General features: G+C 44.6%; 4 protein-coding genes, 1 long non-coding RNA gene, 1 other non-coding gene and 1 pseudogene across 19 annotated transcripts; 5 read left to right on the plus strand and 2 right to left on the minus strand.

Annotated features, from left to right (window-relative positions):
- The first annotated feature begins 3945 nt into the window (after positions 1–3945).
- Positions 3946–23475, plus strand: AFG2B (AFG2 AAA ATPase homolog B). Of its 3 annotated transcripts, none has more exons than XR_007910436.2 (8): positions 3946–5121; positions 7024–7209; positions 11637–11795; positions 15433–15642; positions 16492–16715; positions 18248–18378; positions 20884–21009; positions 23055–23475. XR_007910436.2 is itself a non-coding variant. In XM_017348070.3 (8 exons), the coding sequence occupies exons 1-8, from the start codon at positions 4027–4029 to the stop codon at positions 23220–23222; spliced, it is 2304 nt and encodes a 767-aa protein (XP_017203559.2). In that variant the 5' UTR covers positions 3946–4026; the 3' UTR covers positions 23223–23475. The 3 variants fall into 3 exon arrangements, 2 of the variants coding, with proteins under 2 accessions (XP_017203559.2, XP_008267288.2); XM_017348070.3 differs by having other exon boundaries at positions 18243–18378; XM_008269066.4 differs by having other exon boundaries at positions 3947–5121; positions 16492–16684.
- Positions 23476–31055: 7580 nt separating this feature from the next.
- C12H15orf48 (chromosome 12 C15orf48 homolog) lies at positions 31056–36830 on the plus strand. Its single transcript, XM_008269065.4, has 5 exons — positions 31056–31248; positions 31364–31425; positions 31597–31682; positions 32667–32727; positions 36442–36830. Exons 2-5 carry the CDS (start codon positions 31390–31392, stop codon positions 36508–36510), a joined length of 252 nt encoding a protein of 83 aa, XP_008267287.1. The 5' UTR covers positions 31056–31248; positions 31364–31389; the 3' UTR covers positions 36511–36830.
- Positions 36555–36612, plus strand: MIR147 (microRNA mir-147). The gene has a single exon (NR_162542.1). It is a non-coding gene; the product is annotated as a microRNA mir-147 (primary transcript).
- Positions 36831–50382: 13552 nt separating the features above from the next.
- On the plus strand, positions 50383–95585 carry LOC103351113 (uncharacterized). 9 transcript variants are annotated; one of them, XR_011380894.1, is made up of 4 exons: positions 50384–50775; positions 53260–53356; positions 64460–64551; positions 65471–65603. It is a non-coding gene; the product is annotated as an uncharacterized lncRNA (long non-coding RNA). The 9 variants fall into 9 exon arrangements; XR_011380893.1 differs by having other exon boundaries at positions 65445–65580; XR_011380901.1 differs by lacking the exon at positions 50384–50775 and adding an exon at positions 51684–51816 and having other exon boundaries at positions 65445–65580.
- Positions 67433–108177, minus strand: SLC30A4 (solute carrier family 30 member 4). Of its 4 annotated transcripts, none has more exons than XM_017348066.3 (8): positions 108054–108177; positions 107044–107547; positions 97316–97462; positions 79629–79782; positions 77664–77862; positions 76251–76356; positions 74270–74404; positions 67433–73539 (listed from the first exon to the last, which is right to left on the minus strand). In XM_017348066.3, the coding sequence occupies exons 2-8, from the start codon at positions 107432–107434 to the stop codon at positions 73385–73387; spliced, it is 1287 nt and encodes a 428-aa protein (XP_017203555.1). In that variant the 5' UTR covers positions 107435–107547; positions 108054–108177; the 3' UTR covers positions 67433–73384. The 4 variants fall into 4 exon arrangements, 2 of the variants coding, with proteins under 2 accessions (XP_017203555.1, XP_002717935.1); XM_002717889.5 differs by lacking the exon at positions 108054–108177 and adding an exon at positions 107681–107818; XR_011380892.1 differs by lacking the exons at positions 79629–79782; positions 108054–108177 and adding an exon at positions 107681–107818 and having other exon boundaries at positions 72772–73539.
- On the plus strand, positions 107433–110807 carry LOC138844801 (collagen alpha-2(I) chain-like). Its single transcript, XM_070054853.1, has 4 exons — positions 107433–107470; positions 107580–108197; positions 108639–108684; positions 110577–110807. The coding sequence occupies exons 1-4, from the start codon at positions 107433–107435 to the stop codon at positions 110649–110651; spliced, it is 777 nt and encodes a 258-aa protein (XP_069910954.1). The 3' UTR covers positions 110652–110807.
- Positions 110808–134293: 23486 nt separating this feature from the next.
- LOC108178262 (cyclin-dependent kinases regulatory subunit 2 pseudogene) lies at positions 134294–134736 on the minus strand (annotated as a pseudogene).
- Positions 134737–142214: the final 7478 nt, after the last annotated feature.

Genomic DNA, 142214 nt, shown 5'->3' on the forward strand with positions numbered 1-142214 from the left:
TATGGGTGCCGGTTCGAGTCCTGGCTGCTCCACTTCTGATCCAGCTCTCTGCTATGGCCTGGAAAGCAGTGGAAGATGGCCCAAGTCCTTGGGCCCCCGCACCCTCATGGGAGACCCGGAAGAAGCTCCTGACAGTTCTGGCCGTTGCAGCGAACTGTGTAGTGAACCAGCAGATGAAAGACCTCTCTCTCTCTCTCTCTCTCTCTCCCTCCCTCCCTCTCTCTGCCTCCCCTTCTTTCTCTGTGCGTAATTCTGACTTTCAAATAAATATATATTTATATAAAAAAAGAAATCTTGTCGTTTGCAACAAAATGTATGAAACTGGAAAACATCATAGTTAGTGAAATAAGCCAGACCCCAAAGAACAAATACTGTATCTTCTCCCTGATCTGTGGTAACTAATAGAGCACCTAAAAGGTAATCTAGAAGTGAAATTGACACTTTGAGATGTGACACCTTTGAACAGCCCCTGTCTCTTCTGTTGAGGAACAGTGTTTTTACTTCATTCTATTTGTTGAACTCTTTAGTTAGTATAGAATAAATATTGAAAACGGAAAATTGAAATTGAAAATAGATCTTAGTAAAAAATAAAAATGGGAATAGGAGAGGAAGGAGGAAGCAAGGTGGGAGTGTAGGTGGGAGGGCGGGTACAGCAGGAAGAAAAACTATGTCCCTAAAGTTGTACTTAAACAATGCATGAAGTTTGTATTTCTTAAGTAAAAGTTTTCTGGGTGGGGGGAGTCTGAGAGAGAAAGCTAGTCCTTTCCATAATTTAGGACACAGTGGAAGCTGTTGTCTATGAATTAGAAAGTGGTTCCCCACCAGACACAGAATCAGCCGGTGTCTTGATTGTTTACTTCCCAGCTTCGAGAACTGTAAGAAATGTTTGTTGTTTATAAGGTAGCCAGTTCAAGGTATTTTGTGTCAGCAATCCAAACAGACTAAGACACTAAATAGAGACAACAAATGGTTTCATACACCTGGGTGTGAATGTTGGGAAATCTAATGGAGACCACAATTGAGAATACTTCTATTTCCTAACAGTCCTGTCGTCTGCAGGGTTCTGACTCCCTCTAGTGGTTCAACCTTTTGGTGCTTTAATTGGTACTCTCCAATTCACAAAATTAGCGAATTTGGGATTATGTTACAAATAAGCTAAAGAACCACATAACTGCCATTAGAATAGTTTTCCTCAAGATAAGACTGTGTCACTGACTGCTATGATAAACATAGTGTTCAAGTTGTTGAAATAATGATATTGCCGGGGCTGACGCTGTGGCTCACTTGGTTAATCCTCTGCCTGCGGCACCAGCATCCCATGTGGGCGCCAGGTTCTAGTCTTGGTTGCTCCTCTTTCAGTCCAGCTCTCTGCTGTGGCCCAGGAAGGCAGTGGAGGATGGCCCAAGTGCTTGGGCCCCTGCAGCCGCATGGGAGACCAGGAGGAAGCACCTGGCTCCCGGCTTTGGATCAGCGTAGCTTGGGCCATAGCGGCATTTTGGGGGTGAACCAATGGAAGGAAGACCTTTCTCTCTATATCTCTCTCTCGCTGTCTAACTCCATCTGTAAAAAAAAAAAAAAAAAAAAAAGAAAGATAGATAGATATTGCCAATGGTCTGACCTAAAGGAACGCAGTGGATTTTAGTGGCTGATTAGAAAAAAGTTATAGTTTTGCTATGAGTGAGTGGTTAAGAGCTGAGGGTGCAGGATCAGGATTCCTTGTTGCTTTTGTTTATGATTTAATCTGAGGACTGGACCTTTTAGGGGGAGGGTGAAGTGACTATTCAGTGCATATACTGGTCCTATTAGAGGATTCTCATTTGATCTTGTATAAAATCAACCTCTCAGACAATCCAAAGCAACATGTTATTTCCTCCAAATCACAGTCCTAATATCACAGCCACCATCTGTATTTCAAACCAATGCAGTAAACTTTAAGACTGATTTAACTTGGCCGTGTCCAAATACCGATGGAGTCTATGGTCACAAAAGGCTTCCACAGCCTTGGCAGCCCATGACAAGAGCCTCGGATGATCACTGATGTTATAAAAACGGAGTGTTAATTGTTAAAGGAAAAACATTAGTCACTGTGCACTTGCTCCCCAGGTAGCATCTCTGTCCCTAATGAATTGTAATATGAGAACTGACTGCAAATTCTAAATGCTAATACTAAAAATGATCCATGCCGGCCCACTAGGCTAATCCTCCACCTGCGGCACCAGTACTCCAGGTTCTAGTCCCAGCTGGGGCACCAGTTCTGTCCCGGTTGCTCCTCTTCCAGTCCAGCTCTCTGCTGTGGCCTGGGAAGGCAGTGGAGGATGGCCCAAGTGCTTGGGCCCTGAACCTGCATGGGAGACCAGGAGGAAGCACCTGGCTCCCGGCTTTGGATTGGTGCAGCACGCCGGCTGTAGCGGCCATTTGGGGGGTGAACCAATGGAAGGAAGACCTTTCTCTCTGTCTCTCTCACTAACTCTGCCTGTCAAAAAAAAAAAAATCCATAATAAAGAAGGAGATGGGAGAGGGAATGGGAGATGGGATGGGAGCGGAGTAGGAGGTATGGAGGAAAGAACCACTGTATTCCTAAAGTTGTACCTATGTAAAAATGCATTAATTAAATTAAAAAAGACTGATTTAACTCTATTTGCCTCCCTATATTTGTTTTGCTATGCTGCTTTCAGTTATGCCCCTTGCTATGTTTTTCACATGCTCAACATATGGCTGGGAAGACTCTTAAGTTGATTGCATTAAACTTCTGCTTCTTGGCCAGTTCTGCCATATAGATATATTTATCTAATGTATAAGAGTAGGTAGGTTTATTTATCTATCCCATATAGATATACATATTCATATCTATGTATATCAGATGTATATCTACTTATATCTATATACCATGTATAGCTATAAATTTACCTACTCTTCTACATAACAGTTCTTTACACATTTTAGACCATTTTCATGTCCTCATTTATGTCTTCTTTCCCTTTCTAGATACTCAAAGCTTCTTGGAACTGGAATAAAAGAGACTTCATAAGGTACTGGTATCATGACAGAATACCTTTATATGCATTTTACTCACATTTCCAGAGGTCAGTAAAAGTGATGGGTTTTGTTTCAGAAAATGCAAAATTGTTATTGAGAAAACACCAAAGAAAACAGAAGCCAATGTGTTTAGAAGAAAGAAAAAAATAGGAAGCAAAGGGTGACTTACCCATTTCAGAATCTTCTCTTGCTATGCTATTTTCTGATTTAAGTTGTTCCAGCACTGAAACCAGAAAAGTACGGTGGAGACCAGACAAGTTTTCTGTGAAGTCTAGAAGTCTGCCACTAAATTTGGACAGAAGGAGACTTGGAATTAGCAGTGGTCTTAAGACCCCAGATCCAACAGTATTTCCCATTGATGTTGCCATACAGTCTGCAAGGGATTTTAAATGCTAATTGCGCATCTTTCTCTTATCCTGGTGATTTTCTGTAGGAAAGCTGTGCCTGGATCTCCCAGAAAGGTTGAAATCCCGGTCACGGAAGACAGGAGTATTCTGTTACTGCAGCTCACCTAAGACATGAGACCCTCAGCACCCAAAAATACTGCACCCCGGGGGATAGTAGGAATTTCTTCACAAAACAGCAGTCCCTAGGCGGATATTACACCAGCAGCGGTGGGAACGCTCCAGACAGAAGGCCATGAAAAGGGTATGCAATGCGATGATGCCCACAGTGTTTGTAACAAAGTACATGCTAATATCCTACTGAAGTTAGTGTACGCTACCTCCCAGCCACCTATAACGAAGACCACATCCACACAGCTCTGGGAGGAGCCGCTCTGCATCACCAAAGTAGACCCCAAAACTTCACTCGAGCGTCTACTAGCTTTCCAATTGGCCCTTCCGGCCTTCACTCAGCACCTGGCAACAAAACGTCTCCCCTTGCGCGTGCGCGCCACCAGCTTCCGGTCCAGGAGCGGGGTGTTCCGGCCTTTCCCGCCCGGGTGGAATTCCTGCCCCAATTTTCTGAGACTCGTTCTTTTCGCGTGCAATGTCCACGGACTCGGGTGCCTGTACCAAAGAGCCGCTCTTACAGCTGCTACCCGTAGACGCTAGAGATAGGGGTACCCAACGCTGCCGTCTCGGCCCGGCAGCCCTCCGCACTTTGGGCGCGCACTTAGGTTCAGCGGTGAAGATCTCGCTGCCCGACGGCGGCTCCTGCCTCTGCACTGCCTGGCCGCGGCGGGACCGAGCGGATGGCTTTGTGCAGCTGGACCTGCGGTGCGCGAGCCCCGGGGCGGCGGTAAGGGCGCCGGGGTCCCGGGGGAGCCTCAGCCTGAGCCGCCTCCGCCTTGTGCCCTGTCCGCCCCTACGGCGCCTCACCCTGTGGCCGGTGTTGCGAGAGCCGGCGGGCGCGCCCGGCGCCCACGATGAAGCTGCAGTGCTGGAGGCGGCGCACGAGCTGCTGAGGAACCGCCCTGTCTCTCTAGGCCATGTGGTGGCCGCTCCACCGGGCGCACCCGGCCCTGTGGCAGCCCTGCACATCGTCGGCGGGAGCCCTAACCCGGATCCGGCCGGGCTGGTGACTCCTCGCACCTGCATCAGTCTCAGCGCGGAGCCCCGGTCGAAGGCAGAGCCCAAGGCCGAGGTGCCTCTGGGAGGCCTCTCGGAGGCGGCCGACTCGCTGCGGGAGCTGCTGCTGCTGCCGCTGCGCTACCCCAGCGCCCTGGCCGCGCTGGGCCTAGCCGTGCCCCGCGGGGTGCTCCTCGCAGGCCCGCCCGGGGTGGGCAAGACGCAGCTCGTGCGTGCCGTGGCCCGGGAGGCGGGCGCAGAGCTGCTGGCCGTGAGTGCCCCGGCGCTGCAGGGCTCCCGGCCTGGGGAGACCGAGGAGAACGTGCGGCGGGTGTTCCAGCGCGCGCGGGAGCTGGCCCGCCGCGGGCCGAGTGTCCTCTTCCTGGACGAGGTGGACGCCCTGTGCCCCCGGCGGGGAGGTCTGCACCGAGCCCCTGAGAGCCGCGTGGTGGCCCAAGTGTTGACGCTGCTGGACGGCATGAGTGGGGACCGCGAGGTCGTGGTTGTGGGAGCCACCAACCGGCCGGACGCCCTAGACCCAGCGCTGCGCAGACCCGGGAGATTTGACCGAGAAGTGAGTTGTTCCCGCGTGCCATCACTGGGCCTGGAACCGTGGCCTCTGCTGGCCCTGGTTGGCTGCCCTGAGGCATTGTAGGTCTGGGAGTCAGTGAGGCTGGACTAGGGCTTTTTGTAATACAGAGACCACTACTTTGTCCGTGTGTGGTCAGTGACCAGCTCCTGTTCCGAGGGTCAAATTGCCGTTAGGGAATTCGTTTTGTTGAGCAGATCCTGCTAATGAGTAGTATACTGTAATAGCAATGTTAATATATGAGGGAACTTGGTCTGCTTTCAGGATTTTAAACTCAGAGATTTGGAGTGAGAATTTTAAAAGTAGCTGCGTAGTCTGAAGAAGCGTGTTGAACTAAAAAAGGGGAAGGCAGAAGAAGCACTAAAGTGGGTATTTCTCTTGTGGATTTATTCATTGCCTGTGAGGATATCAACATCCTGTCTCACTGTTGAGGGGTCAGTTGAACGATTTGTCTCTTAGAGGTATTCAGTCGAAGAGTTTGTCCCTGGGTATTTGTACTAAACCATACTAAACCCAAAGTCAAAACATCACATTACCTAACAGGAAATGGTTCTTATATATGCAGCAGAAGAGAATCGAACACATTATTTCCCAAGCAGGTGTGTCACATAAATTCAGCCAAATAGAGTCCAGTATATTGCAATGAACTCCTCTCACATCTTGCATTTTGCTTGATGTTTTGAGTATGTACACCAAGAGCTGAAAGGGAAGTTGAAGTCACTGTGGTTAACCAGACCGTGTTAAAAAAAAAGGAGAAGCTGAATGTGATCATCCATGGCCCTTGAATTGGAGTCTGGTAGAACCGGTCTGAAATGAGCATTGTAAAATTGGCAGCAGAGTTTGAGCATAACGGTCAACAAGTTCCAAATAATCGGTAGCCACTGGTTGATAGGTAACAGCTATGATATCAAAAACCCATATTTCCCTCTGGAGGATGTCCAAGATGTAGTTTTGTAGCTAAAACAGAGCTTGTTGATTGGCAAGGAGTGACTTACACCTCCAAGCTGTGTCAGATGCAGTTGAAAGTAATGCTTGCAGAAATTATAGATATTGACCGTAGCGTGGGCCAAGATTGTTGAATGGAAGAACACTTTAACCCTGTTGTTCAGTTGATCCCAGTTGGGAAAGTATCCACAGTTACTCCCTAAGTTCCCAGGAAGGTTCAGTATTCAAAGCCTTCCTATTTTATAAATGGATCCTAAATTTTCTATTTCTAAAGAAAAGTTTGAAATTTAGTGATTAAGTATTTGCATTTTGTGATGGGATTCTAAAGAGAGGTGATAGTTGCACACTTTTTGGTGAACCTATTGGGGAATGGAGTGAATTTCTTCCTTGCATCATCTGGTACCCATCTCCTATGGAGCTTCACAGAGCAGGGACCAGATTCTCAGGTTTGCTATTCTAGAGTCTTAGGATATGCTTAAAAGTATGTAGCACTCGGGGCCCAGCGATGTGGCATAGTTGGTAAAGCCACCACCTGCAGTGCTGGCATCCCCTGTGGGTGCCGGTTCGAGTCCTGGCTGCTGCACTTCCGATCCAGCTCTCTGCTGTGACCTGGGAAAGCAGAAGATGGTCTAAGTCCTTGGGCTCCTGCACCTGTGTGAGAGACCTGGAAGAAGCTTCCTGGCTCCTGGCTCCTGGCTTCTGGCTTCAGATCAGCTCAGCCATCTGGAGAGGGAATCAGCAGATGGAAGACCTTTCTCTCTCTCTCTCTCTGCCTCTGCTTCTCTGTAACTCTGCCTTTCAAATAAATAAATAACATTTTATTTAAAAAAAAATGACAGTAGTGACACAGTCATTTGCTAAATTATTGTACTCATTTGTGAGGATAAAAAAACATTTTTTTTAAACTGTAAACTAAGATTTTTTGTTTGGCTTTGCCTACAGATTGTCATTGGGACTCCCACACTCAAACAAAGAAAGGCGATTCTGCAAGTGCTTACCTCTAAGATGCCCGTCTGCAGTGAGGTTGACTTGGGGCTCCTGGCAGAAATGACGGTGGGCTACGTGGGCGCGGACCTGACCGCCCTCTGTAGGGAGGCTGCCATGCACGCCGCCCTTCACGGTGAGAAGGTGAGGAGTAGCCGTCAGCGGCCAGCTACCCGACGCTTGTCATGAATGGAACAAATTAATTTGGGGGTTAAAAAACCAGTTTTGGTTTGACCAATGTTTCCCTATGGTTCAGCTCAGGTTGTACATTTTTGGCAGGAGTTCGCAGAACTGATCCTGTGTTTTGTCATTGCATCTATCAGCAGCACCTGTGCTTTCTGTCTTATCACTGGTGAAGTGAACTTTGATTTCCTCATTAGGGCAGTGTCTGAGGTTTCTCCACTGTCAAGGAGAAAAAATACTATTTTTTTCTTGTGTTATTAATATCTATCTTGTGGGAGAGATATTGTGAGGGGGAAACACTGGGCACTGGGAATTTTATTTAAATTTATCTCTGACATTTAGGTCTTCACTTTGTGACTGCTCTTCTTTTTTTTTTTTTTTTTTTTTGAGTGGACAGTGAGAGAGAGAGACAGAGAGAAAGGTCTTCCTTTTCCGTTGGTTCAACCTCCAATGGCCGGTGCGCTGCAGCCGGCACACTGCACCGATTGATGGCAGGAGCCAGGTGTTTCTCCTGGTCTCCCATGAGGGTGCAGGGCCCAAGGACTTGGGCCATCCTCCATTGCACTCCCTGGCCACAGCAGAGAGCTGGCCTGGAAGAGGGGCAACCGGGACAGAATCCGTTGCCCCGACCAGGACTAGAACCCGGTGTGCCGGTGCCGCAAGGCGGAGGATTAGCCTAGTGAGCCGTGGCGCTGGCCAATGACTACTCTTCTTAAAAATACTTGATATTATGATATATATTACCAGGGCCAGCGCTGTGGCGTAGTACGTTAATCTTCCATCTGTGGCGCCGGCATCCCATATGGGCACCAGTTCTAATCCCAGCTGCTCCACTTCCTATCCAGCTCTCTGCTATGGCCTGGGAAAGCAGTAGAAGATGGCCCAAGTCCTTGGGCCCCTGCACCCACGTGGGAGACTGGGAAGAAGCGCCTGGCGTTTTAGGGGGAAGGCACTGTGCATGGCATGCAGGTGTCTTTGCTGTTTGTCTGCTTCTACAAGGTTCCTGGTTCCATTTTCCCTTGTTTATTACTTTAGAGCAGATTGACAGGTAGTCTTGAATGCGATATTTGTTTATTCCAAAAGAACGTATTTATAATAAAATAATTGTAGAAGGATTTTAAAGATGTTAGTGAATTCAGTTTGTTTCCTTTGATTTCTGGAAATGGCAGGCAGCAGTGCCGGCCTGGCTTCAGATTGGCACAGCTTCAGCCATTGCAGCCATTTGGGGAGTGAACCAACAGAAGGAAGACCTTTTTCTGTCTCTCTCTCCCACTGTCTGTAACTCTACCTCTCAAATAAAATAAATAGAATCTTAAAATAAAATATATATAATATATATATATATATTATCCGACACTATTGATGGGAAAATTTAGTCATTGGTATATAATAAGTAATTCTGAATACTTAAGATGCTATGGTAGATATATACTATCCATTTAGTCATTGGTAATTCTGAATCCCAAAAAACTGTTCATTTCAACAGGCTAAGGATTCTGGAGCAAAGTCTTTAATCTGAATTGTAACATCAAAATTGTCCTTTGATTTTAAACTATGAAAGGATGGTTTTTCATTCTAAATTTTGAAAAACCTTTTTTTACCTAAATAATTCTCACCCTCCACCACATCCTTTGCCTTTTTTGTGTGTGCTCACTCTGAAGGTGGGCAGGAATTACATGAACCAAAGCTGCTTGATGTTTTCGTTGTTGTCTGCCCTGTGTGTGAAGGTGTGAAAATGGATGTCTCTTAGGGAGAGGCTGAGAGTACCGGGGATGAATAAGGAGATTTATATTCAGGCTTCCCTCTGCTTTGAGGTGCAGGTTTAACTTTCAGCACCTCTGGTCTAGGTGGCCTCTTGAGCTGCTGCAGTCCACTGCTACTGCAGGATGGGCCTACCCAGGGATCACTACTACAGGTGTGGCTGGGTTCAGAAACAATTCCCGGGGAGTGGAAGGAAGAAGGGCAGAGACATCTGGGAAGGTACTGGCTCCACCAGGCAGCTGAGGGGCTGTTGCTACCTCTCTGTGTGCCATAGCAGACAAGGGATTCATGAAAGTTCATTGAACTTTTTATGAAGTGTTCCTATTAAGGGATTAAAAATGTAGTTTGATAGACAGAGGGGAAAGAATTTACATTCCTGGAAGGGTTATTAGAACCAAGTGAAATCATGTACATCTTGAACCATAAATGGGATTTTCCAATGTTGATATTCCCTAAAAGTTAGTATTTGCATACCCAACCCCTAATAGTGCCAACCAGTTAAAAAGCTATTTTTAAAAATTACAGAATAGTGTCCTTTACAAGAAATCAAACAAGATAGAAAATGACAGAAAAAATAAACATTGCCTGAAACTGCACCTCCCAGATTATAATAGTTAGCGTGTTCAGAATAGCTGAATACATGTATGAGTGTATTCACATACTAATCTCACATAAATAGGGTAAGATAGCTTGTTACTGAATTTGTGGACAGTTATAGCTTGAGAATTTTATATATGAAAGGGAAAGTAATTTAATAAATATAATACAGATACTTTAAATAAAAATGTAAGGACTTTTTAACTAACAAAAAAATTTGCCTCACTAGAATGATGATAGTATAATGTTAGAGTGAAGATGACCTTTTTTTTTCCTGTTTTTCTTTAGATCTCTTTATTTATTTGAAAGGTAGAGTTACATATAGAGAGGGAGATCTGCCATCCACTGGTTCATTCCCCAAATGGCCACAACAGATATGGCTGAGCCAGGCCAAAACCAGGGGCTTTTTCTGGGTCTCTCACATGGGTTGCAGGTCTGCTCTCCGCTGCTTTTCCCAGCCATTGGCAGGGAGTCAGATTAGAAGTGGAGCAGCCTGCCCATATGGGATGCCAACATCGCAGGCTGCAGCTTAACCTGCTTTGCTACACTGACCCTGAGGGTGACCTGTCTATGCATAACATAAAATCTGATATCCTGAAAGGAAATGATTTGTTTAGTTGACCATTTGAGGATGGCAAAACCATGCTATAAACAGAGACAAGAGTAAGAAAGTGCTTTAGCTCAGTTTCCTTGATATTGGAAGAACTCTTAAATCAGAAAAGATACAAGAGAACAGGTATTTGCTGATAAAAGGAATGCCAGTAAATACAAAAGGTCTTCAACCTTAATTCCTTTAAAAATTATTCTTCCAGTGTTTAACTTTTGATTTTGAAATAATTTAAAACTTATGAGAGAATTACAAATTAATTGCAGGAAATTATGCAAATTCACTGATTTTTTAACATTTTGCCAAATAACATTCATCTTCCTCATTTCTCTCCCTCTTTCTGTCTCTGTGAGTATATGTGGATACATTTAGTTTTGAATGTTTTTAAAAATTTGAACTTTTTTGTGTGAGACATTTGACATTGATATAATTAATGCAGGCAGGCCAGTTATTTTATAGAATGGTCAGATTCCAGTTACACATCCCTGTTGAGAATACTCCATAACCCATATTGTGTCATTAGATTATCACATGTGGGGACACAAGATGTCCATCAGCTCCTCATTGATGCTCATTTTGGTCAACCCACTTAAGGCAGTGTCCAGTTTTTCTACTGTGTAACTACAGCTCTTCCCTCTGCCACTTGTAAGGAATCCGTGAGGAGGCACTGGGAGACTACAAATATCCTGGTTCTCACCAAACTTCATTCCTCTAGATATACCATCCAAATCTTGCCCAAAACAGCCTTTACAGGGATGGCCACAACAGGTGTTTCTCTTATTTCTTCATTCCCTCCATCTGAGTCTGAACTGAAGAAATGTAATTAACACAGTAATGAGGATCATTTCTTCCTGTCACATTGGCAGAAATGTGGAAGTTTGGTGATTTGTGGGGAGACAGCAACTTTGTATTATTGGAGGAGAGTAAATTGATGCAACTTCTTTGAGGACTGCTGGCAATAGCTGTCCGAATTGTGAGTATGTGTACTCCTGAGCCTGGTAATTCTACTTTGAGGACATGGTTATAGAAAATACTTGCATGTGAGCACAAGAGCTTTGAGTTAGTTTTGTGTTTAGTATGTTAAATAACAAAAGACTGGAAATAATGTAATGTTTGTCAGAAAAAGGTAGTTTAATTATGGAACATTTATACAGAAGTGTGTCAGGCAGTTGTCAAAGTAAGTGATGTGGAATTATATTAGTTGACATGGAAAAATTCTAAGATAAGGGAAAAGAGGAAAATGAAGCTGATAGGTATGGTGGGTTCCCTTTGCTTATCTTTTTAGAAGGACATTGTCATAATGCATACTGAAATATCCTAGACATTTGACAAGAAGATCTTAAAAAAGTAGTTGTGCTTTATGTCACAGAAAGGTCGACCTAATTTTTGGTTTGTTCTTGCTCTTTTGGTTTTACTTCTTCAGAACCAGAACAATCCAGTGATTGATGAAGCAGACTTCCTTGAAGCTTTTAAAAAGATTCAGCCCTCATCATTTCGAAGTGTCATTGGACTGATGGACATCAAGCCTGTTGGCTGGGAGCAGATTGGTGGCCTTGAAGATGTAAAACTGAAGTTAAAACAGGTATTTAGCTGATTTGCTTAGACTTAAACTGTTAAAATATTACACATTCGTGTTCTGTGCATGAACATGATGCAATTAGGATGAAAGCAAATTGCACTAACACTGCTCTTGCCGCATCACTACTACAATCCCAGCAGCTAAATCCAGCGATCACTTTTCATTCTTTATGTAACTGGACTTCTGTAGACATCAGAACTATTTTTCGTACTTTCCTGCTTCGACCCTCTTTGTTTTTGCTTTTAAGAGTTTATAATCTAGAATGGGTTAACAGATTTTCTGTAAAGAGCCAGGTAGTAAAAGTAAACTTTGTGGGCCACACATTCGCTATTGTAGCCATTCAGCTTTGCCATTGGTACTTGGAGAGCTGAGGCAATACAGAACTGAGAGTCCGCCTTCCTTAGCTGTGGCTTCTGTGTTGTTGGATTCAGCCAACTGACGAAAAATATTTAGGAAAGGCAAGGAATTGCATCTGTGTGTGTATATATTTTTATATTTTACATATACTTCTATGTAGTACACATTTGGTTTTGTAGCATTGTATTAGATATTACAAGTAATCTAAAGATGATTTCAAGTATACAGGAAGTTATGTGTACATTATATACAAATATTACACCAATTTATGTAAGCGATTTGAGTATCCATGGATTTTGGTATCCAGTCCTCCGAGGGTGATACTGAGAGATTAATTGTATCCTGATAATATTTTATTTATGGACACTGAAATCATAAGCCTTACATTTTACAAAATGTTATTTTGATTTTTTTCCAAGCACTGAAACATTTAAAAACCATTCTTAGTTTGTGGACTGTACAGATACAGGGTCTTAGTTGCGTTGACCTGTGATCTAGAAGACATGTGATGGCGGCAGTACAGGGATTGGTGAGGCACAGCATCGTAATGAACAGGCAGCATGGCCTAGAGAGCCACCTGGTAGTGGTTTTCTCTGTGGGTGTTGAGGTATACACCCCGCCACATCCTCTCAGCTGTACTGCATCTTCAGAAATTGATTTTGCTGGTTTACCTACTATGTTCCTGCCCTAAGGAGCTGGGTTTCTAACGACAGGCACAAATGACTGATTTGTAAATATCAATTATAATTTAGTCATCTTAACCATGATCTTTATTTCCAGTGAACCCTGGAATCTTTAAACCCATGGATAAGAACATTTGTTATGTGCCCTGATTGTTTAACATATATTTGTTGACTCATTGAATCTTCACAAGATGCGTGAGACAAATTGTAAGAGATGTCTAAGTGCATTCCTTACCTCAGGTCTCATTGTCTTTCCATCCATTTCCCACATGGCTTCCTCACTGTTGACTAAGACTTTCAAGGGCTGTTGTGATCTGGCTCCTACCCCTACATCAACTCCCTTGCTCCTTGTTTCCTCTAGCCTCGCCACAGTTCCTGCTCACCATTGGAATACATCAGTCTCATGCATCGGTATTCTTTCTCTTCTATGAATGCTGTTTTCTGGCCCGGCTGTTTACAAGGCTCTCTCCCTCATTGTAATAGGATTAGCCTAGGTACAGGGTCTTGTCTTAACCTTTTTTCATGAAGAGGTAATAAATAAATTCTGTAGAGCTGGTTTCTGTCATCTCACCAGCAAAAAGATTTGGGCAAGCCACTTAATGTTTCTATACCTGAGTTTCGGCATTTATAAAATTATAATAAAACTATTTGTGTTGGAGGTCATGAGGACTCATTTACTAGTTAGTTGAAGTTTACTAAGTACCTACTTTGGACTGGTACCATTCTAGATGCAGGAGATTTAGTGCTGAAATTTGCTTACATTTTAGCAAGAGAAGAATGACAGATCCAACATGGAAAAAAGAGTAATAGGAAAATCAACAAGTGCTCCAAAAGTGTAAGATGGGGGCTGGTGTTGTGGTGTAGCGGGTAAAGCTGCTGCCTGCAATGCTGACATCCCGTATGGGTGTTGATTTGTATCCTGGCTGCTCTATCTTCAACCCAGTTCCCTGTGAATGGCCTGGAAAAAGAGGAAGATGGCCCATATATTTGAGCCCCTGTACCCATATGAGAGACCCAGAAGAAGCTCCTGGTTCCTGGCTTCAGCCTGGCCCAGTGCTGGCTGTTGTAGCCATCTGGGGAGTGAGCCAATGGCTGGAAAATCTCTCTGTCCCCCCGCCCCCATCCCCACCCTGTAACTCTTTCAAATTTTTTTTTTTTTGACAGGCACAGTTAGACAGTGAGAGAGACACACCCCCCAAATGGCCGTTACGGCTGGCATGCTGCGCCGATCCAAAGCCAGGAGCCAGGTGCTTCCTCCTGGTCTCCCATGGGGTACAGGGCCCAAGACCTTGGGCCATCCTCCACTGCCTTCCCAGGCCACAGCAGAGATCTGGACTGGAAGAGGAGCAACCGGGACAGAATCCGGCGCCCCAACTGGGACTAGAACCTGGGGTGCCAGTGCCGCAGGCGGAGGATTAGCCAAGTGAGCCACGGTGCCAGCCTCAAATAAATTTTTTAGATCTTGGAAAAAGGGGCCTAATGCCCTGGCTTGAAGTGCTGGCATCCCATATGGACGCTGATTTAAGACCTAGCTGCTCCACTTCCGATCCAGCTCTCTGCTGGAAAAGCAATAGAAGATGGCCCAAGTCCTTGGGCTCCTGCACCCATGTGGGAGACCCAGAAGAAGCTCCTGGCTTCTGGCTTCGGATCGGCGCAGCTCTGGCCATTGCAGCCAATTGGGGAATGAACCTTTGGATGGAACCTCTCCCTCTCTCTGCCTCTCCTCTCTCTGTGTAACTCTGACTTTCAAATAAATAAATAAATCTTTAAAAAAATTGAAAAAAAAAAAAGATATAAGATGGGTGGTGGCCGGCGCCACGGCTCAATAGGCTAATCCTCCACCTGCGGCACTGGCACTCCGGCCTCTAGTCCCGGTCGGGGCGCCGGATTCTTAACCGGTTGCCCCTCTTCCAGGCCAGCTCTCTGCTGTGGCCAGGGAGTGCAGTGGAGGATGGCCCAAGTGCTTGGGCCCTGCACCCCGCGGGAGACCAGGATAAGCACCTGGCTCCTGCCTTCAGATCAGTGTGGTGCACTGGCCGCAGCGTGCCGGCCTCAGCGGCCATTGGAGGGTGAACCAACGGCAAAAGGAAGACCTTTCTCTCTGTCTCTCTGTCTCACTGTCTCACTGTCCACTCTGCCTGTCAAAAAAAAAAAAAAAAAAAAAAGGGTGGTGACATAGAGAGTGACTAGGAAGAGGAGGTTCTATTTTAAGTAGGGTGCTGTGAGTACCTCCTGAGAAAATGACATTTGAACTGAGGCCTGAGTGATGCAGAACAGCTGCAGAGATTTAGGGGCGAAGTTCAGGTGGAGGGAGAAAAGCAGGTGATGGCCCTGCAATGGGAACAAGCCACAAGCTTAGAAGACAGTCAGATTGCATAAAGCCTCTAAACTGTGGTGAGTAGGGAATATGTATTGGGGTTTGGTTCTGGTTGTGAAGGGAAGTTAATGAAGAGTTTTCAGCAGGAATGATGTAACCTGACTTGGGTTCTAAGGTACCCAGCTGCTATGTGGAGGAGAGGCTGAGAATTGTCGAATGAACAGATGGATTCTGTGAATCATTGTCTTATTGAAACAACTCTTCTCTCCTTGCCTACTTACAGAGCATCGAGTGGCCTCTGAAATTCCCTCAGGAGTTTATTAGGATGGGTCTGACACAACCAAAAGGAGTTCTCCTCTATGGTCCCCCAGGCTGTGCCAAAACCACCCTGGTGAGGGCCCTGGCCACCAGCTGTCACTGCTCTTTCGTTTCAGTGAGTGGAGCTGATCTCTTTTCACCCTTTGTTGGAGATTCGGAAAAAATCTTGTCCCAGGTTTGTTTACTTCTCTGTGTATTTAGATTTACTTTTTTTTTTTTTTTTTTTTTATCTTTTATTTAATGAATATAAATTTCCAAAGTACGACTCATGTGTTACAATGGCTTCCCCCCCCATACCGTCCCTCCCACCCACAACCCCCCCCTTCCCACTCCCTCTCCCCCTCCATTCACGTCAAGATTCATTTTCGATTATCTTAATATACAGAAGATCAGCCTAGCATACCTTAAGTAAGTATTTCAACAGTTTGCTCCCACACAGAAACATTAAGTGAAAAATAATAGATGATTTTTTTTAAATGATGATGAAATCAGATCAGACCTATTGTCACGTTTATAGATTTACTTTTGATTTTATTTCATGCCTTATAGATCAGCTTATTTAAAAAAAAAATCACTAGTTTATTTCCCAATTATAGAAGTTATGTATGCTTGTTAACAGATAATTTAGAAAATAGTTTGTGGAAAATGGAATTGAAAGATAAATTTAGTGTGGTGCAAAGAATATTCTGAAATCCATGCATAGTATTTTTACAGTATGCATTGTCCATGAAGTTTTTTGAAGATTGCTCATTTATCTATAGTTTTATCCTGCTGTTTAAACTTAAAATAGCCACTTTTGAAATTCCATAATACCTAATACTATTGGAAAATGTTTACTACATGATACTCCATTGTTGTTTTATTAACTTTTATAATTTTATTAATTTTTATTAATTCACCAAGTTTTAAACATTTAGAGTCTTTCTTTTTACATTTAAGAAATTACAAATAGCAACGCAGAGGACATACATTCATCTGACTGACGTATAGCTGAAGCTTCTTCATGTCTTTTTCCTAATAAAAGGTGTTTAGACAAGCAAGAGCAAATACTCCAGCAATTGTGTTTTTGGATGAAATTGATTCCATCTTGGGATCGCGCTCAGTCAGCAAAACAGAATGCAGTGTTCAAGAGCGAGTTCTTTCTGTTCTCCTGAATGAATTAGATGGTGTTGGACTTAAGACGATAGAAAGAAGAGGAAGTAAATCAAGTCAACAGGGTAAATACAAGGAGCTGAAAAAAACGAAGAGGTATTTATTAGCTAGAATATTCCCAAAAAGCCTAGACCAACATTAAGTAGAATGCCTATGTGCTGTTCCTTTTCCTGTGCTGGAAGAAGAACTTAATGTAATTTCTCTTTGACTCTGTGGGGTTTACACAGAGCTGATAGATAATGTTCTTTGTTTAGGAAAGGTGAGGTAACCTTAGATATGTATGAATATGAATTTTATCTTTCCTTGGTGTGAGAAATACAGCTAATGGAGAAGGGAAATTATTTCTGCGTTTATCTCTTTCTAAAAAGTTGTACGTAAAGTAAAACAGGTTATTGATTACAATAACCTTAGTAATTGTATTGAGAAATGGGTTTCCTTGGCTATAAAAGGAGTTAAAATGACCTTTGGAACCCTTTTCCCTCTCTTTCCAAGTCTCCATGTAGAGTTTGGTATCCTTCAGTTATCCTTGATAGACAATTAGATAGTTTTTCTTTTATTCCTCTCTTACCTGTTAGCCATTTGAAAAATTGTTTCATGGAACATAGCCATTAGAATCAGAAATTACCTCGTCACATCTCATCACGCTGGCGGTCCTTCTACAGTGACTTCTAGCAGAGACTCACCTTGCCTCTGCTGAAAGCCCTTCAGGTATAGGGAAGTCACTACTATGAAGGATTGCAGCATCAGAGATTGATTTGATTATACAGCAGATGGCTTTGAATGCCTTGCCCTGTTAGCTTTTAGACATTCCTTATTTCCATCCAGGATTTGCACACCTGTAACTGGTTAATTACCCATATTTCTGCCTGTGGAAAAGATGGTAAAGCTCCCTCTTCAGGGATAGGATAGCTAACACTTTTCATGGCTACATGTATGTCTCTACTGGTTAGTCCTAGACTTAGTGCACTCAAATTGTGAGGCTCAGGTACATTCAGGTCCCCTGAGAGGTGTGCTGTGTAGTGTCAGGTTGTCCACGGTCCTCTCATGGAGAAATGTTTCTCAGGATTAGCTGCTCCTTTCACCATGCTCGCAGACAGCTCTTGGATTACTGCTTGGTTTCCGGGATACTTGGATATTGAGGAGTTGGTATAGAGAGAGGGTATAAGAATTCTGGTCCCAAGAAAAGGATATCCCTATTTATTTATAAACAAATGGGCAGACGTTCTGACTTAACAACTTTTAAAAGAAATTGAGGTATTGACATGTCTTAGTGTGTTAAACTTCCACTTGCAATGCAGGTATCCTGTGTGAGTGATGGTTCAATTTCTGCCTGCTTCCCTTCCAATCTAGCTCCTGGTTAATGTGCCTGGGAAAGCAGAGGAAGATAGTCTGAGTTCTTGGGCCCCTGTACCAATATGGGAGACCCAGATGGAGTTCCAATGTCCTGGCTTCAGCCTGGCCATTGTAGCCATTTGGGAAGTGAACCAACAAGTAGAAGATTGTCTCTATATGTGTGTGTGTGTGTGTGTGCATCATGTATAATTCTGCCTTTCAAGTAAATAAATCATTATTAAGAAAAAGAATATAATAAACTTATTGACATTTCTTTGTATTGTGTTTTCCATTAGAGTTTCAAGAAGTTTTTAATCGACATGTGATGATTGTTGCAGCAACAAATAGACCCGATGTGTTAGATGATGCCTTGCTCCGTCCTGGAAGACTTGATAAGATTATCTATATTCCACCTCCAGATCAAAAGGTAATCATGGACATGTTTACTCTGCATGAGCATTTTTTTTTAATTAATTTATTTATTTGAGAGGCAGAATTACAGAGAAGCAGAGGCAAAGAGATGGCCCCAGAAGGCCGCAAAGGCCAGAGCTGTGCTGCTCCAAAGCCAGGAGCCAGGAGCTTCCTCCTGGTCTCCCATGCAGATGCAGGGGTCCAAGGACTTGGGCCATCTTCCACTGCTTTTCCAGGCCGTAGCAGAGATCTGGATTAGAAGTGGAGCAGCCGGGTCTCAAACCGGCACCCATATGGGATGCCGGCACTGGAGGCAGCAGCTTTGCCCACAGTACTGGCCGCTGCGTGAGCATTCTTAACAGGGTGTCCACAGGGACATTGGCAGACTTGAGTTCCACACGGGCTGTGGGTTTCATACTTCCTTGCCAGCTGGCCCGTTGTGGAATCATCTTCTTGATCTGCTTTTGCTGGACACGCTGGCCCTTCTCAGAGAAACAAGCAAGCCTAAAAGTAGGGTGGTTATTGCAGGGTTGTGGAGCCTGCCCCGCGTTGTTTTGCAGCTGCAGTGGAGGAATCCTCAAGTGTCAGAGAGCTGACAGGGTTCTGGAGATTATCTGCGTCAGCATCCTCGTCTTCCAGAGGGGAGACCTGAGGTCACAGAGAATATGCTGGGTGTTCCTAGGCAGGCAGTACATTCTGTGCCCTTCACAGACACAGCGGGTGATAAGGCCCAGAGAATGGATTTTTATTTGAGTTACAGAGAGAGAGGGAGAGAAAGGGATCTTTCATCCACTGATTCACTCTCTAAATGGCTGCAAAGCTGGGTCTGGGTGAGGCTGAAGCCAAGAGCCTGAAACTCCATCTGGGTCTCCCACGTAAGTGCTGGGGCCTAAGCACTCTTACCATCTTCTGCTGCTGTCCCAGGTACATTAGCAGGGAGTTGGATCAGAAGCAGAGCAGCTGGGACTTGACCAGTATTCATATGGGATACCATGCTGACATGGAAGGCAGCAGCTTTTTTTTTTTTTTTTTTTTTTTTAGATTTATTTTATTTATTTGAAAGAGTTACTGAGAGAGGTCTTCCATCTGCTGGTTCACTCTCCAATTGGCCGCAATGGCCGGAGCTGCACTGATCCAAAGCCAGGAGCCAGGAGCTTCTTCCTAGTCTCCCACTTGGGTACAGGGGCCCAAGGACTTGGACCATCTTCTACTGCTTTCCCAGGCCATAGCAGAGAGCTGGATTGGAAGAGGAGCCGCTGGAACTAGAACCGGCGCCTATATAGGATGCTGGCGCTTCGGGTTAGGGCTTTAACCCACTGTGCACAGTGCTAGCCCCAGCAGCAGCTTTAACCCGCTGTACCACAATGCTGGACCCTAAAGGTTTATTTACTTGTTTATTTGAAAGACAGAGTGTGACACAGGGAGAGACAGATCTTCCATTCACTGGTTCACTCCCCAGATGGCCACAGTGGCCTGGTCTGGGCCAAGTCAAAGCCAGGAGTCATGAAATCCATCCTGGTCTCTCACATGGTGGTGGGGCCCAAGTACTTTGACCATCTACCACTGCCTCCCCAGGACCATTAGCAGGAAGCTGGATCAGAATCAGAGTAGCCAGGACTTGAACTGGCACTCTGACTGGCGATGCTGGCATTACAAATGGAGGCGTAATGCTCTGCCACTATGCTGGCTCCTGAATTTTTTCCTTCCTTGGGCTTTTGTTAGTTTTGAAGTGATGAAACAAATGTTTATTATACTTTGAAACTATATCTGATAACTTATGTATTTGCTTCTTAAACTATGTATAAAGGATTATTTGTATCCATAGGAGAGATTCATCTTATCTCTTAAGGAGATATATCTACTGTTGGCTATTTTAAAACACAAATTATAAAAGTATTGGAGGGGCCAGTGCTGTGGTGTAGTGGGTAAAGCTGCCTCCTGCAGTGCCAGCATCCCATATGGGCGCCGGTTCGAGTCCTGGCTGTTCCACTTCTGATCCAGCTCTCTGCTTTGGCCTGGGAAAGCAATAGAAGATGGCCCAAGTCCTTGGGCCCCTGCACTCGCGTGGAAGACCCAGAAGAGGCTCTTGGCTCCTTATTCCTTGGTTCCTTACTCTTGGCTCCAAGCCAAACCTTGCTGAGCTGGATTGGCTCAGCTCCGGCCATTGCAGCCAACTGAGGAGTGAACCAGTGGATGGAAGACCTCTCTCTCTCTCTCTCTCTCTGTAACTGTGACTTTCAAATAAATAAATAAATCTTAAAAAAAAAAAAAGCATTGGAATTTCTCATGATGTCATTAATTATTTTTACTATCGCCATGCAGGCTGTGGATGATTTAATCTTTCTTACCCTTCAGAAGCAAGAAGTGATTGATGTTTTTAATTGGAATCTCAAATATATATCTGTACTTTCTCTGTACTATACTATGATAGAAAACTCAAAGTAAAAATGTTTTAATACATTATGGTGTCAAACATAAATGCTATAAAGTTATAAACATATTGTGTTTGATTTTCTTGCAGGGCAGGCTTTCTATTTTAGAAATCTGTACAAAAAGTATGCCAATAGGGTCTGATGTTTCCTTAGAAAACCTAGCAGCAGAAACCTGTTTTTTCTCTGGAGCTGACCTGAGAAACCTCTGCAGAGAAGTAAGTTAATTGGTGAAGAAATCTGTAGTTGAAAACATTCCTTCTTCTATTCCTGCATTCATCCACTTGGCAGTGTTTTCTGAGACTTCTAAGTGGTGGGTGCACGCCATGTGAGGCACAGATGCAGCCCCTTCCCTTACAGGGCTCACAGGCTGGAGGTGGGGCCGTGCAGAGGCAGATCATCATACTGGACTGGCAGTAGTGACCGTGTAGTGCATTGGGGAAGTTTAGGGTGCTGCTGTACCTAGAGGAATACCAGCCCAGACTTGGGGACCAGGGAAGGCTTTCTGAGTGAGGAAATTAGCAGCATGATTAGGGAGTTCAACAGCTAAGGGAGGGAATACAGTGTGCAGAGGGTTGGCAGTAGGAGAGGATGTGACACTCTTGAATCTTAGAATGGAGAATGGCAAAAAATGGAGCTGATGAAGTAGACAATGGCCAGATCTCACAGGTCCTTGTAAGTACTTGAAAGCAATTAGGTTTTATTTTTGAGGGCAAAAGAAACCATTATAGGCTTTTCTTCTCCCATAAACTTAGGCTAAATATAACTTTTTGTAAAAGATTTATTTATTTATTTGAAAGGCAGAGTTACAAAGAGAAAGAGAGAGAGTGGTCTTCCAACCGATGGTTCACTCCCCAAATGGCTGCAACAGCCAGAGCTGGGCTGATCTGAAGCTAGGAGCTTCTTCCAGATCTCCCATGCTGGTGCAGGGGCCCAAAGACTTGGACCATCCTCTGCTGCTTTCCCAGGTGCATTAGCAGGGAGCTAGATCAGAAGTGGGACTTGAACCAGTGCCCATATATGATGCTGGCATGGCAGGCGTCAGCTTTACCCGCTACGCCACAACACCGGCCCCTAAATATAACATTTTATAAAGCACAGATCAAAAGGATATAGTTATTGACATAAAGCGAACACACTTTTATTCTAACCACCAACTGAACACTGTCAGTTCCCTGAACGTTCCTTTGTTCTCCGTTCATCTGTCACCTGCCTGCTCGCAGAAGTGGTCTGCTGTCCCGGTCTCCAGCACTGGAGATCAGTGTCGCCTGCCTTTGATCTGCACACAGATGACACTAGACGGTGCATGTTATTTCTGTCTGCTCCTTTAACTCAAGACTGTGTTTTTGAAATTCATCCATGATTTTGTATGTAGCCATAGTTTTCTCTACTGCTTTATAATATTCTAGTATATTAATACTCTGCATTTATTTTTTTAAAGACTTATTTATTTATTTGAAAGTCAGAGTTACCCAGAGAGAGGAGAGGCAGAGAGAGAAAAAGAGAGGTCTTCCATCTGTTGGTTCATTCCCCATTGGCTGCAACGGCCGCAGCTGCGCCAATCCAAAGCCAAGAGCCAGGAGCTTCTTCCGGGTCTCCCATGTGGATGCAGGGGCCCAAGAATGTGGGCCATCCTCCACTGCTTTCCCAGGCCATAGCAGAGAGCTGGATCAGAAGTGGAGCTGCCAGGACTCAAACCAGCACCCATATGGGATCCTGGCACTGCAGGCAGCCACTTTAACCACTGTGCCACAGCACGGGTCCCATTACTCTGCATTTTATTTATATTTATTCATTGTTTTCCTTTTGAGCATTTGGATTTCTCCTTTATTACATGTCTCTAGATGCACATGTGTATTTATATCTATTTCATAGCTATGAGAATGGCAAAGTCCTAGAATATGTGTTTGATCTTTTTCCTTAAATTTATGATCAGTGCTGTTTAGAAACTCTTACTACTCCAAGACCAAGAAGATATGGTCTCATTTTCAAAAATATATATGGACTTGTAGTATATTTATTATTCTGCAACTTGGCTCTTTTCCCATTTAAGGCTAAAGTTTAAATGGAGAAGAAATTACAGTCTATGCTACATGTATTTTTAATCATTTTAAATTTGTTAGCTTAATGTTTTTAGTGACATAAATATTGGAATCCTAAAAATGAAACTGAGATTTTGGATTCAAATTTTATAGTATGGCCATGTTACCTTAAAAAAAATATGAAGCCAATTAAATGTTGTCTTATTGCTTGTCCCTCCTAGGCTGCCTTGCTTGCTCTGCAAGAAGATGGACTGGAAGCAACCACGGTGAAACAGGAGCATTTTCTAAAATCACTAAAGACTGTAAAACCATCTTTAAGTCGCGAGGACTTGACTTTATATGAAAACTTATTTAAGAAAGAAAGATTTGCTAATTTAGAAGATACGTAAAAATCACTTTACACCCCTGTTGGGTTGTTTACATGAACTGAAATGGGACTTTGCCTACAGTTTGCAACGTCACACTTTCAGAGTGTGTGTGTATGTGTGTGTGTGTCCTTTAAATAAGGAGAACTTGAACCTGATAAGCTAAGGGTCATCTTATTTCTAAAAGGCATATGTTCAAATAAAAGTTAAAAAAAAATAAAGCTTTTAAAGACACCCTTAAAAAAAGGCATATGTTATTAAAATATGTAATTGAGAAGTGTGTGTATTGATTTTGTCATAAGGATAGCTGGTTTTGGCTGATTCCTTTCTTTTCTTTTTTTCTTTCTTTTTTTTTTTTTTTTTGACAGGCAGAGTAGATAGAGAGACAGAGAGAAAGGTCTTCCTTTGCTGTTGGTTCACCCTCCAATGGCCGCCGCGGCCGGCACGCCGTGGCTGGCGCACCACGCTGATCCTAAGGCAGGAGCCAGGTGCTTCTCCTGGTCTCCCATGGGGTGCAGGGCCCAAGTATTTGGGCCATCCTCCACTGCACACCCTGGCCACAGCAGAGAGCTGGCCTGGAAGAGGGGCAACCAGGACAGAATCCGGCACCCCGACCGGGACTAGAACCTGGTGTGCCGGCGCCGCAAGGCGGAGGATTAGCCTAGTGAGCCGCGGCTCCGGCTCCTTTCTTTAGCTTTGAAATAATTTCATTCTTTCAGAAAAATTACAAGAACAGTACCAAGAACTCTTATATAGTCTAACCCAGATTCATTGGTCTTTAACGTTTTTGCTATATTTGTGGGCTTTCTCTCCTTTTTGTATCTAGGCACACATATACACACTTTTCTAAATGATGTGAAACAGATTATATACTTTATGCCCCTTTTTTCCCTTACTACTTAAGTATGTATTTTTTTTTTAATTTATTTATTTGAAAGTTAGAGAGTAAGAGAGAGAGAGGTCTTCCATCCACTGGTTCACTCCCCAGATGGCCACAATGTCAAGAGCTGGGCTGATCTGAAGCCAAGAGCTAGGAGCTTCTTCCAGGTCTCCCATGTGGGTGCAGGGGCCCAAGGACTTGGGCCATTGTCCACTGCTCTCCCAGGCCATAGCAGACAGCTGGATCAGAAATGGAGCAGATAGGTCTTGAACCAGCGCCAAATATGGGATGCAGGCACTGCAGGTGGCAGCTTTACCCGCTACGCCGTCCACTGCTCTCCCAGGCCATAGCAGACAGCTGGATCAGAAATGGAGCAGATAGGTCTTGAACCAGCGCCAAATATGGGATGCAGGCACTGCAGGTGGCAGCTTTACCCGCTACGCCACAGTGCAAGCCCCTGTATTTCTTACAAATAAAGTTATGTCCTTATATCACCACACTACAGGAAATGTTACATTGATACAGTATTTCAGTCTACCATCCAGTGAATTTCATGCATTGTCCCAATGTCTCGTGCAGTATTTTCCCTGTTATGGGATATAGTTTAGGATCCCACACTACATTTAGCAGTTGGAAGCTATTTTTGAAGATTATAGACAAATTATTAAAAAAAAAAAAGTGTGGTTCCTGGGGCTGGTGCTGTGGCGCAGCGATTAACACCCTGGCTGGAAGCGCCTGCTTCCCATATGGGTGCCGGTTCAAGTCCCGGGCACTCCACTTCTGATCAAGCTCTCTGCTATGGACTGGGAAAGCAGTAGAAGATGGCCCAAGTCCTTGGGTCCCTGCATTCATGTGGGAGACTCAGAAGAAGCTCCTGGTTCCTGCTTTTGGATTTGCACAGCTGTGGCTGTTGTGGCCAATTGGGGAGTGAACCATCAGATGGAAAACATCTCTCTCTCTTTCTCTCTCTCTCTCTCTGCCTCTCCTCCTCTCTCTGTGTAACTCTGACTTTCAAATAAGTAAACAAATCTTTAAAAAAAAAAAAAAAGTGATTCCTAATGCACTGACTACATACATGGTGTGTCCTGTATCACAGCTGGAGGTATGTAATACCTGCATGTTGTTGGTGAATTTTTCTTAAAAATGAATTACTTGAAAAGAGAGTGATAGAGATCATCCATGTGCGGTTCTGCAACTGCCAAGGCAGGACCAGGTCAAAGACAGGAGCCAGGAGCTAAAGGGTCTCATGTGAGTGACCTCCCAGGCAAGTTAGCAGAGAGCTGGCTCGGAATGAAGCAGTTAGGATTGCAGCTGGCACTCAATAGGGGGTGCAGATGTCCCAAATGGCAGCTTATCCTGCTGCATCCCAGTGCCTGTCCCTGGTGATGTGGTTTTATAGCATCACCTGGTTTCTCTGTAACTACTATTTTTCCTTTAGATCATAAAAGGTACTTCAAAACAGACTTTGAAAGCCACACTTTTTTTAAATACACATTTTCAATGAGCCTTTTGAAGACTGGATTTCAAAATTATTTGTGCAGTAAAACTTTTCCATGAACTTTTGGAAGAACCCTCATGTATATTTTCATTTTCCTTCTTTAAAATTTAAAGCAGATTACTAGAAAATACAGATAAGAGAAAACCCCTGGGTATTTAACCTTCCATCCATCATGCCTGAAGAAAAAGATACGGGATAGCTCTTTCATGCTTCTCTTACCTACCAGTATCAGGTACACCTCTTACCAGGCCATCTTTCACTCAGGGTGCTGCTCTGGGTGCTGAGATGTGCAGTGAATGAGACAGCTGGGACTGACAGACCACCTGACATCAATCAGACACGTTCTCCAATAAATGGACCACACTGGCCAGAAAAGCTTCCAGAAGTTTAGGGTATGATGACAACACAGTGGTGAAATAAATACATGAAGACATAAATGTTAAGCAGTTACTGGAAAGTTTCCTATTTCTGACTGGAGCCAGGACCACCAGGAATAATTAAGGGAATGACTTGTCTGATTTATAGAGATAAAATACAATTAAAAATATCCTCTTGAGTAATAGGAAAATAGAAGACTTAAGAATTCTGACAACTCTGCTGGTTATTAATCCTATTAGTTTTTGTTTTTGTTTTTTTTACAGGCAGAGTGGACAGTGAGAGAAAGGTCTTCCTTTGCCGTTGGTTCACCCTCCAATGGCCGCCGCGGCTGGTGCTCTGCGGCCAGCGCACTGCGCCTATCCGAAGGCAGGAGCCAGGTGCTTCTCCTGGTCTCCCATGGGGTGCAGGGCCCAAGCACTTGGGCCATCCTCCACTGCACTCCCTGGCCACAGCAGAGAGCTGGCCTGGAAGAGGGGCAACCGGGACAGAATCCGGCGCCCCGACCGGGACTAGAACCCCGTGTGCCGGCGCCGCTAGGTGGAAGATTAGCCTATTGAGCCGCGGCGCCTGCAATCCTATTAGTTATTGATCTGTTAAGTCTTTTTCATCATAGAGCTGTTAAACTCTGGCTGGAACCCTACTCAGACACCTGGCTGTGGGCCCTCATTCTTTTCTAGTGGTCAGGCTGGAAATTTAGCACCACACGTTGGTTTAAGACTGAGTATATTTGAAAATGTCTTTCTAAGTCATAATTCTAGCTTGTCAACGGAACTTTGGAAGCCTCCTGAGAACAAAGAACATGTGTCTCAAAATGTTCGATAACTACCTTTCCAGAGTTAGCGAGGTCTTCCATCCACTGGGGCACTCCCCAAATGGATGCAAAGGCCCATGGGCCAAAGCTGAAGCCAGGAGCCAGGAACTCCACTCAGGTTTCCTTGAATGCATTAATGGGGAGCTAGAAGTGGGGCGGCTGGAACTCGAACGAGAGCTCACAGGGGATGCCAGCATCACAGGCAGTGGCTTAACCCGTTGTGCCACAATGACCCCTAAATAAGTCTTCTTTTTAAAAATCTAATTTTCTGGGGTAGGAACTAAGGAGCTGTGGCTCCATGTGCCTGCACACCTGTGGTAGTAGCTAGAGAGGCTCTAGGATTTCTGACTATTGGAGGTCAGAAGGGGAAGCCACTCCCACGGGAGATTGTGGACTTTGGAGCAGGTACAGAGCATGATGCCAGTGAGTGGACCTATTTGGGGGCTGCCAGGGTACGAAGGAGTGGGAACTGTCTGCTGCTTGTCCTGGTCATCCAGGCGGCACTGGCCTGGCCAGCACGCAGAGCGTGGGTGCAAGGAGGACCCTGATTTCATCTGCCCTGGGTGAGGCTCTCAACTCCAGTACATTTTGGGGCAGGATATAGGGAACTGGAAGATGGAAAATTCTTTTCTTGGTTGTTTTGCCTACAGGGAGCTCAGACAAAGGAAAAAAATATATGAAGTTTTTTTTTAGTTATATTCCTGTTTTTTGCAATAGTATTTATGGAATACATAATTTAAAATTCAAAATTGTTGCATTTGCCTTAAATGTATATTTGATTAATTGTAAAATATAATGAGCCACCCAAAGCTGTGTTGTGATTCTTTAAGTCGAGGGGAAGCCAAGCTACATGCTGACTGTGTAGCTCCTAAAAGCTCAGTACTCTTGGGCATTCATGAAAGGGGTGAAAATGTGGCTTTTTGGATTTTATTCTCACCGCTGCAAATAAAAACAAGCAGATTTGAAGGTTATATGGGGAAACTGTAACCACTTACTCTTGTACATTTTAAAAATGAAACTGAACATTTCCAACCATACATAAAAATAGAGTAACACCCCCCCACATGTCTATCATCTACAATTAATTTGGTAACTTTGCTTAATTTGTCTTTATTTTTCCCCCAAAGAAACCTTTTACTTAAGGAATACAAATTCATGCATTTCATAAGTATAACTTTAGGAATATAGTGATTCTTCCCACCATACCTGCCCTCCTACTCCTACTCCCACCCCTCCCCCTCCTCCCTCTCCCATTCCCAGTCCCATTCTCCACTAAGATTCATTTTGATTAAATTTATGCAAAGAAGACCAACTCTATACTAAGTAAACAATTCAATAATTTGCACACACACAAAAAAACTACCTCAACAGTTGAGACAAGGACTGTTCAAAGTCATTGCATCTTGAAGTTAATTTCAATTTTTTTTAGAAAATTAACTTTAAAGAAGCACCCAAAATGATACATCTTTTGTAAGCACTTAGACATAATTATAATACAACTCTTGGAGGACAAAGGTCCTGCATGGAAGTTAGAGCACAGTGACTCCTGTTATAAATTTAACAATTAACACTCCCATGTATGACATCAGTGACCACCTGAGGCTATTGACATGAGCTGCTAATTTATCTTTTACTTAAAATATTTTAAAGTGAATCTTGGACATCATGATATTTATACACTTATGTATTTTCATATATAAATCACTTCAAAAGGGCCGACAATTTTTATAGAACCATAATGCCATATCATACCTAACAAAATAAGCCACACAGATGGTGCCTGATTTAACACAGTTTGGCTTGCATTCAATGGACACCTACTTTGAATTTGTAATTTGGAGTTTGTTGCTTTTTCCGGGCTAGCAATGTGTAGCAGAGTCTCTCACTTTCTCTCTCTCTCTCTGTAAAGACTTATTTATTCATTTAAAAGTCAGAGATACTGAGAGAGGGAGAGGCCTTCCATCCGCTGGTTCATTCTCGAGGCCAGGCCAAAACCATGGGCTTCTTCCAAGTCTCCCACATGGGTGGCAGGGGCCAAACACCTGGACCATCTTCCACTGCTTTCCCAGGCACATTATCAGGGAGCTGGATCAGAAATGGAGCAGCAGGGACTTGAACTGGTGTCTGTATGGGATGCTGGCCTTGTAGGCAGCAGCTTTACCTGCTGCACTGCAGCACTGGCCCCAGGTTTCCTTTTACTGTTACCATATGCCTGGGCTCTTTTCAAGTTTCCCCAGTTTTCCCAACGTGTCTTTGATTGGTCTGTTTGCAAGGCCAAATAAGTGCCCCTACGTTTATTAAGCTTTCTGTGAGTCAGAAGCCATCACCTGACTGACACCAGTTCATGCCCTGGGTTATTTGTGAGTGCTGAATAGTAAGCTCTGTGAAATGAGGAACTCATGTATTTAATTCTACCACCGCAACAACATCTGTGCTACTACAGAATACCACATAGTGGAAAGAAGTGATTTGGCAAAATAGGGCTCCCGGGTCGCTGCTAGGCAGGGCTACTCATGTCAGTCTGGGAGGCAGGATGCATTTCTGCAGGATTTCTTACTCCCTCACTTCCTCCTTTTCTTTCTTCCTCTCCCCTTTCTTTTCCCACTCTTCCTTCCTTCCCAGAAAAAACTTAACATTGTTAACCAAATGAGACTTATTAATCACCTGATGAAAACAGCCTTAAAAGAATCTTGCAGATGGGGCCAGCGCTGTGGCTCAGTGGGTTAACACCCTGGCCTGTCCCATATAGGCGCCAGTTCTAGTCCTGGCTGCTCCTCTTCCCATCCAGCTCTCTGCTATGGGAAGGCAGTGGAGGATGACCCAAGTCCTTGGGCCCCTGCACCCGCTTGGGAGACCCAGAAGAGGCTCCCGGCTCCTGGCTTTGGATTGGCGCAGCTCCGGCCATTGAGGCCATCTGGAGAGTGAACCATCGGATGGAAGACCTCTCTCTCTCTCTGCCTCTCCTCTCTCTAACTCTGTCTTTCAAATAAATAAATAAATCTTAAAAAAAAAAAAATCTTGCAGAAAGTGCATTATAAGGCTCCTCTGATTCTCTGTTACACAACACAGGAAGATTTCATGTTGGATTTTCTTCTAAGCAGCTGATGTGGATCTAGCCAACCAGCCCTTGTCACCACTTACAGCTATGCGCTTACCCAGTATGAACCCCCCCCCCCCAAGCACAAGAAGATGGTGAGAAACTACATTTATGATCTGCCTCACACAAAACAAATCTGCATTGAATGCCCACTCCAGGCTGGGCAGAACGCCATATTCTTAAAAACACTCTAACTTCTTTTTCCAATTCTTTCTCGAGTTAGGTTTATCCCCATTTTTCAGACATAACAAACTGAGACTCATAAAGGTTAAGGGGGTTTTCCTAACGTCAGCCACTGAGGGTGGCGGTGGACGACTTTGGACTGGGATCCACTTGCCTTGCAAAGCTCAGCGCTGCAGCTACAGCGGGGTGGAGACAGATCCCAGTCTGGCCATTCCCGGAGATCGTTAAGGGACGTTACCTGCAAAGTGCTTTTCAGGCCCCGGGCTTCTGCTCCGGACTTAGTCACAGGCGCTAAGAGCGGGGTGCGGAAGAGCGGTGGTGTCGGTTGCACCTCGCCTCTTAGCCGCTGCTAGACCCCAGCATCCCCAGGTCTGCAAACGCGCCCAGCGTGCAGGAATGTTGAGAAGAATCCGGCTCGGTGCGTGGCTCCCAGCCCCCAGCTTAGTGGAATTTGAGTCATTATTCCGAGGCGGACTCCGTGAGGAAAGGCTGCTGGCTTAGGGGAGCGTTAGGAGAGGCCCCAAAGACGAAGCCAGCAGACGCGGTCCTTTGCAGAAACAGATCCTCTCTTGGAAAGCTTTCCAGCTCTTCCTTTTCCTTCAACCCTCGTTTTGCTGTTGTTTTAAAGGGAAAAAAATCAGGAACCCTGGGAGTTATTCCGAAAGAAACTACAATTCAGTTGCACCACCTGTGATTAGATTAATCCCGATTTGCCCGAGTGCACCTGGGAGCTTCCCTCGGCTCCACCCAGGGTGGAGAGTCAACACTAGGACCCCCGGGACCCCCTGTTTCTGCATCTTTTTCCCAGGACCCCTTTATAAAGGGCTGATCTTCTCTAGACTTGGCCTTCAGCACGCCCCTAGATTTTAGTCTCCACCTCCCACACCCGAACCTCGCTAGGACTCCGGGCAGGCGCCAGAGCGACCCACGGCGACAGGTTAAGAACACGGCGAGCGGCAGGGGGCGCCCGCGATCCGCCGCGCCACGTCTGCCCGCCCGGTGTCCTGCAGGGAGCGCCCGCGCGGAGCGGCGAAGGCGAGTCGAGGTGCCGCACGCGGTGCTTCCCGCTCCGCGTGACCAGAACGCCGCGGCCCGGCCCTTCCGCGGCGGTTGAGGTCCGTATATAAGATGAGGCGGCCGAGGGCAGACTGGGTTTTGGCGTTGGGCTCCTGCGCGCGCCGCCCCGCCCCGCCCTCCCGCCAGGTGAGTCGCGTTGGCTTTGGAGCATGTGGGTGGGTGGGTGCCCGCCAGGGTGGGTCCTGGAGGCCGAAGTGTTGATCAATAGCTTGGATTTTTTTTTTTCTTTTTTAAATTCTAGATTCTGCATCCTACACGGAAGTCATCATGGGCTTTTTCCAACTCCTGATGAAAAAGAAGGAAGTAAGTTTTAGAAGCAATCAAAAATCTTGCCTGAAAGTGTTAATTTTAAAAGAGGAGAAGATGGTGCCCATTTTGAAGAGAATGTGAGATTGTAGATATAGCTCTTCTGTAATGTTCCAGAAGTTTCCCACAAGGCATCTGAACGTTTTCCTCCCCCCTGTTGTCCGTCAGCTTATTCCTTTAGTGGCCATCATGACCTTTGCGGCGAGTGGAGCCTCAGCGTTCGCCCTGTATTCCTTCAAGAAAACCGACGTGATGTGAGTAGGCCTCCTGGATACACGGTGGTGGTGTTCGGGTGCTCTTTAGTTTCTGAAATGGCACCAGTTTCCTTGGTTTTTCGCCCCCCACGACTAAGAATTCAGACTGTGAACTTGGAGTCAGCACTCAAAAGCACCCTGGCATCAGAAGAAATTGCAGAGACTATTGAGATTAGTTTGTTCCTTTTTTCATCCGTGGGCCCTGCTCCCCTCTCCTGCCATAAAATACAGCTTGATTTCTTTTGAAGTTTTGAAATATGTTTTGGGGATAGATATAGATATAGATATAGATACACATATAAAACAACTCATAATTTTAATTAAGCTTTAACATTTTAACTTATTAGGTCTGTCCCAGTGTGGTCAAATCAGTAGATTCAGTCATCTACAAGGAACCTACTCTTGAACTTTAGACATGAGAAGATAGAATCTAAATATGTACTATGCTTTGGATCTGGGAAGGTCAAATGTACAATATAGAATATACTTTGGATACAGGAAGGTGAAGAATCACATGCCCTGAATATGAGGAAGAGAGAAACTTAAAACTGACCCAGGTCAGTGCAGCTGGAGCAGGCTGTAAGGGGCAGAGTGCCCCGCCCTGGAGCGGAATTAGCTGTGCTGACTCAAGCCCAGGCCCCTGCTCCTCCAGACCCCCGGGGGAAAGAGCGTCGCTGGCTGTCCTGAGCCTGGCAGGTCCACCCCAATGTCACTTAGTTTGTGGGAGAGTTCTCCACTCTGCTTGCGTAGAAGACTACAGACCGCTTATTCGGCAGAGGAATTCATTTTTAATGTTTGCGGCAGACTGTGAAACTCCGTCTGAGACTCCTCTGTCAATTTCAGCATCTGCTGATGCGTCTGGATAGGTAACTTAGGGATGAATGCCTCAGTGTTAAGACTGGTCTGTTTCTCCAGGAGTTAAAGACCCAGTGCCAGTGTTGGTTCAAGTTCACCAATGCTCAGTTCACTTTCTTTTCATTGTAGTGTTGATCGAAAAAGAAATCCGGAACCCTGGGAGACTGTGGATCCAAATGTACCTCAGAAGGTATTGCTAAATTTAAAACACGCAGTTAGCATTTAGCCCAAAGCTCAGCACCTTACACTTGGAGAGAGTCCCAGCTGGTGTGGTGTTAGAGCTTCGGAAGTTTAGTTGGCAGTCCTTGCTCTGTTATTCACGGGTGATTTTAGACAGTCTGGCCTCTCTGAGGCTTTGAGAATCGATAATGGGCACCAGAGTAGAGCTCGACCTTTGAGTTAAAAGGAAAAGAAAGTACACAGAGCCCTTAGCACAGTGCCTGGCCCTCAGCAAACACTCAAGCACACCTGCTGGTCATTGCCAGAATTTGGTATCTCGTTATCCCTTGCTTAGCTGAAGTTAAGGTGGTACACAGCAGGAGCTCCTGAACACAGGAGTGGCATGCTCTTGAAGGGAGATGAACTCCTAATGCACTCATTCTTGTGAGACTCCTGCAGAGGTTAGTTGTTTGCGTTGGACATGTTTGGCAAGTTAGAAACACTGAACTTCTTTAGATCTGTCGGGAAAGTCTTGTGTTTCTGTTAACACAAACTCACAGAGAAGCCTCTCACCACTGGAAGGTCCTTAGGATCCTGAACACTACCCCCAGCTCCCAGGTCCTGGGGCGGTAGAAAACTTGTGTGGATAAAAGGGCATCTCTGAATATGAGTTCTTTGGGAATCCAGAACTGGCCACAGCTCTCTGCTTTTCCTTTACCACGTAACTTAGACCACTTGTGACTTCACTGAGCACTTGCAATGAGGAACTCTTACTGAGTCTCCTCTGTGCCAGGAGCCTGTGTCCATCCACTCCCAAGGGGTAGACACTCTTTTTGGATGTAGGGCTCACATAATAGCTTGGCAAAATATAAAGCCCAGGTTACTGCTGAGTGAGAGCCAGGCAAATGTGTATGACCTTTTTTTTTTTTTTTTTTTCAATTTTGTTTATTTTTTCAAAAAAACAGCTCTTCATTTTGCTGATCTTTTATATTGTTTTTTGTTTCAATTTTGTTTATTCTCTATTTCTTTTCTCCTACTAGTTTCGGGTTTAGTTTGCTGTTATTTTTCTAGGTCCTGGAGATGCATTGATAGCTCATTTATTTAGTGCCTTTCTAATTTCTTGATTATGTACCACTTGCTATTAACTTCCCTCTTAACACTGCTTTTGCTATATCCTATAAGTTTTGAAATGTTGTATTGTTTTTGTTCATTTCCAGAAGTTTTTTTATTTCTCTTTTGATTTCTTCATGATCCACTGCTCATTCAGGAACATGTTGTTCAGTCTCCATGTGTTTATATACATTATAGAGATTCTTGAGTTGTTGATTTCCAGCTTCATTCATTGCAATCAGATATGATTTAGATTTTTTTTTTTTTTTTTGCTAAGACTTGCTTTATGGCCTAGCCTGTGGTCTATCCTGGAGAAAGTTCTGTGCACTGCTTGAAGAATGTATGAAAAGTTCTGTAGATATCCATTTGGTCTATAGTGTTGATTAACTCTGTTGTTTCCCTGCCTGTTTTCTATCTGGTTGATCTGTCCTCTGCTGAAAGTAGAGTATTGAAGTCCCCTATGACTGTTGTATCAGAGTCTTTATCTCCCTTTAGATCCATTAACATTTCTTTGAAATAGCCAGGTGCCCTGTTATTAGGTGTATATACGTTTACAATAGTCATATCTTCCTGTTGAATTGATCCCTTAATCATTACATAGTGCCCCTCTTTGTCTCTTAACAGTTTTTGTGTTAAAGTCCATTTTGCCTGATATTTGGATGGCTACACCAGCTCTTTTTTGGTTTCTGTTGGCATGGAATCTCTTTTTCCATCCTTTCACTTTAATTCTGTGTATATCTTTGTTGGTAATATCTTGTAGGCAACAAATAGATGGGGTTTGTTTTTTAATCCATTCAGCCAGTCTGTATCCTATAACTGCAGCTGAAGCCATTTACATTCAAGGTGATTATTGATAAGTAATGAATTGGCCCTGCCTTTTTTCCATAAATACTCCTATTGTTTACTTTGGATTTCCTTTGTACTTTTCTTGGGAGATTTTCTGCCTTCACCTTCCTTCATAGTAATGACCATGTTTCTGTGTGTAGAGCATTTTTTGTAAGGCTGGACAGGTGCTGACAAATTCTTTGAATTTGTTTGTTATGGAAGGTTTTTATTTCACCTTCATTCATAAATGAGAGCTTTGCAGAGTACAGTATTCTGGGTTGACAGTTTTTTCTCTTAAGACTTGGAATATTTCTCACTATTCTCTCCTAGCCTGTAGAGTTTCTGATGAGAAGTTAGTTGTGAGGCTAACTGGAGATCCTCTGAAAATAATCTGGAATTTCTCTTATGCACATTTTAGATTTTTTTCTTTATGTTTTACTGTGGAGAGTTTGGCTGCAATGTGTTGTGGTGAAGATCTTTTCTGGTCATGTCTATTAGGAGTTCTATGTGCTTCCTATACTTGGATGCCACTTTCTCCAAATTGGAGAAGTTTTCTGTAATTATTTCACTAAAAAGGCCTTCTAATCCATTCTTTCTTTCCACACCTTCAGGAACTCCTAAGACCTGTACGTTGGGTCATTTGATAGTATCCCATAAATCTCCAATACTGTTTTTTAGTTTTCTAATTTCTTCTTTTTTTGGTCTGGCTATAAAATTTCCAGATTTGTCCTCTAACTCAGATATTCTCTCTTCTGCCTCACCATGTCTGTTCTTAAGGCTTTCCACCATCTTTTTTCTTAGTTCTATTGAATTCTTCATTTCTAATATTTCATTTGATTTCTCTTTTTTTTTTTTTTTTTTTTTTGACAGGCAGAGTGGACAGTGAGAGAGAGAGACAGAGAGAAAGGTCTTCCTTTGCCGTTGGTTCACCCTCCAATGGCCGCCGCGGTCGGCGCGCTGCGGCCGGCGCACCGCGCTGATCCGATGGCAGGAGCCAGGAGCCAGGTGCTTTTTCTGGTCTCCCATGGGGTGCAGGGCCCAAGCACCTGGGCCATCCTCCACTGCACTCCCTGGCCACAGCAGAGGGCTGGCCTGGAAGAGGGGCAACCGGGACAGAATCCGGCGCCCCGACCGGGACTAGAACCCGGTGTGCCGGCGCCGCTAGGCAGAGGATTAGCCTAGTGAGCCGCGGCGCCGGCCTCATTTGATTTCTCTTTAAAATTTCAATTTCATGGGAAAAATTTCATTCATGTGATGTACAGATTTCTTTAGTTCATGAATTTGCTTCTGATTATTCTAAGTAATCCTATGATCAATTTTTTGAATTCTGTTTCTGGCATTTCGTCAGTCTCTTCATCTTCACATTCTAGTACTGAAGTGTGTTCTTTGGGGGATGTTTCATTGGTTTCCTTATTCTTGTTTCTTGAATTGCTGCATTTATTATTAGGCATTTCTGGGGATACTTTTTTTTTTCCCCCTGTGATGGCTTTTATCTTTGAACCATGCCTCAGTGGCTTGGTAGAGTGTCTGCTCTTTCAGTGAATCCATGTATGACCTTTGTCTGATCCCTTAACGCTTTGGAAACCAGAGGCTTTTCAGAGGGTTGGAGAATAGAAACCAGTCCCTGTTTCCATTGTTTTGTGTTTGAGAGATAGGAAGGTGGGTTTTCTGTTGGATTTTTTTGTTTTGTTTTGTTTTACTATGAACACTACAGTGATTTTTTTTTCCTAAATGGAACATGGACAAATCCCAAAGGGGGTGTGAGGAAGAAGGGCACATCCTTACTATTTTTATTTCCATTTTCTTAAAGCTTGTGACAATCAACCAACAATGGAAACCCATTGAAGAGTTGCAGAAGGTCCGAAAGGCGACCAAATGACCACTCTTCGCCTCTTTCTTCCCAAGATTACTCTATGAATCTGGTGGAAACATTTCTGCACAGACTAGATTATGGATGGCAGTGTGCGGAAATGCTTCTGCTACATTTTTAGGGTTTATCTGCATTTTCTGGACTCTGGATAAAGCATTCAAGGTAGTGCAGTAATAACCAACTAGTACAAAAATAAGTTTCTGTGTTTATTATTGTACTTTTGAATTTTGCATATTGAAATGTGTATGTTTATGATGCCAGAATGTTTTTCCTGAAATGTACAAAATTTGTAAAGAGATGCCTTTAATAAAATACCATTTGTGCAAAGATTTCTCAATGATTAGGTATATATTTAAATGGCAGAGGAAATCTTTTTATGAGAGAAAAAACACATTTGGAAACACAAAACATCATCTTCTAAATAATATACAGTGCAAATTTGTGTCTAAGCTTTTCCTCCAAGTTCATCAGAAATGGATGCATAAGAGCTGGTAAGTGCAGTGAGGAAGCTGAAACAGGATGAGGATGAGGTGTGAGCTTGGCATGGGGATTGGCCGTGCAGGCGGCGCTGGGACTCCCAGGTAAGGGGAAATGCAGGGTCTGCTGAGAGCAGCCCCCAGGAAGCCAGTGCTGGCCGGGTTGCACCTGCGAGGGTGGTGGAGGGGACGATGGGAAGCAGGGACAGCACCCACAGAGTCTGTGGTTCCTCTTCACTCTGGCCTATGGTAACCTGGAGACTGAAGGTACAGTCATACCCAGCACTCCCCTGGGTACCCTTGAGTGCTGTTAAAAAATGAGATCAGCCGGCGCCGCAGCTCAATAGGCTAATCCTCCAACTAGCGGCGCCGGCACACCAGGTTCTAGTCCTGGTCGGGGCGCTGGATTCTGTCCCTGTTGCCCCCCTTCCAGTCCAGCTCTCTGCTGTGGCCAGGGAGTGCAGTGGAGGATGGCCCAAGTGCTTGGGCCCTGCACCCCATGGGAGACCAGGAGAAGCACCTGGCTCCTGCTTTCAGATCAGCACAGTGCACCGGCCGCAGCGCGGCGGCCATTGGAGGGTGAACCAACGGCAACGGAAGACCTTTCTCTCTGTCTCTCTCTCTCACTGTCCACTCTGCCTGTAAAAATAAAAAAAATGAGATCAAGTCGAAAGTTGCTTTTTGCTTCTTTGAAAAATTGAGATCTACTCTGAAGGGAGGAAGGAACCTCCACTGTGATATGGCCTTGACTAAACAAATTCAGAGTTGGTGAACTCAAGGGGCTTCCATAGCCTAGACAGCTCATAGCAAGAGTCTCGGGTGATTGCTGACGTCATAAATAAGAGTGCCAATTGTTAAATCAACAACGGGAGTCACTGGGTTCATGCTCCCCACGCAGGATCTCTGTCCTTAATATGTTTATCTATGAAACTCAAAAACAACACTACTAGTCGAACAATACCCTATACCTGGTTCGGTTGTGTGAGTGCAACCTGTTGAAATCCCTGCTTAGTATATACTAAATTGATCTTTGGTATATGAAGGTAACCGAAAATGAAACGTGATGAAGGGCGGGATGGGAGAGGAAGTGGGTGAGGGGAGGGCCACGGGAGGGAGGGAGGTCGGGGGGAAGCCACAACAATACAAAAGATGCATTTTATATTCTACTTAAAACTATTGGTTGAGCTCTGTAATTAATACACAATTACTCTTAGGTGTTTAATCAATGCTATAACTAGTACTCAAATAGTATTTTACACTTTATGTTTCTGTGTGGGAGCAAAATGTGGTAATCTTTACTTAACATATGCTAAATTGATCTTCTGTATATAAAGATAATTGAAAATTAATCGTGATGTGAAGGGGAAGGGGAGAGGGAGTGGGAGAGGGGAGCGTTGTGGATGGGAGGGAAGACACGGGGGGGGGGGGGAGGCTATTGTGGTCCATAAGCTGTACTTTGGAAATTTATGCTCATTAAATAAATTTAAAAAAAAAGAAAAATTGAGATCTAATCCATATGCTATAGTAGTCACTCATTTAAATCGCACAATTCAGCAGTTTTCATATATGCGCAAAGTTGTGCAAGAATTTCCATCTAATTTCAGGACACTGTCATCTCTCCTGAAAGGACACTGTGCCCGTTAGCAGTCACTCCCCGTTCCTGACCCCTCTGCCCCCAGCTCAACACAAACATAATGAGCTCAAGTCTCTGGATTTGCCTGTTCTGGATATTTTCTAGCAATGGAAGCATACAATGTGGTTTCTGTGTCTGACTCCTTTCGCACTGCATCCTGTTTTCAAGAGCCATTCATGCTGCCCCACGTCAGCGTTTTGTTCCTTTTTCTGACCAGATCCTATTCCATTGTGTGGATATACCACATGCTGTCTCTCCATGCCTCAGCTGATGGGCGTTCAGGGGGTTTGTACTTTTTGGCTATCTGCCTGTCAAAAAAATAAATAAAAAAAGAAAAGAAAAAGAAGAATGCCAATATGGACAGTCAGGTACTAGTGTTTGTGTGGCCATGTATTTTCAGTTCTCTTGGTCATGCTTTTAGGTTCATTAGCTCTTTTAGATAAAAATGATAAGCTTTTTTTCCTTAAATATCATCTGAATATAATGGAAATATAAATGCTAAGTCCTTGTCAGCTTTATAGCAATAAAATGTAATGAGCTGCTGCTAGAGATTAGGCGGTTCCAAAAGGATTACATCTGGACTGCTTCCTCAACCTTTGCTGTTTCCTCATGACCGCCAGTTTTCGCAGATGAAAATCTCCAGTGTCTAATCTCAAGCAATTACATGTAGCATTGGGAACACATTTTTACCTGCTTAAACTTCTGCAGTAGGGTATGTCCTCATTAAGGAAAATAAAAATGAACAGCCTAGTGATGGTTGGCCAACTAAGAGAGCGAACTGTAAAATGCTTTTTGAAGGATAGCTGTGCCTTCCAACGTTTAAAAACAAACCTGATTGACAAGCAGAGGCTTTCGGGTGTGAACACGGCAATAGAAGGGACTTTTTAGTGTGCTGGGGAGGGCAGTGTTGACACTGTAGGGCTGGGAAACGAGGCGATCCTTTTCCTGCCCGTCATGAAAGGGCGCAGTTGACACTCCTGTAACAAAAGAGCAGTTAGCACGAGCAAAGCATAGCAACTATGATTATAGTTTTAGGAAACATGGAGACTTCGGGTTGAAGACCCAAGGATCCAGGGGCAAGTATCCATTTTTATGCTTAAGTTGCCTGAAGCTTGAACAGACTTAGAGAAATGTAACTGGCCAGAGGGAAGATGATCTAATAGTGACATAGACTGAGGGGAAACCCGGCCAGGGCCGTCTGTCCAGATTCTTCCCGGTGTCTCTGTGCTGCATTGCTGCCTTCCGTGTCGGGCAGGACCTGTCTGGAACGGGGAATCTTATGACCTCTAAGCAAACAAGATCCGCTGGAGAGTTTCCTCATGGCCAACTCGTGCACAGCAAAGAGGAGGGTGCCGGTGGAAACCAGAGCAGTGTTTTTAGGGTTTGCGGCTAGCATTAGGGAGATTCTGGCTTCTGTGCCCTGCCTCTGTGGAGGGAACTTCAATCAATGTGGCTTGTCTCTGGGGAGGTTGGGGGTAAGAGGTGGGCAGGAGCTCAAGGCTCTGCTGCTGAGGGCTTCGCCTTGGGATGTCATTTTCTGAGCCCCAGCTACTTAAGTTTTGGAAAATTTTCTTAACAGGTATGTATTTTAAGATAGTGTTCTCAGCCACTTTACTCAATTTTTTTTATTTTTTAAAATTTCAAGTATACAGAGAAGTTGAAAGATTAGTACAAAGAATACGCTTTTTATTAGCAGTTTGATACAACTGCTGTAGTTGTCTGTACATGTCTGCTTTATAAAAATGAACAGTTTGAAAATAAGTATACAGGCCGGTGCTGTGGCTCAATGGGCTAACCCTCCTCCAGGTTCTAGTCCTGGTCAGGGTGCCTGATTCTGTCCCGGTTGCCCCTCTTCCAGGCCAGCTTTCTGCTGTGGCGCGGGAAGGCAGTGGAGGATGGCCCAAGTGCTTGGTCCCCTGCACCTACATAGGAGACCAGGAGGAAGCACCTGGCTCCTGGCTTCGGACCAGCGTGGTGCACCGGCCACAGTGCGCCGGCCGCAGCGGCCATTGGAGGGTGAACCAACGGTAAAGGAAGACCTTTCTTTCTGTCTGTCTGTCTCTCTCTCTCACTGTCCACTCTGCCTGTAAAAAAAAAAATAAGTATACAGACATCAAGACACTTTTCCACTAAAATCTTAAGCAGCTGCTCACTATGTAAGAAAAGCAGATTCTAGCAGACTGTAATGCCATTATCAGCTCTAATAAAATCAACATGAATTCAATAAGTTCACCTATCATACATACCAATTTAAGTCCAGAATCCAATTCAAGTTTCACTTGTGGCAACTGGTTGTTAGGTTGTGATATACCTGAGAAACATGTGGTCATGAAAATGACTGCAAAGGAGCTCATACAGAATTGTGATCACTATAGGTAATGAGAACATTATCTGGGTAACCTTCCCTTGCATGTGGACTTTAAGACTTTTTACGTTTGAGATAAATTATCATGTAATATAAATATCTAAGCTACATTCTCTGGCAGTCTAGGAAAGGGGGACACACCCATGAGCAAATCAACAATATCATGGCGATAAAGCAAGGGAGAGATGAGCACTTGGCACAAAGGATCCTGTAAACCAGCCAGACTAATTTCTTGAAAAAACAAGAATTAGAAGCCAGGCAATCAAGAGACATGGCTGGGAGGTCTGCAAAAGTTTGTGAAATACATATGAAAGAACTATGCATGGCTTTCAGTGTACTTGAACCAATTTAAAAAAAAAACATTTTTTAAGTATCTTTATTTGAAAGGCAGACACAGAGAACTTCCATCTACTAGTTCACTCCCCAAATACCCAGTACAGTTGGGGCTGGGCCAGGCTAAAGCCAGGAGCCTGAAATTCAATCTGGGTCTCCCACATGGATGGCAGAAAGCTAACTACTTGAGACAACACCTGATTCCTCAGAAGGAAAGCTGGAATCAGCGGAGCTGGTACTCAAACACACTCAGGTCCTCTGGTACGGGATTTGGGATGTGGGTGTCCCAACAGCACCTTCTTTCTTCCCTCCCTCCCTCCCTCCCTCCTTCCTTCTTTCTTATTTCTGCATTTCAAAGAGTGTCACACACAGAGAGACAAAGAGAATTTTCTGTCCACTTGTTCACTCCCCAGATGGCCTCAACAGCCAGGACTGGGTCAGGCCAAAGCCTGGAACTTCATCTGGTTTCCCATGTGGGTAGCAGGGGCCTAGTTAATTACATGGGCCATCTTCCACTGCTTTCCCAGGCACATTAACAGGAAGCTGGATCAGAAATACAGCAGCCAGGACTCGAACCAGGCACTCTGATATGGAATGCTGGCTCTGTGGCTTAACCCACGGCACCACAACACTGGCCCCTCCCAACAACATTGGAATCGCTGTGCCAAAATGCCTGCCTGTAAACTTATCTTTAAATTCCATTTTCCTTGATCCTTTTGGCATATTATAAGTTTACCGAGTACAAAGTTGGCTATGGCAGCTGGAGATGAAGGGTGCACAATGATAGGGCCTTTGAGGACGAAGCTCCATTACTCCAGTGGCCCCGGGGACAGGTGGCAAGGGCCATGATGATCCAAACAATGGTGGCGGGAACAGATGAAAGACGGCCGCATTTGAGAACAGCAGATCTCAAAGCTTAGTGGATATAGCTGAGGGATGTCCAAAATGACTCCCAGATTTATCACCTGTATATCTGGTGGGCAGTGGTGCCAAGATAGGAATGCAAGTGGAAAAGTATGTGTCGGGGTAGGGACGGAGAAAGGAGAAAAGTCAGGCTTTGCGAGCCAGGTGAGCTATGCAGGTGGCTGCACGGAGAGTCAGGAGAAAGCACAGGGAGCGCGGGGCTGTGGTTGGGGTCACCCTCCAGGGCTTCTCCAGGGAAGTGGAGACTGGGCCAAGGGAACATCATCTCGTAGCATGGATGCAGAGAAAGATGTGGATCCAGACCCTGAGGAGGTCTGAAGAGGCCTGGTTAGGGAAGAAGGAGACCCCGCAGAGGCGTGGGGGGCCCCGAGATGAGGCGGCACCCTTCCATGTCAAGATGGCGTTATGTTTCGCAATTCAACCAAAGCCCAGAGACCTTTCAACTTTATGGCCCCCAGCCCTAAGCAAACATCTCTAATTCCTCTTTCATATACACATAAAACATGAAGTAAATGTTCCAAATAGAAAAGTTAAAGCCATATTCCATGTCAGCACACACTGGAGATCAATTTCCGTGAGAAATTCCCGCGCATTCGGGTCGAGACTTCGTGGTAGAGAACGAAACGGCAGCTCTGACCATGTTGCTTCCGAGAAGCCTCTTCAACTAGGCTTCGCCTGTTCAATGAGGTTAACTGTGCGGCTTGGGTGAGCGGTGAAGGGTACAGAAGGTAATAACAGTAGGCCGGCGCCGCGGCTCACTCGGCTAATCCTCCGCCTTGTGGTGCCGGCACAGCGGGTTCTAGTCCCGGTCGGGGCGCCGGATTCTGTTCCGGTTGCCCCTCTTCCAGGCCAGCTCTCTGCTGTGGCCCGGGAGGGCAGTGGAGGATGGTCCAAGTGCTTGGGCCCTGCACCCCATGGGAGACCAGGAGAAGCACCTGGCTCCTGCCTTCGGATCAGCGCAGTGCGCTGGCCGTGGCGGCCATTGGAGGGTGAACCAACGGCAAAGGAAGACCTTTCTCTCTGTCTCTCTCTCTCACTGTCTACTCTGCCTGTCCAAAAAAAAAAAAAAAAAAAAAAAAAAAAAAAAAAAAGGCACCTAACCTGAGCTCAATTACTGTTCCCTTCTCTGTTGTTTTAAAATTGGTTATTACTATAAAGTAGAAAGCTCTTAATGTGTTCAAGATTAGGTTCCCCCAGGAGCAGGGACATAGCCTGCCTGAAAGTCCTGGCTCTCTCCCCCCAGGGACTCCCGGCCCACCTTTGTTTCTCAGCACCCTGATTAGAAACCAAGGGTGCACACACACACCTGCAGACCAATGCATCTCGCCTGCACTCTCACCTACATAGCTACCAGCTGAAGACAAGAACCTCTGTGTATGCACACACGTACACAACCTCGTATCCCAAAAGGACAGGCTGACAAAAAGAATTGTACAAGGGTTTTTTCAAAATGAAGTTAAAGGGTTAGGTTTGGGCTGAGGAAGGGGCCTGGGAGGGGCCTGGCTCCATGCCTCTGCTGGACTGGGCAACCTGGGTGTGTCCCCACGGTTCCTGACGAGCTGGCTCATGGCCTCCTTCCTGGCCGAAAACAAACTCAGACGCCCATGGTGAGTGAGGTCAGTTCAGTTTCAGTTGAAGAAGCTTTGCATAAAAAACAAAAGCTTCTCTCTCCTCTTGACAGGAATGCTCACCCTAAAACTTCCTGGGTGTGCCCAGTGGAGGCGGCGAGGACCAGGCCGCAGGAGCAGGGGGCTTCCCCTGGCACTTTGGGTCCTTGGGGAAATCACTGGACCAGCTGATGTGTGTCGGTGCTCACTGGGCACCAGGCACCTTGCTTTTTAAAAATTTTATTCTCATTGTTATTTGGAAGGAAGAGGGACAGGGACAGAGACAGACAGAGATCTCCCATCCACTGGCTCACTCCCCAAATGCTTGTAAACAGTCAGGGCTGGGCCAGGCAGGAGCCCGGAACTCCATCCGGGTCCCCCAAAAACTCAAGTCCTTGAGCCATCAGCTGGTGCCTCCCAGGATGTGCAGAGCTGGGACTTGAACCAGGCACTCTGATATAGAATATGGATTCCTAAGCAGAAATGCACACCAGGCACCTTTCTCAGCACGTAACACAGGGCTGCATCATTTCATTGAATTCTCTGCATAGCTCTTGGGGCAGGTGCAGCCTTTCAGATGTTGGGGGGTGGATGCTGTGCCCAGCTCATACAGTCCTGCAGTCAGCAGAGCTGGGGTTCGTGCCGTGGGCTTCAGGGTCTGAGAGCTCTGCCACTGCCCAAACTCCCCACCTCTCTAGTTCTAAGGCACCAGCGGTCCGACTGTGGGAGACCAACACTGAGGTTGGCCACGCCGGTTCTTTTCTTGGGGGCTCAGATGTGCGCTACAGCTTCATCCTACCCCAGATAGGGAGAACAGCATCGTGCCTCCTGCAGCTTCCTTCCATTTACAGCGGGAACAAGGAGGGACACCAGGGCAGCACAGGGAGGCTGCTGATGACACAGTGCAGGGCACATGGAGGATGCTCCCGAATGTTTTCTGATTCAATGGAGAGACACATTCTTTTGCAAAAATATCATACCACGATGGATCTCTGATGTACAGAAGCACATTTTTAAAGTATTCTTTTATTCAACAAATATTTAAATGAGAGTCTACTATATATCAACACAACACGCCTGTGTGCAGCAGGAGGCTTGGGCACCATCTGGTCAGTGAGAGTCAATGTTCTGTGTCCCCACACATACACCAGGCTGCCAACCCCTGTCCCACTGGGCCCCAGGTTCTCCAGGCTTTAGGGAGGGCCTGGGGCGGGTCTGAGGCAGGTCTGGGGCACAGTCATGCTTCCCACTGGAGACGGCTGAGGTCACCATTTACTTTCAATATTTGTCCCTGAGTCACTGCCAGGGCCTGGGAAGGGGAAACCCAGCCACTGCCGGCTGAGGCCACCCCTGCAGGCCCTGGGGACAGACACCACGCCCTGAGTCTGGGGTCCAGCGGCAGCAGTCTGTGAAGCCAGGAGCCCACTCCTGCTCTGCTACCCCCGCCCCATCAAGCCTGCTGCTGGGATCTGCAGGGATGGATGGTGCCTTTCCAGTCCCTTCCATCCATGTCAGGTCTGTAGCCCACAAGCCGCCCACCATGGTCCTCACAGCTCTTGGCTCCCACACACCGAAAGCCGGCTGCCGCTCTGGAGGACTCGCGCCTCCGTGCATGGAATTCCCCAGCATGGAGAGGGTGGCAACTCGGGCCACAGGACAGTGGCCGCTGGTGACACTGGGAGAGACTGCGAGGGGGGAAGCGCCAGCCCCGCCCATGCGCTACAGCCCCACAAGCAGCCTCCCAGGCCATCCAGGGAGCATCTCGGCTGCAGGGGGCCTCGCCTTCCACGTCTTACTCCCACTTAGAGCAGGGTTCTCCGCCCCGGGGGGGGAAGTTAGGACCTCTTGGTGCTTGGACTGCACCAGGGACCAGGGACTTCAGGATGGCTTGGAGCGGGGCCCAAGGCACAGCGGTACTTTTTAAATGCTAACCAGGTGTTGGTGGTGTGCAAAGAAGGTGGTGGGCCACTGACTGAAAAAGCAGGCACACGTGCTGGTCTCGCGGTTAAGACACCAGTTAGGACACCTCTGTCCCACACTGCGGTGCCTGATTGAGCCCTGGCTCCAGCTCCCTGCTAATGCAGACCCTGGGAAGCAGTGGTAATGGCTCAGATGATCGGGTTCCAGTCCATATAGGAAACCTGGATTGAGCTCCTAGCTCCCAGCCTGGGCTCCCTCCAGGGCCATTGCGGGCATTTGGTGTGTAAAGAGCAAAATGAAATATCTTCCTCTCACTAATAAATAATTTTTTTCAATACTAAATTTCTCAGATCTTTGGTAGCCTGGCGTGTGCCACCCCCTTCTCCATCCGCAAGAACGATGCTTGTCCTCCAGGGCACAACTCAAATGCACCCTCTTTGACGGGGCCTTCCTTGGCCTCCCTGCCCCTCGTTAATAATATTAGGCATTGTGCTTGGGTGGGTGGGTGCTGGGAATTGTCTGGGTTCCAACCCTGCCTCTACTATGTCCTAGCTGTGCCATTGCCACGTCTGTCCACTTCTGGAAGCCTCAGTCTCCTCATCTGTGACATGGGAATAATTATAATAAAGGTGCCTGCTTGACAGGGTTCTTGGAGATTAAATGCAATAGTCAGTTTGTAGCAGCAGTGGTCAGCAGGCGCTGGCTGTTTCCTTAGCGCAGGTTCTTTTCAGCCTTGTCTGTGCCTTCCAACTGTGAGCTCCTTGAAGGCAGCGCCTGTGTCTGCCCTGGCCCTGTGTCCCTAGGCCTTTGTCTACACGGTGCTTGCACACAGCAGCACGCGAAGTGTTGGACGAATAAAATCCCTCAATAAATGCTTGGGGGGATGCTCATGTGACATTCAGATTTACTTCCCAGTTTAGCTCGGGAGTGAATCCAGAGCCCGTGTAGCCATGTGTTCCACAACTGTCCCTCTTATCGAGTGCTTTCTATGTGCTAGCTTATAAAAACCTGAAGATAAAGACCCAACTGCTGCCATCGAGGAGCGGAGAGCCTGATGGAGCAGCCAGACTGGCCAGCTTGCTCTTTTCTTTCTTGCACTGTAACTGGCCCAGCAGTGATCCAGGCACACCGGAAGGAGGAGGCGCCAGCACAGAGCGAGCAGGGGGAGGGAGCTCACCAGGTGGGGAAGCAAAGACGGCGTGTGAAGGAGCAGCACCTGCAAAGCCAGGGAGGCCCAGAAGCCGTGGCACCTTCCGAGGATGGCGTGGGACGGCAGGAAGGAGCTCAGGGCCCAGAGCGGCGGGGTGGGACTGGGCGGGCAGTTGGTGGCTGGAATGGGCCGTCGGGACTTCAGCCAGCTGGCCAGGGTGCTCGGGCGCACCCGAGCTGGTTTCCTTCTTCAAGGCCATCCTGGTGGCCACTCCTCACCGTGGTGAGTCCCGCCTTAAGAGTCCCTGTCCCCGCCCGGGTGAGGCCTGACAGGCGCGTCAAGGTGTGTGGCTGCTTCTGGGTTAGAAGGGCAGACAAGAGTGGGGGTGGAGGAGGATGGTGGCAGGCAGGTGTGCTGATGATCCTGGTAAGTCTCATTCACTGCAGCTGTAGCTTTCAGGCCAGCTCTGCTGGAAACATCAGGCAGCCTATGACAAACTGGCAAGGCATGGCGGCTAGGCAGGAAGCCTGCCTCCTCTGCTTGTGGGAATCGGGACTCTGCCCTTTACTGTGGTAGTACTTCAGGCATCTAATCCCCGACTCGGGACCTCACTCTGTACTTCTGCACAACGGAGGGGCGAGCTAGGTGATCTTTCAACTCTGCAATTCCAAGGAAGGAGGAAGTTCAGGGAGCAGCCTGGGGTTTGCAGATAAGCCAGGGTGGGGACACCCAGACAGGACAAGGTCTCTCCTAGAAGGGAAATCGGCTTTACAGGGTGGTGCATCTGCAGATACAGAGGAAAAACAAACCCAGAAGCACCCACAACGCGGTCACCTGTGCAGTCCTGGGAGCACCCACAACACAGCTCCCCCTGCAGTCTTGGGAGGTGTGGTCATCATCACTCAGCTCTGTTCTCAGCCACCCACAGGGAGGGAGTGTTGGCTTCCTCCAAGTTGAAGGTCCCCTTCCCAAGACTACACCCACTTGGGTACTGTTTCAAGTTCGGGTCCCCGGAACTTGCATCTGATGGGCTGCAAGCTGTGGTTTCCGTGAGTGTAGGCTTGATTAATCTGCTAGAGTGGCTCACAGAATTCAGAGACAGCCATTTCCAAGTGTACTGTCAAGGACATCGGAGCGGTAGAAATGAGCACCGCATGAAGAACTGGTCACACGGGGTCAGGCATGGAAGGGTCCCCATGGAGTTGGGGGCGCCACCACCTGGCCAGGGATGAGCTCTTGCCCCCACGTGCTCGGTGTCCAGACGCTGTCCAGACGCTGTCCCATTGCAGTCCTGTTGGGTTTTTGTGGAGACACAGGCACTACTGAGGCATGGTCAGCTGGTCTTCCATCTGCTGGTTCACTTCTCAAATGGCCTCAATGGCCACAGCTGGGCCAGGCCAAAGCCAGGAACGCCATCTGGGTTTCCCACGTGAGGGGCGGGGCCTCAGTACAGAGGTCATCTGCAGGCACATTAGCAGGGAGCTAGTTAGGAAGTGGAACAGCTGGGACTGTAACTGGCGCTTCAACATGGGATTCAGATGTTCCAAGTGACAGCGTAGCCCTCTGTGCCGAGTGCCGGCTGTTATGGCTAGTTTTTAAAAAAAATACAAATGCCCACACATGGATTAAGAGTTATTGTTTACTGAGCCAAGGCTGAGTTTACTTTTTTACTGTTTACTTGGCCAGGCTGAGTGTTTACTGAGCCAAGCCCTGCGCTGGTTCAGGAGGTCCAGGGCCCAGGTGGGACAAGGGTCCCAGGAAAGCACCCAGGAGCTCAGAGAAGATGACCTCTAGTGGAGACAGCCTGGAGCCCAGGAGGTGTGGAGGCACAGAGAGAGCTGGCAGGAGGAGGGGCTGCTCGGGACAGGGAGCAGCCGAAGTCAGGCCAGCAGGCAGGAGCCGCTGGTGGTCTATTGTTGAAGCAAGGAGCTGATGGGGAAATGTTCCTTTTCCTGCACGCATCACAGGTGTCATTATCTGCGTCGGAATTTGCTGCATGTCTGTGCAGTTTAGTCACTGCAGGAACTTGGTTCCCAGTGCAATGCCTAGCACATGGCACATAGTACGTGTTCAGTTAAATTGGCGTTACATGAAACAAGGAACTAATTCCTATGTTGATGAGGTTAGATCAGAAAGGGCTATGAAACTGTGAAAATGGGGAATGTTATCCCAAGGGCAATGGGGAGCCACTATCGGTCTTTTCTTACATATTTCTTTCTTTATTTAAAAGGCAGAGTTACAGAGAGAGAGGGAGAGAGATCGTCCATCCACTGGCTCACTCCTCAAATGGCCACAATGGCTAGAAGCCAGGAGCCCCAAACTCCATCCGGGTCTCCCAAGGGGATGCAGGGGCCCAAGCACTTGTGCCATCTTCTGCTGCTTTTCCAGGGCATTATCAGAGAGCTGAATCGGAAGTGGAGAGGCTGGGAAGTGAACTGATGTCCACAGGGGATGTTAGCGTCGCAGGAGGTGGCTTAACTCAGTGGGCCACAGCGCCGGCCCCTCTGGAAGTCTTAAATGCAGGGGTGCCTCGGTCAGCCTGGCACGCCAGGAATCCCTTATTTTGGCTGCAGTCTGGAGAAAGGCTGGAGCTGGAGTCCAGGTGGTAGAGGGGCGACCTGAACTCAAGGGCCGATGTGGGGACAGCACAGATCCCAGAGCTGAATGAGGGAGGCTTGAGCCGGGTGTGCAGGGGCCGACTGGATGCCTGCCGTGAGGGGGCGGGGGACTTGCACGTGACAATGCATTCTAAACCATGACGATGTATACCAAAACGTTTAGCCCAAGAAGTCGTGTCCAGTGCCACTTCGTGACCTCCCTCCCGTGCCGCTGGTCACCCCCCCGCCTATCTCCCTCCTGGCTCCTCAGCCCAGTCCCGACGGCTTCTTCAGGGGTCCGCGCGGCCGCCACAGCCGGATTCGCGCTCCCGGGACGCATCCGAAGGCTTCCTGAGCAGGCACTGACTGGAATAGCCGATTTTGTGTGTGTCAGAAATGAAAAAGTCGTGTTTGAATTTTTGAGGCACTGTTCGGAGGCGTGGGGGCCGGCTGGGGTGGAGGAGGGGTAGGGAGGGCGCGCAGCGTGTGTGTGAGGGGAGGGCTGAGGGGGTCCCTAGCTGCGGGGCGCGGGAGCCCGAGGGGAATGCGGGGTTTGGCAGCTGCGTCGGCCTGAGGGGAGGAGCGAGGCGGGGCTGGGGGAAACACGTCCGCGTGGTGTAGGAATCAGAAAATGCTGGAAGCCCCGGTTTGAGTGGGGAGCGGTAAGGGTGTGGACGCGAGGGCTGGGGGTGTCGAGGAGGGGCAGAGGAGTGAGCGGTCGGGGACGGGCACAGCGCCCTGGGCCCTCATCACCACCTCCTGTTATTCATCCACCCGGCAGGGCCGTGGCCAGGGGCCTGGGAGAGGGACCCCAGCTCCACAGGTCACGGGAACGGCGACTTCTGCAGCTTCCGCAGGCCCGGCTCCCTGGCTGGCTGCACTTTCTCCTCAACCCACTCGTTCTCTCATTTCTGCAGAGAAACCTAGCCCCTTCCCTGCCGGGCCCCTGGACTGCCTCGCCTGAGGTCCCTCAGATGAGGCCTCTGGCCCAGCGATTGCGCCGGCCGCTGCCCGGCTGTGCGCTACTGGGTGGGGTCGCGGGCGCGCCCCGGGCCGGCCCCGCCGGGCTCGCTCCCGCCCCTGCGCGCTCCCCCGGGGCGCTGGAGAAAGAGGCTCTGCGCCGGCAGCAGCAGGTGGGGCGCAGGGCGCGGGCCCCGGATGCTGGGCGCCAGGGCAGAGGGGCGCAGGGACCTCTGAATCAGGCACCGGGGACAAAACCCCGGACTGTAGGCTTTGCCGAGATCTGCGGCGCAGATCCTCCGCCCGAGGGTAAGTTCACACGACTCCGTGGTGTCCCTGAAGGCAGAGTTCGGACCAGACGTGCAGCGGTCCCCAGGCCCTGCGGTCCCTCCGCCCCCGGCCGTGGCTGGGAGCACGTATCACTGCTAAGATGCAGTGACGTGGGGTCGGCGCTGTGGTGTAGCGGGTAAAGCCGCCGCCTGCAGGGCCGGCATCCCATATGGCGCGGGCTAGAGTCCCGGCTGCTCCACTTCCGATCCAGCTCTCTGCTATGGCCTGGGAAGGCAGTGGAGGATGGCCCAAGTCCTTGGACCCCTGCATCCGCATGGGAGACCTGGAAGAAGCTCCTGGCTCCTGGCTTGGGATCGGCCCAGCTGCAGCCCCGTCTATTTGGGAATTGAACCAGTAGATGGAAGACCTCTCTCTCTCTCTGCCTCTGTAACTCTGACTTTCAAATAAATAAATAAATCTTTAAAAAAATGCAGTGACGTGATTCAGAAGTGATGTGTTTTGAGGATCTTGCTTTTAAAAACAGAACTTATTTTCTCCTCCGTTTTTATACTTTAGCAACTGGTTTGCAAAACTGAACATTAAACAGCTCCCGGAAGCAGCACCGGCTGGCCCCAGCAAACCACCAGCACGGCCTGGGCCAAGGGAAAAGGAAGAGACCCCAACCCCCAAAAGTTCAGGGGGCCCTGTTCGCTCGGGCGCACCGTCTCTCCCCGCCCAGCCGCGGCACGCCAGCCGCCTGTCATCAGAATCCCGGTGCGGAAGCAGAGGCGGGGCGGGCAGAGCCTGGCCCTGGGCGCCCCCTCCCTGCCCCCAGCACATAGGCCCTGTGGGCCCGGCGCACCAGCCCCGCAGCCGCAGAGCCAGGAAGTGCGGTGGAGCAACGTCCTTCCCCGCGGAGGTGCGACTTCCTGCGAGGGCGGGAATTTCCACAGCGCGCAGCCCCGCGGTTGCTCAGTCATCCCGAGGAAGCGCAAGAAGAGCACACAAGGGCCGGGGCCTCTCTGTCTCAGCCTCTCTCCCTCCCTGGCTGCCAGGGGCCTGCGCGGGGTCTGCGCAGAGGTGGATGGAGGAGTTTGGGGCGGGCGGGGTGGGGGTGGGGGTGGGGCGCCGCTCCACCGGGGTCCATTTCTCAGCAGCGGGAATGACAAGGAGTCTTGAGTGCGTTCTCAGATTCTGAACGTCTTGGCGCTAGGCCTTGGGGGCATCCGATGTAGCGACCCTTGGCTGCCTCAGGACATGGTTGTACTCTGGCTTGGGGTTCCTGCCGAGGACCCACTCACGGATACCCCGGCTGGCTCCCGCCTGAAGTGTGTGGAACCTGGAGAAAAGGGGTCGCCTTCTCACCACCCCCCAAGGATGCCGGGGCCCCCTGGCTGATGCCCCTGCACTGTAGATGGCCGGCTCCGCCCCCAGCAGGCTGCCCTTGGAAGACCTCCTTTCTGTGTAGAGGTCTCGCCTTGAGTGTGGGGTTGATGTGTGTACTCTCGTTTCTAAGCACAAGAACGCTGGGATCTTGGCCCTCATTCTTTGACTCCCTCCTGGAGAGGGGGCGCTGGGGAGGAGGAAGGCGTGCGGACCTTTGTTCTAACCTGAGTGGGGACCCAGCTCAAGGGGGGGCCTCCGTTCTGAGCAAGTGGACACGGAGGGGGGGAGTGCAGGGGGGGAAGATTGCTGGCTGTCAGTCACGGTCACACGCCATTCATGGGGTGGTGAGTGGGTCTGCTTCCCCATTGGGTTTCGAGGCGCACCAGGCCCGTTTTAAGCAATCGCAAAATCCAATTAACGAAACCAAAATAAAAAACAGAAATGAGGAGAGGGCAGTTGAGTAATACTTAAAATTCCCTGGCCAGCTCCTGATCTACCCGGTGCTCAGAAGCCATGTGGTGTGGGTGGGGGGGTGCCTACCTCTTAGACACAGAGCAGATGTCCTAATGCCAGGCTTGGTCGTTAGTTCTTAATTGGCCCGCAGCTTACCGCTGAGAGCGTTTGCATGGATCCCATGTGCTGCCGCCTGGCTCCGGGCAGCCTCACCTGGGTGAGGCAACGACTCCTTATTTCCTTTATTTTGAACGTTTCTCCCCAAATATTAACATTTTCCCACCAAGAGACCCTGTTCTAGCTGTAATTCCATCTGTTTACAATGGTTGAAAGTTTAATCTCTTTTTAGCATTGTTTACTTGGAAAATATTTTGGGAGGTTTAAAAATCAGACACGGCCACTGCAAGGCTCAAGTGCAGGGCTAGGGCGCCATCTCGTGGCACATTCTGAATATGACAACGTTGACCCTGCACAGAGCCTCTTATAAAGCGGAAAATTAGCTGATTTTAAAAAGGTGGGAAAAGAAGTGCAAGGAGCAACACGTGTAATTGATAAAGGGCTTGTGTCAGAATTTAAAGAAAACTTAGAAATGGATGTAAAACAATGTGAAAATGCAAGACAGGCTTAAAGGAGCAACTTATAAAATTGTGAATTTATTAAAGATGTTTAACTTCTTATTCTTAGAGACTGTTGTGGGAGAAGAGGTGGAGAAAAATCCCAAAATGCCGTGGATTCTCCCCAGGACAGTGGAAGCCTGTATACGCTGAAAATAACTGCGCAGGTAATTCAGAATCTACCCACCAGGGGGCGGACTTCACTTTAGTTCTTTTAAATTTGTGCAACAGAAATGCAAATTAAAACCACAATGAAATGCCACCACCTGGCCTCCAAGAGGGTTAAAACGGAAAGACTGACAATGCTTAGGTGGCAAAATGTGGGTCAGCGGGCCCTCTCATTGCTGGACGGAGTACAAATTGGTACAACATTGGGAAATTGTCCCCTATTATCTAAAAAAAAAAAAAAAAGATGTTCTGTGACATAGAAACTTGCCTCCATCATACATGCCCAACAAAAATGTGTTGCTCGTATACACTCGCTAAGAGGCATACAAGATTATCATAGGAGCATTATTGGCAATAGCCAAGAACTGGATCGGAACAGGAGCAGCTGGGACTTTACCCAGCACCTTAATAGCGGGTAAAACTGCTGCCTGTAGTGCTGGCATCCCTTATGGGTGCCGGTTAGAGTCCTGGCTGCTCCACTTCCGATCCAGCTCTCTGCCATGGCCTGGGAAAGCAGTAGAAGATGACCCAAGTCCTTGGGCCTCTGCACCCATGTGGGAGACCTGCAAGAAGCTCCTGGCTCCTGGTTTCCAATCAGTTGTGATCCAATCTGGCTGCTGCAGCCATCTGGGGAGTGAAGCAGCAGATGGAAGACCTCTCTCTGACTCTGCCTCTTTGTAACTCTGCCTTTCAAATAAATAAATAAATCTTTAAAAAATACATTTAACACTTCAATTATAAAGTTTTAAAAAGTTAGAGTTTGAAGAGTATAGTGGGTTACACAGACAGGAGGGTGTAGGCAATTGGGCAGGAAGAATCATAGAGGCAGGAGGAAGAAAAGCAGGTACAAGTGGCAAACCAATTTCCAGCCACAGATTATCTACCAGGGAGTGTTCCCTCCTGTACCTGTCCCAAGATGTCTTGCTGAAGGCCACTGTTGTTTGGACTTTTTAAAAATTATTTCCTTGGGGACAAGTTTCCATGAGGGGAACAGCTATTTTAATGGTCTAATTTATAAATTTTGCCAGAAAGATTGTACCAATTGATAGTAACCTAAGAACGTCTGAAAGTCAAGTTTTTCAATGCTTTTCCACAGTAGCTTTTTCAAACACCGTTAAAAGCTTATTGGGGCAGGCTACGGTGCAGCTGTTAAGAAGCCTCTCGGGGTGCCTGCACCCCATGTCAGGACACCTGCGTCTGATTCCAGCTTCTTACTAATGTGCACCCTGGAAGGCAGCTGGCAGTGGCTCAAGTGTGTAAGTCCCTGCCACCCACATAGGAGAGACCCAGAGCGAGTCCCTGGCTCCAGGTTTCCACCTGGCCCAGAACTGGCTGTTGCAGGCATTTGGAGAATGAATCAGCAGACGGGAGAACTCTGTCTCTGCCTGGCTTTCAAAGATAATAAATAAGGAAATTATTGATTTAACATTTGCAAGACAAAACCTAAGTTGGATTCATTTATAATTCTCTAATGATTAGTGGAACTGTACATTTTCTTTGAAAATGTCTGACCATAACTTCCTCTCCTGCACCCTTCCCAAGCAACTTGACACTTGCATTTTTGTCCAGTGAGAAGTCTGTTCTGTTTAGGGATCTGCGTTTGAAGGTTCATATATTTTATTAGTAAATTTGTACCTTTCTTGGTTGTCACAGTCTCTTCTGTTCTTTTTTTTTTTTTTTCCCAAAGATTTTTTATTTACTTGAGAGGCGGAGGCAGAGGCAAAGAGAGAGAGAGAGAGAGGTCTTCCACTTGCTGGTTCGCTCCCTAAATGGCTGCAATGGCTGGAGCTGGGCTAGTTCGAAGCCAGGAGCCAGGAGCTTCTTCCTGGTCTCCTTGCGGGTACAGGGACCTAAGGACTTGGGCCATCTTCTACTGCTTCCCCAGGCCGTAGCAGAGAGCTGGATCGGAAGTGGAGCAGCCATGACTCCATCCCGCTCCATATAGGATGCCGGCACTGCAGGTGGCGGCTTTACCAGCTAAGCCATGGTTCTGGGCCCTATCTCTCCCATTCTAATGGTTACTTTCTATTCTTCCTTTGATGAATTTCTTTTACATGTGTTCCTGTGGTTACTCTTCTCCATTTTGCACTCTAACATTTTTCTATTACCTTAGTAGTAAGTGACACGTATGACTTACTGTGATACACATTCCGCCTACCCCACATTGCGATGAGCCTGTTTTCTTCTAAGCAAGGTTTCCAAGTTGATAACTTCTTACTTCTTTGGATGTTAAAATGTTTCTGAAGGGGTTCCATGGTTAAATACCTTTAGAAAACAATGAATCAGACAGAACCAAACAGCTTCCTTTATGACGGTGCTTACCAGACCTTAGCTATGAAGATTTATTCCTTGACCAGAGTATCTATTGAGCCCCTACTCCGAGGCACTCTAGCCTGGGAAGACAGCAGCGAACAAATTGGCCTCGTGCCTGCTGTGTGTTTCTGGGAGCCGACATCATGCACAGGTTCTTCTCCAAGGTATCCTAGCAGAATCCCTCCCAGCACCACCTATTCTGCACATTGTTCCACAGGACTTCCCCACTGAGGCGTTGTCACAGCATGAAGTGAAAGACAGGAATCAGCCTCTGTTTTTCCTTATCAATCCGTCCACAATCTTTGGTAGAATATGACACACGATTTTTCTTTGTGTGGTCTGTCCTCTTCTGTTCATCTGCCTTAGATATTTTGTTTCCATTCTGGGCTGTGTCATCACACTGCATGAACTTTATCCAAAGAAGGAGAGCGGCTGGCATTGTGGTACAGCGAGTAACACCGCCACCTGCCATGCCGACATCACACATGAGCATCGGTTCTAGTCCCAGCTAATGCACTTCCCATCCAGCTCCCCGCTAATGCGCCTGGGCCCCTGCAGCCCACACTGCAGACTCAGATGGAGTTCCTGGCTCCTGGCTTTGGCCTTGGCCCAGCCTTAGTCATTGTGGCCATTTGGGGAACGAACCACCAGATGGAAATGTCTCTCTGTGTCTATCTCCCTCTCTTGTGACACTCTGCCTCTCAAACAAATACTTCTTAAAACACACACACACACACAGACACACACACAGAGCAAGGGGAACCTTTTGCTTTCCCACTACTGGCTGTTGCTGAGATGGGGCCCCATGGGAGGCCCGAGCGTGAGAGCTGAGGGTGTAGAGCCACTGGAAGCTCTGAGCCTCCATGGAGCCGCTGGCCACCGGGATGGGCAGCCTGGGCTGGGGGACGAGTGGCAGGCAAACTGGGAGTTGTTGAGTGCTGGCGAGGTGCTCGTCACACTGACTGTTACCCAGCATCCCACTCTGCAAATGTGCAAACTGAGGCAGCTCAGTCTTGACCAAGCCAGGTCCCAGCTGCTGCTCTTGCCCTCCTCCACTCTGTGGCAGCCACCCCCAGCACTGCCACCCTGTGTGTGGACCATCTCCCTCCCTCTCTCTCCGCTGTTCTCTGGCTTGATGTTTCGTTGCTTTCATAGCTCAGGCCGTGCTTGGGGATGCACAGGGACACAGGATGCCCAGGAAGACGGGGAACGTGGGTTCTCGCTGCAGTCCTCCCTCCTTGGGTCCTCCTGGTGGCCGTGAGAGTGGCCCCAGGGGCCCCTGCTTCGCCACAATGCCAGCCCCACTCCAGTGATTCTGTACCAGGGAGAACCTGTCACTGCGTGTCTAAAATATGAACCTCTTCATCCACTGAGCCAAGATTTACTGAGGCCACTTTCTACCAGGCGTTGTACTGGATACTAAGGATGGGAAGCCGGGCCTGGACCTGTCCTCGGAGTGTTTGCCGTCTAGGGGACTCGGGTTAGCTGGGCTGTGATGTAAGCATTGAAGCCCGAGAGACATGGGAGAAATAAGCCAGTGTGATTCTAACCTGGAGTCCTCAGGTCTGTGTAGGCTGCTGAGATGGTCCCAAGAGGGACTTGGGGTTGGGTGGGGGATCAGGGCTCTTCCTACCGAGGCCACTTGTGAAACTGAAAATGAGAAGCGGGTTCAGGGATGGGGGTGGTGGCTTTAGAGTACAGGACATGGTTGGTAGTGAACTTGAGTTTCAGGTGGGTGGGGGAGGCATTTGTTGTGAGAGGGGAGGATGAGGACAAACACTGTGCCAGCACTAGCTGTGCTTGTCCTGGGGACGTGGTGTGGGAACTGTGTGTGTGTGTGTGAGAGAGAGAGAGAGAGAGAGAGAGGGGTGGGGGGGGGCAGCTCGTGGGAGCTCCAGCCATCAGTGCTCCCATTCTGTCACTGAGACACGACCCAGGCACGTCTCTAGTTAAGTGTCTCTCTGGAGAAAAGCTGTTTTTACCCCCTGACTTATGGGTGTGTGGGTGTATTCAACCAAGAGGCTTCCTAAGAATTTTTATGTCCTTCTGCTCGTGACTGTTTGGGTGTGTTCTCCAGAGCGGTCCCAGGGCAGGCAGAGGGCCTGTGGTAGGAGGTCACTCCTGAGCGGATGCTGTGTTCTGTGCTGGAGGAAGCAGACCCCGAATCCTACTTGAACATTTAACTGTGACTATAAACCTGTTTGCAGGGTGTCTGGAAAGCTTCCCCTGGCACCAGGGATGCTCAGGAAAGCCAAAGGAGGAATGACAGTGATGCCGCCATCAGTTGAACACCTAGCACATGCCAAGCACTTTGCATACCTTAGCTCATTTACTTCTCCCAGATGATCCCATGAGGTCAGGTAATATCAGGTCCAGTAGGGATGCTTACAATTTCTCAATCAAGCAGTGAGCAGTGGGGAAAAGATCTGGCCATGAATTGTCAAGCACTGTGCTAGATGTTTCACGTACATTCTTTTAGCTAAATCCCTGAGCAAACCTGTGATATTCAGAGTGTTCCTTGGACAACTCAAGGAAAGGGGCTTAGAAAGGCTTAGAGCTTTGTCAGCCTTGTTATTAAGTCCACAGAGTGCCAAAGACCCACTGCTCACTCCTTCACACTGCAGCATGCCGTCCATCCTAATGTCTCCCCAACAAAGTGTGTAAGAGGGGGCTGAAAGGGATCACATAAATAAGACTAGTGTCTGCAAATACTAACTGATAGAATCAAAAAGGGAGAGAACGATCCAACATGGGAAGCGAGATACACAGCAGATTCATAGAATGGCAGATGTCCTAAACAGCACTCTGGCCTCAGAATCAGCCCTTAAGGCATGCAGATCCGCTGAAAAGCCCATGAGAGTATTTCAGGCAAGACACTCTGGAAAAAAAAAAGAAAACCTAAATGAAAGATCTCCACAAGTGAGATCCCAGTGGAAAGAACAGGTCATCAAAGAAGGAGGTACCTTTCTCTGAAGGGAGGAGAGAACTTCCACTCTGACTATGACCTTGTCTAAATATGATCAGAGTCGGTGAACTCAAAAGGCTTCCATAGCCTTGGCAACTCATGACAAGAGCCTAGGGTGATTACTGATGCCATAAACAAGAGTGTCAATTTGTTAAGTCAACAACAGGAGTCACTGTGCACTTACTCCTCATGTAGGATCTCTGTCCTTAATGTGCTGTACATTGTGATTTAATGCTATAACTAGTACTCAAATAGTATTTTTCACTTTGTGTTTCTATGGGGGTGCAAACTGTTGAAATCTTTACTTAATATATGCTAAACTGATCTTCTGTATATAAAGAGAATTGAAAATGAATCTTGATGTGAATGGAAGGGGAGAGGGAGCGGGAAAGGGGAGGGTTGCGGGTGGGAGGGAAGTTATGGGGGGGGAGCCATTGTAATCCATAAGCTGTACTTTGGAAATTTATATTCATTAAATAAAAGTTAAAAAAAGAGGGGGGCTGGCACTGTAGCACAGTGGGGTAAAGCCCTGGCCTGCAGCACCGGCATCCCAAATGGGCACCAGTTCAAGTCCTGGCTGCTCCACTTCTGATCCAGCTCCCTTCTAACGTGCCTGAGAAAGCAGCAGAAGATGGCCCAAGTGCTTGGGCCCCTGAACTCATGTGGGAGAAGCTCCTGGCTCCTGGCTTAGGATCACCTCAGCTCTGGCCATTGCAGCCATGTGGGGTGTAAAAGAGTGACAGGAAACCTCCACCTCTCTCTCTCAAATAAATAAAATAAATCTTAAAAAACAAATAAGGAGGAGAGGCAGTAAGTGCACAGCCCTTCAGGGTCTTGTCAAAGTATCAGAAAGCCTCTGGCAAGGTAAGGTAACCTGTACATCCAGCTGGGCCATAGTTCACACAGCAGTTGCATTCCTACTGGGCCTCTCTTCACCCATGTCCACCCCTACCCACGTGCCTGCCATTGCAGGCCCGGTTCTTCCTGTGGCCTGGGGCAGCTCCCAGGCAACCCAGCGGCCCTCTGAGAACAACACAGCATACCATCCTAGTCCTAGATAACTGATACCGTCAGTCCCGGCTCTAAAGTGGTCATTCTGGCCCAGAGCAGGGCCCCCGGAGCCAGACTGGGTTGGAAGCCTAGCTCCTCTACTTATTAGCTAACCTTGGGTGAGTTATTTAAACTCTCTCTGCCTCAGTTGCTTTATTTGTGCAACAGGGATGACAACTTTTAGGATTGTTTGGAAGAATTCACTGAGTGAATATGCCCAAAGCTTTGGGAACAATGTCTGGCATGCCTGGTGCTCAACATTAATCAGTGTCTACTACTACTATTATTACTTTACAGACAGACAGACAGACGGAAACCTAGTGAAACAGGATAATGTCCAGTGAGACACACTGAGCAAAGCTGGGACCAGAACAGGTTCTTCTGCCTCTTAATCCAAAGCATTTGTCTATGCCTGGTTAAAGGTTTTAGCAACGAGAATAAAGGTTATTGATCTTAAAGTCTACCAACACTTTGAAAGTTGTGTGAGCTGTTCTTCAGTTGGAAGCTGAAAATAGTCATCTTATTAATTTCTTGTTCACAAAGAGTCTTTGATTCAAACAAATGTTCTGTCAGCGAAGTTAGAATTGTCAGGAGCCAGCTCAGTGCTACCACTAGGTCAAAGAGAGCTGATCTCATTCCGCTGTGAGAAAACTTCTGGGCATTAACACCCTTACTTGTCTGGGGTGTTTCAGAAAAGTACCTAATTTTTATTGTATTCTCTTTTTTTTGAGATTTATTTATATGAAAGGCAGAGTTACAGAGAAAGAGGGAGAGAGGCAGAGGGAGAGAGGCAGAGAGAGAGAGAGGGAGAGAGAGAGAGAAAGAGAGATCTTCCATCCACTCTTTCATTCCCCAAATGGCCACAATGGCCAGGATGAAGCCAGGAGCCAGAAGCTCGATCCTGGTGTTCCACGTGTGTGTAGGGGCCCAAGCACTTGGACCATCTTCTGCTGTTCTCCCAAGTACGTTAACAGGGAGCTGGACTGGAGTGGTATAGGCAGGACTCAAACCAGGGCAAATATGGGATTCTGGTGTTGCAAGCAGTGGCTTAACCTGCTGTGCCACAGCACAGGCCCCTATTGTATTTTTAAAACAAAGAGATTAGAGGCTTGCATGGCTTTGGTATCATTACACATACCTGAAGTCTGAATACCACATTCTTTGTAATTGGGAGCTGGCCAATAAACAGTGTTTTTATTAGCGCAGTTATATGATGAGGTTTCAGCAGTAGGAAAGAGGTTAGAGCATTGGTGTTTTTAGAGTGGGACGTTTTTAAGGTTCTTTGAAAGATTTTTCTGTGCATAAATTTTTTTAATTTTTAAATTTATTTATTTATTTATTTTGACAGGCAGAGTGGACAGTGAGAGAGAGAGACAGAGAGAAAGGTCTTCCTTTTGCCGTTGGTTTACCCTTCAGTGGCTGCCGCGGCTGGCATGGCTGGTGTGCTGCAGCTGGCGCACCGCGCGGATCCGAAGGCAGGAGCCAGGTGCTTCTCCTGGTCTCCCATGTGGTGCAGGGCCCAAGCACCTGGGCCATCCTCCACTGCACTCCCTGGCCACAGCAGAGAGCTGGCCTGGAAGAGGGGCAACCGGGACAGAATCCGGCGCCCCGACCGGGACTAGAACCCGGTGTGCCGGCGCCGCAAGGCGGAGGATTAGCCTAGTGAGCTGCGGCGCCGGCCTTCTGTGCATAAATATTTAAGGAATGGTTCCAACACTGGGAACATTCACCCAGCCCTCCTGTGTGTCCCGCACTGGATATTCAGAGCCCGGGGGCGAGGGGGGGGGGGCTTTGGGTCACAGCAGTGATGGGGCTCCTTGGTGACTGTGTGATGGAAGCAGCAGCCAGAGGGGCTCCTGACCGGCCCACAGAGGGCAGGAAAGCCTTCTCAGAGCGGATGCTTTTGGAGTGCAGTCTTTAAGGAGCTGGTTGTAGTGAGATAAAGAAGTTGAGAGAAACATTTTCTAGGTAAGAAAGGCTCAAAGGAGGCGTGGGGGTGGGGGTGGGGGTGGGGAGGGTGGGGGTAGGCAAGAAAGTTTGCCTCATTCTGGGAGTTGCAATACTGGCGATGCTCAATTAGTCAAGCTGTAGAAAAATAGGTAGTGCCCTGGGGAAAAATTAACTTGCAGGAACAACAGCTGACGTGCGTGTTCTCAGCTCTTTTGCCGTATAGCTCATTTAATTAATCCTCATCAGAATCGCAGTGGGACAATTAATGTTCCCGGATACAGGTGGGGAAATGGAAGCACAGAGAAGTTGAGCGACTTTCCCAAAATCTCACTGCTAGGGGAGTCAGGATGGAGACCCGGGCAACCTGCTCCAAGCCCACGCCTCTGTGTGATCTCACCGTGAAAACATCTCCTTGGTTTGGAGGTACCTGGTAACGAGCCCCAGCGGCAACTGGATCCTCTGCCCAGCTGAGATGAGGTCAGCTTTAACATATAATTCTGTGACTTGTGGGGAGTCGGATGCCGTCTTGGAGATTTCTGTGAATTACCAGAGGCTCATGTTTGTTTTGTTTCCAAAGAGCTCACATGCTCCGTGCAGCAGTTCTGAGCTGTTTGTCTCCACCCTGTCATGGCAATGGCCCAACTGTAGGCCAGCTCCTTCCTGATTTAGCCCTCCCTTCTCTTTCCCAGATCTCTGTGTGCGCTGATTTAGGATTGGGGGATTACTGCGAGCAGTGGGCGCCCCAGTTTGCTGACCTGGAGTTGCGTAGGGCAGCCCCTTGCCCTCGCCAAGAGCTGAGGTGGGCTGTGGCAAAGCACAGTGTGCAGGCAGCAAAGCAGTGACTGGCAGTGCAGGAAGACCAGAGGAGCCCCGCTCCGTCACATGGATCCCAACCCTTCCTCATCATGGCTATGAGAGTTGAGGAATGGAGAGAGGAAGGGATTATCAGAGGGATACACTGGGTCTTAATTTGAAACTATTCTGGTGCTCCTAAAACAAAGACTCAAGAAACAGAGTACATTTGCAGCTACTGTTTGGGGGCCAAACATGCACATAATTAGGGAATGTTGAGTGCTCCTCAACTACTGTGCTTTCATTATTATTTTTTTTAAATATTTACTTATTTATTTGACAGGTAGAGTTATAGACAGTGAGAGAGAGAGAAAAGTCTTCCTTCTGTTGGTTCACTCCCCAAATGGCCGCCACGGCCGGCGCTGTACCGATCTGAAGCCAGGAGCCAGGTGCTTCTTCCTGGTCTCCCATTCGGGGCAGGGGCCCAAGCACCTGGGCCATCCTCCACTGCCCTCCCTGGCCACAGCAGAGAGCTGGACTGGAAGAGGAGCAACCGGGACTAGAACCCGGCGCCTTTATGGGATGCCGGCGCCGCAGGCAGAGGATTAACCAAGTGTGTCACGGTGCTGGCTCCAAGATTGATTTATTTATCTGAAAGATTTACAGAGAGAGAGAGGGAGAAATAGAGAGAAAAGAGAGATCTTCCATCCATTGGTTCACTCCCCAAATGGGCACAATGGCTGGGGCTGGGCCAGGTTGAAACCAGGAGCCAGGAGCGTCATCTGGGTCTCCCACATGAGTGCAGGGGCCCAATCATTTGGGCCAGCCTCTGTTGCTATCCCAGGTGCACCAGCAGGGAGCTGGATCAGAAGCAGAGCAGCTGGGACTCAAACTGACACCCATGTGGGATGCTGGTGCTGCAGATGGCAGCTTAGCCCACTGCACCATAGCACCAGCTCCTTCCATTACTTTTATATACCTTTTATCTAAAACTTGGTTGTGATTTTTTTTTAAAGATTTATTTATTTATTTACTTAAGAGACAGCGGTACAGACAGATAGAGGGAGAAACAGAAAGAGAGGTCTTCCATCTGCTGGTTCACTCCCCAGACATCTGGAGCTGGGCTGATCCGAAGCCAGGAGCCAGGAGCTTCTTCCTGGTCTCCCACATGGATGCAGTTGCCCAAGAATTTGGGCCATCTTCTACAGCTTTCCCAGGTTATAAGCAGAGAGCTGGATTTGAGGAGCAGCTGGGACATGAACTGGCAACCATATGGGATGCCAGTGCTGCAGGGAGAGGCTTAACCTAACAGCGCTGGCCCCTTGGTTCTGAGTTTAGCTACATCTAAAAAAGGGAGTCTACACTGACTCCCTTTTGTATTAAATGTTTCTGGTTTTAACTATGTTTAAGAGCTCTCTCTAGGCCAGCGCCGCGGCTCACTAGGCTAATCCTCCGCCTTGCGGCGCCGGCACACCGGGTTCTAGTCCCGGTCGGGGCGCCGGATTCTGTCCCGGTTGCCCCTCTTCCAGGCCAGCTCTCTGCTGTGGCCAGGGAGTGCAGTGGAGGATGGCTCAAGTGCTTGGGCCCTGCACCCCGTGGGAGACCAGGATAAGTACCTGGCTCCTGCCATTGGATCAGTGCAGCACGCCGGCTGCGGTGTCCATTGGAGGGTGAACCAAAGGCAAAGGAAGACCTCTTTCTCTCTCTCTCTCTCTCACTGTCCACTCTGCCTGTTAAAAAAAAAAAAAAAAAAACACACACACAAAGAGCTCTCTCTGGTTGCCAGCATTTGTGTCCCAGTGGGTTAAGCCACTGCTTGTGATGCAGGCATCCCATATTAAAGTGCTGTTTCAAGCGTTGGCTGCTTTGCTTCAGATCCAGCTTGTTAAGGTTCCTGGGAAAGTAGCCTAAGAACTTGGGCCTCTGCCACACATGTGAAAGACCGGAATGGAGCTCCTGGCTCCTTGCTTTACCTGGCCCAGCCTGGCTGGGACTTTGTACATCATTATCAAGAATGAGTGTTATCCTACAGGTCATGATTTCTGAAGCCATCGATGATGGGAGACAAGTGTGAATTTCTGTCTGCGGGTGTGAGGATATCGTCCAAGATGCTCTCCAAAAAATGTAACATTGTTTTATTTCCTGTTTAACTTAGAAAATCCATAACAATTTTGAGTTCTATTCCATAGCATGTTCAGTGGCAGGGGAGTGTTCTTCAAAGACAGTTCACAACTGAATGATTATAAAATGGATGTCATTTGAAAATAGTCTCAATCTACTTGGAACAAACCATTTCTAACCAACTAAGCCAACATTTTAAGATTTCCCAATTTCAGTATCACGATATCTAAAAGATGAGAAGTGCTTGTAGGACCATATATATATATATATATGTGTGTGTGTGTGTGTGTGTAAATAGCTAACACCACAGATCATACACTATAAATTATATCACTTTATCTTGGGGGTTTAAAAACAATCCTGGACTTTGGAAAATATTCTTACATAAAGAAGCAAAGATTGGATGGAACGGGTTTGTGTTCAGATACTGAAAGTCCAATTAGGCTGTAAAGTGATTTAAGAGCCTGTTAAAGCTGGAATTAGCCTGGCAGCCTTCGCAGGTGACTATGATAAAATGAATGACCAGGAATCCAGGAGCCACTTCTTATCTTCACTCCAGTCCTTCATGCCAAACTTTCACTGTGATCACTGTTCACAGGCAAATAGCTCTGCATTCACAACAGCTGGAAGCGGAGGGGTGGGGGGATACAACAGAACGGGGATTAGATCTTCAAATCCCAGAGAAGTCAAAGGAACAGAGGTAGTCTGCCTTGCTTCAGGGCTAGCTTTGTTTTTATGCAGCCTCTAAAAACTTCCCTACTAAAAAAAAAAAAAAAAAAAAAAAAAATCCTGGGGCCAGCCAACACTGAGGCGCAGTGGGTTAAAGCCCTGGCCTGCAGCGCCGGAATCCCATATGGGTGCTGGTTTGAGTCCTGGCTGATTCACTTCTGATCCAGCTCTTTGCTATGGCCTGGGAAAGCAGTGGAAGATGCCGAAGTCCTTGGGCCCCTGCACCCACATGGAAGACCCGGAAGAAGCTCCTGGCTCCTGGCTTTGGATCAGCTCAGCTCTGGCCATTGCAGCCATCTGGGGAGTGAACCAGCAGATAGAAGACCTCTCTTTCTGGCTCTACCTTTCTCTGTAACTCTGTCTTCCAAATAAATAAAATAAATCTTTAAAAAAAATCCTACTATTACCAAAAAATAACAATATATTTTGGAAAAAAAAACCCACACATTTTCCCATAGTGTCACCATCTGGTTAAAATGAATGTTAAAAACTAAAACCAAAACCAACCACAACCCAAACTACAAAAACTGGCAAGTGAAACAGACATTAGAAATTTGAAAATCAAACCAGAATGAGGTTCTGAAAAGTCCAGGACAGGAGACATGGAAGCTATTTGGTAACTCACAAAGTATCATGTTCACGTTGACTGGGTAAATGCCACGAGCCAAACTTGAATCTAATGGTGAGAGTCACGTGAGAGCCTGTTAAACCAAAATTCTGCTTGACAATGACAGTGGTGGTGACATTCCATTGCGGCTGGGTTTTTAAGTCTGCTAACCTTAAACATGATTCAGGTAGGGATTCTGTTTAGTCCTAAGGCTTCATACTTCCTATTTATGCCTAGTCTATTTCATAGCTTATAGAAATTATAATGGAACCATTGTTGGAGTTCAAAATATAACCAAAATATGAGTATTATACTAGTAAGTAAAACTGAAAGTATAGCACAAACAGGAGTTGTCTCCTCAAATTAGAATTTAGTATCTAGCATGAACCAAAAAATGACACATCAAAATAGAACTATAGCTAGGTAATCAAGTGATATGTAACATCTGTGATTACAAATATAACTTATCTACTCCTATATCTTGTAACTTTTTTTTGAATAGTTTTTTCCCTGGTTGAATTAAAACTTCTTAGTTGATTTTGGACAAAAGGCTGATAATTTGAAATCTCTGAAGAATATATTACTTTAAGAATAGGACAACCAATTTTCCTGTTATTTAGCAGATAAAATGCTATTTTTCATTGATTAGCTTCCAATTAGGCACAAACGAACAAGGTGCTAGATGTACATTTTTATTTCCTCTACTTTTTGTTATAACTTAAGTGAAATATTAAGAAAGCCAAGTAAGTCTTAAAAATTTATGAGTGGCTAGTGTGACATGGCAGGTAAAGTCACCACCTGCAAGGCTGGCATCCCATATGCTGGTTTGTGTCCTGGCTGCCCCACCTTTGATTCAGATTCCTGCTAATGGCCTGAGAAAATCAGTGGAAGATGACTCTAATACTTAGATCCCTGCCAACCACATGACAGACCCAGCTGAGGCTCCTGGCTCTAGGCTTTGGTCTGGTACAGCCCTGGCCATTGCAGGGAGCAAATCAGCATACGTAATTGGATGAGTGTGTTGTATTCCAATAATGTTATTTGTGGACAGTGAAGTATACTTAAAGTCCACTTAATTTTTATGTCATGGAGTATTATTATTCCACTGATTAAAAAAAATTAAAAATGTAAAACCCACTCTTAGCTCTTGGGCCACACAGAACAGGCTGCAGGACAGGTCTGGCCTGGGAGGGTGGTTTGCTGATCCCTGGCCCCACCAGTGGAGTCATCAGGCCATTCGAGGGTCCTTGCCAACCTTGCTTTCACAGTTGCTTCTTTCCTTTTTTTTTCTGCTTGCTGCTGGGACTGTACAAGTGACTGATTTCAAAAGAAAAAGGTTTTTAATATCCATTTTTATCCTATCTGGAATATTTTTTCAGGTTTATTTCTTAAATTTCTAAGATGATATTATACAATCTGAGATTATAAAACTAGTTAGGTTATAATCTATTTTTCAATGCTTTTCCTTTAAAGAATATGTTAAAAGGTCAACTATTGTTCCTTAATAAAAAGAACAGAAACTTACCTTAAAGAACTGTATATTTAAAATTTTTAATAAACCACATGACAATACTTTATTTAATAAATGTATAGGAAATTACAATTTGAAAATTGCAAATACAATACATATACATATATTTTGATCTTAATTACATGGACAAACCCCAGCTTCAAAATCTTTCTAAAATCAATCATATGCAAAATACCTGGTTTCTGAAGGGGCACATGAAAAAGTATATACATTTCTTAAACTGCGATATGGCTTATTGAATAACACATATTCAGAGAAGCATAAGCTTTCCAAGTATACAGTATCTTCTCAGTGGAAAGGTAACATATTGGCATGTTTCAATTCTGTGTTATTTCAGAATATACTTGCATTATTTAAATTGCCTCTCATAGACTGAACTGGGAAAGTCTCCAAAAATCACAAAATGTTGGTTGGTCCTCACAATATGATCCAAAAGTAGGTTAAACCCTTTGGGAACAAGAATTCAGTGACTGCCTGGCCTGAGTGAATACACAGAATTTGATACCATGGCACTCCCCTGACAATTTCTCCTCCAAACTGTGCATTCCCACTAACATCACAAACAATATACCTGGTGGGGATCTGTGAAATAATCCAAAGTGCTGGTCAACAAGATTCACAAGACAGATCTGGAGTTAGGGTTTGCAAATGGTATTTTGGCTATAGAGATAATATGCTTCATCAATTACTTGGATATCAGACTTACCTTCCCTCACCCCAGCAAAGAATAAGGTATCACTGCTCATTTACGACTAACACCCAGGAGCTAAGCTGAGTTCAAAGACAAACTGGATTTAGTTAACTAATCTTATATCTAGGAACACATTCTATAACATTGAATTTACCATCTACAAGGTAATCAACAGAAAAATTTCCTAAAATCTTATTTCAAAAGGGCTCAAATTCTGTAAGAACATGTTATTCCTTATCATGAACCAATTAATACAAATGTATAAAAAGAAAATAAATTCAGGGGCCGGTGCTGTGGCACAGTGGGTTAATGCCCTGGCCTGAAGTGCTGGCATCCCATATGGGTGCTGGTTCAAGACCTGGCTGCTCCACTTCCGATCCAGCTCTCTGCTATGGCCTGGGAAAGCTGTGGAAGATGGTCCAAGTCCTTGGGCCCCTGCACCCGCGTGGGAGACCCAGAAGACGCTCCTGGCTCCTGATCGACGCAGCTCCTGCCATTGCGGCCAATTGGGGAGTGAACCATCGAATGGAAGACCTCTCTCTCTCTCTGCGCCTCTCCTCTTTCTGAGTAACTCTGACTTTAAATCTTTTAAATCTTAAAAAAAAAAAAAAAAAAAGAAAATAAATTCAGTGAACTGTTTGTTTCAGGATCAAATGATTATCTCTACCAAAGCTGTGAGAGCAGTATTTGAGAAACAAGACCCATCGTCTTATTAGCAGTGATCTCTTGTGGTTGCACAGTGTGGAATAATTCTGTCTACCACAATGACTCTACAAAGTTTTGTGTGCAGAAGAATCTGGATTAGGAACAATCACCTGTCAAGAAAAGGCCCCTAACTATCTGGAAGCACACTTCTAAGTGGTGCCATTTCTTGGAAACACAAATTTTTTCTCATATTAAAATTAGAAGCTCATGGATCTGATCTTGATTATGCCTATTCTGGGAAAATTCTATTAGAGACAAATACTGTCAGCCGGAATATCTGGGTTGAAGAAACAGAACACTGAGACTCATAAGGGCAGGAAACTTGAGAATGGAAATCAAGCACCCAAAATTGAATATGAAAAGACAATGGCAAACTAAGAAATCCAGTGATTTAGTAAATAATGATGGGAGTGGTAAATTGTGAAAATCACATTACATAAGGCATAGCTCATGGAGACACATGAGCTACAATATAATAGCTTCTAGTTCTGCATATCAAATTTCTCTAAAATATGCTTTATTGTGCTCCTTTTGTATTTCTAAGGCATCATGATCTTTAGTGAAACAATAGGTCTTTTCCTAAAACAAATCAAGAGGCTGCACAGGTTGATGTATGCAAGGAACTCTGATTATGTGCAAATATTAATTAAGATATATCTGGAGCACCACAGCTTGTGAGAACTCGTATTGTAAACCAGAACTTCAAATCCTATGCTGGGGAAAGAATCCTGGGACCTTTTCATAAACACTTTTCCTGTATTACTGGGCCAAATGGCAGTGGCAAATCCAATGTTATTTATTCTATGCTTTTTGTATTTGGTTATCAAGCACAAAAAATAAGATCTAAAAAACTCTCAGTACTAGTACATAATTCTGATGAACACAAGGATATTCAGAATGGTACTGTAGAAGTTCATTTTCAAAAGATAATTGATAAGGAAGGAGATGATGATGAAGGCATTCCTAACAGTAATTTTATATATCCTGAACGCCCTACAGAGACAATGTTTCTATCATATAAGCGGGAAGAAAGACTTTTAAGGATGTTGGAAATCTTGACTTGGACCATAACAATTTTTTAATCTTGCAGGGTGAAGTTGAAAAGATTGCTCTGATGAGGCCAAAAGGCCAAACTGAACACGACTAGGGTATGCTTGAATATTTAGAAGATACATTTGGTTATGGGTGACTAAATGAACCTATCAAAGTTTTGTGTCAGAGAGTGGAAATATTAAGTGAATACAGAGGAGAAGTTAAACAGAGTTAACATAGTAGAAAAGGAAAAGGATGGCTTAGAAGGAGAAAAAAACATAGCTACTGAATTTGTCAAGTTGGAAAATGAAATATTTAGAGAAAAGAATCTTATTTGTCAATATTACATTTACGATCTGCAGAAATGAACTGCTGAAATGGAAAGTCAGAGGGAAAAAATTCATGAAAATATCAAAGAAATTAATGAGAAAAGCAATATACTGTCAAACGAAATGAAAACTAAGAATAAAGCTGTAAAAGACGTAGAGAAGCAGTAATCTTTTGGAAAGTACTAAAAGTATTTAGACTCAGTTACTTTTCATTGTGTGTGTGTGTGTCGGTATGTAAACTTACTGCCAGCACAATGGGAATGTAACACATTTGCCAGTATTTGAAATTGTCTCCTTGGTCCCCCCCCGCCAAAAAAAAAAGCCTTCATGGCCTGCACCTAAAAAAATAATGATATATCACAATGAAGAACTGACAAGTTTTTACACTGTGATCTGCTGTTCCATTGCAAAGTTAGTCATGCTATGTGTTTGTCCATCTCAGCCTCTGCCTTTCACAGGGCAGGAGAGAAGTCTTTGAGTACTCTGCTGAGAACTGTAACTAACAGTGTGGTTGTAGCCCAACAGGTGAAGGGGAGATCAAATGCTCTTTGTCAGAAAGTGTGCAGGGTGGGGTAGCGCTGTGGTGCAGCAGGTTAAAGCCCTAGCCTGTAGCGCCAGAATCCCATATGGGCACCAGTTCAAGTCCTGGTTGCTCCACTTCCAATCCAGCTCCCTGCTAATGTGCCTAGAAAAGCAGTAAAGGATGGCGGAAGTGCTTGGGCCCTTGCACCAGTGTGGGAGATCTGGAGGAAGCTCCTGGCTCCTGGCTTTGGATTGGCTGTGGCCATTTGGGTGGTGAATCAGTGGATGCAAGACCTCTCTCTCTTTATCTCTTTCTACTTCTCTCTATAACTATCTTTCAAATACATAAAATAAATCTTAAAAAAAAAATAAAAAGGAGTGCAGGCCATGGTTCTAAATACTGTTCATGTTCTTCTCTGTGTGTTTTGTCAATTTACAAAAAAAAAAAAAAAAACAAAAACAAAAAAAAAAAAAAAACCCAAAAACTATCAGTTCTCAAATCCTGTAGGTCCAGTGAAGTACAAATACAAAATCTGTAGTTCGTGCTACAAAGGCAAAGCAAAGGAAACTATATGAATCTCATTTTAAGCAGAACATGATAATTACAATTTACAAAAGTCTGCAGTGTTTTTGTATTTTACAAAAGGATCCTTTTCAATCCTCAAATGGATTTTAGATTGTTTTCATCAAGTAACTTTTTAAGGAACAGCTCATATGAAAAGCCAAATATAACTATATACGATACATGAAAGTTGACAAGGAATAGGCTCATAGATATGGGAAAATCAATAGCAGATAATGCATATTTTTCCCTTCTTCTTACTAGATACTCAAAGTCCATAAATGCTCAGGTGTCCACTGAATGTCTCTCCCTATTCTTAGTTGCCTATGATTACAATAATTTATTTTCTCCTGAAATTTTAGAGAAATTCAAATCACTATTTTTAATGATTCACAATAAAAATCCTATAAAGTAAATGTTCTATTCAATTCAACAACTACCTATTGGGTTTCATTAGGTACCACCAACCTTTTTATTGATACCATCAACTTCCAACAATCTTTTAGGTAAATCTAGGTTTTCTTAGGTTTACTTGCAGTAAGATACTTGGTTAGAAGATAAAATCTGTTCTGTAATCTTAATTTATACTACAAGACATCAGTAATGACTACCTAGGATTTCAATTTACAACATAGATTGTAGAGAACATTGTTACCCTACTCTAATTCTCTGCAGAGTCCAGAACCATTCTTGTTCCAGGAAATTGCCCCTACTAAAAGGGGACTCCTCTTGTTCACAAAGATAATCTCAAAACCAGTGGCAACACAGTGAAACATGAATATTCACAGCTGCTTCCTTAGCATAACCATTACCAATTAGTTTTTGTTCAGTTTGGAAAGTTTTATGCTTAGCCTCCCTACAGAAGATTTAATATCCATTCTGATTTCAGTGATTTAAAATACGTATACATGTGAGGTTAAAAAAAAAACCTTTACTGTTTTGTTTTCCCAAAATAAAATCTCCCCCATCACTTCTGGGCATTTCTGCCACTGTATTATCGGAAATCCTCAAAATTATTTCTTCAATTTGGATTCCTGGAGTCCACAGAGAGTCCTTAACTTACATAATAAACCAGAAATTCTCTCTGAAATAATGTAGTTAATCTGTATGTGAGAGTTGGGTTATTAAAATTGAACTTTGGTCCTCTAGAGAGTTTCACTCTGAAACGTGCAAACAGATTATCTGCATGGAGGCAGGAGCCAAGGTACTAAATAAACTGCAAAATGTTGGTAATTCTTAATGGGACAGAGGATGTGTGTTTGTTTTGTCGTCCCACTCCTGCTGTTCTTAAGACAATTCTGTGAACAATAAGTGATTTTAGAAAGACAAATCTGAAATTCCACACCCCATCCTTGATCTTTTATTTTGTTTTAAATCATTATAGAATAATTTGAGTTAAGACTATCTTCTGCCATTCAGAACACTGAAAATATTTCCTAAATAATTTAATGACAGTGACCACAATATGTAAAGATTTGGTTCTTGTAAGATTTACAAATAATCACAAACATTAACTTTGAGATTTAAAACCCTGTTATTTCTGGAAAAAGCTGTTTATAAAGTATAACAATAACATTAAGACTTGGGAAATAAAACATTTCTGAAACACTTAGGAATACATGCTCATTCCATTCTCTGGATAATTACTAGTAATTTCTGAAATCTGTTGAGAAGTAATCTGTGTAAAAAGAGAGCAGCAATTCCAGAAGCTGGGTGTCAAGATTACACAATTAAAAACATCAGTTTTCCAGCACTGGCTTGATAGAAAATGGCCTTTAAAAAGTATTTTTAAATGCAAATACTGAATTGTCGATGCTTCCTTTAAGATATATACTCTGTCAAATTAACGAAGCAGGGTCTTGGATTGTCTTCTATGAGGTATCTGTAGAGTCACGTCTCTTTCTGTAAACAATGTTTTGGAAACATCTTCATGTGAAAAATCATGAAGTCCCACTTTACCATTAAGCAGAGACTGGCACTGTCAAGCTGGAGTGATTGTTTTGAGAGACTAGTACTTGATATGGACACAGCTGTCAGGGACTCCACTTTCTCATCTAGGTTTGCATTTATTGCTCTCAAGTCTGTGACTGCAGGATAAATAAGGCAGTAGTCCCCCAAATACAGAAGGTTAGGGACTGGAACTCTGACAATTTGCGCAAGTTCTGTCCACTTCTTGCCTGTAACTCTGAAGTTGAATGGTACATTTATACATGCCAAATGTGTTCAATAACAAGTGCTTTGCCTTGGACTGTACTTCCTCCCATTTAGATGAACTTCCAGGAACTGCAATGTCAAGAAAACATCATTACTATTCATTGTAATACACATTAGTGAATAACATACAGGGAAAAAAAACTCAACCATAATAGACTGAACATACTTTTATTAGTCTGATTTCTACCCCTTTAAGCTATTCCATTAGAGAAGTACGAGAGTTCTTCCAAAAGTTAGTGGAAAATGTGTATTATGAAACAACTCTGCATGGATTACAATTTTTAGCACCAAAATAAATTTATCTTTTAATTCCATTTTCCAGTGAACTTTCTGAGGCATCCTTTTGTGTGTCAGTTTACATATCCAAACGAATTCTCATTTTCTAATCTCTGCAGTCCATTCTCAGAGAAAGAACAGACAGTTATAAACCTGTCATTCACTTTTTAAATAAACCACATGCATGCATTATTTTGATAAAAAAAAAAACCAAAAAGCATCAATCTGTAAGATAAACAAAAAGAAGATTCTAGTTTTTCTTATGTAGAAAAGAACATGAGAGGCACACTCACTGCCTTTAATTTGAAAGTGAACATCAATTTGTAATGTCTCACCTCAGAGAGGTCAGAAATGACTGTTCTGCTACCAGTAGTGCCCTGCAACTCACCCTTTGAAGAGTCTCACCCCTCCCTTAAAACCAAGCTTTTTAGCAGAAAAGTTCCTACTTAACGAAAAGCACAGATGTTTAGTTCCTAAGGCAGCTCCATGAACCCCATGCTCCTATTTACCCTCAGCAACATACTTAGCTGTATGTGAACTATGGCAGTAGATTTTCCTGAAGTGAGAGACCAGATGTTTAAATCGTCCACTGAATAAACATCTTCTATTTTCATCAAGGCTTCCTTGATATAGTCTATGTTCAAGTGGCTTGGTACCCCTATTAGTTCGGAATAAATACTTTATAAATAAAGTTTATTTGGAAAAAAAAGTTTTACATTTAAAAATGCATAATTTTTTTCAAAGAAAATAAATGGTTTTGCCAAATTCAGTTTAAACAAATACTTTAAAATATATTAACACTTTAAGATAAACTATACATACATGTCTTTTCAAAAGATGGAGGATAGTACACAAGAGGTGAATACATGCTTTTAAAAAAAGTTCATTCTCACTAAAAAGCAATGTCAACTGAACCAGAATATTCTGTTTCACAGAAAAGCAAGAATAGGCAAAAAAAAAGAAAAAAAAAAAAAGAAACATACAATGATGGTAAGTCTATTGCTGAGAACTTTTACTTTAATGTTGTTAGGATGTTGTAAATTCAACAACGTGGCAAGTTTAATAGGAATTAAGGAATGAATAAACCACTAAGCATAACTACATTAAGAATCAAGTTGGGGGGGTGCAATGGGATAAGCCACTGCCTGCAATGCCAGCATCCCATACATGTGATGATTTTCATCCCAGCTATTCCAATTCTAATCCAGCTCTCTGCTAATGCACCTGGTAAAACAGTGGGAAATGGCCCAAGTGCTTGGGCCCCTGTACCCACATGGGAGACCTGGATGAAGCACCTGACTCCTGGCTTTGGCTTGTCTCAGCCCTGGCCATTGCAGCCATTTGGGGAGTGAGCCAGTGGATGGAAGATCTCTTTCTGTATCTCTGCCTCTCTCTTCATGTAACTTGGCCTTTCAAATAAATACAAAAAATCAAGTTGCACACTTGTCCTAGTCCCACAGTTTATCACCAGCAGGACTTCAATCAAGCTTTTTTTTTTATCCCTCTGAACCTCAATTTTCTTGTCTGTAATGTAGCTAATTTACCTCATTGTATGCCTGACGTACTTGGCTTAGCTTTTAAAAAGGTTAAAATGGAAATAGATGGGAGAGTGTGTTAATCCTTCTATATTATATACACATAAGGTAGTGTTATATACCATGATAAGTACCAATAAAAAGCAGAAGACATGGCTCCTACCTAGACTGCCCTCTCTGACTCTAAATCTTTTTTTTTTTTTTTTTTTTTTTGACAGGCAGAGTGGACAGTGAGAGAGACAGAGAGAAAGGTCTTCTTTTGCCGTTGGTTCACCCTCCAATGGCCGCAGCGGCGCACCGCGCTGATCCGGTGGCAGGAACCAGGAGCCAGGTGCTTTTCCTGGTCTCCCATGGGGTGCAGGGCCCAAGAACCTGGGCCATCCTCCACTGTACTCCCTGGCCACAGCAGAGAGCTGGCCTGGAAGAGGGGCAACCGGGACAGAATCCGGCGCCCCAACCGGGACTAGAACCGGGTGTGCTGGCGCCGCTAGGCGGAGGATTAGCTTAGTGAGCCGCGGCGCCTGCGGACTCTAAATCTGAATTACAAAGTGATAAACCCTGGGCCAGCGCCGTGGCTCACTTGGTTAATCCTCCGCCTTGTGGCGCCGGCATCCAGTATGGGTGCCAGGTTCTAGTCCCAGTTGCTCCTCTTCCAGTCCAGTCCAGCTCTCTGCTGTGGCCCGGGAGGGCAGTGGAGTATGGCCCAAGTGCTTGGGCCCCTGCACCCACATGGGAGACCAGGAGGAAGCACCTGGCTCCTGGCTTCGGATCGGTGCAGCACTGGTTGTAGCGGCCATTAGGGGAGTGAACCAACGGAAGGAAAACTTTCTCTCTGTCTGTCTCTCATTGTCTATAACTCTACCTGTTAAATAAATAAATAAATAAATAAATAAACTAAAAACAAAAACAAAAACAAACAAAAAAACAACAAAGTGATAAACCCATAATGAGGATATTAATGAGCCTTACCTTCCAGTATTATCACTACTGTGTCCCATATGATGCGAAATGTTGTAAAAGCCACAAGTAATGAGAATACATATGTACAGATGGGATCAGCAATCTTGTATTCTGGCTAAAAGGTAACAGATCAAAGTTTTATGATTAAATATAGACAGACATAACAGAAACTACAGAGCAAGGGTGGGGAATGTCCAGCCTGTGGGCCATATAAGGTCTGCAAAATCATTTGGCCTGGCCCTGCCAACACAATGACAGGCAGCACTTGAAATTCAATACATCTATAGCAGGCTAATTTTTAAGCTGATAATTTTGTATGGCCTGCGAATGATGTTATAAATATCTAAATGACTCTTCACAGAAAAAAAGGTTCCCACCTCTGCTATAAAGCAAAGCAAGGCATATATCCCCTATTATTTGGCACTCTTTAGTGGGACTGGAGAATCTCTCTAAAACTCAGATATTGTAACTGAGAACCACTGTCAGTCTTTCCTGACTGTTCCAATGACTTTCCTCACGGCACTTATTTCCAGAAGTTTTATCACTTATTCTATTCTCCTCTGTGCCTTCACTAACTCGTTCACCCAGAATTATAGAATATCAGAGCTGGAAGGAGTTTTAGCAGGTATTTAAGCCCTTCAAATTAAAGACAAGGAAACTCAAATTTAAAGCTGAGGTACTAGCCGGCGCCGCGGCTCACTAGGCTAATCCTCCGCCTTGCGGCCCCGGCACACCGGGTTCTAGTCCTGGTCGGGGCGCCGGATTCTGTCCCGGTTGCCCCTCTTCCAGGCCAGCTCTCTGCTGTGGCCAGGGAGTGCAGTGGAGGATGGCCCGAGTACTTGGGCCCTGCACCCCATGGGAGACCAGGATAAGTACCTGGCTCCTGCCATTGGATCAGCACGGTGTGCCGACCACGGCGGCCACTGGAGGGTGAACCAACAGCAAGGGAAGACCTTTCTCTCTGTCTCTCTCTCTCACTGTCCACTCTGCCTGTCAAAAAATAAAAAAAAATAAAGTTGAGGTACTTGCTCAAGGTCAAAGCATTAAAACTAACATAGCTAAGACTATAACTCAGATATCTAGATTTTGAGCCCAGTATATATTTCATTACCTACTAGTTCAGTGACAAGGCTGAAAATTGAGTTCTTCAGTGAAGGCATTACCAAAACCAGGTACAGATAAGTTACCTGGTAAGGTGATACCATTGTGTTTACTTCTAACAAAGTGTTACACAGATAGCCAATTAAGTTTATAGCAATGCAAAATGAATAGAACTGGCACTGAAGTTCAGTATACTGATAAAAAACAGTCAACTTTAGTTTTAATGTTGAAATTAAATCCATCTTGAAATAGATTAATATTATAATAGAAAATAGAAAAATTAGCAATAGTATTAAATAGAAAAATTAGCAATAGTATTACCTTGAATCGTATGATGTATGCAGCTATTAGCACACCAACGCTCTGTACCAAATCTCCCAAGGCATGTACAAATGCAGCTCTAACTGCCAGGCTATCCTGCCCATGGCTGTGTCTACCAGAACCTGTGGTAGGAGAATTTGAAGGCAGGGAATGGGAATGGGAGTGATGATGACCAGACTGATTCAACAGAAAACCCATTCTGTTAAAAACAAAAGAAAACATTATTATTTTTCCTAATATTATTGACAACAATATGCTACTAGTCATGACACTAATGAAGCAGCATGAAACCAATTCATTTAATAAGAACTCGAGCACCTATTAGTATTCTGTTCTAGATGTTGGCTTCAAAGCAGTGACTATGACCAATCTTCCCTACCCCATGGAGCTTATGTTCTAGTAGAGAAGGCAGAGAAGCAAGCAAATAAATAATGTACAGACAGGTAATGTGAAATGCTATGAGGAAACATGAAGCATTGTAATGGGATGGAGAATGATGAGAAGAGTGGTCAGGGAAGGCCTGCTCCAGCCAGAACAGAGGACAGAACAGCCCTACAATGAAAATGTATTCCAGTTACTTGAGAAAAAAAAGACAGCCATTGTGACCAAAATTAAATGAGCAAAAGTGCTAAGGGATGAGTTGAAAAGGTATAAAAGGTCTTATAAAAAGGGTTTTGTAAGGACTTTTGATTGTATTCTGGGTATAAATAGAAGCCACTTTGGGCAGGGATTGGTAAACTATGGCTGCTACATCATATGTGGCCACCAACTGTTTTTGTACATAAAGTTTTACTGGAACAGGGCCATGTTCATTTGTTTATATATCCTGAGTGTGGCTGCTTTCATTCTCTAACAGCAGAGGTGAACAGCTTTGAGGAGGTATGGTTCTCAGAGCAAATACTTACTATCTAGCCCTTTACAGAAAAAGTTTACTGGGACTGGCATGTGGCACAGTGGATAAAGCATCTGCCTTTGATTCTGGCATGCCATATGGGCACCGGTTTGAGACTTGGCTTCCCTACTTCTGATCCAGCTCCCTGCTAACGTGCCTGGAAAAGCAGCAGAAGATGGCCCAAGTGCTTGAGCCCATGTACACACTTTAGAGACCTAGGAGAATCCTGGTGTTGGCCTAGCCCAGCACTGACCATTGAGGCTACTGAGGAGTGAACCAGCAGATGGAAGACCTCTCTCTCTGTCTCTCCCTCTCTCTGTAACTCTGCTCTTCAGATACATAAAATAAATAAAAAAAAAAAGTTTTCTCAATCCTGGTCTAAATGACTAAGTATATAATTTAAATGTAGCAGCTTTTAGGAAAAACAATTAGCAGTTTAAAAATATAGTTAACATTATATATCCTAAAAGTCAAACAACAAAAATCTTTGTCCTATTTAAATTCTCGGGTTTTAGTCGAATTGCAGTATATCTGAGCAAACTAACAAGGAACTTAGAATGCCCAAGTGTTCTTTTTTTTTTTTCCTTTAAAAATGATTTATTTATTTGAAAGGCAGAGTTACAGAGCAGGGAGACAGAGAGACAGATACAGAGAGAGAGATTGAGATTGATCAGTCTTTCATCCACTGGTTCACTCCCCAAATGGGCAGAATGGCCAAGGCTGGGCCAGGCTGAAGCAGGAGGCAGGAGCTTCTTCCCAGTCTCCCTCATGGGTGCAGGGGCTCAAGCACTTGGGCCATCCTCTGCTGCTTTCTCAGGTGCATTAGCAGGGAGTTGGATAGGAACTGGAGCAGCTGGGACTTGAACAGATACCCATATGGGATGCTGATGTCACAGGAGGTGGCTTTACCTACTATACTACAATGCCGGCCCTGCCCAAGTGTTTTTATAAAAAATATTAATGTGCTATGTAATCTGAAAATATGAAAATGTGAAATCATTACTGATTAGATCTACAATAGTTTCTACATTCACATTTACTTAAAATATTAACATGAAAAATACAGAACTTACATTACATTAACTGCAACTCCAACAGCTGCAGTGATGAGCATTATATCTCCGTTTATCTCATAGTTCATATGGATAGTTCTTTGCACAGCTTCATATAAGAGGAATCCCATTAATATATACACCAACAGCACACTAATCATAGCCGACAAAACCTCTAAGGTGAAATATATAAAACAAATATATATTCAGCATCGTTATAACAACTAGACATTGTATAGGCTTTTATTTATATTTTCTTTCCTTTTTTAAAGATTTTATTTATTTATTTATTTATTTGAGAGGTAGATTTACTGATAGTGAGTGGGAGAGAGAGAGAGAGAAAGGTTTTCCGTCCGTTGGTTCACTCCCCAAATGGCTGCAACAACTGGAGCTGCGCCGATCTAAAGCCAGGAGACAGTGGTTTCCTCCTGGTTTCCCATGTGGGTGCAGCAGCCCAAGGACTTGGGCCATCTTCCACTGCATTCCCATGGCATAGCAGAGAGCTGGATTGGAACAGGGGCAACCAGGACTCGAATTGGTGCCTATATGGATGCTGGTGCCAAAGGCAGAGGATTAACCTACTGTGCCACTGCACCAGCCCCATATTTTCTTTCCTTTAAGGAGATAAAAGCACTAAAACACTTTTGCTACATCACTTTTCTCATTTAAAAAGTGTTTAGCAGCTTGGCTGATCTGATTCTTCACTAATTCACCCTTATTGATCTCTACCCTCCACTCGTATCACCTGATAGTCACAACTATGTAAACTTACAGACCATATATACAAGGTAAAACAGTGACAAACTGAAAAGAATATTTGTAATGCACATGAGCACATATGAATTTTCCAGTATTAAAAATGTACATTTTAAAAACAAAATTAAAGCGAACAATTCAGAAGAAAAATTGGTAAAACCCACAAACTCACATAAACAGAAATGGCAAACTCTCAAAATCAATGATAGTAAGATAAATTCAAATAAGATCCTCTTTTTCCTCTACTAAGTTCCCTAAAGTTTGATAATAGCCGGAGTTAGCAAGATATACTGGTAGAAGTTTTAAATGGCACTAGCTTTATGAAGTGATTAGTAGCGCCCTTGTAACACAGAATACTATGTAGGTATTAAAACAAAAAACCAAGAAAGCTTGTTCTGATATAAGAATAATCTCCAAGGGGGCAGGTATTGTGCACAGTGAGTTGAGCCTGCAATATCAGCATCCCAGATGAACACCAGTTTGAGTCCTGGCTGCTCCACTTCCAATCCAGCTCCCTGCTATATGGGCCTGGGAAAGCAGCAGCAGATGTTCTAAGTGCTTGGGCCCCTCCCGACTGGCCCCTCCCACCCTCCTGGCTTCAGCTTGCCCAAACCCTGGATATTGTGGCCATTTGGAGAGTCAAACAGTGGATAGAAGATCTCCCTCTCTCTGTAACTCTTTCAAATAAATAAATAAATCTTAAAAAAAAGAGAATAATCTCCAAGAAATAGTGTTCAGTGAAAAAAAAAAGCAAAGCATACAACATTGTGAAGGATAATCTATCATTCATGTAAACAAAAAGAGGAAAAGAGAGAATACATAAATAGTCATCTGCAATGTAATTTCCAGAAGGATTATATAAAATAATCATTAAAAACTGGTTACTCTGGATAAGGAGAATTGCTGGCTAGACAATAGGAATAACTTCGTACTGCATATACTTTTGTATGATTTGAGTTTTCTATCAACGTGAATATAAAGTAAAAATAATTTTATCTTTTCAAAGATAAAAAAGGGCACTGTGAAGTATATTTTAAAACAGTTAATATTAGAGAAAACATGTATTGACACTCAAAACAATAAAAGCAGAAGAGTTTTTCTCTTTAGAAAACTTTGACATTAATCCTGTTAAGTTAAAACAGTCTGAAAAAAAAAAAAAAAACAGTCTGGAAAACTGTTATCTATGTTCCAGGCAGTTCAAGTATATTGGACTTTGATACATTTTTATTATCATTTATCAATTATAATGCAGAGAAATTATCTAGCAGTTATAGACTATTTTCTGACAACTAATTAAAGTAGCCAAAACTCCTATAAAATCCCATGTATCTGTAGAACAGATGTTGGAATAAGACAAAAACATACAGTTCCTAATCAATACCATGGTACACCTATTCCTGACATATGAATTGTCATAATTTGAACAGAAGAAAACAAACGAAAAAAACCCAAAGATTAAAAAAAAGAAACAGCAGGCCGGCGCCGCGGCTCAGCAGGCTAATCCTCCGCCTTGCGGCGCCGGCACTCGGGTTCTAGTCCGAGTCGGAGCACTGGATTCTGTCCCAGTTGCCCCTCTTCCAGGCCAGCTCTCTGCTATGGCCTGGGAGTGCAGTGGAGGATGGCCCAAGTGCTTGGGCCCTGCACCTGCATGGGAGACCAGGAGAAGCACCTGGCTCCTGCCTTCGGATCAGCGCGGTGTGCTGGCCGCTGCGGCCATTGGAGGGTGAACCAATGGCAAAAGGAAGACCTTTCTCTCTGTCTCTCTCTCTCACTGTCCACTCTACCTGTGGGGAAAAAAAAAAAAAAAACAGCAGAGATGAAGACAACTAGACAACTGAAATATATGAAGTTGAAGAGAGACTGAAAATAGAAAGTGCAGACTGTAAGCTCTTTAAAAACATGGACCTGGTCTTATCCCATGTTATATAAGCAGAGTGGTTTGCATGTTGCAGGTACTCAAATATTTACGGATGTCAAAGGTTGAGCAAGGGAAGCTGACAAAAGGCTGTCTAATTAAGAAGGTTAAGTTAAATATGAATAGTGGGGCCAGGCTGTGCAGTAGTGGCTAAAGCCACCACCCCCTGCAGTGCTGGCACCCCCATGTGGGCACTGGTTCAAGTCCTGGCTGCTCCACTTCTGATCCAGCTCTCTGCCATGGCCTGGAAAAGCAAAAGATGGCCCACATCCTTGGGCCCCTACACCTGTGTGGGAAGACCCTCAGGAAGCTTCTGGCTCCTGGGTTAGCTTTAGATCAGTGCAGCCACCTGGAGAGGGAACCAGCGGATGGAAGACCTCTCTCTGCCTCTCCTCTCTCTGTGTAACTCTTGACTTTCAAATAAATAAAAAAACCTTTAAAAAATATATGAATAAGGCCGGCGCCGCGGCTCACTAGGCTAATCCTCCACCTTGTGGCGCCAGCACACCGGGTTCTAGTCCTGGTCGGGGCGCCGGATTCTGTCCCGGTTGCCCCTCTTCCAGGCCAGCTCTCTGCTGTGGCCAGGGAGTGCAGTGGAGGATGGCCCAAGTGCTTGGGCCCTGCACCCCATGGGAGACCAGGATAAGTACCTGGCTCCTGCCATCGGATCAGCACGGTGCGCTGGCCGCAGTGGCCATTGGAGGGTGAACCAACGGCAAAAGGAAGACCTTTCTCTCTGTCTCTCTCTCTCACTGTCTACTCTGCCTGTCAAAAATAAAAATAAATAACTAAATAAAAAATTTAAAAAAAATAATAAAAAAAATACGAATAGTAATTTACTAAATCCCCCAAATGAAATAAACAGTGAAGACTTGAATCAAAGAAAACACATGGAATTTCTTAGGTTATAAGTAAGTTATAATTGCTTGTGGTAACATACACATATATAAGTAATATAAAGAAAGAATAAATAAATAATTTATTTATTTATTTGAAAGGCAGAGTTATAGAGAGACAGTGGCAGAGGCAGAGAAAGAGGGATCTTCCATCCCTGGTTCACTTCCCAAATGGCAGCACCGGATGGAGCTACACTGACCTGAAGTCAGGAGCTTAGAGATTCTCCTGGGTCTCCCAATGGGTGCAGGGGCCCAAGGACTTGGACCATCTTCTACTGCTTTTCCAGGCCATGGCAGAGAGCTGGATCGGAAGTGGAGCAGCCAGGACTTGAACTGGTGCCCACATGGGATGCTGGCACTGCAGCCAGCTGCTTTACCTGCTACTCCATAGCGCCGTCCTCAAGAATAAATAATTTTAAAAGTTTAAGCTGTAAAATATCATTTACTAGTGGGAGCCTCCTAGAAGGAGAACTTTAATCAGGGGCAAGCAATTGGCCACTAGTTTTTAAGATGTTTTAATGAATTTTTAACTGTAAAAATCAGACAGTCATACACTTTACATTTATAAAGATGTATAGCCACAGAAATTGATGATATACAGATGTGAATGGCTATTAACATTTAAAGCCAATAATTAAAGATTATTTCAAGGGGTGGGCATTACGGCACAGTAGGTTGATTTTCCAGGTGGGATGACTGCACACCCTATTGGAGTCCTGGCTGCTCTGCTCCTGATCCAGCTTACTGCTAATGCACCTGGGAAGGCAGCAAATGATGGCCCAAGCACCTGTGACCCTGCCGCCCATGTTGAGACATGGATGAAGATCTGGGATCCTGGCTTCTGCCCAGCTCACCCCCTTGCTGTTGTGGGCATTTGGGGAGTCAACCAGCAAATGGAAGAGCTCTCTGTCTCTCCCTCTCTCTCTGTCACTCTGCTTTTCAAATAAATAAATCATTTTTTCAAATTACTTTAAAACCTCTTAATTAGGTTGATCATACTTTTCAATTTCCCCAGGACAGTCCCAGTTTATGTTTGTTTTCCTAGCATAATTATTAACAGTGCCCCATTTCACTATCAAAACATCCTGGTTTGGATGCTAAATTATACAGCTAACCCAGCAGATCTGCCAGAAGTACTGGATACCCAGTTAAATTTGCATTTCAGATAAACAACAAATAATATTTTTAGTATAAATATGTCCAATGCAACACTTCAGACATAATGGGAACCCTGGGAAAGTGTGAGTGTGCTTGTTGCATCTGACAACCCATAACCTAGTGACAATTTTTCTAAACACTTAAAATTACCTCACTTGGTAAATTTTCAGATAAGGTAAACCTACACACAAAATAAAGTAAAACAAAACCATAAACAGAGCTCCTTGGCACAAAGACGCTCACTCTTACAAGGTCCACTGTGCTCCTGCAACCTACAGCTGAAAATTCACTTGTCTACACTATGAGTGCTAATACCTGCCAGTGGTTAACAGTACTGGAATCCCGGTGGTTCCTAGAGATCTCATAGACTAATGCTACCAAAGATATTAATAAGGAGTGTGCCATATAGTCTAGTTTCTTCAGTGAAAAGAAAAGACACTGTTAGTTTTTATTAATCAGCTGTCAAAATGTCTTTTAGAGCAAGTACTGAGAAATAAAAAGGAAAAAAAAAGAAAACAAAATTTTAAGTAGATTTATAATTAAAAAGTACAAGTATAAGGCATAGACAGGACTTTCTAGCTAATATTAATACGAGCATTTACTCTGATAAAACAAGCAAAAAGCTCTTTCAAGGTGAAAAAATTAAATTTTGGAAAAATACCATGAAAGGACTAATCAGTGTTTAAACTTTTTTCTTTGACAGTATTTTTCATGTGATGAATGCAGATAAAGATAAGCATTCTTTTTAATCCACATGCTTAAGAGAGAGTGACGCTTTCAATCAACAACCGAATTATACTTGTTCCAATCTTCTCATTCTTACTTTGGGTGGGTCTTCAGTCACAGAGCTCACAATAAAGTTTTCAAGACAAAAGGAGTGCATGTAAGATTGATTTTTCTTAAAGGAGACTCAGGAACTTTTACAACTGGAACTCTAGATTTCTATGAAAGTTACTACCCTATTAGCTTCAGTTAAACTTGAATGGTCATATTTAAATCTAAATGGAAATTTAACAAATTAAATATTTTAAAAGAGATTTTTATGAAAATTCTGGGACCTATTAGTACATCAGTTCTAACATATTTTGCTACTTTATACATGTAGGGTAAGCTATGGTATGAATAAATCATTTTACCTGGCTGAATTTAGCATTGGAGGAAGGAGTAAGATGACTGAATATTTATTTTTTGCTGTAAGATTACTTGGGCCTTATCACTGAGCTGGAATATAAGCAACTCTTTTTTTTTTCTGCACCAAACTAATCTTTTAATTCTACTTCCTTGAACTAGCTAAAGTAGTATACCCATACATATATTTAATCAAAGTAAACACAACTGCCCCCGGGGCTTAAACAACAGCTTAAATTCTCACTTTTTTTTTTTTTTTTTTTTAAAGATTTATCTATTTATTTGAAAGTCAGAGTTACACAGAGAGAGGAGAGGCAGAAGCAGAGAGAGAGGTCTTCCATCTGATGGTTCACTCCCCAATTGGCCGCAATGGCCAGAGCTGTGCCGATCTGAAGCCAGTAGCCAAGAGCTTCTTCCGGGTCTCCCACGAGGGTGCAGGGGCCCAAGGACTTGGGCCATCTTCTACTGCTTTCCCAGGCCAAAGCAGAGAGTTGGATCAGAAGTGGTGCAGCTAGGCCTCGAACCAATGCCCATATGGGATGCTGGCATTTCAGGCTAGGGCTTTAACTTGCTATGCCACAGCCCTGGCCCCTTGAATTCTCACTTTCATAAAGGCCAAACGGGGATTCGTGACCAGCAGGCAACTTGGGACCTGGGTTCCTTCCATCTTGACATCCTTCCTCTTCTGTCTTCCATGGCTTCCATGTGATCTGCACTCAGTCCATGGCTGGGGAGAGTGGTGAGGGACCCACCGGTCATCTCCCTCCCATTCTACTGGCCAGAGCCTTGTAGTGTGTCACTACCTCGCTGAAACCGGGACTGTGTGCCCAGAGGAAAAGAAAATAGATGCAAGTGGCTAGTCCCTCTCAGGCACACATCCCCATATCTCTGATATATATCATTTTCACAGGATTCTGCTTGAGTCACACACTATTCCCATTTTCTAGGTTGGATGACTCCAACTTTGAAAAAGTTAAGCAGCTTTCCTAAAAATCACAGTTATTGGTGATGGAGCTGCAATTCAAACCTAGGGTTATTTGAATAAATCCATCCTCTTTCCACTGCATTTATGCTATTTTACCCCACTCCTGCTATCCCCCCGAGAAAATGTATAAGCATCTCTTTATGGTGAATGATCTAAATCAGACTGAAATATATTCTGAATTTAACATATAAAGAATAGGGGCCCACACTGTGGTATAGCGGGTAAAGCTGCCGCCTGCAGTGCCGGCATCCTATATGGGTGCCAGTTCGAGACCTGGCTGCTCCTCTTCTGATCCAGCTCTCTACTATGGCCTGGGAAAGCAGTGGAAGATGGCCCTAGGCCTTGGGCCCCTGCACCTGCATGGGAGACCTAGAAGAAGCGCCTGGCTCCTGGCTTCGGATCAGCACAGCTCTGGCTGTTGCAGCCATCTGGGGAATGAACCAGCAGATGGAAGACTCTCTCTGCCTCTCCTTTTCTCTTTGTGTTTAACTGTGACTTTCAAGTAAAATAAATAAATCTTAAAAAAATAAAGAATAAACAATTTTGGTTTGAATAGCTAATACATACTAAAAACAGAGATATAATGGGTGTGTGTGTATTTGGCTTAGTAGTTAAGAAACGAGTTAATATGCCCAGGTCCCACATTGCAACACTGGGTTCAATACCCAGCTCTAGCTCCTGACTCCAGCTTTCTACTAATGCAGACCCTGGGAGGCAGCTGTGATAGCTCAAGCAACTGGGTTCCTGCCACCCAGTTGGAGATCTGGATTGAGTTCCCAGCTTCAGCCTGGCCCAGTCCTGGACATTTGGGCATTTCAGGAGTGAACAAGTGGGTAGGAATTCTCTATGTCTATCTGTCTTTCTCTTGTTGTGTCTCAAATGAAACAAATAAAAAGTAAAAAGAAAAATGCAAATCAGAGAAACCAGATGATAATCAAGCTTTGATATTATAAAATATGAAATTTATTGCATGATATTATAAAATATGAAATTGCCTAAGCTAAGGGTTTTCTTTTTGGTTGTTGTTGTTGTTTTTAAAGCTTTATTTATTTATTTGGAAGGCAGAGAGAGAGAGACAGACAGACAATCTTCCACCTGCTGAATTATTCCCCAAATGGCTGCAGAGCTGGGCCAGTCCACAGCCAGGAGCCTGGGTCTTCCACACAGGTATAGAGGCCCAAGGACTTGGGCCATAGTAGGCTGCTTTCCCAGGTACTTTAGCAGGGAGCTTGAATGGAAGTGGAGCATCTGGGACTCAAATTGGCACCCACATGGGATGCCAGTGTTGCAGGTGAGGCTTAACACATGGCACCACAACACTAGTTCCCCAAAACTAGGAGTTTTAAAGGATCACATGAAAAACACTAAAGTCCTCCTCCATTATTCTCTGTCACAGTATCTTATTCATTATATTTGTGCCTATATATTAACAGTATTTAGTGCCTGGCCCCACACTCTACTATTGTTCATTTATTCAATAGGTAACACCAGTCAGTGAATGAATAACAATTTGTTCCAACCATATAAAACACAATCAACCCAAACATAATAGTATTTGTTTCCAAACTGCTGCATAAATGTTCTGGTGTATCATAACAGTTAATTTTGCTAATGCTATGATGCCAATAATGAGTATATTTCACTTAAGTTACTTAACACTTGCCTTTCTATTGCCTTGAAGAACTACATACAATATAGCAAACATCTAAAGACAGGTTTCAGAGGTCTGCACAGATGAGTAGGGAAGGAGAGTAGAGATAACATTCCTTTTGCTTTGTTTTATGCTGCTTCTCTTTTCTTTTTCCAATAGAAGCTATGAAGAAAAAGGAAAGCTTTACCTAGGATTTCCAAACCAGTACAACATATGTATTTCATCTCAGCCGCAGAGAGCTTTCTGCCCTCAGGCTAAAGGAATCATATAGGATTTTCAGCAGTCTACTGTTGCCACCAGAATGCCGAACTAAACCCCAAGGTTTATCTGTGGATCCTCTCATCTTCTATCCTAAATAATGCCTACTCCTTCCTTCTTACCATTCCCGCTACACCACACCCGAGGCGCCTGCCTCTCTCAATTAGACTTCTGGCTGTCCGATACGGGCCACTTTAGCCTCATCTTCTTTCTGCCTCAAAAACTCATTTCTAAGAGGTTCTAGAAACCTTTTCTTTTCCTATAGATATTTAGGTGATCTGACTTAATTCTACTAAGATGCGAATAATTACTAGGCATAATAACTCTTGGTGGAGTGAGAAAGTTGCTAAAATAAACCACTAACTAGAGAGAAGAGATTATATTTTGTTTGTTTTTACTGTGCATTTAGGGGAAGATTTTTTTTTTTTTAGCTGAATTCTTTCTGCTCTTTTAGCATCAGGGTATTAAAAAACAACCTACACAGAATTAGCACTGTGACCATAACCTACTCCAAGACAACCCTTTATCTAGTTGGATGTGCCAGAATTCTGCTCAGGAGAAGTTCACACTGCTACAAAAGACTCCTATACCAACACTCTGCCATTAATCCAGGCTGATGATTTGCATTCCTACAATGCAAATCTTGCTTTTTGTTTCAAATACTAACAACTCTGCTTTGTATAGTCCTTTCACTATCTTTAATCACATTGATATATAAAGAAAAGCCACATAAATAAAATCATTACTTTAATAATCTCCAAAGGAAGATAAAGGCAGGAAGTAGGCAAGAAGTACATTACAATGGCATTTCCCCTTTGGAAGATAATGCTATTCCTGCTGAGAACTTGTGAGATTGCTCCTACAGTGTGGTTTCCTTAACTTCTATTGGTTCCCAGAATAAGATGACATACCCACAATCAAATAAATCCAGGCATTTAAAAATAACTCACTATGGCTCCTACTCTGCTCTCCCTCTTGCCACAGTAAGCTCCTACTGTAGTTCAATGTAAAATAATAAAGATGGAAAGAAAAGTAAAAACCAAGCTGATTTTACACTATCTGTGAGTCTATGTGAAGGGGAAAAAAAAAGTAGTGGCAAAACAGAATTGAAGGGTGGATGCTGGTACAGTTAGTATGCTGCTTGGGATGCCTGCGTCCCTTGTCAGAGTGCCTGGTTTGGAGTCCTGGCTTTAATTCCAACTCCAAATTTTGCTATTGGGTACTCTGGGCCGCAGCAAGTACTTGGGTCCTTGCTACTCTACTCGTGCAGGAGACCTGGATTGAATTCCCAGCTCTTGGCTTTGTCTTGGCCCAGCCCTGGTTGTTGCTGGCATTTGGGGAATAAACCAGCAGATGGAAGATCTCCGTTGTCTGTCTGTCTTGTTTCTCTCTGCCTTTCACATAAACAAAAAAACAAAACAAAACCCAGAGTTGACTCCTGGGACAGATACTCAGGTTTATCCTGTAAATCTAAAAATACCTTACTTTCACCTTGACTGAATGATTTTTGCTAAAATGAACTGTTACATTGCCAAAAAAAGTTGCCAAAGACCTGTAATTTAAAAAGCACATATTTAATAATGTGATTTAATCATCCAGGTGAGTCATCTTACTTTTCTCCTACTACATTGCTGAGGATAGTTAAGCTGAGACAATAAGAGTTCCAACTGGGAGAGAAAGGAAGATAGGGAGCATTTTGAGAGTCAAGTCTGGTAGGATGACATACTGGCAGATAGATGCTAGAGGAACATAGAAGACAAGGACTAACGCTTGGCTGGTGCTGTGGCTCACTTGGCTAATCCTCTGCCTGCGGCACCGGCACCCTGGGTTCTAGTCCCGGTTGGGGCGCCGGATTCTGTCCCAGTTGCTTCTCTTCCAGTCCAGCTCTCTGCTGTGGCCTGAGAGGGCAGTGGAGGATGGCCCAAGTGCTTGGGCCCTGCACCCACAGGCGGAAGCACCTGGCTCCTAGCTTCGGATAGGCGCAGTGTGCCGGCTGTAGCAGCCATTTCCAGGGTGGACCAATGGAAAAGGAAGACCTTTCTTTCTGTCTCTCTCACTGTCTAACTCTGCTGTCAAAAAAAAAAAAAGAGGACTAACGCTGGTTGTTTCTGTGTGCTTGTACCATGTTAGGCACTTTATATACCTCACTGTCTTACTTTGTTTATTTTTCACAATTTTGCCATACAAGCATTATCATCTCTACAGAAAACGACAACAACAACAAAAACCTCACCAACTCCTACTTAGAGAGATTAACTTTGCAAAAGTGCAATTAGATCTCAAATTTGAACCAAAGACATTTTGACCACAAAGATCCTAAGTGTTAAGTACCAAAGCAAATAAATATGGCTTGTCTCTCACTGAGATAAGAAGAAACTCCTGTTTATATTTCTTCCTGCACCCAAGAAGACCTATATATGTCAAATTGTATTATATAGCTATGTTAAGGATCAAATAAAATTTCATAGCCTAGTCTGTGAACATGACCATGGTTTTAAAAGTATAGATTAGTATTTTTAATTTCCAAATATTTAGTTCCAAAATTTCAGAAATGTCTACTTCTAGTTTGGAAATTGATTTAATTTGCTGCAACAAAAATGACTTGAGAATTATGAGTGATCCTGAATTATGTGTTCCAAGGTTTCAAGTCCTCATTTACTCAGCCTGAATATGCAACAATTTGATTAATAATTTCTTATATGGCATTTGGTGACAGACACACAGAGTATAATATTACCTATTCCTGACCCTATTTAACACCTGGTCTAGAAGGAGACAGTTTCAGAAAAACAGCTATAAAGGATGTGAGAAATGCTATTGAGCAGGTATAAATTGTGGTGGTAAGACAACACAATGGGAGGCCAGCGCTGTGGTGCAGTGGGCTAAGCTTCTGCTGGTAAGTGCTGGCATCCTATATGGGCACAGGTTCCTGTCCTGGCTACTCCTCTTCCAAACCAGCACTCTGTAATGGCTTGGGAAAGCAGTAGAAGATTGCCCAAATGCTTGGGGCCGCGCACCTACGTGGGAGACCAGAAGAAGCTCCTGGCTCCAGATTGGCTCAGCTCCAGCTGTTGAGGCCATTTGGAGAGTGAACCAGTGCATGGAAGACCTTTCTTTCTCTTTCTCTGCGTGTAGTTCTACCTCTTAAATAAATAAATATTTTTTTAAAAAAAGATAGGCCAGTGCCGCGGCTCACTTGGCTAATCCTCTGCCTGCGGCGCTGGCATCCCAGGTTCTAGTCCCGGTTGGGGCGCTGGATTCTCTCCCAGTTGCTCCTCTTCCAGTCCAGCTCTCTACTGTGGCCCAGGAAGGCAGTGGAGGATGGCCCAAGTGCTTGGGCCCTGCACCCGCATGGGAGACCAGGAGGAAGCACCTGGCTCCTGGCTTCAGATCGGTGCAGCGCGCCGGCCGTAGTGGCCATTTCGGGGGGTGAACCAATGGAAAAAGAAGACCTTCCTCTCTGTCTCTCTGTCTCACTGTCTAACTCTGCCTGTCTAAAAAAAAAAAAAAAAAAAGGATAAACTTACACTATGCTACTACTATCTGGTTATCATTCAGATGTAAACCCTACTTTAAACCCAAACTCATAAACAGATAAATCGAGTTATTTCATTATAATTCTTCATTATATATTATATAAAAGACATTTCAAGAGGTAGATTAACCCACTGTGCCACAAGAGTTTTTTCTTCTATGTTTTTTTTTTCAAAATATTTTACTGTTTTATTATTCTGTATATATTTATAATTTAAAAACTACTCTTTTGTTCTTTTAAGTCACCTCTTTCTTTAGGGAAATTTTTGTTACATCAGTTTTGGTCATTTTCTTTCATTTTGTTGGCTGTCCTCATATTCAGGAACATTCCTGGTTGTACGTTCACAGGGCAGAAAGATAAAGAAACTGCCTTTTGGGGCTGGCGCTGTGGCATAGTGGGTGAAGTCACTGCCTCCAGTGCCGGCATCCCATGTGGGCACCAGTTCGAGTCCTGGCTGCTCCACTTTTTTTTTTTTTTTTAAGATTTATTTATTTTACTTGAAAGTCACAGTTACACAGAGAGAAGAGAGGCAGAGAGAAAGAGAGAGGGAGAGAGAGGGGTCTTCCATCCGCTGGTTCATTCCCCACATGGATGCAACGACCGGAGCTGTGCTGATCTGAAGCCAGGAACCAGGAGCTTCTTCTGGTTCTCCCACATAGGTGCAGGGGCCCAAGGACTTCGACCATCTTCTACCGGTTTCCTAGTCCATAGCAGAGAGCTGGATTGGAAGTGGAGCAGCCGGATCTTGAACTGGTGCCCATATGGGATGCCAGCAATGCAGGCGGCGGCTTTACCACTACGCCACAGTGTCAGCCCCACTGCTTCACTTTTGACCCAGCTCTCTGCTATGGTCTGGGAAGGCAGTAGAGGATGGCCAGGCTCCTATACCCACATGGTAGATCCAGAGGAAGCTCCTGGCACCTGGCTTCGGATAGGCGCAGCTTTGGACTATTGCAGCCATGTGGGGAGTGGGCCAGTGAATGGAAGACTGCTCTCTCTCTCTGTAACTCTGCCTTTCAAATAAATGGAAAAATTAAACAAACAACAACAACAACAACAACAAAAAAGAAAAGAAAAAAAGAAACTTTCTTTTGCAAAAAAGGATATGTTGAAAGGATAGACCAGAAGTGTACTAAAAGGGTTACCAATAAGGGATGTAGGGCGTGGCAGAGAAGAACAAAAGCATTAATGTGAGCAGAAGGGAAACCAGGCTCTTAGACTGCAGAATCCTACATTCCAGGAGGAAAAAGACTTATTTTAAAGCATCGACATCCACACTAGATGTATTGGTTTTCCCCATTTTGTTCAATTTGTTTCTAGAAGAATATCTGTGTTTTCCGTGGAAGAAAATGTAGCCTGCTTGAATGGAAGTGGAGGTGAGAAGGCAGGTAAGGGCATAGCAAAACCAGGAAGCAGTTTTCTATCATGATTCCACTCAGCTTTGCTGTTTTCAGTCCCAGTTCTCACTCTGCTCATCTCACTGCCTGAGCTTTCTTTGGTGAACTGTTGGGCTGGTCCAATTCACTGTTCAGAGTATACTCTAGGCTGTAGTTTCTTGGCTTCCTTCCTCCTTAAACCCATTCCTATCCACTTTCCAACTTCTAGAATTTTCTTGTTTATTGGTGACCCAATCAACTGGTTCTTTTGTTGTTTTCGTACTTCTATGTTTTCATTTTAATGGACTCTTGTCTACGGCCATACCATCCTGAACGTGCCCAATCTCGTCTGATCATTTTAATGGACTCTCAGAGAAACAGGAGCCAAACACTAATATCTAGTCCACCATTTTGGAACTTAGTAATTGTAAGGAAAGGGAAAGAAAGATCTGACTTTCTAAAGAAACTTCCCAAAGACACAACAATATAAGTTCTATTTTTTTCTCATCTTTATACCAGGCTTGTTATTTTTGAAGAAACAAAGTGACATGTAGAAAATACAATGAGTACTTCTTTGATATTCAATAGAGTTTTGATGATTATAGGTTCTTAACTTACTATACTTTTAAGTATAACACCTTCCATGTTCCATTATTACATGTTTCTGGGGGAGAGTTTTACTGTTTTCATTAGAATTCCAAATGGTTTATTTTATTTTTATTTTTATTATGTTTTAAAGATTTATTTATTTATTTATTTGAGAGGCAGCGTTACAAACAGAGAGGAGAGACGGAGAGAGAGGTCATCTATCCTCTGGTTTATTCCTCAAATGGCTGTAATGGCTGGAGCTGGGCCAATCCAAAGCCAGGAGCCAGGAGCCAGGTCCAGGAGCTTCTGGGGCCCCCACGTGGATGCAGGGGCCCAAGCACTTGGGCGATCTTCCACTGCTTTCCCAGGCTATTAGCAGGGAGCTGAATCAGAAGTGGAGCAGCCAGAACTCAAACTGGCACCCATATGGTATATGGGATGCTGGTGCTGCAGATGGAGGCTAGCCTATTACGTGACAGCACCAGCCCCCAAGTAGTAGATAACCTAGAAGAGGGTTATGGTGCTGTGGTGTAGTGGGTAAAAATGCCGTCTGCAGTGTCAGCATCCCGTACTGGTGCTGGTTCAAGTCCCAGCTACTCCACTTTTGATTCAGCTCCCTGCTAAAGTGCCTGGGAAAGCAACGGAAGATGGCCCAAGCCCCTGGACCCCTGTCACCCATGTGGGAGACCAAGAAGAAGCTCCTGGCTGCTGGCTTTGGTCTTGCTCAGCCCTGGCTGCTGAGGCCATTTGGGGAGTAAATCAGCAGATAGAAGATCTCTGTCTCTGCCTCTGCCTCTCTGAAACTCTGCCTTTTAAATATATAAATAAATCTTTTAAAAAAAACCCTAAAAGATGTTAAGAACCATAGGACTCAATGAAATGCACTTCCTCAAGCAGCGCTAGAAGTTAAAAATTGCCTAATACATGATATGCTTACATTTCAAATCTTAAACTGTAGGCATTTAAATCACAAAAAAATAACATCTGAAAGTAATTTTGAAGTTGTTTAACAACACCAAGGCAACTAGTAAACAAATGACTGTATGCTGTGTTGGAAACCAGTGGAGTTTCTTTTAGGAACACATCCAAGGGATTACACAGTAGCTTAACAAACAATGGGACAACCTCGCATAGGGCTTTCACTTTCTTGTGTGGTAGTTGAGAGTGCTGAGGGAGCGAGATGCCAGTTAACTCCCTATCTGATGACCTGGACAGACCTGGAACATCACCATTTAGGTACAATGTCAAGTTTTACACAAGAAGACCCAGTGAAGAAATAAGACCTAGAAGCTGAGTTAAGCTTAGGCTAAAAAGTAACAAAGAACAGGAACTGATTGATATATTGGCCAAGTGTCAATATTCACACAAAATAAGACTACCAGATGTTGCAGCATAGCAGGTAAAGCCACCGCCTGCAGTGCCGGCATCCCATATGGGTGCTGGTTTGAGTCCCAGCTGCTCCTCTTCTGATCCAGCTCTCTGCTATGGCCTGGGAAAGCAGTAGAAGATGGCCCAAGTGCTTGGGCCCCTGCACCCATGTGGGAGACCTGGAAGAAGCGCCTGGCTCCTGGCTTTGGATCAGCACAGCTCCAGCCATTGCGGTCAACTGGGGAATGAACCAGCGGATGGAAGACCTCTCTCTCTCTTTCCCTCTCTCTCTCTGCCTCTCCTTTTCTCTCTGTGTAACTCAGACTTTAAAATAAATAAATAAATCTTAAAAAAAAAAAAAAAAGACTACCAGATGTTAACTCTGATTCTCTGAGACAGGTTTTGCTAAATACCAACTAAATGTTCGTTTTTGGGTTCTATGCAAATGACATTTGGTCATATGGCACTCCATATAATAGCTCAGGTGATTGTTTTATACATATTTTCAAAACAAATCAAAAAATTAAACATCTTAGGAACATAGTAAGCAGAGATATGTATGTAACAATGTATGATTTTAACCTTTCTAATTAAACATTAATAGCTGGTTAAAACAGGCATGTAATATATATGTACATTTACAGAATGTTGTTGATATAATGGCTGCAATGAAGGTCAGTCACACAGTGTCACAGTGTATTTGTACATATTATAATAACGTGGCCGGCGCCGCGGCTCACTAGGCTAATCCTCCGCCTTGCGGCGCCGGCACACCGGGTTCTAGTCCCGGTTGGGGCGCCGGATTCTGTCCCGGTTGCCCCTCTTCCAGGCCAGCTCTCTGCTGTGGCCAGGGAGTGCAGTGGAGGATGGCCCCAGGTGCTTGGGCCCTGCACCCCATGGGAGACCAGGAAAAGCACCTGGCTCCTGGCTCCTGCCATCGGATCAGCGCGGTGCGCCGGCCGCAGCGCGCCGGCCGCGGCGGCCATTGGAGGGTGAACCAACGGCAAAAGGAAGACCTTTCTCTCTGTCTCTCTCTCTCACTGTCCACTCTGCCTGTCAAAAAAAACGCATAAAAGCTATGCTTTAGATACTTACGTTGAAATACCTGAAGTGAGAGGCAGAAGCTAGAGGCTGGCATGTGGGACAATGGGTTAAGCTGCTGTCTATGATGCTGGCATCCCATATGGGTGCTGCTTCGTGTCCTAGCTGCTCTACTTTTGATCCAGCTCCCTGCTACTGTGCCTGGAAAAGCAGCAGAAGATGGTCCAAGTGCTTGGGCACTTGTCACCCATGTGGGAGATCCAGATGAAGCTTCTGGCTCCTGGCTTTGTTGCAGCCATTTGGGGAGTGAACCAGCAGATGGAAGATCACTTCTCTCTCTCTCCCGCCCCCTTCTCCCCACCATAACTCTACTTTTCAAGTAAGTAAATAATATTTTAAAGGCCAAAGAAATGCTCCTTAATGAGTTAAACCCATATGGTTTTTCTTGGTTCAGTTTACTGAAAATAAAGTTTTTTCTGATGACATCTTCAGGACATAGGGAACTACATTGGACGATTAATAATTGCCATATAATTATATATATATAAACTGTTTCAGCTGACTGGACTGAATGCGCCCTGGAAGACTGTGAAAAAATCTTGTTCTTTTCTTTTCTTTCTTTTTTTTTTTTTTAGCAATTTTTAAAAAGATTTATTTATTTATCTGAAAGGCAGAGATACAGTAAAGTAGAAGCAGAGAGAGAGAGAGGTCTTCCATCCACTGGTTCACTCCCCAAATGACCACAACGGCTGGAGCTGGGCCAATCTGAAGCCAGGAGCCAGGAGCTTTCTCCGGGCCTCCCATGCAGGTGCAGGGGCCCAAGCACTTGGGCCATCTTCTACTACTTTCTGAGGCCACAGAAGAGAGCTGGCGCCCATATGGGATGCTGGTACCAAAGGTGGCAACTTTACCCAATATGCACAGGCCCCACTGTTACTCTTTTCATTCGCTTTATTCAAACAAGCTGTTACTGGAAAGATTTTAGTTAATCAGGATTATAGTTCATTGTGGTTTTATAAACTTTATAAACTAAAGGAAATCCCAAATACCTACCTAAACGATGAAATCCAAAGGTGAATCTTTTGGTTGGTGATTTTGAAGACAGCCACAAAGCAAGCAGGGTGAGTATGATGGCACTTAGGTCAGTTAACATATGAAGTGCATCTGTCATGATTGCTAGGCTATTTGCAATGTATCCACCTTAGGGTTAGGGCGGGAGGGAAAAAGAAAGAAATTAATTTAAAAATTAAACATAAGCAATCAAACCAGAAATACATTACATTCTACAAAATATGAACTCTAACTATATCTTTTTCCTGTTACAATTAAATCAAGGTATTCTGACATTTTACACAAAATATTAGGTATGTGTACAGTCATCCCTCAGACTTTACAGGGGATTTCTTGCAGGCCCAAGTGCTACCCTTGGATACCAAAATCTGCAGATGGCTCAAGTCCATTACATAAGATGGTATATCATTTGTATACAACATTATGCATGTTCTCTCACTAGATTACTTACAATACCCAAAATAATGTGCAAATTCTATGTAAATTGTTGTTATACTGTATTGTGTACGTAGTGATAAGAATGAAGTCTACATGTTCAGTATAGATGCAATTGTCCTTCTGAATATTTTCGATCCACAGTTAGTGGAATCCATGGAAGGCTGGCTGTATATTTTTCTGGTGAAGATAATCTATTTCTATTAACAGATTCTGCAAAGTGTCAATGGCCTTTATAAAAAGGGTTGAACCACTAAAGTGGGGATAAACACATAAGAGAAAAGCGGTGGCTTATGCTTAAACTACTTATTGCATTAGTGAATTAATAGTCATAATATCTACATATTACAATAAAGCTGTAGAAAAGGTGTGTGTTCACTTGTTTGAGAGGTTTTAGAAATAAAATTAAACTGATGAACTCTACAAAATGTACATCAGTTTGACACAAGATAAAAATTAATTGATTCACTTGGATATGGATAATGATGTCTCCAAATACAAAGATATAAAGCGATATATAGAATAGAATGTTTAGTATTGGTTTTCTAGGCATTGTATATTTACACACACACACACATATATATATTTATATTTTTCATACATTTTATATATGTGTTACTGTCCCATTATGGACAATTGATTTTACTGGTACTACTCTTTAAATAAGCTTTTAATACTAAAATACAGTAGTACCCAAAACTTCTACCATATCACCAGGAGAGTCTGTTAAATTACAGACTGCTTGACTCCACTCTCAAAATTTATGATTCAGCAGGTCTGGGATGCGGCTTGAGAATTTACATTCCTAACATGTTCTCAGGTGAGGCTGATGCTTCTGGTCTTGGAACCACATATCAGGAGTGATTGCTGTAATCTATGACAGAATTTCATGATCAGATAAGTGTGCTGAGCTGTGGATCCCCCTCATTCTTGGGCTGGATATGAAGAACCCATAGCTGTTAGGAACCTAGGGCTGATGATCTTGCAGTCGAATCCATTTACTCCAGTGTGCTCTATAAACTAACATTTTCTACACATTTCTTGAGATGAAAAAACTGGAGAGCATTGATAAAAAAAAAAACAGGCTGATGGTTAATGACATGAGATCTGGAATTTTGAGGTTATTTAACCTTTTTGAGGCTTAGTTCACTCATCTATAAAAATGAGAATACCTTAAAGCAGCATGGCTCAATAGAACTTTCTGAAATGACCTAGATACATGTTGTTCAATAGAATAGCCACTAGTCATATGTGACTTAAACATTTGAAAATAGTGAGTGAAACTAAGGAATTGAGTTGATTAACCTAGTGTTAACTAGCCTAAATTTAAAAAGTCATGGGGCCAGCGCTGTGGTGTATAGGTTAAGCATCTGCCTGTGCTGCCGGCATCCCATGTGGGTGCCTGTGTTTCGCCTCCAATCCAGCTCCCTGCTGATGGCCCAGGAAAGCAGAAGAGGGCACCTGCAAGCGAGGCCCGGAAGAAGCTCCTGGCTCCTGATTGCTGCTGACATTTGGGGAATGAACCAGCAGATGGAAAACTTCTCTCACTGTCCTTCCTTCTGTCTGTAACTCTGCCTCTCAAGTAAACAAATAAATCTTAAAAAAAAAAAAAAAAGTCACATGTCCATAACGTCACTGAAAATAGAGTAAGGACCTCTGAAGATCGTTTCCTTCATAAAACATGAACACATGTTTTTAGTGTTCTCCTTCATGAGAACATGAACAAAAAATGTCAAGACCAGCTTTTAAGGATTCTGGCTTATACATGTTAACATCTATTCAAGAAAAATTGCTGAATCTGGGTCATAACAGGTAGCTTTGTGATGTTTTTACTCACTCTATACCCATTCCCCATCTCCGTGACAGCCTTAAAAACCAACAGACTCCAATCATAGTGCAAATCTCAGTTTGGCAGCCACTCGAAGAACGGGCTTGGAGCTCCTTCAATGCTCCATTCCCAAAGAATTGTCATTTTCGACCTGTTCCCTGAAAGACTGGCTGTTTAAGACTTTCTGTTTTTAACCTCAGCTGGCACTTGGAGCTTGCCCTGTGAGAACAGCCCCCACCTTCCCATGCTTGTCAAAAACAATGAGAGACAGGTACTTAGCACTGCAGCTGCCTTGAGGTGGTAGGTGACAATGTGTGGGTTTATCTTCACTCATTTTGCTGGGTTTTTGTTGACTCTTTTAATCTGGAAATATACATGATACGGTTTGTATGTGGTTTGTCCCCCAACGACTCAGAGGTGGTAGAATTTTTAAACGGTAGGTTCTAGTGAAAACTGGTTACATCATTGGGAGGGTACCCTCGGAAACACATGCTCAAGGAGTGTGTGTGTGTGTGTGTGTGTATGTGCTATGGTTTGAATGTTCTCACCAAAAACTCATGTTGAAATTTAATAAACATTAAGAGGTATTAAGAGGATGAAAACTTAATGCAGGAGTTGGCGCTGTGGTGTAGCTGGTTAACACTGCTGCCTGCAGTGCTGGCACCCCATATGGGCACTGGCTCAAGTCCTGGCTGCTCCATTTCTGATGTACTTCTTGCTAATGTGCCTGGGAAAGCAGTGGAAGATGGCCCAAGTGCTTGGGCCTTGGCACCCACATGGGAGACCCAGAAGAAGCTTCTGGCTCCTGGCTTCTGTGTGGCCCAGCCCCGAGCCATTGCAGCCATTTGAGGAGTGAACCAGCAGATGGAAGCTTTCTCTCTCTCTCTGTAGCTGTGCCTTTCAAATAAATAAAAAATAAATCTTTAAATAAAAAAGTGGGGGGGACCTTAACTCAACTATGGTATTTGGAGGTGGGACCTTTGGGAAGTAATTAAGGCTGAATGAGGCCATAATGGTGGCTCCACAATCCAATGGGGCTGTGACTTTATAAGTGATTGAGGGAGGATGCTCTGTCTTACCAAGTGAAGCCTTGTGTCACCCTGGAACTCTGAAGAGTCCATACCAGCAAGAAGAATCTCACCAAATGTGACCACTGGATCTTGAACTTCTCAACCTTTAGAACTTTGAGTCAAATAAATCTTTATAAATTAGTCTGTGGTATTCAATTATAGCAATAGAAAACACAGCAAGACAAAATGTATAATGTCCAGTACTATCTATGTTTTCATGCAGATCCTGTGGACAAGGAGGAACTACTGCATTTGGAATTCAGATTATATTTCTTGCCTCTTCTATTATCTTTGTCTTTTTGCGTTCCTCTAAGAGGTTGCCTAAATAAATTCATTTTATGACTTTTCTATTGAGTTTACAAAAATGTTTTATCATGTGGGATTATGTTTTTTTTTTTTTTTTTGACAGGCAGAGTGGACAGCGAGAGAGACAGAGAGAAAGGTCTTCCTTTGCCGTTGGTTCACCCTCCAGTGGCCGCTGCACCACGTGGCTCCGAAGGCAGGAGCCAGGTGCTTCTCCTGGTCTCCCGTGGGGTGCAGGGCCCAAGCACTTGGGCCATCCTCCACTGCACTCCCGGGCCACAGCAGAGAGCTGGCCTGGAAGAGGGGCAACCAGGACAGAATCTGGCGCCCCGACCAGGACTAGAACCTGGTGTGCTGGTGCCACAGGTGGAGGATTAGCCTACTGAGCCGCGGCGCCGGCCAGGGATTGTTTTTAGCGTTCAAAATCTCTTACCCCCTAATTTTTTTGCAAACAGTCTTTTTTCCTAAAACTTTATTTTCATTTTATTTGTAAGGGAGAGAGAGAGAGAATATATCTTCTATCTACTAGTTCAATCTCTAAATGACCACAACAGCCAGGGCTGGGTCGGGCTGAAGCCAGAAGCCCAGAACTCAGATGGATATCTCACATGGATGGCAGAGACCCAAGTGCATTAGGCATCATCTGCTGCCTCCCAAGGTGCACGCTGGCAGGAAGCTGGACTGGAAGTGAGGTAGCCTTGACCTGAACCCAGGCACTTGGATATGTTAAGTGGGCATTTAATGCAGCCCATTGTTTCATGGAGAGATGATCTTCTCTTATCTCTGAAGATACTCATTATACTTTTATTCTGTAATAACTGGTTCTTTTAAAGAGGTTTTAGCTAGCTTTCTTTATTTTAGCCTTCTTCTTCACCCACACTTCCAGAGGTATCTGGAACAACCAATTCTGGGCCAATTTAGGATTCTCTAGTACAGTAGCTCTCAAGTGTGGTCCCTGGATCAGCATCATTAGTTTCTCCTAGGATCTTTGCCGAAATGTAAATTCACAGGCCTTATCCCAGATCTACTTAATTAGAAACTCTGGAGATGAGGTCTAGCAATTTGTGTTTAACAAGTTCTTTAGGTCATTCTGATGCACAGTGAAGCTTAAGAACTACTCTAACGATCTAAACTAAGTTGGTTCTTAGCTTTCCACTTTCCTGGGTTTATTAGTCAGTTACTGATTTATATGTTTCTTTTCCAGCTTGCAAAGTTTTTGTGTATTTTTTCTTGCCCAGTTTTACCCATATATGTGGATTTATAAATTTTTTAAAAACTTCTTCATTATTGTTTGAAAGAGGCTTTAGAAGGATGCAGTTACATGCATGAGTCCAATTTGCCATCTTTATCTGGATTTCTGTATTCTTCAAGTGTTTTTATTTCCAATAAAATGCAGATGTTAAGTAGATAAATCTGAGACTAAATCTTAGGAGATTTTAGATATCACCTGATTATATCTTTCAACAGATTCAATCTATTTATTTCCATTTTGAAATATAGTAGTCACCCCTTATGCAAGGGAAATACAGTCCAAGACCCCTCATGGATGCCTGAATCCATAAGTAGTACCAAACCCTGTGTTTTTTCCTATAAATACATACCTATGATAAAGTTCAATTTATGAATTAAGTATACAAAGAGATGAACAATAACAGCTAATAATGAAAGACAACAATTAGGGGCCAGTGCTGTGGCTTAGCATAATAAGTTGCCACCTGCAGCTGCAGCATCCCATATGGCTATTGTTTCAAGTCCCGGCTGCTTCACTTCTGATCCAGCTCCCTGCTAATGCACCTGATAAAGCAGCGGAAGATGGCCCAAGTACTTGGGCCCTTGCACCCATGTGGGAGAGCCAGAAGCAGCTTCTGGCTCTTGGCTTTGGTCTGGCCCAGCTCTGGCTGTTGCAGCCATTTGGGCAGTGAACCAGCAGATGGAAAATTTCTTTCTCTGTATCTCACTCTCTCTGTAATTCTGCCTTTCAAATAAAATGAATATTTTTTTAAAAAAGACAACAATTATAAGAATAAACAAAATTATGTAGATATGCTGGAAAAAGGTATAGTTCACATTCTAGAACACATTCAGACTAGAATAGGATAGCATAAGATTTCATCCTGGCTACTCAGAATGGTGCACAGCTTAAAAATTATCAACTGTTTATTTCTGGAATTTTCCATTTAATATTTTTGGAATGCAAATGACTTCAGGTAACTAAAACTGCATAAAGTGAAGCCATGGAAAAGGAAGGATTACCATGCTCTCTCTTCTTAGATTTTGGAACACCTGTTTGCCTCTCCCTGATTTCTAAAGTTGGAGCTCTTAACGATTTGGGACTCTGGGTAATTTTACCTATTCCTTTGACTTTACATACAGTCACCTCTCTCTACCTTGACGTCTCTTCTGAACTACAGACATCCTGCCCACTAGACATCTCTACCTGGCTATTTCATATACATATGAAAATTAACAAGTCTAAAACAACTCCCAAGCCCACGCCCAAATCCTGCTCTGTATTCTCTCCTGGATTTATAAAAGACACACTTCTAGACTCAGGTGCTTAGATGAGAAATCATTCCTGACATGCTTTCTCCTAAGCACCACATTAAAACTATCAGTCAATTTTGTTCATGTTCTCTCTAGAATGTTTCTCAATCGGTACATTTCCAGCCACTCTAGTCCCTGCTATAAATGTTTTTTCTCTGAATCTCTGCAATAGTTTACTTGTGCCCATTCTTGTACCCTTCAATCCATTTTCCACTTAACAGCCAGAGTAATCCTTTAAAAAGGTAAATACCATCATGTCACTCTCCTGTTTAGAAGATCTTCACTGGGGATAGGTGTTTGGTGCAGGAGCTAAGTTGCTGCTTGAGATTATCAGAGTACCTGGTTCAACTCGGGCTACTCTACTTTTGATTCAACTTCCTGCTAATGTGCACTCTGGGTGACAGCAGATGATGGTTCAATACTTGAGTCTCTGATATTCACATGAGGAACCTTGATGTAGTTTGTGGCTATTGGCTTAGACTTGCCCCAGCACTGCCTATTGAAAGCATTCAGGGAGTTAAACAGCAAATATAAGATCTCTCTCCATCTGTCTCTCTGCCTTTTAAATAAAAATGAAAATAAATAAAACTCTTCATTGGCTTCCCACTGCACTTAGAATAAAAATACACCCATTTAACATGGCCTATTAGGATCTGCCCGATCTGGTCCTCCAGCCTTTTTCCCTCATATTTACTACATTCCAGCCACACTAACTGCCTGTTAAGATCATTTTTGAAGAAGTAAAGGATTTAGGATCTTTGTACGTGCTGTTCTCTTTGCCTGGAAACTCCTCCCTTACTCTCTTTGCTTGAGTAACTCCAACTATTCTTTTTTGATTTAAATGTACCTGGCTCATGCATAAACTTAACCCCATAGGCTACTATGTCTTACACTTGATCTTAGCCAAAAGGCTGAGAAGCAATTGGGCTACTATGTCTTACAGTTCTTTCTTCTTTTTCTTCTTCAGGGCACTTAAGACAATCAAAATTTTAAATTTATTCAAGTTTGCTTGTTAAGGTCTATCTCCTGTTTGATTAAATACTTCAGATAATAGGGATCATAACAGTTCTTTTCTCTGTTATATCTCCAGAACCTGAAGTACAGTGTCTGGCATAGAGGAAGCACTTAAAAATACGTGCTGAACAGAATGAAGAGAAAAATAGACCTTGTTCAAGGTCTCAGAACAAGTTAGTGGCAAACCCAATATTCAAATCCAAGTGTCGTCTTTCAGATCTTTAAATTATTTCATTTTTATTAATCTATACTTCCTTAGATGCTTTATTTCTAAGTGTTTTGAATATACAATAGATGCTCTTTAACATACAATTCTATAAAACATTCTGAATAATACTAATACCTTTACCAAATACTGTCATCTCTATTATTTAACAAAAGATTTTCATATTTGAAAATAAAGTCAGTATTTGAAAGGAAATACTTACTGTGGCTTTCACAAAACAACATTTTCCAAATAAGAGATTTCAGAACTAAGAAGTTAGGACATTTATACCTTAATGATTCTTAGGATGAATAAACTCGAAGTTAATTTTAAGGAGGAACATTCTGATTAATGTTACTTTATCTCGCATATTAAATACAAACATAAAATCACTGTCTGAATGATTCAACATTCTAATTGCATGAATTTGGGCGAGACATTAAATCTTCAGTCTATTGAGACTGTGCCTCATCTGGCCACATCTTCTCTCCCATCTTTTATTTATAGTTTAAGCATTTATAATTCTCTAACAGAATAGAAGTCGATTAATTCAACAAAAATTTATTGCCAACTTTGTACCAGTCACTGTTCTAGGTGCTAGGACTTCAGTCTGTTTCTCAGTGGAAGACAGATATTTAACAAGCAAATTAATGAGCTTATCTCAGATAGTAACGGTTTTGAAAATTTGGGAGGGAGAAGGGGAAGAGAGAGATTTACTTTAGTAAGATCTCTCAGAAGTGTCTTTCAAGATGAGACATGAATGACAAACAAGCCAAGAGAAGTTCTGGGAGAAGCCAGTTCACGTGGCATTTTTCAAATTACAGGCCCTGACTTACTGTAAGTGGACCAAAAAGTCAATTTAGTGGGCAGGGATACAACTAAAAAAAATTAGAATATATCACATGAAATAAAACTTGTTTCAAGTATATGTATATATATTTAAACACATGTATATGTGCTTATATAGGTATGTATGCATGCCTACATGAGTCACATTGTTAAATGCATTTCTTACTATAGAGAAGTTAAAAAAAAAAGTTTGAAAGCCACCAAGATAGGACTAGTCAGAATTGAAAGCCTTAAATGGAGTAAAGAACTTTGTGATTTCTGGGAAGTGAAAAACCAGTATGGCTGAAATAAGCACTGGAGAGGAGTGGTACGAAATGAGGTAGTAAAAGTATATAACTTCTTCTCTCATTGTGTTCATTAAGAGACAACAAAGGAGAATGATCTCCCTTTGTAAACCGTCACTAAGAGAAGTTAGCAATTGTAGTTGACCCTCCATCCATGCATTGCAACCACCAATTCAACCATGGATCGAAAATATTCAGAGAAAAGTCTGCATTTGTGCTGAATATGCACTTTTTCCCCTTGCCATTATTCTCTAAAGAATGACAACTATTTGCATATCATTTACATTATATTAGATATTATATGTAATCTAAAGATCACTTAAAGGATATGGGAGCATTGTGTAGATTATATGGAAATAACACCACAACCATTTTACATAAGGGACTTGGATTTTGTTGTCTGCAAGAATCTGGGAACTAATCTCCCACAGATACTAGAGGATGACCATGCAGTAACATGACTGAAAATAATCTCTAAACTAAGAATATATATTATAGTGAGAATGTGGTTTTTTGGCAATAATTAAAAAATGGAAATCAAGTTCATAAAACTCTGGGGGAGCCCTCTGGTTCATTTCAGATTCTTTTTATAATAATGATGATGATGATAATAATAATAAACCCTTTGTGTTAGTTGGTAGTATTTAATTCTGTGAGTCTCTTGGCTATAAAATACAAAAGGAAATTATATAAGAGACCATTTAAACCAGTGGTATTTAACTTCTCTGGGCTGTCAGAATCCTTAAGTGTGAAAAAGTAGGGGATCATCTGTTCAGTAAGGCTTCTTCATGCTGTAAAATTCTATGATTTTAGACCCATCTACTATTTTAAACGTTGCGGAAAAAAAAAAAAGATCTGATGTTTTATCAGAATATCTTAAAAGGGGAAATCACACGACATACAATGAAGATACTGCCCTTGACTTGACAGTAAATGACACAGAGTAGGAAGAACTAGGAGATACAGCCTAAGTGATCTCGGTTAGTTTTCTGTCTGTGGTACTCAGATTGAGCTGCACTTTGGAATTCCTGAGGCCTTCTCACCTCCTGAGATCTGGATCTTGATAAATAACAAACTTCCCGAAAGGGAAGTTTAAACCTCAACCCGTGTGTAACTACAGCTCGACAAAGACTCTCGAGGCAAGGCAAATGGAAAAGTGAGTTGGCGACACAACTCACCTACAAGTTCTCCAATCATGAAAAGCAAGTAAAGAACAGCAGCAATGGTCAACCTGGTTTTCACCTTTCTCTGCTTCAGTAACTCTCTCTGTTTGCTGCAGTTGTCACAGGGGTCCACCTTCAAGCTCAGCTGACTGTTGGTCAAAGGTAAGTCCTGGTCCAATAGGGAATCGTCGTCGGCCTGGAGCGCCGGGTGCGCCCCGTTAATAGGCCTTTCCGGGGGCTCGGGCTCATCCTCGGCCACCACCACTCGAAGTTTGTTAAAGCGAGCCAGCCCCTCGTCCCCCACCTCATCCGAGAAGTCAAAGGCGCTGGTGTCATTTAGAAAGAGCGGCGCATCATCTTTCCTCAGCAGGGATTTGAGGCGCTGCCACGCGCCGGAGCCGGCCATGGCAGAGGCTGAGCGGCCGCGCCGCGGAACCGCTCGGTGCAGGCGGCCGGCCGGCGGCTCTACTTCACCGGAGCGCCAGTTCCCGAGGGCAGCGCCGCGCGTCCCTCCCCATCCTGTGGAAAACGAAACACGTTATAAATTAAAGGCGCCCCAACACTGCCCACAAGTTCCGAAGCCGCGGGCGGCGGGGCGCTGGGCCGGCCCCGAGGCGCCGCCGGGGCTCCGCGAGGGGGGCGGCGCATCTACCTGGGGCGCTGCCGCGGGGCCGCTACTCCCTTTCCCAACCCCCCGCCGGCTCGGCGGGGCCGGCTGGCGCTGCTCCGCTCGGGGCCGCGAGGGAGCGGGGCCGCGGCTCGCGCCCGCCGCGCCCGCCGCGCCCGCCGCGCCCGCCGCTCGAGGCCGGCTCCCCGGGTCTGACAGGTTCGGGGCCGGGCGCCCGCGGCCGCCGCCTCTCCCCGCCCTGCGCGAGGCCGCGCGCGTGCGCCGGGCGAGGCGCGCGAGGGAGGGGTCGGCGCGGGGACACACAGGCCCGGCGCGCAGGGCTGGGACGCGCGCGGGGGCTGCGCCGGGTCGCGCCGCCCCTTCGCCGGCGGGGTCGCCTCGGCCCCGGGTCACTCACTGGCCAAGCGCGGCGTTCCCGGGGCCCTTCCTCCTCCTCCCAGAAGAATGTGCTGGCCGGGCCGGGGTCTGCGGGCTTGGTGGCTGGGTTGGAACGGTCCCGCCCGGGGCTGGGCGTGGCTGCCCGGAGTCCCCTCCAGCGAAGGTGGGTCTCAGGAATCGCCGTCCGGGATCCTGGCCGTGGCAGCTTCTCAGAAAACAGCCCGAGTGCTTTCCTGCTAAGTGGGAAGCCAAGCGACTTTTCCCTCCTCCCATTGCTGCGTTTCTGGCTTGTTGGCAAGGGTTCCCAACGCACAGAAATGATAAATATTCGAGGAGATGAAAAAATGCTCATTTGTCTGGTTTGATCTTTACATTTTGTATAGTGTATCGAATTCTCGCACTTGCCCCATAAATATGGTACAGATATTGTTTGTCCGTGACAAAGATAAAAATACAAGCGAGGCTTAAAAAATTATTTGCTGCCCAGTCAAGTCCACTGGAGAGGGTGAGGCTGTTTTTGTCAGCAGTTCTGTGTCCTTCTTATGTTCACTATTGTTTTTCATTGTATTCTGTGCGCTACTGCCAAGTTCTTTTTGTCTCTCAGGTATTTACCGTGTGGACCAAACTTGAGCACAAGAAATCTGCTAGAGGTATCTCTTTGGCCTTTGGTTCTGTTTAACAAAAGAAAAGACAAAATCCAGAGATCATTTGACAGAATTGAGTCTTAAATAGTTTTTTCTGATTTTAAATCTAACTTTTTTTTTATTTCTTTGAAATGCACAACTAGAGAGAGAGGAGAGAGGGAGATTTTCTGTCCACTGGTTCACTCCCTAAATGACCCCAACAGCGAGGGCTGTTCCATGCAGGTTTCCATGTAGGTGCAGGAGCCCAAGCACTTGGGCCGCCTTCTACTGCTTTCCCTGGTGTGTTAGTAGGGAGCTGGTTTGGAAGTGGAGCAACCAGGACTGAAACACATGCCCTGAGGGGATGCCAGCGTTTTGGCAGTTTAACCTGCTGCACCACAGTGTCGCCCCCTAAATCTAAATTTTAATGGCAAAATGAAATGACAGTAAGATCGCAATACAAAGTCTTATTCCAGATTTCCTGGATGGGCTTTGGGGGGGGAGTGGTGGGCTACACAAATCATTAAATTTATGTGCAAAACTTTGTGGGTGTTTATATTTTCTGGGACAAGTTCCTTAGCTTTCATTATATTCTCAGGGTTAAGAGTCAAGATTAAAAACAATAACATGGGGCCTGTTCTGTGGCGCAGTGGGTTAAAGCCCTGGCCTGCAGCGCTGGCATACCATATGGGTACTGGTTCCAGTACCTGCTGCTTCACTTCTGATCCAGCTCCCTGCTAATGCACCTAGGAAAGCAGCAGAGGATGGCCCAAGTGCTTGACCCCTGCATCCACGTGGGAAACCTGGAAGAAGCTCCTGGCTCCTGGCTTCTGCCTGGCCCAGCCCTGGTCGTATGACCAGTTGGGGGAGTGAACCATCCAATGGAAGACCTCTTTCTCCCTTTAATTCTGCCTTTCAAGTAAATAAAAATAAATCTTCAAAGACAAAACAAAACAATAACACTGTCAGGAGAAGTCTTGGATCAAGGCCTTAGCCTCTGTTTGGACGTGAATTGTGAATTGTACAAACTCCTGTTTGTCCAGTGTTTATGAATGTTACGTTTTTTATAATAGTCTATATGTATTACCAAATTTCAGGTTACAAAAAAATGCAATACAAAATCATATGAAGCAGTCATTTGCCTCTGGAGATGCAGGTGATGCTTTGGAACCTTGTATGTGCCAAGAACAAGCACTTTTGGACTCCAGGGCAGTTCCTCACTTTTGAATGCCAGCATTATGACTGCAGAGCTGCAGTCCTGGGAGTCTAGTCAGGGAGCCTGGATTAGAGGCTTCATGATTCCTAGACCAGGAAGGAAAAACTAGTGCTTGGGATGTTCAGTAACCAGGACACACAGGCCATAATCACTTGAAGGGAGAGAACTTACTAGGGGTTGCTTTCCTAACCCCAAATGTCTTAATCCACCCAGTTGGCAAATAGTTTTTTTTTTTTTAAATTTCATTTTGTTATACTGCTTGGAATTCTACCAATGATACCAATGAATGAATGAGTAAATAAATATTTCTTAAAATAAGATTACATTTTTAAGGAAAAAGGATAGACAGTTTTAAGAAAAATTAAGGAAAGGGCATGGGTTATTTTGAGTATACACAGCAAACTTTGTTGGGGAGGGCTGAAACTCTACTTCCTGGTTTGTGTTTTTTTTGTTGTTGTTTCCCTAGGTACCTGCAGAGTGATGGGAGGACAACAAAAAATCTAAATGGCGATTTTAGGATGTATCCACAAATTCTGAGGAACTCCATCCATCAAGGGGTGGAGCTTCATTATCCTATTGGATTGGCTATGCTTAATGAGTAGCATTTAGCCTATAACGAATAGAATATGGTAGAAGTGACTGTATGACTTAGAGGACTAGATCATAAATGGCACTGCAACTGTCTCTTTATTCTTACTTTTAGATCACTTGCGCTGGAGGGTACTGGCTATCGTGTTGTGACAAACTCCAGCAGCCCGATGAAAAGGTGCATAATTGAATTACACTGGAGGCCAACGCTCCTCCAGCTAAGCCTTCAGATGATTACAGTCAGGTGATGTTCAGTGAAGCCCCAAGAGGGATCCTGAGCCAGAACTCAGCTACCTCTACTAAGGTGACCCTCAGAGACTGCATGAGAAAAATAAATGTCAACATGGTAAGTTTTGGGGATCATTTCTTACACAGTTATAGATACCTAATACACTAGTTTACTTCTGTACCAGAATAGCCATTTTGTTCCTTTTTTTTTTTAAAATCACATAGCATTTTTTAAAGAATATTTATTTGAAAGGCAGAGTTACAGAGAGAGAGAGAGAGAGAGAGAGAGAGAGAGAGAGAAAGTCTTTCATCTACTGGTTCACTTCCTAAATGGCCACAGCTGAGCTGATTGGAAGCCAGGAGCTTCTCCCACATGGGTACGGGGCCCAAGCACTTGGGCGCTCCTCTGCTGCTTTCCCAGGCTCATTAGCAGGGAGCTGGATAGGAAGTAGAGCAACTGGGACTTGAACCAGCACCCATATGGGATGGCGGTGGTGTAGGCCAGGGCTTTAACCTGCTAAGCCACAGAGCCAGCCCTAGTCACATAGACTCTTATTCCTGGGCTTGCCCTTGGACTCATGGCATGATTTCTATCACTGAGCTTTAAAATGAGCTAAATAAATAGACTTTTGTGACTAGGTTGGGAATGTAACCATTATTAGAAAACTTATTTCTATGTATTCAGAGTTTTAAACAATAGACAGATGACATTCTGAAACATGACCCACTTAGAATCTTGATGCTGTCTGTAATTTTGCTAGCTATTGCTTAATATACCTTTCTTGTATAAAAGACCTTATATATTTTTCCCAGTCAGAGAACATTTTTATGGGGAAGATGGAAAAATTGCCAACTATTTAGCCTATCTCTCAACCAGGTAATCCATCAGATGCAGAGTGTTTAGGTAATAGCAGAGGCCTGACAGTTCAACTGAAAGACACATACCTGGGGCAGTGAACTGGGATAGACATAAAATATCCCATGTCAAAACTTGTTTTCTGGCTCAGTTATCTCTTGGGAAAAAATGACAATACTAAAAACAATACCTCAGCTAATATTTACTTACAGCTTGTACCAGACACTACACGGGGGGCCTGACTCATTTCATCCTTACGACGTCATTATAAAGAAGGTAGTGATTAAATGCATGGGTCGTTGAGTCAGACTGCTTGTGTTTGCATCCTGGCTTCACCATTTACAGTCATATGGTATCTGGCAAACTATTAACCACTTTGTGCTTCTATTTTCTTACCTATAAAATAGGGATAATAATAGTATCCATAGCACAGGCCTGTGGTAAGGATTAAATAAAATAATGCATATAAAGTATGTAAAACTTGGTGCACACACAGTTCCTAGCATATGGTAAATACTCAACCATGTTAGTTCTTGGCCTGGTGGTTAAGATGCCTGTGTCCCACAGCAGAGTACTTGGGTTCAGTTGCCAGAATCTGGCACTAGCTCCTGATTCCAGCTCCCTGCTAATGTGGGCCTTGGGAGCCACCTTATTGGTTCAAGGAACCAACTGGCAGACCTAGATTAGGTTCCTGGCTCCTGGCAAAACCATTTGGGGAGTGGACCAGTGGTGGGAGCTAGCTCTCACTCTCTTTCTGTCTCATCTCTAAAAATAGATTTTTAAAAATGTTGATTAAAGAGATTAGCTCCTATTTTCTATGTAGATGAAACATGGGGTTTCAGGGATGCTGAGCGTCTTGGCTAGAGCCACGTAGCCAGCAAACAGAGCATGAGCTCAGTGCCAGATCAGTTTGGTTTCGGATCTCAAGCTCTTAACCATTACTCCATGCTGTCTACCTTTGTTTCTTTCTGCACGCAAATGGAATGATCTGCAGAAAAGCATCTAGATTCTTTGAAGTATTCTAGGAGAGAGCCCTGCTTCACATACCAAGGACTTGCCAGCACCCTGAGACCTAAGTATCATCCTATAAAATCTACCTTGAAAATTGGAAAAAAAAAGTAGAAAAGTGTTTTAAAAAATTGAAATATAGGAAAAGATACCATGTATTTGGCAAGTTCAAATGATGCTTGTTCCCCATTCTGAGAATGCCTTCCTCTTTTGGTGTATGTGGCTATAGAAAGTTTTCATAGGCTGTTTTGGAATGTGTTCTCTTATGCCTTTCAGGAAGGAATAAGCTGTTGGGTGCATAAGGGTTAGTGATGTGATATACAACCAGAGTGAGAGTATTAGTTTCTTCTTCTTCTTCTTTTTAAAAAAGATTTATTTATTTATTTGAAAGTCAGAGTTACACACAGAGAGAAGGAGAGGCAGAGAGAGAGAGTGCTGGTTCACTCCCCAATTGGCCGCAATGCCCAGATCTGTGCCAATCCGAAGCCAGGAGCCAGGAGCTTCCTCCGGGTCTCCCATGCGGGTGCAGGGGCCCAAGGACTTGAGCCATCTTCTACTGGTTTCCCAGGCCATAGCAGAGAGCTGAATTGGAAGTGGAGCAGCTGGGACTTGAACCTGCGTCTGTATGGGATGCCTACACAGCAGGCGGTGGCTTTACCCACTATGCCACAGCACCAGCCCTGGTAGTTTCTTCCTTCTATCGGCTACTCCTAACAGAGTTGCTGGGGTTTTAATTTATCCTCTCATCTAAGGGAAGAAAAGAGAAAGACCCAGAATAAATAAAAGAATTGCCTAAGGATGAGAAAGTCCCCCCACCCTTTTCTTTCTTTCTTTCTTTCTTTTTTTTTTTTTTTTAACATTTATTTATTTAAAAGAGTTACAAAGACAGAGGGACAGAGAGAGAAAGAGATCTTCCATCCACTGGTTCTCTCCCCAAATGGCTGCAACAGCCAGGGCTGAGTCAGGCCAAAGCCAGGAGCCAAAAGTCTCTTCTGTGTCTCCCATGTGGGTGCAGGGTAACAAGCACTTAGGCCATCTTCCTCTGTTTTCCTGGGCACATTAGCAGGGAGCTAGATTGGAAGTGGAGCAGCCAGGACTTTAACTGGCACCTGTATGGGATATTGGCCAGAGTCGCAGGTGGTGGCTTTACCTGCTATGCCACAGCACTGGCCTAGGAAAGACCCCTTTTTGAACAAGAAAGATATAAAGGAGAGGATCTCTGGCCCATTAGCCTAATTACCCTGTCGGGCAAACTGACTTAGAAGCCAAAACCTACATACGATAAAATACATGGCTCTCATGACTTTGGTTTTATTTTCCCTTACCCCTTAAAGTAAACATTCGTATTGAGTTATCTAACCATGTCTGACTGAGGTTCAGTGGAATTCAGTGGGTTCAGGGAGTCAGCATTCCAGTCCTGAGGTGCAGGGCAGGGGGAGCTGGAAGAGGAACTCTGGAAATTCTGAGTGTTTCATTATATACAGGGGCACCACCCCAGAGTACTTGGAGAACTTCATTAGGCTTCTAATTTTGCCACTCACTATGACCCCTGGCAGTGTAATATTGCTGAGCTCATTTTCTTGTCTGTAAAAAATGGAAAATAATATTGGCCTACCCATTTCATAAGGATACTGTAAAAATCAAATGAGATTTTGTATGTAAAAGTATTCCTTTACCAACTCTATTGCAGTTATTAAAGACCATGCCACCTGAACTAAACTATAAGATAAGGGTATAGGAAAATGCTCATTGTTAAAAATTCTTTACTTATATCTGTTTTGTTTTAGGATTGGTAAACCCCAGTCCTTGGTTTGTTAACATTCAGACTCATTTGAAATTCTAATGACTGCCCAAATTACTGTTAGCTCATTTCTGTCCTAAGCTACTTTTGTATCCATAGCACCTAACTTTGCACTCATGGCAGGAGCCCTGTAAATATCCATGGATTAATAAATGAAAAGGTTTTAATCATAAAGTTCACCCATTACTTTCAATTCCCCTCTAACATAAACATTTCTGTTTTTTTAAACTGGTATGTAAGGCCATGTCTAGGAAATTTTTAGTGGTGAAATCAAGGTGTTCATAATGATTTGTGATTATTAACATACTAATCATAAACATACTAGTCATATTAATAGATACTAGATCTATTTCAAAAAACATTATAACATTTATGAATTAAGTCAGGACAAAGAAGCAACTGCAGACAAAGTGATTCTTTAGAGGCCTCTAACAACTGGTGGCTTTAAACAATGTAGGCCATTGTGTGAAGTCTCTGCAGGGGTTATTGTGAAGATTAATTAGATTAAAATCTGCAAAGTGCTTTGAGTTTTTCCCAGAATTCCTTTATAAATAAAAATGGCATTAGTTTTTTTTCTTATAAAGTGTCTTTATATTGTTTTTCTCAGAATCAGATGTAGCAAGTTCACCTGCTGTTTAGCTGCCTGTGTTCCCTGAAGCAAAAAAACCCCAAGGCTAAGCCAAACCTAAGTTACCTTTGATGGTTTTAAGCTAACTACGGAAGTGCACATGGCTGAGCAGAATTAACTACCCTAATCACAAAGATCTTAGTGTATGATTTACATGACACAGTAATGTCTCATAATCACTAATGCCACGTGGTAATTAGATATAAATTACATGTAATTATTACAGCTATTTTATACTAACCAACAAGGCTTTACTCACCTCTTTATTATCTCTATTTTAATAATTCACATTCTTTTCACTTACAAATAGTGTTTAAGCCAGATTTCCTTTTAGTAGTTCTTCCTTATCTCCTAATAACGTAAGTGTTGAAAATGTACCTGCTACCAGGCACTGTTTAATTCTCATTGTGTGCACTGAAAACGTAGGTACTTGATAAAAGATGGGAGTCTTAGAGCCAGCTCTCCAACAGCTGAGGTTCCTTTGTGACTCCTTGTCTCCTTGTTTCTGAACCTAATCCTGTCTCCAGTGACCCACTCAGCTTATGCTGCCCCATGTCTTACCCAGAAGAGACAGCTCTGAATATTCTTAGTAGGCTTGAGGGAGGAGAAACTGGAGCAGACCCAGGTAAGCCTGGGGAACAGTAGGATAAGAGGCCTATTGTAAATGAGGAACTCACCTGGCAGGTAACCAACTGGGTTTGCTTACGACTGAAGGGGTTCCTGGGGACTGGAGAATAGATTCTGGAATTGTGATACTGGCTGGGTTTTTGCCGGGTACGCAGACCCCTGGTTACCATTGGGCCCTGCAGCATACTGCGCTGGCTGTGCGCTGGGGACGCTGGAAGTGACTCCTGTTACAGTGCAGAGGAGGTCAGAGGTGTCCCAAGAGGGAAGCCAGCTGTACCCAGGGCCCTGTTAACGCCATCAAGGTCTCAGTTCAGTGTTGCAGCTTTGCAGGTATGTGAACTGCACCAGCAGATCAGTCTGGGGAAACCAGTGCACACTAAACGACTGCCTCAAGAGACTGAGTTAATTACTGTTGTAGTTATATCTTAATCATCCTGGGGAATACGCCATTCCCATTGCCCTGGATGCCCCCTTCACAGGCCCAGTGAGCGAATCCAAGTTACCTGAGATCCAGAGCCAAGCTGACGAGGAGTTGAAAAGGCCTTTTTCTGATTGTGTCCCTGTTTTCCTGCTGGGGTGTTTTGCTCAGCCCCCACATCTGGCAGCTCTTGTCAGCGTTCTCATCTTTGCTTTTAACTCTGTGAATTCTGCCCAGTCTTCCTCATGCGTCTCTCTCTCTTTCATTCTTCCTCTCTCTCCATTGTTTCTTTCTTTTTCTTTTCTTTTTTTTTTTTTTTTTTTTGACAGGCAGAGTGGACAGTGAAAGAGAGAGACAGAGAGAGAGAAAGGTCTTCCTTTACCGTTGGTTCACCCTCCAATGGCCGCTGCAGCCGGCACACCGCACTGATCCGAAGGCAGGAGCCAGGTGCTTCTCCTGGTCTCCCATGGGGTGCAGGGCCCAAGCACTTGGGCCATCCTCCACTGCACTCCTGGGCCATAGCAGAGAGCTGGACTGGAAGAGGGGCAACCGGGACTAGAACCCGGTGTGCCGGCGCCGCAGGCAGAGGATTAGCCTATTGAGCCATGGCACTGGCCTCTCCATTGTTTCTTGTCCTTTCCCTTTCTTTTTCTCTGCGCCCCCCTTCCTTCCTTCTCCTTTTTTTCAACAAATATTATTGGTCTGCTTGTCATATGCCAGTCATTACAACAGGCACTGGAGCTATACAGAATAAAAGGAAGTCTAGATGGTATCTTATCCCCTAAGAGTCATGCATACACATCACAAATTACAAATCTTTATCTCTAATTTTTTTCCTATGTCACATGCAGACTGCTGATATCTAGATGTCATTTGTTTTCCCCAGGAAAAGTGTAAAGTAATAGATCCTTTATTCTCAGTTGAATTTTTGGACATTTTCCCCTTAGGCCCTCATCAGGGGAAATCTGCAGATAACCAGCCCCATCCGTTGTTATACACTGATGGTTATAACCAAGGCCAGGAAATTCACTCAGTACCACTCCAGCTGCCATGGTCCTCTAGTTGTGTTTGGTCCTGAGTTGTGACCTCAGAGCTCAGAGCCCTGTCTTCATTTTATAAATAGTTTGGATATTTTTATCCCAAAGTGCATTACACTGCACTTGTTCCCACAGAAGCTTGTCTGTCAGTAGTCTGATCACGTGGTCACATTTCTTGACTCTTTTGATTATCTAGCCCAGAGATTGACAACCTCTTTCCCTAAAATACCAGATAATAAAGAATTTCAGTTACTTTGCCACTGTGGCATGAAAATAGCTGGTCAAGTTAATAAACAAATGAGCATGGGTATATTCCAATAAAAATTTATGGGAACAGAGATGTGAATTTTATAGAATTTTTATGTGTCACAAAATATTAGTTTCCTCTCAATTTTAAAAATGATTTTAAAATGAAAAAACTGTTCTTAGTTTGTTGACTCTATAAAACCAGGTGCAGGGAAGAGTTAGTTGGCTTATGGACTGTCATTGCCTGTTCGCTGATTGAGACCCATCACTATTCAGAAGTGTTGTTGGGATTTTACTGCATGCTCTCTCTCCTGTGTTAGTCCCTTTCGAGAACTGAGGCCTGAGGAATCAGGCTCTTTACCTGGTCCCATTAATCGCTGCTTCCCAAGACATCATTGAGGCAGCAGTATTTACACTGCCCAATTGTCTTCATTTGGGTGGTGTAGCTGGTGGCCCTCAAGCCCATCTGAGTGCTCTGAATGTGGCTGCCCATGCCTCATAGTGGGTTCCAGGTAAAATACTTTGGGACTTCCAGAATGGAAAATTGATTGTATCTCTGTCTTCTTCTTCTGCACTACCTCAACTCATGCACTGTGCCACTGCCCTCTAAGCTGTTAGCCACATTGCCCTTGCATTATTTGGGGCTCTGACCACAGGCCTTTGCACACATAGTTTACTTATTTGGACTCCTCTATCCAGTTAATTCTAGGTTAGCTCTCGAGCCACTGACCCCTCTGACACCCATCATACCCCAAGTCCAGATGAGTCTGTTTGTTACATGTGCTCATGTCTTACCTTGTAATTTTGTCTTCATCAGTGGCGTTATCTGACAAGTGGCTGCCTCTAACTCTGTTGATAGACTCTCAGTTTATCTTTGCTCCCCGCTGTATTCCCTGAGCTGGCACATAGTATGTGCTCAACAAGGATGCAGTAGGCCTCAGCCTATTAGCTGGGCCATTGATGCCTATGACAGTTCCCTCCCTTTACTTTATTTTTATTTATTTATTTTTTGACAGCCAGAGTTAGACAGTGAGAGAGAGAGAAAGAGAGACAGAGAAAAAGGTCTTCCTTCCGTTGGTTCACCTCCCAAATGGCCGCCACGGCCGGCGTGCTGTGCTGATCCAAAGCCAGGAGCTAGGTGCTTTCTCCTGATCTCCCATGCGGGTGCAGGGCACAAGCACTTGGGCCATCCTCCACTGCCTTCCCAGGCCACAGCAGAGAGCTGGACTGGATGAGGAGCAACTGAGACAGAACTGGCGCCCCAACCGGGACTAGAACCCAGAGTGCTGGCGCCGTAGGTGGAGGATTAGCCTAGTGAGCCGCGGTGCCGGCCCTTTTTATTTTATTTTAATTAATTTATTTTTTTGAGTTCCCTCCCTTTACTAGCAAAGTGAAACTGCATGAATTATAAGATCTCTTTGAGCCACAGTTTCCTTCTCTATAAGATGGAGGTAGTGACCAATATCACTGAGTGGTGGTGACATTTAAATGAGATAATGTGTCTGACACATGGTCTGGTCCAGAGAGATTACTATTAGTCCCCTTCCCTCTTTTCTCTCATTGACATCAACTCCATGATTGCCTGAACCTAATCACCACTTGCCCGGATTCCCCAAATGCACAGGGCTCCTCCACCTTCCTGATGAAATTGCGATGTGTCTATTGAGAAAAGCAGAATTAGGAAGATGACTACATCTCCCTCGCACATCTGCTGCCTTCCAGGAGCTGTCACATGGGCCCTGTAGTCGTTCCCCCATCCCCCCTGCAACCAGGTGATCAGCAGGCCCTGCCAATTGTTTTTGCTTCTGAGCTAGTTCCATTATTGCCTCACAAAGCATCCCAATGTCATGCAACTTTTGTCATCAGCCTCTCCATTGGAAACCTATCAAAGGTTTTCTTTTTATTTTTCTTTTATTTATTTGAAAGGCAGAGTTACAGATAGGCAGAGGGAGAGAGAGCAGTTTTCTAACCGCTGGCTCCCTCCCCAGATGACCGAAATAGCCTGGAGATGAGCTGATCCAGGAGCTTCCTCCGGGTCTCCCACATGACTGCAAGGGCCCAAGGACTCGGGCCATCTTCCACTGCTTTCCCAGGCCATAGCAGAGAATTGGATTGGGAATAGAGCAGCTGGAACACGAACCAGCGCCCATATGGGATTCTGGCACTGCAGATGGCAGCTTTACCCACTGCGCCACAGCACTGGCCTCCAAAGGTTTTCTTAAGGTTTCTAGGTAGATAATCTTAGTCAGTTCTCTATCTACATGCTAATTACTTCCTCAAAAGTAGAATGAATTTGCCAGTTTCCTTCTTCAAGATGCCATCCTACCATTCTTCTCTGAAATTAATCCCATTTAAATGATTAGTCTGTTTTACAAGTAAATCATAACTTTCCAGATTCCCTTTAGAAATTTCATAATTATAGTTATGTAATAAAATCACAGTGTTTTGAGTCCACTGTGTTAGAAACCTTGCATACATTTTTAAATTTACGCCTTCTAACAGTCCTGCATGGTAGACACTGTTATTACCACTTTGTACATAGGATAATTGAAAGTTTATAGATAGTTTGTTCAAAGTCACACAAAGTGGGCATTTGGCATAGAGGGTCAGATGCCACCTGGGATGTGCATATCTCATATCTTTTCATTCCAACTCTGCTTCCTATTCTAGCGTCCTGTTAATGTGCACCCTGGGAGGCAGCAGATGATGACTTGACTTCTTGGGTCTCTACCACCAGCTTGGGAGATCTGCATTGAGTTCCAGGCTCCTGGATTAGGGCTGGGTTAGCTCTAGCTCTTGCAGGCATTTGGGATAGTGAATCTGTGGATGGGCGATCTCTGTCTCTGTATTTGTCTCTCTGTCTGTTAAATTAAAAAAAAAAAAAAATTTAGAACCTAAAATCGGACTCTTAGAAAATGATGGGATCGGCCGGTGCCGTGGCTCACTAGGCTAATCATCCGCCTGTGGCGCCGGCACCCCAGGTTCTAGTCCTGGTTGGGGTGCCGGATTCTGTCCCGGTTGCTCTTCTTCCAGTCCAGCTCTCTGCTGTGGCCTGGGAAGGCAGTGGAAGATGGCCCAAGCGCTTGGGTCCTGCACCTGCATGGGAGACCAGGAGGAAGCACCTGGCTCCTGGCTTCGGATCGGTGCAGCGTGGCGGCCATTTGGGGTGTGAACCAATGGAAGGAAGACCTTTCTCTCTGTCTCTCTCTCTAACAAAAAAAAAAAAAAAAAACAAAAAAACAAAAAAAAAAAAAAAAAGAAAGGAAGGAAGGAAGGAAGAAAGAAAGAAAGAAAGAAAGAAAATGATGGGATCAAATTTGCACCAGGTTTGTCCAAGCCAGTTGCACTCATCCTTCTACTCTGACATTTTCCTTCTTTCATACTTATGCTTGGCTGGTGACAGTAGTAGGGAGGGTACCTATGTCATATTCTCACTTTAAAAAAAATGGTGTCTTTATTTGAAAGGAGGAGAAGAACAGGAAGAGACAGAGGAGGGGTGAGGGGAGATATTCCACTTGCTGGTTCACTCCTCAAATAGCTGTAACTGCCAGGAATGGACCAGGCCAAAGCCAGGAGCCTTGGAGCTCCATCTGGGTCTCCTATGTGGGTGGCAGGATTCGTACTGAGAAGACCTTTTTCACAGGAAGTAGTCTTTTATTATGCTGGCATAAGGCCCTGGTGGAATTTCTTTTCCAAATTCCTGAGCCCCAAAGAGGGATATTTCTTTTTTTTTTTTTTTAACTTTTATTTAATGAATATAAATTTCCAAAGTACGATTTATGGGTTACAATGGCTTCCCCCCCATACCGTCCCTCCCACCCACAGCCCTCCCCTTTCCCACTCCCTCTCCCCTTCCATTCACATCAAGATTCATTTTCGATGATTTTAGCCTCTTTGTCTCCCTTTTATTGTTACCTGCATACATTTGATTGGATATTCTAATGTTACATGGCAGCCACAGGATTGATACAATACTGCCCATGGGAATGTAGTTACTGAAGATTTTTCTTTTTACTCACAGTCTGAGCCGTCTGCTGTCTGCCAAGGGTTAACATCTGCTCTGTACTAACAAGCAGAACCTGAAATGGTTACACAGAAGCAGACAGTATCTACAGTTGAAGCATTCATAGGCAAGCAGATAACAGCCACATTTCATTCCCAGGACAGATGCTTCCCTTTTTCTTCTTCTGACCTTGGGAAGAACTCTACTGCAACTTTAATCATGTCAGTTAGCAACAAGCTTAATTAAAATACAAAGGCCTCTGCCACAGCCCAAGCACTTGGGACATCTGGATTGAAAGTAGAGCAGCCAGGATTCGAACTAATGCTCTGATATGGGATGCTAGTGTCCCAAGCATCAGCTTAACCTGCTACACCACAATACCAGCCCCACATTCTTGCTTTTAAAAATCTCTTTGATGAACATTGTTTTTTTAGGACTGTTTCTTCATTTTGGCTAATGGTCCCTTAGTGTCTTATAGGACTTCCAACAGAATTCAGATAGATCTTGAAGTATTACACTTATACCTAAGCCCATCATTGGTCATCCATCCATACCAGATACTATGCTATGTGCTGTATTTGCCTTAGGCCAAAGAAATGTGTGTCCCTATTTTTTTTTTTTTTAATTTTGGTATGTTTGGGAGAGTGAACCAGCTCTCATCAGCTGGCTTAATCCAATACAGCGCAGTGCCAGTTCCTCCCATGACCTTTTTTGATGATCCCTAATATGCATGGATTTAAAAAAAAATTGTGCCCAATTAAAATTGTCCTTTAAATCCATTTTCATGAGTTTTTTGAGGTTCAACGGGACCTCATGAGAACAGTAAGGGCCCTGGATTGCTATTCAGTCACTGAAACATGTTCAGGTGAAGGAATCCTGGTCACTTGGAAGAGTCTTTTACGTTGGTGAGTTGGTTGTGGATCAGAGCCAGAAACATTTTGTTGTCACAATGAGAACACATTGGCTTCCCATTAACCTGCCTTACAAAAAAGCTAATAAATATAAAGCAAATATTGTGGGTGTATAATAAAGTGTCCACATACAACAGCAATCTGTAGTGATGTAAGTGTGTGTCTTGGTCAGCTCAAGCTGCCGGAAGAAAATACCATAGACTGGGTAGCTTATGAACAACCAAAATTCAATTCTCACGGTCTAGAGCTGGAAGTTCAAGATCATGGTGCTGACTGTCTGGTCAGGGCCTGCCTCCTGGTTCATACAATCAGTCTTGTCTTGTTGCTCTGTCTTTATGTGGTGGGAGGAGCCAGGGAGCTCTCTGGGGCCTCTTTTGTAAGGGCATTAATCGAATGAGGTCTCCATCTCCATGACCCAATCACTCCCTGAACGGCCCCACCTCTAAATATTATCACCATGACAATTAGGAGTTCAGCGTGTGGATTTTGGGGTAAAACAAACTTTCAGGCCACAGCAGTGGGGATGAGATGACTTGAAGTCCAGGATTTTCCTTAAAATATTTTGTTTTCTAAAAGTAGGAGAAAGTGAAACAAGTGTGTTAAAAATCTTGATACTGATTGAATCTGGTTAAAGGTACTTTACACTATTCATTATACATTATGTGTGATATACATATGTCCATTATAACTATTTTCTCTACTTCTATGTGTTTGAAATTTTTCTTAATATGCAAATTTAATAATAATAAAGAAAATAGGGGCCGGCGCTGTGGCACAGTGGGTTAAAGCCCTGGCCTGAAGTGCTGGCATCCCATATGGGCTCTGGTTCTAGTCCCGGCTGCCTCTCTCCCAATCTAGCTCTCTGCTATGGCCTGGGAAAGCAGTGGAGGATGGCCCAAGTCCTTGGGCTCCTGCACCCAAGTGAGAGACTGGGAAGAAGCTCCTGACTCCTGGCTTCAGATCAGTGCAACTCCAGCTGTTGTGACCATCTGGGGAATGAACCAGCAGATGGAAGACCCCGCTCTCTGTTTCTACCTCTCTCTGTAACTCTTTCAAATAAAAATAAAATAAATCTTTAAAAAATAATAGGGACCGGCACCGAGGCTCACTTGGTTAATCCTCCACCTGCGGCGCTGGCATCCCATATGGGTGCCGGTTCAAATCCTGGCTGCTCCTCTTCTGATTCACCTCTTCTGCTATGGCCTGGGAAAGCAGTAGAGGATGGCCCAAGTGCTTGAGCCCCTGCACTCGCGTGGGAGACCGGGAAGAAGCACCTGGCTCCTGGCTTTGGATTGGCACAGCTGGAGAGTGAACCAGCAGATGGAAAACCTCTCTCTCTCTCTCTCTCTCTCTCTCTCTCTCTCTCTGTGTGTGTGTGTGTGTGTGTGTGTGTGTGTAACTCTGACCTTCAAATAAAAAATAATTTAAAAAAATTCAGGGTACAGCCGGAATCCTAGCCAAGGGTAGCCAAGGGTAGGTAGCTGTATTACCCAGGCTGACTGGTCCCAAGATCTGGGTTCATTTCCATCAAGGAGATCTGCCTCTTGTGGGTTTGGCAGGGCATCTCTCCTTCTGACTTACTGAGAAAGACATGGGTATTTTCCCTGACCCATTCTGGGCTGGCTAGGGAAGCTCAACCTTCTGCAGAAATTTATTTCTCATAGTTCAGGAGGCTGGGAAATCCAAGTAGAAGGCACTGGAAGGTTTAGTTGTCTTGCGAGGGCTGCATCTCTGGAGGGAAGGAACCTTGTGTCCTCACATGGCAGGTGGGCAAACCAACATGCTACATAAAGCTGCTTTTATAAGATGGACTTATTTATTTATTTTAAAGGTAGAACAGAAAAAGAGGGAGAGACAGAGTAAGGGAGATCTTTTATCTGCTGGTTCACTGTCCAGATGGCTGCAACAGCCAGGTCTGGGCTAGGGCAAAGCCAGGAGCCAGGAACTCCATCTGGGTCTCTCACATGGATTGCAGGGGCCCAAGTACTTGGGCTGTCATCCATTGCTTCTCAGGTGCATTAGCAGGAAGCTGAATGGGAAGCAGAGTAGCTGCTCTTCGAACTGGCATTTGGATATAGGATGCCGGGATCACATGCCCTCATGGCCTGATTACCTTCAGATACTATCCCATTAGCAACATTAGCAATTGGAGGGACCACATTCAACCAGAGCACCTCCTAACCATACAGAGTGACTGAACTATGTGTTTGTTTTCATGTCTTTCTCCAAAAACAATCGATTTGATTTCTTTTACCAAATTACAATTTCTTTTTTTTAAATTTATTTTATTTATTTGAAAGAGTTAGAGAGAGAGGTAGAGACAGAGAGAGAGGTCTTCCATCCATTGGTTCAATCCCCAGAAGGCTGCAGTGGTCAGAACTGCGCTGATCTGAAGCCAGGAGCCAGGAGTTTCTTCTGGGTCTTCCACATGGATGCAGGGGCCCAAGGATTTGGGCCATTTTCTACTGCTTTCCCAGGCCATAGCAGAGAGCTGGATCAGAAGAGGAGCAGCTGGGACTAGAATCGGTGCCAAATGGGATGCTAGCACTTCAGGTCAGGGCTTTAACTCGCTGTGCCACAGCGCTGGCCCCTACTAAATTATAATTTCAGTAGTCATGCCTCCCTAGAATACTCCCAGAGCATGATTGAGACTCTTTGCTTGCTCATATACTGCTTTCTAGTTTCTTCCTACAGATAACTGATTCCCTCCTTTGCATTTAACACTCTTTAGAATGACTCTCAGAGGGTGGTTTATTCTCCCATCTTCTAATCTTGAGGGGTTCCTTACAGCTGTTCTCTCTCCATGCCAACCATGTCTCAGATAGCACTGTCCATTATCTAGCAGCCGATAGCACAGCTAAAACCTAGGCAGCCCAAAACCACCATGAGCAAGCCTGTAATCAGAGTCAGATTTATCCACAGCACCGTGAAATACAGTCTCAATGAGAGAGCTCTAGCAACTGCCCTCTCAGAGGAATGTTCAGAGTAATTAGCAAACTTTCCTTGTGTTAGTATGAGAGAGATCATTTTTAGAGAATGAAAGCTTACTTCAAGAGAGCAGACAGAGGGCCCCTGAGATCTCTGTGTGACTCTTGTATCCAGGACCGTGGAAGGATGCTCTCTCTCCCCTTCAGCTCTTCTGTTCTGGGCTGTAGTCCCAGGAACTGCCTGAAGGACTTAGACATCGGATGCTTATATTCCTGGATTCCACTCATTGTAACCCATAGCTTCATGTCAGACACTGAAATCCTAGTGCAGGCCACGCCAGGGGAGTGGCACCTCTATCGCTACCACCAGTGGCACTCCTGCTTCCAGCCTCTGTTGCGTTAGGAACTCTCATTCTTAGGACACATGGGAGGCCCTGCTAACCCAACTGCTGTTTAATCTACTCCTGCTGGCCCCTTCTTTCTGGCAGATTTCTTAGAGGCTGAAACCTGAGAAAGAGCAGCCCCCATGGGCACTCCCGACTACGTGACTTCACTTCTCTGCCCTGTTTACACAGCACCAGCCTCCTGGAATGACAGAGATGGCTGAAGTGAAACTAACTCTGTGGCTTGCAAATTGTTTGCACAGGCATGGTTTAATTTGGTCTTCCTTCAAATTTGTGACCAAGTTATTGTTTCCATTTAAGAGATAAGAAACTAGGACACAGAGAGATTAAACAGACTGTGCCCAAGTCACTGAGTTCATTGGCAGCAGGACCTGCATACGAGCTGAGGGATTCTGTCTCTTGGAGGAGTTCATCTGCCTCTAAATTCAAGTTTTTACTAAACTATTAATGTAATGAGAACATAACTTGTAGTAACCAAGTTGTATAACCACCAAAAAATGACTTTTAGAAAAAGGCTGAGATTGTTCATAGCCAAATGCCACATTTAATTTTGAGTTGAGTTTGCTAATTTAAACCAGACATTCCTAATTTCTTTCTGATGAGTCAAAGTGGTAATATCTACAATTGATAAAGAAAAAAAGGTATAAATGTATATACAGGTTTAATAGTAATCATTAGTGGAACTTACAAACAGTAACCATTAATAAAATCACTGGGTAATGGGTTTGAGAGTAATGGGGATGGGGGAGATGGATGGCAGGACATTTTTATTTTCCAATTAATGTGCCTGTGGATGGTATGAATTTTTTTTATCTTTTTTAAAAATGATGTATTCATTTATTTGAGAGGCAGAGTTATAGACAGAGAGATGGAGAGATAGAGAAAGAGGTCTTTTATCTGCTGGTTCACTACCCAAATGGCCACAATGGCTGGAGCTGGGCTGATCTGAAGCCAGGAGCCAGAAACTACTTCCCAGTCTCTCATGCGGGTACAGGGGCCCAAGCACTTGGACCGTTTTCCAGTGCTTTCCCAGGCCATAGCAGAGAGCTGGATTGGAAGAGGAGCAGCAGGGTCTAGAACTGGCACCCATATGGGATGCCAGTGCCACAGGTGGAGGCTTTTCCCGCTACGCCACAGCACAGGCCCCTGAATGGTATGAATTTTTAAAACATGTGCAAGTATGACTTGTATAAATTCCAAAATTAAAATCAATTTTTATTTTATTTGAAAGGCTGAGAGAGACAGACAGAGATCTTCCATTTACCAGTTCATTCTACAAAATGGATGCAACATCTGGGGCTGAGCCAGGCCAAAGCCAGGAGCTGGAAACTCACTCTGAGTCTCCCATGTAGGTGGCAGGGTCCCAACTACTTGAACCATGCCCTGCTGCCTCCCAGTGTGTACATTAACAGGGAGCTGGAATTGGTAGTGGAGCTGGGATTTAAACCCAGCTACTCTCATAGGAAACGTGGGCATTCTAAGCAGTGTCTTCACCACTTAGTCATATGTAAAACTTCTCTATGAAGCCAATAGAAAACGAAGGCACCCCTATACAAACTTCAATTAAGCAAATCGCAGGATTATGTGGTTAGGATAATACTATTTATTTCCACAAATGTGTGTGTAAGTATACTTGCACATTAAGGTGGAATGATACATACTGACGCATAGGGATGGAGAGGAGAGAAAGACTTTTGAGTGTTTAACTTTCTATGCTTCTGTATATTGCTTTTTTTCCCCAAGGGGCATGCATTGAATATGAATTTAGATGGAATATTCTGCAGATTAAAAGCCAAAGCGATTCTAAGAGTTTCCCTTTTTCTTTTTGGTCATGAAGGCCCCACTTGTGGTTGAATTGTATTGTGAGAGTCAGGATCTCACAGGGAATTCCTGCTTCTCTGCCCTGCATGGTATTGTTGCAAAAGGGAAATTTGTGAGTTGAATCCCTTTACTCTTATGTCTTACTATCACCACAGAGCTGACCGGAAATCTGATTCATATGTCTTTTTATACTGTTTGATTTCCTTTCTCTGCTTGGTTTTGGACATGTTATCAAGACTACTTGGGACTTAAATCCACAGGTCCAATATTTGATTGTAACAAGGTATCTGTCCCACACTTTGGAGTCCTAGTGTTAGAGTCTTGATTAATCCTGACAGTCAAATCCTTTGTGACTTTTGTGACAATTAGGCTATTGACTTTGAGACTCACTATCCTTACCTATATAGTGGGAGTACTCATCATAGGTATCCCATGTGGTTTTTGTCAAGATCAATGAGGTAAATAACTTATATGAAAGAAAGCCTTTAGAAATGAAAAGCACTGTGCAAAGCAAGATAAAGGGTTATTTTTCTATTAGTAACACGATATACATGATGCTTACAGACTACAGGTTAGAAAATGGAGACTTTTTGCCTCCTTCTTTCCATCCTGTGCAAGCTTCTCCCTAACCCTGCTAAAGATTTGCTTGGCAGGACAATTGTGATCGTTTTGTGTTTTTATAGTGGTGTACTACTACGATTCATAGGCAAGTCAGGAACTTGTAGCAAAATATTTTCTTTTTCTATTTCCAGGACAGTTATGTCTCTAGCAACGTTAAGTCAGTTTATCTTTTCTTCTCTTTATATTTGGATCCTACTAGAACTAGATGTCACGGCCTGCACAGCAGTTTATTAAGGAGTTTTTCAGTAGGACTGTAACTTAAGAAAGGCTCACAAATTCATTGAGATTTTCCCTATTGAGAATAGGGTCTGTATTTCCTTTCTTTGAAGAGGTGAACTCCTGAGTACTTTGACCAGTAGAGGATGGCAGAAATGTGGCTAAGTGAATTTCAAGACCACGCATTCTCTGCAGTGTTCATAAGATAGTTGTTCGTGGATCTCTGTTTCCCTGAGCCACTGTGCTAAAGATGCCATGTGACATGCTCTTGTCAACAGTTCCAGTTATTCCTCCCACTTTTTTTTTCTTAAAAATTTATTTATTTGTTTGAAAGGCAGAGTTACAGAGAGGCAGAGGCAGAGAGAGAGAGAGGCCTTCTATTTGCTGGTTCACTCCCCAAATGGTTGTAATGACTGGAGCTAGGCTGATCTGAAGCCAGGAGCCTGGAGCTTCTGGGTTTCCCACATGGGTGCAGGGGCCTAAAGACCTGGCCCATCTTCCACTGCTTTCCCAGGTGCATTAGCAGGGGGCTGGGTGGGAAGCAGAGCAACCAGTCTCAAACTGGCACCCCTATGGGATACCTGCACTGCAGGTGGCGGCTTTACCTCTTACACCACAGTACCGGCCCCAGTTTTCCCTTTCTCATAGCCAAGATACCAGAACTATGAGGGAAGCCATCTTGGACCTCTCAGACCATCCCACCTGCCAAATGAATCCAGATGTCCTCTTTCAGTTTCTCATAGAACAGAATTCTCCAGTGAGTTCTGCTGAAGTATCTGACCCACAAAATTGTTTTGGAGTAGTTTGTTACACAGCAGTAAGTAACCAGAACAGAGACCATTGACCCCTGCTATCACCATGTTAGCTCAAATTTTGGAAAAATGAAATGTAATTTTGGGGTTAATCTATCTTCTACTTTTCTTTCTCTGCACTGAACTTTAGATATACAAACATTCTTATCCTTTCAATTAACAATATGTTTACATATATATATATATATATGACTAGTTCTGATTCATTTATACCTATTATTTTCTTTGCTTTTTTTTTAAAGATTTATTTTATTTATTTGAAAGACAGAATTACAGAGAGAGGTAGAGACAGAGAGAGAGAGGTCTTCTATCTGCTAGTTCACTCCCCAGATGGCTGCAACAGCCGGAGCTGTGCTGATCCAAAGCCAGGAGCCAGGAGCTTCTTCTGAGTCTCCCAAGCAGGTGCAGGGGCCCAAGCACTTGGGCCATCTTCCACTGCTTTCCCAGGCCATAGCAGAGAGCTGAATCAGAAGAGGAGCAGCCGGGACTAGAACTGGCGCCCATATGGGATGCTGGTGCTTCAGGCCAGGGTGTTAATTCACTGAGCCACAGTGCCAGCCCCTTCTTTGCCTTTTTAATTGGATGAATTTTATTTGGTAATTGCTATGGTTTGAAGATTTACATGTCCCCTAAAGACCCATGTGTTAAAAGCTTGGTCCCCAGGGTGGTGCTGTTGGGAGATGGTGAATCTTTTAGGAGGTGGGCCTGGCGGCGTGTGCTTGGGCTCCTGAGAGTGCGTCCTCAGAAGGTGGTTCTCACAGGAGAGTTGTTATAAAGGTGTGAGTTTAGGCCCCTGACACTGTGCTTCCTGGCTCCCCTTGTGATCCTTCCTCTGCCTATGCTCCACCATGCCATCCACTGCCCTCACCACAAGTCAGGTTAAGGTGACTGCCTGATCTTTACCTTGAACTCCAAAACTGTGGGCTAAATAAAACGTTTCTATTTATAAAATTGGTTGCCTTTTTATAAAAAATGATTTATTTATTTGAAAAGTAGAATTAGAGAGAGAAGGAGGTAGAGAGAGAGAGAGTGAGATTTTCCATCCACTGGTTCGCTCCCCAAATGGCTGTAATGGCCAACGCTGGGCCAAGCCGAAGCCAGGAACCAAGAGCTTCTTCTGGGTCTCCCACTTGGGTGGCAGTGGCCCAAGTACTTGGGCTATCTTCCACTGCTTTTCCTGGGCCATTAATAGGGAGCTGAATTGGAAGGGGAACAGTTGGGACTTGAACTGGTGCCCATAAGGGATGCCTGGGGTCACAGGCAGTGGTTTAATCCAGCATGCCACAATGCCCTCCCCAGTACCCTTCAACTGATTGAATCAGGCTCATCCATAGTATCTGGGATAATCTCCCTTACTTAAAGACATTTGATTGTAGATTTAATTCATATCTGCAAAAACCTTTGCTGTAACACCTAAATTAGTGTTTAGATAACTGAAGGGTAAAGTCTAGCTAAATTGATACAGTAGACTCTCACACTCTGTTTCCTATAGGATTTTGCTTTCAGATAATGGTTTTGCTTTCAGATAATGAAATGTAACTTGTGGGACCTGAATGCTTCCAAGGGATATATTTTCATTTTATAAAGAAAACTTCAAGAACCAAAGGAACAAAACAGTAGTGAAATAAAAATAGCTAAATTATATGTGTATGTGTGTTGGGATAGGAATGGGATACAAAACTACCTCCTATTCAAAATGCTAGGACTCCCACAGGCCCAGTCATTCCTCCTCATTGTTCCCTCAGTCTCCTGGGATGTTTGACATCCCTAATCTTTTATTTTATGTCCACATATTCCTCCATCAACCCCATGGATATAAGCATCCACCCCCTTCCCACAAGCACGCCCAGATTTCCTGCTGTGAATATACCTTGAAATCTGTACCTGACACCTATATCTGGGCCTTCTTCAGTCCCGCAGCCCTAAGCGTGTATTTATGGACCACACTATTCTCTCATGTTTATCCTGTGTCCTGTAAAGGTCTTTATGGAGATCAAATTATTCACTCATTCATCCATCAAATATTTATTTATCTAGGGCATCGGCAGATGGTGCTTGTGAAACAAGCGGATTTAATTCCTAGTCGAAAGACCTTGACTTCTGATACAGGGGACAGAATGAAACATGCAGGACACAAAGGAAGGAGCAGTGTGTTCTGACAGAGAGACTTGGGAAAGCTGATCTTTTTAAGTTTTTGATCAATTTATTCAGATACAGTTTATATGCAATGTGAAGTCTTACGTATTTAAGATTTATTTGTTTGAAAGGCAGAGAGACAAAGATAGAGAGGTAAGGGGGCTGAGGAAGGGAGAAATATCTTCCATCTGCTGATTTACTCCCCACATGGCTGCAGTAGCCAGGTCTGGGCCAGGCTGAGCCAGGAGCCAGGAGCCAGGAATTCCATTTGTTCTCAAACTTGGGTGGCAGGGACCCAAGAACTTGAACCACCACATGCTTCATTAGTAGGAAGCTGAATTGGAAGCAGAGGAGCTGTGACTCAAACCAGCACTCTGATATGGGATTTGGGTGTCCCAAGGAGCAGCTTGACCTGCTGTACTACAGTATCCACCCTAATCCTATGAATTTTGAAAAATACATGCAATCGTGTAACTGTTATCACAAGACGTAGAACTTTTCTATCATCAGAAAATTACTTTTTTGATATGTTAACACTGCCCAGAGCAATCTACGGAGTAATGTGATCACTGTCAAAATCCAACAGCATTTTTTGCAGAAACAGGAAAATCACTCTTAAAATTCTTAAGATGTCTCAAGGAAACCCAAATAGCACAAACAATCTTGAAAAAAGAACAGAGGTGAAAATCTCATATTTCCTGATTTCAAAACTTATGACAAAACTATGATAATCAAAATAGTGTGGTTCTGCATACAGATAGACATACAGACCAGTGGATGGGAATAGAGTCCCAGAACTGAAGCCTCAAATACCTGGTTAAATGATTTTCTATAGGGAGTCAAGACCACTCAGTGGAGGAGGGACAATATTTTTCTTATTTATTTATTTATTTTTATAGAAAGCTTTAATTTTTTTAATTTTTTTACAGGCAGAGTGGACAGTGAGAGAGACAGAGAGAAAGGTCTTCCTTTGCCATTGGTTCACCCTCCAATGGCCGCCGCGGCCGGCACGCTGCGACCGGCACTCTGCGCTGATCCAATGGCAGGAGCCAGGTACTTAATCTTGGTCTCCCATGGGGTGCAGGGCCCAAGCACCTGGGCCATCCTCCACTGCACTCCCTGGAAGAGGAGCAACCGGGACAGAATCCGGCGCCCCGACCGGGACTAGACCCCGGTGTGCCGGCGCCGCAAGGCAGAGGATTAGCCTAGTGAGCCGCGGCACCGGCCCACTTTAATTTAATAAATATAAATTTCATAGGTACAATTTTTGGATTATAGCGGTTCTCCCCCCCCCCCCTTACCTGCCCTCCACCCTCAAACCATCCCACCTCCTACTCCCTCTCCCATCTCAAGAAGGACAATATTTTTCAACAAATGCTGTTGGGAAAGTGGATGTACACATGCAAAAAAATGTGGTTGAATCCTTACCTTACACATATACAAACATTAAATCAAAGACTTAAATGTACTATCTAAAATTATAAAATTAATAGATGAAAACATATCACAAAGGCTTTATGGCATTAGATTTAACCAGTGATTTCTTGGATATAACTGCAACTAAAAGCATAAGCAACAAAAGAAAAAAATAGATAAATTGGACTTCATAAAAATTTTAAATGTTGTATATCAGAGGGCATTAACAATAGAGTGAAGAGACAGTCCATGGAATGGGAGAAAATATTTACAAATCATATCTTTTTTTAAAAAAATTTATTTATTTGAGAGTTATAGTTACATAGAGAAGGAGAGACAGAAAGGTCTTCCATCTGATATTTCACTCCCCAAATGGCCACAATGACCGAAGCTGGGCTGATCTGAAGTCAGGAGCCAGGAGCTTCTACCAGGTCTCCCACGTGAGTGCAGGGGACCAAGCACTTGGACCATCTTCCACTGTTTTCCCAGGCCATAGCAGAGAGAGCAGCCAGGACATGAAGCAACACCACAACTCATATCTTTAATAAGGGATTGATATCTAAATTATAAAATGAACTACAATTCAACAGCAACAAAAAAACCTGATTTAGAAATTGGGCAAACAACTTGAACAACTTTCAAAGAAGATATTCAAATAAAAATTTGCTCAACATTGCCAATTATTAGGCAAATGCAAATCAAAGCTACAAGGATGACTGTTATTAAAAAAAAACTCACAAAAACAAGTGTTGTCAGATATGGAAGAAATGGAAACCCTTGTGCATTAATGATGGGAATGAGGAAAGTACAACTGATGTGGAAAATGGTGATTTCCCTGGGGCCGGTGCTATGGCACGGCGGGTTAAAGCCCTGGCCTGAAGCACCAGCATCCCATATGAACACCGGTTCTAGTCCCGGCTGCCTCTCTTCCAATCTATCTCTCTGCTATGGCCTGGGAAAGCAGTGGAGGGTGGCTCAAGTCCTTGGGCTCCTGCACCCAAGTGGGAGACAGGGAAGAAGCTCCTGGCTCCTGCCTCCTGGCTCCTGGCTCCTGGCTCCTGGCTCCAGATCGGGGCAGCTCCAGCCATTGCAGCCATCTGGGGAGTGAACCAGTGGGTGGAAGACCAAGACCTCTCTCTCTGTCTCTACCTCTCTCTGTAACCCTGTCTTTCAAATAAATAAAATAAATCTTAAAAAAAAGAGAAAATTGTGATTTCCCAAAAATTTAAGCATAGAATTACCATATGATCCAGCCATTCCACTTCTGATTATATATGGGAAAGAAGTGAAGTAGATATTTGTACATCTGTGTTCATAGTAGTGTTATTGACAATAGCCAGAGGGAGAAAGCAACTCAAGTGTTTGTAAATGGGTAAACAAAATAGGATATATATGTAGGTACAGTGGATTACTATTCAGCCTTAAAAAGAAAGAAAATTCTTTGATTTTACATGCAACATGCAAGCTTTATTTAACAAAGGTAGCAGGTAAAATCAAACGGGCACTTATATTAAGAGGAAAACTGACTAGATGGAATTTTGTCTTAAACATCTACAGCAACTACTTGCAGTTGCATTTGAGCTCTGTTGCTGTGAAGACTTCACCCACAGATGTGAGTGAATAATTTGTACATTTTTTTAGGTATTCACTGAATACTACCTTAACACATAGACGTGAAATTTGAAAAAGATTTAATTGACCATCTTCAGATATACTTCACTTTTGTTGATCTTTTGGTAGAGGTCATCTGTAAAGAAGAATACACAGTTCTGGCTCATGAATCGTGTAATGAACCCACCCTAGACTCTGTTGGACACCAGGTCTCCGCCATTCCTCCTCAGATATCAAGTGGGTTTTGGATACTTGCTTGGAGAGTTCTCTGGGTACTGTGACATGCTGGTACTTGTAGTGCTCATCAAAGTACTTAACCCAGTAATAAATCTGCTTGTGGGCCAACTTACAGGTGCACAGTGGGCATGGAGAGACTAGAGGGTGCAGAGCTGGGGAAGCAACCACACCTCCATGTCTGTCCAAGGCAATGACTCCAGAAAAGAAATTCTGACACATGTTACAGCATGAATAAACCTGGGGGACTTAATGCTAAGTGAAATAAGTCAGTTACAAAAGGACAAATACTGTATGATTCTTATGCAAGATACCTAGAGTAGTAAATTCATGAACACAGCAAGTAGAATAGTGGTTGCCAGGGGCTAGGGATAGAGGTGATGGGAAGTTACTATGCCGTGGGTGCTGAATTTCAACTTGGGAGGATGAATAGGTTCTAGGCTTGGATGGTAGTGATGGTTTCACAGCGGGTATGTACTTAATACCACTTCACTGTACACTTAGAAATGATTCAGATGGCAAATTTTCTGTCATGTGTATTTTATCACAATGAGAAGAACAACAACAACGATTCCACATGCCTGTGCTTTGTCAGCCCCCTCCCCTCCAAGCCCAGGCAACTTCTGAGCTGCTTTCTGTCAGTAAAGGTGATTCTGCCAGTTCAGGAGCTTCTTGTAAATAGAGTGATACTGAATGTACCTCTTTGTGTCTGTCTTTGTTGTTGTTGTTGTTAGGCATAATGAACTCAGTATTTTTCTATATTCTGCATACTAAGCGTGAATCCTGTTGTAAGGCCTACGTAAATTTGAAGGAGGCCTTGCTGAGGAAGGAAAGGCTGTTCTGGTGGAGGAATGGACCCCATCCAGCCAAGGGCAGCTAGTGATAACACCAGTGGAGGAGGGCACAGTCCTCTGCCTTCTCTCGTGCTCTCTTCTGTTTCCCACTCAGCAGCTATTTTGTTCCAAATGTGCCAGCTTTTTCTTTCTTACCTTTTTTTCCCCCATCTGCTGGTTTACTTCTATGAATGAAGTGAATGTTCATGTTTTTGAATGTCATATTTTGAAGCAAGCAGCCCTTTCTTCTATGGCAAGACTGCTAGTTGCTTTCCAACATCGATTCTCCCCCTCTTAATATTCCCTGATTTGGATATCAGTAAGATGCTACTATCTCAGCCTCTCCTGTAGCTAAGTGTGGCATGTGATTAAGCTCCCGGCAATGGCCTTGCATGGAAGTGATTTACATAATTCCAGGTCATGGCATGGACAGAGTGTGTCATCTTTCTCCAAACCTTCTTCTCCATCCTACTGCCTAACATGCTGGTGTGGGGAGCAATCCGGACTGGACTGAGTTACTGGAATTAAGACTTATTCTATGCATCTGCTCTCCCACAATATGGCGCTGGGAGAGAAGTAAACAGCTTCTACACAGGTGCCTCCAGTTCAACCAATAAACTGTAGGACTTGCTCCTGATTGGAGAGCAGCGTACTCGGCGTGTGGGCAGCCGAGTTGGGATTGGCAGAGGAGGACTATAAAGGAGGAGAGAGACGGCATGCACCAGGAACATCTATGGGGAACATCTAAGGGGAACACCTGTGCAGCCCCCGAGAAGAGCCGGCCGGCGGTGTGCCGCTCCCCTGCGGAAGTGGGGAATGCGGCCAGGGGGAACTGCCCTTCCACGGAGGTGGAAGGGATAGTAGCCAACCCGGGAAGAACCAGCAGCAAACCCGGGGAGGGCCGAGCAGACGAAAGAACAGCGCAGGGTCCTGTGTCGTTCCTCCACGAAGAGGGGGAGCGACATAATGGTGCCGTGACTCGGATATGAAGCCTAGGCAGGGTTTAGTGTTGCTCCTCCATGAAGAGGGGGAGCGACATAATGGTGCCGTGACTCGGATATGAAGCCTAGGCAGGGTTCAGTGTTGCTCCTCCATGAAGAGGGGGAGCGACATAATGGTGCCGTGACTCGGATAGGAAACCTAGGACGGATAGCAAACTTAGGAGGGAAGAAACGGGAAGAAACGGGAAGAACTGGGAAAATACCGGAGAGAGAGACTAGCAAACAGCCTAGGGAAAAGCCGGACGAAAAAGGTGCCGGAAGAAACTATTGAAAGCCTAGGCATAGACTCAGATACGGACTACGGGGGGAAGCTGGGAGAAATCTCTAAGGTCGAAAGCGAAAGTGAAAGCTAGAACAAACAGACTCGGATGCGGACTGTGGGGAGAGGCCAGGAGAAATGAGGGAGGAGTATTGTTGGAGGAAAGTTTGGGGAAACATACCGGGTAGAGAAAAATGTTAGGGAAATTGAAGCCGCGGGGGGCAGGCCAAGGCGGACACGAAAGCCACTTTGGGATTCTCAAGTTAGCCCGGGAATAGGGGGCGAAAAGTTGAAACCAGAAGCTGAAACGTAAGCCAGATTGGGATCCGTCTGATTAGCCCGGGGAGCAAAGGACGGGAAGCCAAATTGTGGGGCGGAGATGTAAGCTGGGTTGAATTCGCCAGGCTAGCCCGGGGAACTTAGATTGAATGCTAGTGGCGGACACGTAAGCTACGCTGTGTGACTCCCGTGGAGGCCGCCGCGTGCAGAGAGAGCACGGGGCGTGAATAGATAGGGAACGGGGCTGGCGCGAGGCCGTGGTGCAGACGCGAAGGGCGTGGAGACCGCGGAGCGCGCGAAGCCAAGCCGCGCAAAGCCGGGAAGCTGCGCAGATGAGAGAGGCGCGGGCTGAAGCGGCTCAGCCGGGAAGCCGCCGAGAAGTAGCCTCGGGGCGGGCAGCGGGAAGCTGCGGGGATAAGAGAAACAGAAGTTTGGAAGTGGAGTGAGAGAAATGGGAATGTTGGCAGACAGAAGTAAAATGGGAGAAATAGGAATGCCCGGAGATAGAGAAATAGAGAAATAGAAAGGCCTCCCTACAACACTGCAATGTGAGAGCTTGGATTCGGTCTGCCTGATTAAGTGAGGCGATGAGCACGATGAGCACCTGCGGCGGCTAGCAGCTTATGCGCCGCAGGTCACCGAAGACAGGCACGAATTAACATCAGTAAGGCCTCCCCACAAAAAGGCAATGAGAAGGCTTGGATTCGGTTTGCCTGATAGGGCTTGTAAGCCCCTGCAGGCAGAGCAGAGCATGCGCTGCAGGGCACCGAACACAGGCACGCATCAGCGCCTAAAAACCTCCTCACAACATGGCGAAGAGAGGACCCGGATTCGGTTTGCCTGATTGATAGGACTTGTAAGAGCCTGTGGCAACTCTAGCAAGTAGAGCAGAGTGTGTGCCGCGGGACACCGAAGACAGGCGCGTATCAACGCCAAAAAATAAAAAGAAAGGGGGATCTGTGGGGAGCAATCCGGACTGGACTGAGTTACTGGAATTAAGACTTATTCTATGCATCTGCTCTCCCACAATATGGCGCTGGGAGAGAAGTAAACAGCTTCTACACAGGTGCCTCCAGTTCAACCAATAAACTGTAGGACTTGCTCCTGATTGGAGAGCAGCGTACTCGGCGTGTGGGCAGCCGAGTTGGGATTGGCAGAGGAGGACTATAAAGGAGGAGAGAGACGGCATGCACCAGGAACATCTATGGGGAACATCTAAGGGGAACACCTGTGCAGCCCCCGAGAAGAGCCGGCCGGCGGTGTGCCGCTCCCCTGCGGAAGTGGGGAATGCGGCCAGGGGGAACTGCCCTTCCACGGAGGTGGAAGGGATAGTAGCCAACCCGGGAAGAACCAGCAGCAAACCCGGGGAGGGCCGAGCAGACGAAAGAACAGCGCAGGGTCCTGTGTCGTTCCTCCACGAAGAGGGGGAGCGACATGCTGGGGCCCCCAGGACCTCACAGGTGAAGCCCACACCCAAAGGATGACAGAGCTACCAGCCACAAGGATCCTGTGTCCCTGTGGAGAGATAGATGTCTGTGTTGTTTGAGCCATTATTATCTTGGTCTTCGTTACAGTCTCTGAATACTTACCGTACCTACAATAAATCCCAACATGGGCAGGAGGCTGAGCTAGGCAATTAATGTCTAATGAGAAGTGAAATAACTGGACAGTGCCAGTGTTGAGAGAATTCACAACCTAGAGGGAAAGACTGATGCAAGCTCACTAACTACAATGTAGGATAGATGATGTTAACTGCTTTACTGGCAATATAAACAAAGCCTGGTGGAAGAAATTAATTTTGATTGTGGTACAAGGAAAGACTTACTAAATAAGATGATATGTGACTTGGAATTTGGACAATGAATTGAATTCTGGTAAATATAAGAAGATAGGGGCTGGTACTGTGGTTCAGTGGGTTAAGCTGCCACCTGCAGTGCCAGCATATCATATGGATGCCGATTCGAGTAACAGTTGCTCCACTTCTGATCTAGCTCACTGCTAATGTGCCTGGGAAAGCAGTGGAAGATGGCCTAAATGCTTGTGCCCTTGCACCCATGTGGGAGATCCAGAAGCAGCTCCTAGCTCCTGGCTTTGGCCAGGCCCAGCCCTGGCTATTATGACCATTTGGTGAGTGAAACAGCAGATGGAAGACCTCTTTCCGCCTCCTCTCCCTCCACCCCCTTGACTCTCCCTCTCTCTCTGTAACTCTGCCTGTCGCTCCCCCTCTTCATGGAGGAACGACACAGGACCCTGCGCTGTTCTTTCGTCTGCTCGGCCCTCCCCGGGTTTGCTGCTGGTTCTTCCCGGGTTGGCTACCATCCCTTCCACCTCCGTGGAAGGACAGTTCCCCCTGGCCACATTCCCCACTTCCGCAGGGGAGCGGCACACCGCCGGCCGGCTCTCTCAGGGGCTGCACAGGTGTTCCCTTAGATGTTCCCCTTAGATGTTCCTGGTGCATGCCGTCTCTCTCCTCCTTTATAGTCCTCCTCCGCCAATCCTAACTCGGCTGCCCACACGCCGAGTACGCTGCTCTCCAATCAGGAGCAAGTCCTACAGTTTATTGGTTGAACTGGAGGCAGCTGTGTAGAAGCTGTTTTCTTCTCTCCCAGCGCCATATTGTGGGAGAGCAGATGCATAGAATAAGTCTTAATTCCAGTAACTTAGTCTAGTCCGAATTGCTCCCCACACTGCCTTTCAAATAAATAAATATTTAAAAAAATAGAAGATAAATAGGATATTTTCAGGTAGAAGGAATAGTACGTGTAAAGGCACAAAATCATAGAAGTGCACAGTGTAGGGGTGGGCATTTGATTCTGAGATTAAGATGCCCCTTGGAATGTCTCTATCCCATATCTGAGTACCTGGGTTGAGTCCTGGTTATACTTCCAGTTCCAACTTCCTGCTATTGTATGCCCTGGACGGTAGCAGATGATGGCTCAAGTAATCGGGCCCCTGCCACCCACATGGGAGACCCAGACTGAACTCCAGGCTTCTATCTTTGACCTGGTTCAGCCCCAGCTTTTGCAGCCTACTCTGGGAGGCAGTGGAGTTCATTTGGGAAATGACCCAGTAGCCAGAAGATCTTTGTCCCTCTGTTCCTGTCTCTTTGCCTTTCAGATAAAATGGAAATAAATATTTTTTAAAAGTGTACAGTGTGCCCATAAAATAAGCAAAAAAAAAAAAAAAAAAAGGGCAGGATGTCAATGAATGTAATGAATGTAGAAGATGAATAGCTTGGTTAGATAGAGACCAGATTGTGATGGCCCTTGAATGTTATACAAGGAATTTGGTTTTGGATGAGCTGAATTTGAGGTGCTTACGAAAGGGGTCGTCAGCAGGTGGCAGGACATTAGATTGTGAAGCTCCAAAGTGAGGAGCTTGGAGATATAGATCTGGGCATCATTCCTATCCAAGGGACAAAGTGATGGGCAAGAAAGAAAGTGTACAGGGAGGAGATGCCAGAGGAGGAAAATCAGCCTATCCTCACAGGGTGTGGGAAGGGGAAGATTGCAGTGAAGGAAACCAGGAATTGATCCGAGAGGTAGGAATAGACTTTGGTAAAGTTGTGGTCATGGAAGTGTTACTTCCATGCAATGTCAACACTTTTCTTTCAATACTAGCTCTTCATTTTCCTAGAATTCTTGTCTTAGAAGCAAATCATTTCAAGAACATGCCAGTGATTCAGTCTGTTTTGGATTGCTTTAATAAATCTCTTCTTTCTCTTGCCTTGGGAATCTAATTTATTGACTGACTGAGAGGTCATCATCAAGGTGTGAGTAGAAAGCAACCATGGTAGACTTTGTGGCAGGCTGCCCAGCTGCTTCCTTCAGTGTACAGGTGCTAATTTTCCTAGCTGCTGGGCCTGCTGGCTGCTAATGGCTCACACAGCTGAGTTCCTTTCTTCCTTTTTTTTTTTTTTTTTTTTTTTTTTTTTAAATAGATGGAGGCAGAGACAGCTCCTGTTTGCTAGTTCACTTCCCAAATGCCCACAATGATTCAGGACTGGGCTGGACCAAAGCAAGGAGCCAGGAATTCAACTCAAGCTTCCAACATGGGTGGCAGGGATTCAGTCACTTGAGGTATCACCCACTACCTCTCAGAGTGAACATTAGCAGGAAGCTAAAATCAGGATCCACAGTCATGACTAAAACTGAGATACTATGATATAGGATGTAAGTGTCCCAACTGGCATCTTAACTGCCAGGCCAAATGTGTACCCCTGAGTTTCTTTCTGGAAGATACCAACTTGCCCATATTTATACCTCTTTCCAGAGAATGCCTACAGGCAATATTAAACTGATGCATGTGTACAAAGGATTACTCTTGGCTTCTATTTGAGACAATTTGAAGGATCCTTGCAGCCCTAAAACTCTATCATATGGGATATGCTGATGTCTCTGATCCTATTTCCTTCACTTATGTATAGGTGTTGCTCCATGAAAGTACCCTCAAATAAACCTTCTGCACATAAATCTCTGCCTCAGAATCTTTTACTTGGGACATTCCACCAGGGCTGTTGGTCCTATACCAACTTAGCAGTGATAGTCTACTGACTGGCTAGCAATAGGAATTCCATCATTCGTAGTAGGTGGAGTACTGATAGTTCCTGGCATACTTTAGCAATAAAATTGTGAAAACATTCAGTGATGGCGTTCTGGATAGGGCACCAGTGGAATGGAAAGCACTGGAAGGTGTAATAACTCAGGCCTTTGACATGTTTGGAGGAAGTACCAATACTAATTATAAGGACTCGTGAAGTGAATGGCGTTTGCTATATGCTAATGGGTTATTGGGGAGAAATAAAGAAAGTCTGAGTGTAATCACCTGGGCCGCACCATGTTGCAGCAGATAAAGCTGCGGCCTGCAGGGCTGGCATCCCATATGGGCACCGGTTCTAGTCCTGGCTGCTCCACTTCCAATCCAGCTTTCTTGCTATGGCCTGGGAAAGCAGTAGAAGATGGCCCAAGTGCTTGGGATCCTGCACCTGCTTGGGATATTCAGAAGAAGCTCCTGGCTTAGCTCTGGCTGTTACAGCCATTTAAGGAGTGAACCAGTGGATAGAAGACTCTCTCTCTATCTGCCTCTGCCTCTCTGTAACTCTGCTTTCAAATAAATAAATAAATCTTTTTTAAAAAATGCTATTATAGGAGAGTACTTCCTTACCCATAAATTTTTTTTATTTATTTGAAAGAGTTACAGAGAGAGAGAGGAGAGAGAGAGAAAGAAAAGGAGAGATATCTTGGATTTGTTGGTTCACTCCCCAGATGGCTGAAATCCCCAGAGGTGGGCCGGACCAAAGCCAGGAGCCAGGAGCTTCTTCCAGGTCTCCCATATGGGTGGCAAGGCCCAAACACTTGGGCTATCTTCTGTTAGTTTTCCCAGGCCATTAGCAGGGAGCTGGATAGGAAGTGGAGCAGCCA

Source organism: Oryctolagus cuniculus, chromosome 12, assembly GCF_964237555.1.
Source record: "Oryctolagus cuniculus chromosome 12, mOryCun1.1, whole genome shotgun sequence".
Classification (NCBI taxonomy): domain Eukaryota; kingdom Metazoa; phylum Chordata; class Mammalia; order Lagomorpha; family Leporidae; genus Oryctolagus; species Oryctolagus cuniculus.

Coding starts and splice junctions, on each gene's coding strand:
- AFG2B (XM_017348070.3), top strand. CDS start 4,027: ATGTCCACGGACTCGGGTGCCTGTACCAAAGAGCCGCTCTTACAGCTG. Junction 5,122..7,023: donor CCGGGAGATTTGACCGAGAA/GTGAGTTGTTCC, acceptor CTTTGCCTACAG/ATTGTCATTGGGACTCCCAC. Junction 21,010..23,054: donor TGAGAAACCTCTGCAGAGAA/GTAAGTTAATTG, acceptor TGTCCCTCCTAG/GCTGCCTTGCTTGCTCTGCA.
- C12H15orf48 (XM_008269065.4), top strand. CDS start 31,390: ATGGGCTTTTTCCAACTCCTGATGAAAAAGAAGGAA. Junction 31,426..31,596: donor TCCTGATGAAAAAGAAGGAA/GTAAGTTTTAGA, acceptor GTTGTCCGTCAG/CTTATTCCTTTAGTGGCCAT. Junction 32,728..36,441: donor ATCCAAATGTACCTCAGAAG/GTATTGCTAAAT, acceptor ATTTTCTTAAAG/CTTGTGACAATCAACCAACA.
- LOC138844801 (XM_070054853.1), top strand. CDS start 107,433: ATGGCAGAGGCTGAGCGGCCGCGCCGCGGAACCGCTCG. Junction 107,471..107,579: donor CCGCGCCGCGGAACCGCTCG/GTGCAGGCGGCC, acceptor TATAAATTAAAG/GCGCCCCAACACTGCCCACA. Junction 108,198..108,638: donor CGGAGTCCCCTCCAGCGAAG/GTGGGTCTCAGG, acceptor TTTGTCTCTCAG/GTATTTACCGTGTGGACCAA.
- SLC30A4 (XM_017348066.3), bottom strand. CDS start 107,434: ATGGCCGGCTCCGGCGCGTGGCAGCGCCTCAAATCCCTGCTGAGGAAA. Junction 97,463..107,043: donor CATGATTGGAGAACTTGTAG/GTGAGTTGTGTC, acceptor CCTAACCCTAAG/GTGGATACATTGCAAATAGC. Junction 77,863..79,628: donor GGAGTTGCAGTTAATGTAAT/GTAAGTTCTGTA, acceptor TGTTTTTAACAG/AATGGGTTTTCTGTTGAATC.